This window comes from Oncorhynchus mykiss, chromosome 3 (genome assembly GCF_057628025.1).
Source record: "Oncorhynchus mykiss isolate SJ-2025 chromosome 3, ASM5762802v1, whole genome shotgun sequence".
Classification (NCBI taxonomy): Eukaryota; Metazoa; Chordata; class Actinopteri; order Salmoniformes; family Salmonidae; genus Oncorhynchus; species Oncorhynchus mykiss.
This window is the reverse complement of record NC_143024.1, coordinates 13,441,824-13,550,738: the sequence shown is the minus strand read 5'-3', so window position 1 is coordinate 13,550,738 and position 108,915 is coordinate 13,441,824. Positions and strand designations below refer to the sequence as shown.

The following is a 108,915-nucleotide window of genomic DNA, read 5'->3' as shown; positions in this document are numbered from 1 at the left end:
ATCATAATACTTATTATATTTATTGAAATGCAAAACTTCTCTAGAGCCACAAAATTATTCCCACGAAATAATATATTATATGTATTGCTTAAATATAGCCTATAGCCTGTCTATAGTATATATTTGAGTAATCTCGGCAGTGGCACCCAGAACCAAATCAGCTACTGGATTTGGGAAACAGTGCAGCGGTGCATGTTTCACCTGCTGTGGGAAAAATGTAGGCTACGTTAATATATACAACTCTTAGAACTATTAATAAAACAAATATGTAACGAAGTGAATACATTGGCGAAGAATAATACATGTCTCCCAAAATGTTTTAGGTTGACTTGACTGAGAAGAGCATGTACGATAGGGATAACTGGTTCATCGCTTCATGTTGGGCCTTTTGAAATAGGCCGACATCGTTTAACACCAAGCCTGGGGTATCACGACTTTATCATTTTACGATTTTGATGACAACAAAAATATTTTAACGTGTTTTTTAAATCATTTTCTTATGGCCAGCTTTAGACTTTTATTTCTGATTGAATTCGGGAGGTTGAAATACAATTAATGTTGCCGACGTGCAAGATAAGAAATGTTACCTTTACACCATTTTTTGGGGAATGTAAACCAAATAAGATAATTTCCATAACACTAGACTAAAACGACGTGGTCATATATTTCTACAATTATGCCACCTAGTGCTATTTAAACCTTCTTTTACAGTTGGAAAACAAGTGGCATTTTTACCGAAGTTAGCCGTGGTTGGAGAAAGGCTACATTTAGCGGCATTTGAAATAGGCCTCAATCGAATGGAAGTCTTTTCAAAGTTCTACTACCCCACTAACGTGTGTCATTGGCAACGGGCGCCATCTTGTGTCCATCAGCCCTCTGTAGCCTTCAGTAGCCTATTTAGTCTCATTTAAAATGAACGAGTTCCAAGTTTATTTGAAAATGTATTGACATATTCCCCACAATCTAATTTAGATTGTAGATGAATCATTATGTCACTTTAGAATCAGGTTAAAAATGACATGTTATGGGATGTAATGTTTTATTTGAATGCATATTTACAAACAAGTAACAGCCTTACATAGTGTACTCATTTAAATATATAGATATTCTTCAAATGCATACTTTGCCTTTTAGAGCATAGTGTCCCTGTTTAAAATAATCAAAATATCACAGTATACAATAACATACAACAGTCTTCTGAACATCAACCTCTCATATTTACAAGTATACAACCTTTCCCAGTCACTGCTTTTATCCAGTCATTTAACTGTGATAATGTGTCTTTCTGTTTTTCTTATAGAAATACATACTGTACCTGTTGTCTTCAGACAATGAAAGGTGCCATGGTCAAGAACAGTTCATTCATTCGAGGCAGCTTATCAAAACTTATTTGTGCTGATGTCCGTGCTCCAGCATTACTGCTAAAGTGAGTAATACAGTGAGTAACCAATAGCACAGTAACCCAATAGGCTACATTTCAGTGCACCACCTACATGTGATCAAACCAATTGACACTGAGACAGTTTGTATCATGCAATTGAACATCATTTTAGCAGTCCGTTCAAAGTGAGTTATGGCTGCCATATCATCATCCATGTAGATTCCTTATTCTTTATACATTTTTATAAATAACCTTCATTTAACCAGGAAGTCCCATTATGGACAGGAGACCTCTTTCTCAAGGGGGACCTGGCTAAGAAGTGCAGCTCAATAAAAAGAGCTCACAAAACAACATTCAACAGAACAGTACATACGCTGCAAAACATCAATCTGAATATGAGTTAGTGGTTGACCTGTGCGTTGACCAGGGCATAGTAAGCCCCCCCTTTAGCCATGAGGTCAGTATGTGTACCCTGCTCTGTCACCTGACCATACTGAATTACCGCTATCTGGTCTGCGTTCTGGATGGTAGACAGGCGGTGGGCGATCACGATGCAGGTGCGGCCCTGCCGGGCGGCGTCTAAAGCCTGTTGGACAATCTGGGGGAGGGAGGGATAGGGAGAGAGAGAAGGAGGGAGGAAATAGAAAGACAGAGAGGTTATTTGGGAAGGAGGGAGAGGACAGACTGTGTGAAGATAAGCATTTGTGTGTGACCTGGCCATTAAGTAATTAATGAATTAATGAATAGGTAGAAAATGAGATGGCCGGCACTCAATGTCCATGCGACTTACCTTCTCACTCTCTGTGTCCAGGGCGGAAGTGGCTTCATCCAGCAGCAGTACTTTAGGCTGCCTGACCAGTGCTCTGGCGATGGCTATCCTCTGTTTCTGACCTCCAGACATCTGGGTCCCCTTGTCCCCAACCCTGGTATTGTATTTCTGACAAAAACAACACAAATTATAGTGTTTGTCTATATTGAACACTTTTAAAATATAAATTAAAATATAAAGTCATAACAGCCCGTCTTGGGCTAGTCAATAGCTATTCTATATGAATATCTGTAGAGACATTAGTTTAAGTTCTACTGTGACCTCACCAGTGACATTTTTTGGATCCCCTTTGAGAAGACTTCAAATATCATCCTACAGCTACAGCCTATCCTGTCTCCTCCAATCTCCCTCACTATACTGTTACTATACCTCTGGCAGGCCCATGATGAAGTCATGGATGTTGGCGTTCTTGGCTGCCTCCTCTATCTCATCCTGAGAGACCTCTCTGCTGTTGTCCCCATACTGGATGTTCTCTGAGATGCTGCAGTCGAACAGGATGGGCTCCTGGGACACCAGGCCCAGCTGAGACCTCAGCCACGACAGGTTCAGGGTCTTAGTATCCAACCCATCCACTAACTGAGACACCACAATAATACCACAGATTGAGGTCAACCCCTTCATTAACTGAGACACCACAATAATACCACAGATTTAGGTCAACCCCTTCATTAACTGAGACACCACAATAATACCACAGATTTAGGCCAACCCCTTCATTAACTGAGACACCACAATAATACCACAGATTTAGGCCAACCCCTTCATTAACTGAGACACCACAATAATACCACAGATTTAGGTCAACCCCTTCATTAACTGAGACACCACAATAATACCACAGATTTAGGCCAACCCCTTCATTAACTGAGACACCACAATAATACCACAGATTTAGGCCAACCCCTTCATTAACTGAGACACCACAATAATACCACAGATTTAGGCCAACCCCTTCATTAACTGAGACACCACAATAATACCACAGATTTAGGCCAACCCCTTCATTAACTGAGACACCACAATAATACCACAGATTTAGGCCAACCCCTTCATTAACTGAGACACCACAATAATACCACAGATTTAGGCCAACCCCTTCATTAACTGAGACACCACAATAATACCACAGATTTAGGCCAACCCCTTCATTAACTGAGACACCACAATAATACCACAGATTTAGGTCAACCCCTTCATTAACTGAGACACCACAATAATACCACAGATTAAGGTCAACCCCTTCATTAACTGAGACACCACAATAATACCACAGATTTAGGTCAACCCCTTCATTAACTGAGACACCACAATAATACCACAGATTAAGGTCAACCCCTTCATTAACTGAGACACCACAATAATACCACAGATTTAGGCCAACCCCTTCATTAACTGAGACACCACAATAATACCACAGATTTAGGCCAACCCCTTCATTAACTGAGACACCACAATAATACCACAGATTTAGGTCAACCCCTTCATTAACTGAGACACCACAATAATACCACAGATTTAGGTCAACCCCTTCATTAACTGAGACACCACAATAATACCACAGATTTAGGTCAACCCCTTCATTAACTGAGACACCACAATAATACCACAGATTAAGGTCAACCCCTTCATTAACTGAGACACCACAATAATACCACAGATTTAGGCCAACCCCTTCATTAACTGAGACACCACAATAATACCACAGATTTAGGCCAACCCCTTCATTAACTGAGACACCACAATAATACCACAGATTTAGGTCAACCCCTTCATTAACTGAGACACCACAATAATACCACAGATTTAGGTCAACCCCTTCATTAACTGAGACACCACAATAATACCACAGATTTAGGCCAACCTTCACAAATATTAAAATGCTAAAAAGTGGCCTAACAGTTTTACTATATTTGTTGCATTCCAATTCACAGTATACTGGTTTAGCACTTTGAAATAGTTATGAAAGCGTGCTTTATATTACATTTATGATTTGATTATTTTTGGTGTTGGTCTCACCACTTGTCCTTCAGCAGGGCTATAGAAGCGCTCCAGTAGTTGTATGGAGGTGCTTTTACCACAGCCACTCTCCCCGACCAGGGCCAGGGTCTGACCAGGCCCCACTGACACGTTCAACCCCTGGAGAACCCTCACGTTCTGACGGGTCGGGTACGCAAAGTGGATCCCTCGGAACTCAATGTCCCCGACAAAGTCCGTCTGGAAAAGACAACATTGTCCCAGACAAAACACAATGTTATATCATTGTCCCAGACAAAACACAATGTTATATCATTGTCCCAGACAAAACACAATGTTATATCATTGTCCCAGACAAAACACAATGTTATATCATTGTCCCAGACAAAACACAATGTTATATCATTGTCCCAGACAAAACACAATGTTATATCATTGTCCAGAAAAAACACAATGTTATATCATTGTCCCAGACAAAACACAATGTTATATCATTGTTCCAGACAAAACACAATGTTATATCATTGTCCCAGACAAAACACAATGTTATATCATTGTCCCAGACAAAACACAATGTTATATCATTGTCCCAGACAAAACACAATGTTATATCATTGTCCCAGACAAAACACAATGTTATATCATTGTCCCAGACAAAGCACAATGTTATATCATTGTTTTTATGTTTATATTGGAGTAAGACACATTATATCTCACTCACTGGCTTCTCTCCCTCCTCACTGTAAATGTCAATCTCTGGTTTCTTCTCCAACAAGCCAAGAATTCTCCCCGCAGCTGCTTTTGCTTTGGCAAAGTCAGGAGCAAAAGATGCTGATTCTCCTATGTTCATGGCAGCAAATATGATCACAGAAAACACACTGCGAAAGAAAAGGACAATGTTGTACTATCACTGCCACTATATCGGCAGACCCTGGTCATGACCCAACTCAACGAGGCTGTCTCAGGAAGATTTGGGATATGCAAAAAACACACATGTGCATTAATACACATGTGTGAAATAGGACAAATATAAGCACCCACCAAATTAATGTTATAATTATATTATTACTATAATTTTTATATTACCGTGTAGTGACAATGTGGCAGCCAAGGGTTCTAGTCATTGTTGGGGTACATTCCATTTCAATTGCAGTCAATTCAAAACCCAATTCCAACACCACATTTTCCTCAATGAAAAGCATTGAAGACAACTGGAATTGGAATTTCAGTGTACTTCCTGAATTGACTGGAATGTAAATGGAATGTACCCCAACCCTGGTGTGAATGTATTCATTTGAGATATAACAGTACCAGAATGTATACTCACAGGAAAACATTTTCATATTCTGTGTGACAGTGAGCAATAAGCCAGGACCCGAAGCGGAAGATTGCAGCATTGACCATGTAAGGGATTGCTTGGGCAACGGCAAATGTTAGTCCGTAGATGGGAGCCTTCACCAAACCGTTCCTGATGTATTCAGTTGAAATCTAATCAGTACTTGACTGTAGGTTATAAGGTCAAACAATCCAAAAGCTGAGTCTATAACAAAGTGAATAACTGTACTCTTACTGGTATGGTCTTTCTAGACTGTCCATGAACTTGTGAAAGAAGACGTCCTCCCGTGTCAATCCAACAACTGTCTTGAAGTTTTCAACGGTCTCTGTAGATATCTACAAAAGATGAATAAAGATTTATTAACGTTTTATTTGAACACATGGTGTCACACACTGATATAGCCCACTGTCTCAAAGTGCATTGCAATTAGGGTTGCATAATAGCAGTAACCTTCCTGAAATTCCCTGGTTATCCAGATATCCTGTTTTAAGGTTTCCCCGATTTTCTGCTTATTCCCTCCTGATTCCGGAAAACCTATAACTGGGATTACTGGAAAATCGGGGAATTTTGGAAACATTTTGCAACCCCAATTGCAATAGAAAGTTGATGTTAACCTTCCCAGACTGCTCCAGGGCACCCTGGTCTTTGGAGGCGTGGCCTGCCATTGCCCTCATCTGAATGAAGTTGGCTCCAATGAGGAAGGGCACACAGGCGAGGATGAGGAGGGTGAGCTGCCAGCTGTGGATAAAGGCCACCACAATGGCGATGGTGAGAGCACAGACTGTGTTGGTGGCCAGACCCAACCTAGACCCAGTCGCCTGGTGGTGAGGAGAGAGGAAACAAGTAGGTTCCATCCATTATCAGACATTGCAACTCTAAAGAACGCAACTGTAAATACATGGAAGCATATGTACAGGTAGACATTTTTAAAGATTTGTACAGTAGAATGATTCTGAATTGACATCGACTTGATGTGATAGATTTTGATCTGTATCTCAATGTGTAAATCAGAGCATTGTGCTTACCCCTTTAACCAGAGATGCATCTGTGGCCAATCTGGTGGTTAGAACTCCCACTGCATTGTTGTTGTCATCAAACCATCCAATCTCCTGTAAGGAATGCATTTTAGCAAGGTTCTGAGGCAGAACACTGCAAAGTGGCAGTTCAGAATCGTAATTTTAGCAAGGTTCTGAGGCAGAACACCACAAAGTGGCATTTCAGCATCATCCTTTTGCTGGTATTATCAATACAGTAAAGTAAATTAGCAATGACAAGTCAGTCTTTTTAAATTGATGTACAATTGCTGAAGTATACATGTTCCCGCATGACAGTTTATCCTACCTGTCTCATCATGGCATGGAATACCTGCCTCCTCAGCCTCATGGTAAGAAGCTCTCCTGATTTTCCAAACATGTAACCCTGAAACATAGAACATACAGCAGAAATGTACCCAACCAGACATACCCACAACATATTACATGTTTGAGATAGTGCACTGTATAGGGCATAGGTTGCCATTTTGGACACAGTTTAGATCTATAAATTAGAAAACCTTTAGGAAGTAGGTGACAAAAGCCACTCCTCCGATGAGAAGGAAGAGCAGGGAAAACATCATGGTTTTCTGTCGTTTGACTTCCGGGTCAACCTCGGAAAACACCTAGAGAAGGTCACGGGGTGGAGAGAAACCCCCCCAAAAAATAGATAACAACAGAAAATGAAAAGGCTGCTTTGGAAAATAAGAGCCAAAACCCACCAACCAACGACCATCAAATAAATGATGTGGAAAAATAAGACCACCTTGTTTAAATCAAACTCAATGAAGACACCTAGGACATGTGAATAGTCTCTGCAGTATTTAACAATGCTTCATATTATGAAGACAAGGAGGTGGTCTTGTGAAACACTTACTCCAATGATCTTGGCGAAGATGATGGCGACACAGGGATAAACGGCTCCCCCCACCAAGCTAGACAGGGTTCCTACCAACATGTACGGCCACTCGGGCTTGTTCAAGGCCAGGATTCTGGTGAAGGGGATGTCTGGAGCTTCATCTGGTTTCTTTTCCTTCTGTCATCAAACATTGTCATCAATGACAAAACTAAATGACCAAGGACCAACATGATGTAACAGATCTTATTTCTGAAGACAATGAACTACCACTATATACAGTAGGGTGGCAGGTTCGAATCCCCGAGCCGACTAGGTGAAAAATCTGTCGATATGCCCTTGAGCAAGGCACTTAAACCTAATTGCTTCTGTAAGTCGCTCAAGAGCTTCTGCTAAATTACTAAAATGTAAATGAATGCAACCATACATTATATACCATTCATTATATTCACCATACATTATAAACCATACATTATATACCATTCATTATATGCCATACATTATATAATAGGTATGATGATAGTTTAGCAATAGCACTATAACAAAGCCATGTTCCTATAGAGCACATAAAGGATTATCTATGTAATAGTACCTTCTTGTCCTTCTTGGACTTCTTAGATTTCCTCCTGGTCGGTTTCATTTCCACACGGCCACTGCTGATTGAGTTCTTTTCAAAGCCGCCGTTTTCTATTCCTTCCTCGTTTCCCACTTCCAGCTCATCCATGTCAGATGAGTCATATAGGACATAATCCAGATCCTCATATTTAGGAGGGTTATCCTCTTCCACAGGGTCCTCTTCATCTTCCTCTGGCTTCCCTTGACTCTGAACAACAGACAAGGTGTGATAGTGGATTTGAACATGTTACACACAGAGCCTGTTTATTACTGATCATATAGAAACAGGCTTGATAAGGTATATTGCTCTGATACTGATGATATACGTCTCTAAATATGACTCTGATCAACATGATTTAGACGTTGGCTGATTCTACTGTTGAGGCAGAGTTGGGGCCCTGGTGGTCAAAAGCAGTGCACTATAAAGGGAATAGGGTGCCATTTGGGATGTAGTGAGCGTGATACAGTACCTGCTGCATGACCAGAGAGTAGTAAACCCCCTTCTTGGCCATGAGTTCCCTGTGTGTTCCCTGCTCCACCACCTCTCCGTTGCTGAAGCCAGCGATCACGTCAGCAGTTCTGATGGTGGACAGGCGGTGGGCGATCACTATTGTGGTGCGGCCCGCTCTGGCCTATGGGAATGGGAGGAGACAATATTGCCATCATTTGTTCCAAATCATTTTTTTTTATTATGTCTTCATTTTCGCTGAGATGGATTCCAACAGGATCTCATGGATTCACTCTGATTCTTGACGTTTGTCAACTGCTGCAAACGTGAACTTGCAAGGCTGCAGTCAAACAAATCGAATCAGGCTATTAGGTTGCGCAAAAGCAGGTTTGAGAACAACCTTAACCATGGGTCTGGTCCTCAGGGAGGGTACTGACCTTATCCAGAGCGGCCTGAACGACCGACTCACTCTGGGTGTCCAGGGCGGAGGTGGCCTCGTCCAGCAGGAGGATCTTCGGGTTTTTGACCAGGGCCCGGGCGATAGCTATCCTCTGCTTCTGTCCTCCACTGAGCTGGGCTCCCCGCTCCCCCACCATGGTGTTCAGCTTCTGTTAACGCCACATAAAATGGGATGGAGATGAAATAATCATGTTTCAATTTGTCCATTTGGATAACATCATCACTATTTGGCCATTTCCTTACACTGTATACAATTTCAGTTTCAAAACAAAAACTAAAAAACATCTAAATTCAACACAGTCGCCATAGAAACAACAGAATATATGCTGTCCTACTCACTTCAAATCATTTGTACACCATAGATCATTTAATGTATAACACATGTGAAACACTGAAGCCATTGTATGTACTCATTTGTCAGTATCCCCACGTACATCGGGGAGTTTGGAGATGAAGTCGTACGCGTTGGCCTCTCTCACAGCCCGTTCGATGTCCTCATCTGTGGCGTCCTCTCTGCCATAGCGGATGTTTTCTGCAATGGTTGTTCCGAACAGCACAGGTTCCTGACTGACGATACCCATATTCTCCCTCAGCCACTTCACATTCAGGGTCCGGATGTCCCGACCATCCAGGGTAATCTGACAACAAACCAGGGTCATATTCATTAGGCATGCAAATGTCTGCTTTGCTGACAAGTATTTTCTATGCTCATACAGGAGTAATAAAGGTGGGAATGTTGTTTATTATTATTGTTGTTATTTATTTCTTATTTTGATTTATCAGGGGGTGCTGCAGCAGCCTTAGCACCCCTACCACCCTCAGCTATACAAACAAAACCAACAGCGTTTCTGACAAATGATATATCAACATTCCACAAGAGGGCACTACAATACTATTTTACTTTTTACTGAACTGAATTCAACACTAAACCTGATAAACCAGAACTTGGGAATGAGTGTACGTGAGTGAATGTTTGTGTGTACATTACACGTGTGTGTGCATGTGAGTCTCTGTATGCACTATGGGTCAGGTGTTTGAACTTTAATGCGCTCGTGTACTGCATACCTCTCCTGAGGTTGGATCATAAAGCATGTGAGTCCTTCACTGGAGGATGGTGGGTGGAGCTATTGGAGGATGGGCTCATCAAATGCACTTTAAACACACTTTGAATAAGCCTTGATCAGATTTGTTCATACCTCTCCTGAGTCTGGATCATAAAAGCATGTGAGTCCTTCACTGGAGGATGGTGGGTGGAGCTATTGGAGGATGGGCTCATCAAATGCACTTTAAACACACTTTGAATAAGCCTCGATCAGATTTGTTCATACCTCTCCTGAGTCTGGATCATAAAAGCGCTGCAGTAGCTGAATGGTGGTGCTCTTCCCACATCCACTGGCTCCAACCAGAGCTATGGTCTTCCCACGAGGCACTGTCAGATTCACTCCTTGAAGAATCTACAGCGACAGGGAACACATCCCACAACGTATTTAACGTGTATTTTTACCTGTCATTTTACAATTGTACGGCTTGTCATTTTGTTTTTGCTAATCCAACTGGAAACTGAACATTTAACTTAGCTTCTTCCTTATTGTGCATTTTTTCAAATCATTTGGAGACAGGTTAGTGTCTGGATCTGGTTCGATTCAAATCCACTACTTACTTTGACGTCTTTCCTGGAGGGGTAGCTGAAGTGGATGTTCTTGAATTCAATGTCTCCTTTCACACAGTCTGGTTTGTGACCTTCCTTTGAACTGCTGTCTATGGGCCGCGGCTATGACAAACAAATCAACTCATCAACAGCGGCAGTAGGACAAATGTCTAAATTCGACTTGAGTTCTTGAGATCATGTTGTTCTGAGTGAGTTAGAGTGAGTTCATACGGAGTCAGTGCTATGGTGATTCAGGGGTTAAACTGAATACTTCCGGTACCTGGTCGATGGTATTGTAGACTTCATAGGCAGCACCCCGGGCTTTGGCGATGGCTTCCAAGTTAGGCGCACCCTGGCCCAAAGAGAACGCCCCAATCATCACCGAGAAGAAGACCTAAAAATAGCAGCAACAAAGAATGTAATGAAGAAAGGAATTATATTAATGCCAGACAGAGTAACAGGTGTGAAGACATTGCAGAGGCCTCTTCACAATAAAATGTAAATGCATCTATTGGAAAATAGTAAATTCCTACTTAAAATCTTCCATAAAAGCTTACTGTAATGGTTTTTCCAATGGTGTAGTTTTCAGGCTCGTCTACAGAGAGCTTGGTCCCGTACCAGAAAGCCAAGGCGTAGGTCCCAAATATGACAAACTGGGTGAAGCCCATGGACACGTTAGTGGTGATGGCTTTCTTTATTCCAAAGTTTTTAGCATCCTCCAAGTTTCTTTCATACCTAAAATACATAGAAGACATGCCTAAATAGGGGAATGTGTCTTGATTTTGGTAAATCATATGAATAATTATGGAAAGATCCACTGTTTTATGCAACACATTAATTAGTTAGTAACTGACTAACCTTTCCACAGCTTTCTTCTGTCCATTGAAAGCCACAACTGTCCTGATAGCCACCAGTATCTCTTCAGCTACCGCCCCTGCTTTGGCATAGGCAGACAGCTCCTTACTGGTCAGGGTGGCAAGTATCTGAAATCAAATAGAAACTGTTCATGAATACGGTATCTTACAATGCTGATGTAAAAATTTCTTTATAAAAGAAATGTGATTGTGGAAAACTGAGAGGATTGGATAAGTATAAACTAGGGGTGGATTTGGGATTGGGCACGAGAGTAGTGATGCGACCACTGTTTAGTGACATATATGAAAACAATATGGCACCTTATTCCCTATATAGTCTACTACTTTCAAGTAGTGCACTATACAGGAAATAGGGTACCATTTGGGATGAAGCTTTTGTCTTTGCAGATCATTGGTAGTCTTACTTTGGACCAGACGGCAGCTGATCCTGCCAGGAGAGGACTGACGGCCAGGATGACGAGGGTTAGCTTCCAGCCGAAGATGAAACCAATGATGAACCCTGACAAGAAGGTGCAGAAGAACTGCACGAACACACAGATCTTGTCTCCAAGGCCTTCGTTGATTGTGTTGATGTCACTGTAGAAAGTAAAAGTATTAAATTATTTATATTATAATAATTTACATTATTGAAACAATCTAAATAGCATTTTTTATATCTGTACTTGCTCAATGTGATCATATATGCTAAAATATGACATTGTCTTTGATAAAAAAAATAAATCCCAATCATTCATCCAATGTATCAAACTTACTCTGTTAACCTGACGTTGAGAACTCCTATCTGGTGTGTATCAAACCAGGACATCTGTTGGTGGAGGATGGCATGGAAGTATTTCTCTCGGATCCGTTTGGTCTGTTTGGTGGCTGTCAACAAGAACAACATCACCTGAAAGGTCCCCAGCAGGAACACAGCACAACCGATCCCAACGAAGTAATAGGCATGTCTGGAAATTCAAATGTATGTATCACACAGTATGTTTTTAAGCAATAAGCAATGGGGGTGGGGGGGTGGGGGGGGGGTGTATATGGCCTGTTCTTATGCACGATGCAATGCAGAGTGCCTGGATACAGCCCTTAGCCGTGGTATATTGGCCATATACCACAAACCCCAGTGCCTTATTGCTATTATAAAATGGTTACCAATGTAATTAGATAAGTAAAAATACATTTTTTTGTCATACCCGTGGTATACGGTCTAATATACCACGGCTGTCGAGCCAATCAGCATTCAGGGCTCAAACCACCCAGTTTATAATCAGAAATAAAAGCCACATTGTTTTTACATGAGGATATATTTATGATATAATATATTGATAATGTGTGTCTGTTATCTACTGTACTCATTATCACTTGCCGAGTCATTAGAGCCTCTATATCAACTCCAGGAATTTGAATACATCCGTCAGTTGAGTTCAATAAAGCGCTGATCTCCTCCACAGTGAAATTGGCTATGGAGAAATGACAATACCAGTAGTCAATGTTCACAATCTGGCGTGCCTAACATATGATATGTGTAGTATAAAACATAATCCACAAATCACCATTATACATGGTGAAGATATGCCTAAACAATGCAACCCATAATAGAAATAATCACATATGTAGCTCACTGTAATGCATGGCCACAAAGGATCCCTGCACTTTATAGCCAATACACAGATGTAAAATCTTAATTTGAGCCAGTTTGCAACAGCAGGAAAATAATCCTGCAGCAACAGGACAGGTGGATTATAATGAATGGGCATTGAATGGTGCTGGATTGGATAGCGGCCGTTTGACTAGTTCCTGACCAATTCTGCTGTTTAGTGTGGTTTTTTGTGTGTTTTTTTTGCATATCCCCCTGTGTTTGATGGTCTTTTTTGTTAGGCTACATATACATTTTACACACGTTTTACATACATGGCACTTCTTTTAATGATAAAAAAACTATTTACATACCGTCAGGAGTCAATTATTTGAGTACAGAATATGACATTTCATAGGAAGGAAGTAGAGTTTATAATACAATATGACATTTCATAGGAAGGAAGTAGAGTTTATAATACAATATGACATTTCATAGGAAGGAAGTAGAGTTTATAATACAATATGACATTTCATAGGAAGGAAGTAGAGTTTATAATACAATATGACATTTCATAGGAAGGAAGTAGAGTTTATAATACAATATGACATTTCATAGGAAGGAAGTAGAGTTTATAATACAATATGACATTTCATAGGAAGGAAGTAGAGTTTATAATACAATATGACATTTCATAGGAAGGAAGTAGAGTTTATAATACAATATGACATTTCATAGGAAGGAAGTAGAGTTTATAATACAATATGACATTTCATAGGAAGGAAGTAGAGTTTATAATACAATATGTTGTATATTATTCTCAGAAAATAAAATGTCGTCCCACCACTCACATTGTAGGTCTGTTGCTTGGTCAAGAGTTGTTGATACCTGATACAGTTTTACATAATACATCCCATGGATCAACTGTATTTGTCCGAGCATTGTTTATCACAGCCACGGATCGCTCTATGCAAACATTATCTTGAAAATATGATAACCATGTTTGTGGTGAGAGGATTGCAGGGGTAATCGAAGCACTAAGGATAACTTGTTTTGTTGCTGTTAACTCTGCATAAATGAAATGGTCATTTTCTGAACCAGCTGCAGTCATACATGGTACTTTTATACACAGTAATTACACAACAAATATATCTGTTTCTGGATTATACACATTACATTTTGGATAGATACTGGATATGTACTCAGACATCTATATAGTGTTTTCAGTAATAACTATCACTGATCATAAGCGTTTTAATCTCACCCCTCTGCTACTCTCAGTCCAGCCCACCTAAATGTATGTCCGTAAGACCATCCTCTTTTGATTTCCACGAGCCATATATCTTTCGACTGTGCTGTGATGTCTTATATGAATTTTGAACCTTTCTAATGACATAGTATCCAAAGATTGTAAGTTTTAAAGATGAATATTTTCACTAAAATTATTATAATTTTATTGAATGATTGACTTTCCAAATCTTCCAACAGTGCAAATAGCCGAGTTAATTTTAGGTAAATGTAATGATTTTTCAGCCATTCCTGAAACTGAGACCAGAAACAAACTCCATTGTGCTGATCTAAACTTTTTTGTACATAATGTTTCCCCCATGGTTTGCTATGACCAAAAAGAGCTTCTGGACATCAGAACAGCAATAAATAATCTTGTGTTGGATGAGGATTTCTACTTCAACCAGTTGGCGGTGCAGGACATACTTTTCACCCCGGACCAGACCCTAATCCTCTGCACTCGGAGGAGAAAGTGCAAGAGAGGCCGATGTGCGGGCACCCTGACAAAACTACAGTCGTGGCCAAAAGTTGAGAATGACACAAATATTAATTTTCACAAAGTCTGTTGCCTCAGTTTGTATGATGGCAATTTGCATATACTCCAGAATGTTATGAAGAGTGATCAGATGAATTGTAAATCATTCCAAAGTCCCTCTTTGCCATGCAAATGAACAGAATCTCCCAAAAACATTTCCACTGCATTTCAGCCCTGCCACAAAAGGACCAGCTGACATCATGTCAGGGATTCAGTGATTCGTTAACACAGGTGTGAGTGTTGACGAGGACAAGGCTGGAGATCCCTCTGTCATGCTGATTGAGTTCAAATAACAGACTGGAAGTTTCAAAAGGAGGGTGGTGCTTGGAATCATTGTTCTTCCTCGGTCAATCATGATTACCTGCAAGGAAACATTGCCATCATCAATGCTTTGCACAAAAAAGGCTTCACAGGCAAGGATATTGCTGCCAATAAGATTGCACCTAAATCAACCATTTATCGGATCATCAAGAAGTTCAATTGTTGTGAAGAAGGCTTCAGGACGCCCAAGAAAGTCCAGCAAGCGCCAGGACTGTCTCCTAAAGTTGATTCAGCTGCGGGATAGGGGCACCACCAGTCCAGAGCTTACTCAGGAATGGCAGCAGGCAGGTGTGAGTGCATCTGCACGCACAGTGAGGGGAAGACTTTTGGAGGATGGCCTGGTGTCAAGAAGGGCAGCAAAGAAGCCACTTCTCTCTAGGAAAAACATCAGGGACAGACTGATATTCTGTAAAAGGTACAGAGATTGGACTGCTGAGGACTGGGGTAAAGTCACTTTCTCGGAAGAATCCCCTTTCTGATTGTTTGGGGCATCTGGAAAAAAGCTTGTCCGGAGAAGACAAGGTGAGCGCTACCATCAGTCCTGTGTCATACCAACAGTAAAGCATCCTGAGACCATTCATGTGTGGGGTTGCTTCTCAGCCAAGGGAGTGGGCTCACTCACAAATGTACCTAAGAACACAGCCATGAATAAAGAATGGTACCAACACATCCTCCGAGAGCAACTTCTCCCAACCATCCAGGAACAGTTTGGTGACGAACAATACCTTTTCAAGCATGATGAAGCACCTTGCCATAAGGCAAAACTGAGGACTAATTGGCTGGGGGAACAAAACATCGATATTTTGGTTCCATGGCCAGGAAACTCCCCAGACCTTAATCCCATTGAGAACTTGTGGTCAATCCTCAAGAGGCAGGTGGATAAACAAAAACCCACAAATTCTGACAAACTCCAAGCATTGATTATGCAAGAATGGGCTGCCATCAGTCAGGATGTGGCCATGAAGTTAATTGACAGCATGCCAGGGCGGATTGCAGAGGTCTTGAAAAAGAAGGGTCAACACAGCAAATATTGACTCTTTGCATCAACTTCATGTAATTGTCAATAAAAGCTTTTGACACTTATGAAATGCTTGTAATTATACTTCAGTACTCCATAGTAACATCTGACAAAAATATCTAAAGACACTGAAGCAGCAAACTTTGTGAAAATTAACATTTGTGTCATTCTCAAATCTTTTGGCCACAATTGTACATAGATGAATACATAAACTGCCTCTACCCTCTGTTCTATTAGCGAACGTGCAAGAGAACAAACTGGACAAGCACTTTGAGACTATCCTATCAATAGAACCTGAAGAACTGTAATATCCTATGTTTCTTAGAGTCGTGGCTGAACAAGGACACGGATAATATACATCTAGCTCAGGTAAGATCAAGGGGGGAGGTGAGTGTCTCTGTTAACAACAGCTGGTGAGTGATATTAAGGAAGTCTCGAGGTTCTGCTCACCTGAGTAAGAATACCTCGTGATAAGCTGTAGACTATACTATTTACCAAGATAGCTGTGGATTTAACACCACAAGCCTAGAAGACGATGTGTGCCCTCAGACATGGAGGGAGGCAAAGGTAATTCCGCTACCCAAGAATAGAAGAGCACCCTTTAATGGTTAAAACACCTGACAAGTCAGCCTGTTACAAGTGCTTAGCAAACTTTTGGAGAGAAAAAAATAGTTTGATCAAATACAAAGTTATTTTACAGAGTTAACAACAGACTTTCAGCATGCTTATAGGGATGGGCACTCAACATGCCCAGCACTGACAAATGGCTGATGATTGGATGAAAGAAATGAATAGTAAGAAGATGGTGGGAGGTGTTTTGTTTGACTTCAGAGCAGCTTTTGATGTAGTGATCCTAACCTATTGCCGAGGATTTTCATCCGCTGCCTTATTATGGATTGAGAGTTACCTATCTGATAGAACACAGAGGGTTTTCGTTAATGGAAGCCTCTCTCATGCAAATTCCGTTGAGTGTGATGTACCGCAGGGCAGCCGGCTAGGGCCACTATTGTTTTCTGTTTTTACAAATGACCTTCCACTGAACTTGAATAAAACCTGTTTGTCTATGTACACAGACAAAATCAACAGCATACACGTCTTCTGCAACAGTAACATAAATAACTGACACCCTTAATATAGAGCTCCAGTCAGTTTTAGAATGGGTAACTAGCAATATTCTGGTGATACATATCTCAAAACAAAAAGCATTATTTATTTAACAAATCAATCAGTCAACGTTAAACCTTGATTAGATCTATTTCTGAATAATGTGGCTATTGAGTAAGTTGATGAGACTAAACGTTAAAATTAGCGATGTAACCCTAGGTAGTAAGCTGTCATGGTCAAAACATATAGACTCAATGGTTGCTAAAATGGGAAGAGATCTGTCCATGATAGGGCATTGCTCTGCCTTCTTGATATCTCAGTCAACCAGACAGGTCCTACAGGCCCTAGTTTTGTCACTTCTGGACTACTGTGGTCATGTGCAGCAAAGAAGGGACATAGGTAAATTGCAGTTGGTCCAGAACAAAGGAGCACATATCGCACTTAGATGTACAGTACATGGAGGGTAAGTGTCAGTAACATGCATATCAGTCTCTCCTGGCTCAAAGTTGAGGAAAGATTGACTGAACCTCTATTGGTCTTTGTGCAAGGTATTGATGTGTTGAAGATACCGAACTGTTTGTTCAAGCAGTTGGAACACAGTTCGGACACTCATCGGTACAGCACATGACATGAACCAGAGGTTTCTTCACAGTCCCCAGGTCCAGAACAGAGGCTGGGAAACGTACAGTATTAAATAGAGCTGTGACTACATGGAACTCTATCACTCCAGGTAACTCAAGCTAGCAATACAATCAGTTTAAAAAACAGGTAAAAGAACACCTTGCTGCACTGCCATTTTATATATTTTGTACTGTAATGCTAATTGCACTGTTTAGATCTAGATATTGTGTGTATGTACTGATACGTAGGCTATGTGTGATGTTTCAAATGTATGCATTTCAGTGCTTAACTAATAATGTGCTGTACTATGTATGATGTTAGTATGTTTCATGTGGACCCCAGGAAGAGTAGCTGATGCTTCTGCAGCGGCTAATGGAGATCCTAATAAATGTCAAATACCAAAACGATGCTGGCACTAAGACCGCACTCAACAAGCTGTATAGGACCATAAGCAAACAAGAAAATGCTCACCCAGAGGCAGCGCTCCTAGTGGATGGTGATTTTAATGCTGGAAAACTGAAATCCTACCAGCATGTCACCTGTGCAACTAGAGGTGAAAAAAACTCTAAATCACCTTTACTCCACAAAGAGAGATACATACAAAGCTCTCCCTTGCCCTCCATTTCTGCAAATATGACCATAACGCTATCCTTCTATGCTCGCTTCGAGGAAAGCAACACTGAACCATGTAGAGCACCACCTGTTCTGGATGACTGTGTGATCACACTCTCCGTAGCCAGTCTGAGTAAGACCTGAAGGGCTCTTTTGCTCTCAAAACAGCCTCAATTCATCGGGACATGGACTCTACAAGGTGTCGACAGCGTTCCACAGGGATGCTGGCCCATGTTGACTCCAATGCTTCCCACAGTTGTGTCAAATTGGCTGGATGTCATTTGGGTGGTGGGCCAATCTTGATACACATGGGATACCAGCAGCGTTTCAGTTCTTGACACAAACCGGTGTGCCTGACACCTACTACCATACCCTGTTCAAAGGCACTTAAATATCTTGTCTTGCCCACTGACTGCTCCCCGAGAGCCAATGACATCGATTAAGGCAGCCCCCCGCACCTCTCTGATTCAGAAGGGTTGGGTTAAATGCAGAAGACAACAGTTGTGCAACTGACTAGAGATCCCCTTTCCCTTTCCTTGGCTGAGATGGGAGAAGCTGCCAGAATGACAACAGTCTCTACAGCACTTCACCAATCTAGGCTTTATGGGAGAGTGGCCAGATGGAAGCCACTCCTGAGAAAAAAAGAACATGACAGTTGGAGTTTGCAAAAAAAAGGCACATGAAAGACTGAGATCATAAGAGAAAAACATGCACAGCTCATCACCTATTTAACACCATCCCTACCGTGAAGCTTTTAAGTGGCAGGGACTGTGAGACTGGATAGAGGGAACAATAAATAGAGCCAAATCCTTGTTGTGAACATGCTTCAGAGTGTAAATTATCTTAGACTGGGGCGAAGATATTTTTAGGGGTGTACTTTTTACCCCAATTTTGTGATATCCAATTGGTAGTTACAGTGTAACTCGTTGCAACTCCCGTATGGACTCGGGAGAGGCGAAGGTCAAGAACCATGCATCCTTCAAAATACAACCCTGCCAAGCCGCACTGCTTCTTGACCCACTGCTTCCTTAACCCGGAAGTCAGCCGCACCAATGTGTCAGAGGAAACACCGTACAATTAGCGACACGAGTCAGCGTGCATGCGCCCGGCCCGCCACAAGGAGTCACTAGAGCACAATGGGACAAGGACATCCTGGCCGGCCAAACCCTCTCCTAACCCGGACAACGCTGGGCCAATTGTGCGCCACCTCATGGGTCCCCCGGTATCGAACCCGGGTCTGTAGTGATGCATCTATCACGGCAATGCAGTGCCTTAGACTGCTGTGTCACTCGGGGGGCTGGGGCAAAGATTTACATTCCAAAAGGACAATGACTGCTGACAGAACCAGGAAGTGCTGGAGTCAGTCAACATTCTCAGTGGGGAGGGGTGAGGTATATACAGTAAACATTCACAAGGTGGGATACACTAGCAGGGGGGACAGGGTGAAGTATATACACTAAACATTCACGAAGTGGGATACTCTGGCAGTGGGGACAGGGTGAAGTATATACACTAAACATTCACGAAGTGGGATACTCTGGCAGTGGGGACAGGGTGAAGTATAAACAGTAAACATTATCTGCGTTGTTGGGAAGGACCCACTCTATTTTTGGCTGGCGTTATGGCAGGGCTAGTGTCAAACTCACTTTCATTTGCAATTTCAACCTCTTAAAACCAGCGCTCTGCTATTGTTAAACTATTGCACAAGGATTGGTCATTTCCCTGTCTTGTTCCAGCTTGCTTGCGCTCAGATGGGAGGGGTGGAAATATTTGAGGTGCGTCCTTAAAAACATGATCAAAGTGCTAATTTCAGGGAGTGCTGGCAGGGATATTTAAGACCAAACAGAAGATGGTTTTACCGATTTATACAGCGGATATCCAGCTGTGACTCACACTGCCCATATGAACATGGAACAAGAGTAATGGGCTTTTGGTGCCTGTATAGGCCTTCATAGTATTTAAAAACATAAAACACTATATTTTCCCCCCCATTTTGTTTTATTTGATAAAAAACCAAGCATAGCCTCCGATTCTGTCAATGAAGGCTGTTTTCTTTTTGTCCTGCCCAATGCAATCAAGTAGGCTAGTCAAGATTGTAAAAGGGTTGGAAACAAATCTTAATCACCAAAGCTTTATTAAAAGATCATGTTTGAGAGGAGTAATTATGGAGCCTGTAACTGTATTTAGACATAGCCTATTTAATACAAGTGCATTTTTTGTTTCAAATGTGATTAGCTCTCTTTTTAGACCTTAGCTTAGCCATAATGCAATTTACAGTAGGCCTAGCCCCTATATCAGTGTGAATGCTATGTATTTATGTCCACATTGAAACCATGCAATTACTTAGAACAATGAAGACTGGAAACAAGTTCAAGTTGACCTATTTAGCAAAGAGAGGATAGGTCTACATTGTGTTATTTAATTTCTGTAAGCTGTTTAAACTATAATGGACTAACTTTGGAATTGGAGTTAATTCCAAGGTGATACATAAAAGACCATAAATACACAACTTGAATAAACCATATATTTAGCCATTGAGCACTTTCTGAATGGCCAGTGAGGGGCCAAGCCTGACACACCCACAACTAGTTTAATCGTCAAAACTAAGCCCTTTCTCGCCACCGTCAGCACTGCGCCAATCATTTTTGGTTGTGAAAATATAAAAATATTTTCTGACAAACCCCCAACCTAAAGCCCTACCGCCAGCATTTAGATTTACCATTGCATTAGGTTTGTTAAAATAGAGCCCTTGTCCTGCGACAGAGTGATCAAATTAAGATTCTACATCTGTACCTTGTCAAACAGAATATGTACCTGTAAGGTTGAGCTGCTGTCCACTTTGTACAAAGCTGTCGGTCATCTGTCCAAACACAACACACATAAGGGGCAGGGCTATCCCGTGGAGGGCAGCACATAGCAGGCCGATTATCATCAGGAGCACCTCACAACCAGTAGCGTAGCGGAACTGCAACCACAACACACATAAAACCACAGTCAAATGCAGCAGACATTGGAATGACTGGAGAATATGAATCTTGATCACTTGTAACAAATTATCCCATTTTGACATAGACTACATGTACTACCTTGCCAAAAGATTCTTGTGTATTTCCTACTATTTCTGAAACCAAAATCAGGACATACCAACTGGAAAAATCCCACTGCTTTGGCTGGTTCTTTTTTCTTCCTTCTTGAAAATGAAACAGATTCATGAGCAAACCAAAATATATTTAACAGTAATAGCACACTGTAATAGGAGTAAAGTAGGAATGGCAATGTTGCTTACCCGAGGCCCTTCTTTGGCTTGCGCTCCGTGTCAACGGTTGGCTGCCCCTCTGTCATCCGCTCCTGAGGCTTCTTATCCTCATGGAAGGCCAGGTTAGGGTAGCTTTTTGCAAATACCTCTGAATCAATTACCAATGATCAATTAAACATAGACATCATTTAGAAGACACTCTTTGTCCAGATTTAAAGGGAGGTTAATTGCCATGCTAAAGGACACATGAACAGATTTATCACCTAGTCAGCTTGGGGATTCAAACCAACGACCTTTCATTTACTAGTCCATTGCTCTCAACCACTAGGCTACCTGCCATCCAATGATACAGCCTGGTCTCATTGATTAGACATAACATAGTAAATGTACATTCGGGACACTCAATTTTAATGTTAGCTAATCCTTCCCCTAACACTAAATGTAATCATTTTAGCTAACCCTTCCCCTAACCATTATCCTTTTAGCTAACCCTTCCCCTAACCCCTTTAGTTACCCTTCTTAGAACTCTAACCTTAACCCTTTAACCTAATTTCAAACTTAACCCTAACCTTAACCCTAACCCCTAAACCTTACCCCTAGCCTAGCTAACGCTAGCAAGCTAGCTAAAGTTACCCACCTAGCTACCTAGCTAGAATTCGTAACATATCATACTTTTTCTAATTCGCAACATATAATACAAATTGTAATTCCTAACATGTCATACAAAATGGGTGATGGACATCCACAAAGTAATACATACCATACAAAACTTAACATATCATACTAAATTGATTTTAGGATTTACATAGAGAATAATATGAAGTGCTCTGAAACCAGGTTGAACGACACCTCTCACTTTGGTGTACTGACTGTACAGAATTATTTAATTTCACTTACTGATTATATCAGTCAACCACAACTCCTTCTAATCTACTCTTAACTTGGAATTCTATGCCAATAAATAAGACCTTAAATGATGTGAGACAGACAATACCCTCAGGGATGGTTGGTAGAGAGTCTGGCATGTCCCCATCCTCTCTCCCCATGGTGAATGAACTCTGACGCTACGTTCCTGCAATTCAGAGAAAGCGATTTTAAACTGTAATTTCAATATAGTAAATATGAGAATATTTGCGGACCCTAAATAAACGAGTTAATGTACATTTTGAAAAGTGAATAATGATTTATGTACTAAACAATCTGAATGCTATGCTAGGGCGAGTTGAGGTTTGCCTTCATGTATGTATGTATGCATTTTTTTTTTTTTTTTTTTTTTTTTTTTTTACCTTTATTTAACCAGGCAAGTCAGTTAAGAACAAATTCTTATTTTCAATGACGGCCTGGGAACAGTGGGTTAACTGCCTGTTCAGGGGCAGAACGACAGATTTGTACCTTGGACTAGTAACCTTCCGGTTACTAGTCCAACGCTCTAACCACTAGGCTACCCTGCCGCCCCTGCATGTTGTAGTACATGTTTTTAAGCTGCTTTGAACTAGACAAACTTGATTTACATACAAGTTAACTTGTGTAACGTCTATAAACTGTGATGTCATTTAGCAAATAATTACAGTAATGTATTTTAATGGAGGGTTCTTTCCGGGAACCGGGAGGCCAGGGAGCCAGGGAGGCTGTACAAGGGTAATGCTCATCAACACTTGCTTTTCTTACAGCATCTCAAATTATTTTATATTTTCAATATTCATTAAGGGAGTATTAAATTGCAAATATTGGCAAATGTAGTATTATAGTAATAATATCTTTACATTTCTAATACCGTGTTAAGCTACATATCAAAAAGTGCATATTGGCTTTTATATCTTGTGGAACTAAGTTCAACATTTAAAATGAATGAATCACAATAAGAGGGGTTTTTGTCAACAACAACAACAAAATTAAAGCTATGTAATATTTTTTTTTAAAGCATGTTGTACCAAATATTGTAGTCTACAAACATAATGTGTACAGATGTGGGCTACTTACCTTCAGAGAATCCAGTATGAGGCTTTTAGACAATCCACAAGCTATTCTCTCAACATAATACCACCCTTACTAATTGTCAGATGAATGTAATCATTCTTTTGGGAGTTGGGAGATTATATATCGCTATGCAGGACAGCATCATCATCAGGTGTCAGGTGTCAGGTTACCTCAAGTTCAGGATCCTATTGACATTCCACACGGCTGGGGGAGGTGCTTCATGACACATTATACAATTCATCAATAATGACACTTCATGTCACTGATGGCATATTTCATAGACAGGAAATTTGATAATGATTTATTCTGCCTTCGATTTATGTGATAAGTGTATGAACTTATGAATTGAAGTTCTTCTGACAGGTGCACTGTCACACCTCAAAGTCATGTGGTTGGCATCATAGATCTGCTTCTGTGGGTGTGACAAGCAACTTTCACAACCTTTGAAATGCATCCAAGTGCTAATCTGAAATTGTCCTCAACTAGGATCCTGAAATCTCAAAGGAAAAGAGAGACACATCGTCATTGTAAGTTATTTATTTCATTAATGAATATTCAGCATACACATCTGTACCATTGTTCTAATGGCATGATGCATTCATTCAAATTATATTTGCCATGGCCTGCCAAGTGAATATTAGGGTAATCAACAACCTGTTTGAATATTCCACTTATTTTTTAACCTTTATTTAATTAGGCAAGTCAGTTAACAACAAATTCTTATTTTCAATGATTGCCTAGGAACAGTGGGTTTATCTGCCTTGTTCAGGGGTAGAACAACAGATTTTTAGCTTGTCAGCTCAGGATTTGATCTAGCAACTTTTTGGTTACAAGTTCAACACTCTAACCACTAGGCTAACTGCCACCCCACCATGTTAAAATATTGGAGGATCAATAACATGTCTTAATATTAGGCTAATCATACCAATGTCTGAATATCATGAGGATCAATACAATGTTTGAATATTAGGATGATCATGTTTGGCCCCACTATGGTTCTTCTTCAGGACTATGGTTGCCCAAAACACTGGCCCCTCAAAGCCAATGGTAATGTCGTACTTCATACATTCATCCCATCACATATCAGTAAAAGTGGAATAAATATAATCCTTATAAGTGGAATAAGACCACTCTTACTAGCAGATAGTCTCCCATCAGACAACAATGTTTTTCGTTTTCAGAATAAAACGTATGATTAAATTAGATGCCAACCTAAGAATCTTGTTTCTTGTTATTTTATGTCCAGAACAATATCTGGACCAAGACTTTAATTTGAATGAGCATTTAAATGTTTAATTGTATTAATATTAATAATCTCGACCCAGTGATCAAGTCAGATTAATCAACCTGACATTGATCTGATTTTCCTTACTGATTTTTTCCTCTACTTAATTGCGCATCTCATGAAAATGTCATTACTTTCATGACATGTTAGTGATCGTGCTACTTAAGATAAACGAACTCTCCTAACACCATGTTGTTGAGGAACTACAGTATGATCTGGTTTCGGGAACTAAGAAATACCTGATATGTGCGTGTGTGTGCACAACCGTGTGCGTGTGTTTGAATAATGCACAGGTCATGGCGAGAATGCAGAAGATGCTATCTACAATGCATGAGATGCTATCTAGAAAAAACAGGTTTGTCTGAGTATTTGGAGAACTGTATTGTTCAACATATATGAACTCTGAACACACTGGCTTGTACAACCATTCATTCCAGATAGATTGAATTACATAAACTACTACCTTACTGTTTAATCTAGAAAAAGGGTTCAGGCTAACTATGTTCTCAACAACTGTTGGTCCCACTCTAGACAAAATGTAACTGTTAAGGCTTAATTGAAGCCCATGGACAGTAGATGCTGTGTTCATATTGCATTCAAATGCAACATTTGGAAAAGCATAAGAAGTAAAGACCTTTTTATATCACAATGAATGTTTGCATATCAATTGTTTGTGAATCAGTATAGCTTAAAATATGAACATACTGCACTGTGAGAGTCAATACTAGCCTACACATGTGTAGGGCTAACATAGCACACAGTAAATGAACTTTCTTCACATTAAATGAACCTGCTATGGCATTTGAAGCACCAGGAACCTGCATCCACTAGGTTCCCTGGAGGTAAACAGTCCCACTGATATAATCTATAGGTGTAGGATCTTAATTTGATCACTCTTTTGTTGCTCAGAATGTATGGCCTAAATGTTTAAATCCTTATTTTGCTGTGACAGTATAGGTCAAATTAAGATTCTACATCTGTACAAACTTTTAACTTTTAACCAGGTGAGAGGGCTTAACCCCTTGCCACTGTCACGTCTACTCCCGCTCATGAGACTCACCTGGACTCCATCACCTTCCTGATTACCTTCCCTATATCTGTCACTCCCTTTGGTTCTTTCCCCAGACGTTATTGATTCTGATTTTGTTTCATGTCTACACTAATCGTATTTCATGTTTTGTTACGGTATTTATTAAATTCACTACCTGTACTTGCTTCCCGATTCTTAGCGTACACGTTACAGCCACGTGCAGGAGCCGTCAAGTTTGGACACATACTCATTCAGGTTTATTGACTGCGTGAATAAAGCCTTCGTGGTCGAATTGCTGCAAAGAAACCAATACTAAAGAACACCAAATAGAAGAGACTTATCACATTTAAGCTATAACCCAGATGCAGACAGTTTTGAAGAAAAACAAGTTTATTGGTTAAACAGGGGCAGGCAAATGACAGGGCAAGGCAGGCAAGGGTCAATAATAAAGAGAGGGTGTAAGGGTTGATGACTAACACGTGAAACGTAAGCATGCAATGCATACATTATTTTCTTCTCATCTCAGAGCTAGTTCACGCCCACTAACGCTCATATCTGCTTTTGGTTAGGTTGTAATGATGGTAGAACTCTTTCCATGTTCTAAAAATAATGTATGCATTGCATGCTTATGTTTCACGTGTTAGTCACCAGTTATCTTGCTTCTATCTTTCTTTCTGTATCCTGCTGACCATAGTATGTCCAGCTGTCATAAATGTTTGTATGGTCTTGGTTAATGTACTCTTTCAAAAATAGAGTATAGCCTGGGTGTCATAAGGCCTGGGTGTCATCTTCTCTTAATGTGCATGTCCTTGCTATTTCAGCCTGGCAACTAGACCTATTTAATGCTCAGCTCTCTCCTTAATGGTTCGCTCCAACAGGGTCCAGAACGCAAGACAGTCTCAGGGTCAGGGCAGGCAGTGGTCAAAAACAGGGAAAGACAAAACAGGAGCAAGAAACAGGCAGGAGCAGGGAAACAAATGCTGGTAGGTTCTACGAACGAAATAAACTGGCAACAGACAAACAGAGAACACAGGTACACAGGGGATAACAGAAAAGATGGGCGACACATGGAGAAGGGTGGAGACAAACACCAAGACAGGTGAAACAGATCAGGGTGTGACCCAGAAACAGGCGACAAAGGGCTGCGAGACATGGGTTTAACTGTAGATATGTGAAAAGTAGGATGTATACGGGAGGGTACGGGGCAACAGAAGACGAACAGCAGAGGGGCTAATGATCTTGGAGCATGGGAGAATGGTCTTGGCTCCTGGGGGTGTACTCCGCGGAAATGGCGAAGAGGTCCGGGGCAAGTCAATAGAGAGACCAGTCAATAGAGAGATTGTGTCGCTGGAGCCAAAAGAATCCCAATACCACGGGAACCTGCAGAAACTTAACTAGCAGGAAATGGAGCGTCTCGCTGTGGTTCCCTGACACTCGTAGGTTGATGGGGGTGGTATGGTGGGTGACCCGGCCTATGGAGCACCCATCCAGCGCTCTAACATTCATGTGAATTTTATTTATTTTATCTTTATTTAACCAGGCAAGTCAGTTAAGAACAAAATCTTATTTTCAATGATGGCCTAGGAACAGTGGGTTAACTGCCTGTTCAGGGGCAGAATGACAGATTTGTACCTTGTCAGCTCGGGGGTTTGAACTTGCAACCTTCCGGTTACTAGTCCAACGCTCTAACCACTAGGCTACCCTGCCGCCACAAAATGGGGTAAGGATTGATTGAATATGTCCGTAAACACACCAGCCAGCTGGTCTGCGCATGCTTTGAGGATGTGGCTGGGGATACCGTCTGGGAGTGCAGCCTTGCGAGGGTTAACATGTTTAAATGTTTTACTCAAGTCGGCTGCAGTGAAGAAGAGCCCGCAGGTTTTGGTAGCGGGCTGTGTCAGTGGCACCCTATTGTCCTCAAAGCGAGCAAAAAAGTTATTTAGTCTGTCTGTGAGCAAGACATCCTGGTCCGCGATGGGGCTGGTTTTCTTTTTGTAATCCGTGATTGACTGTAGACCCTGCCAGATACCTCTTGTGTCTGAGCAGTTGAATTGCGACTCTACTTTGTCTCCATACTGACACTTAGCTTGTTTGATTGCCTTGCGGAGGGAATAGCTACACTGTTTGTATTCGGTAATGTTTCCGGTCACCTTGCCCTGGCTAAAAGCAGTGGTTTGCGCTTTCAGTTTCGCGCGAATGCTGCCATCAATCCAGGGTTTCTGGTTTGGGAATGTTATAATCGTTGCTGTGGGTATAACATCGCCGATGCACTTTCTAATGAACTCGCTCACCGAATCAGCGTATTCGTCAATGTTGTTGTTCGACGCAATGTGGAACATATCCCAATCCACGTGATCGAAGCAATCTTGAAGCGTGGAATCAGATTGGTCGGACCAGCGTTGAACAAACCTGAGCGTGGGAGCTTCTTGTTTTAGTTTTTGTCTGTAGGCTGGAAGGAACAAAATTGAGTCGTGTCAGCTTTTCCAAAAGGAGGGCGGGGGAGGGCCTTATATGGAAGTTAGAGTTACAATGATCCAGGGTTTTACCAGCCCTGGTAGCACAATCGATATGCTGATAGAATTTAGGGAGTCTTGTTTTCAGATTAGCATTTTTAAAATCCCCAGCTTCAATGAATGCAGCCTCAGGATATGTGGTTTCCAGTTTACATAGAGACAAACAGAGAACACAGGTATAAATACACGGGGATAATGGGAAAGATGGCTGGAAGAGGGTGGAGACAAACACAAAGACAGATGAAACAGATCAGGGCATGACAAGACTTGCTGGTCCCAAGAAACATGAGCAATGGACATTAGTCTGGTGGAAATCTGTTCTTTGGTCTGATGAGTCCAAATTTGAGATTTTTGGGTCCAACTGCTGTGTCTTTGTGAGACGCAGAGTATGTGAACGGATGACATTGCATATGTGGTTCCGACTGTGAAGCATGGAGAAGGAGGTGTGATGGTGTGGGGGTGCTTTGCTGGTGACAATGTCTGTGATTTATTTAGTATTCAAGGCACATTTAACCAGCATGGCTACCACAGCATTCTGCAGCGATACTCCATCCCATCTGGTTTGTGCTTAGTGGGACTATCATTTGTTTTTCAACAGGACAATGACCCAACACACCTCCAGGCTGTGTAAGGGCTATTTGACCAAGAAGGAGAGTGATGGAGTGATGCATCAGATGACATGGCCTCCACAATCACCTGACTTCAACCCAATTGAGATGGTTTGGGAAGAGTTGGACCGCAGAGTGAAGGAAAAGCAGCCAACAAGTGCTCAGTATACAGTATGTGAGACCTCCTTCAAGACTGTTGGAAAAACATTCCAGGTGAACTTGTTTGAGAGAATGCCAAGAGTGTGCAAAACTGTCATCAATGCAAAGGGTGCCTACTTTGAAGAATCTAAAATCTAAAATCTATTTTGATTTGTTTAACACCTTTTTGGTTACTACATGATTCTATATGTGTTATTTCATAGTTGTGATGTCTTCACTATTATTCTACAATATAGAAAATAGTCCAAATAAAGAAAAACCCTTGAAGGAGTAGGTGTGTCCAAACCTTTGACTGGTACAGTACTTCTTTCCATCCTAGCTGGTTTAGACATGTATTCATACATGTTGCTGGTCTGAAGTTAGTGGCAGTTGTGAAGTAAAAATATATATATAATAATTACGGTCTCTTCTAGCCCATAGACTGCTTTCAGGGCAATGAATCGCCTAATGTTGTAATTTGGGTGAAATATATTCATGCAATTTCGAACATGCTGCTGCCCCAAAGTTAACAGTTAAAAAATATTTGAAATGCTGAATACGGTCTCTTCTGGCTAATAGATGACTTCCAGTGGTTCTCAACCTTTTTTTATTGTACCACCAATTTAATTTAGCTCTGACCGGAGTGCCCCTGAAGGTGCCCCTCATGTGCCATTTACCAGTAGGCCTATGGTCTCATGAGTCTTCTCAAGTACCCTCTGTGTGTAGGTCAAGTACCTGTAGCGGTCCAAGTAGACCTGGTAGGGAACCACTGATGTAAGTAATGTTGTAATTTGGGTGAACTATCCCTTTAATACAAAGTGATTAACATATTGCTACTTTCCACAGAGACTCTAGCCCCATTTATACCTGGTTCTAACATGCGTCCCTTGTCTTGATCTTGTCCACATTCAGATTGTGGCCACATTTTTAGACAGGTGTAGATGATTAACAGATGCATTATGAACTGATTTTGATCAGATTTTATGAGTGTAAACGGATAAGATTGGGACAAGATCAGGGCAAAGGATGCATGTTAGTGGCAGGTATAAACGGGCCTTATGATGATGTCCATGAACTTATTTTTGAGTTGCAAGGCTCTATATGAGGGGAAAGACGTTTTCACTCAATGTACATTCCGTCAGTCATCTAGTAAATGTTTATCCTGGCACAACAACACTTTAAGAACACCACTAGAGAGCAGACTTTAGTCAACTTTCTCAACAGCATAGTATCTAACCAGCATTGTGATGCAAGTTTGTTTGAGGATGACCAGTAGGAGGCATATCTGTCTCACTTCTTTCAAGTCATTGTCAGTAGAGTTGTCCAAAGCATCGACTACTACAGTACCAGTTTCAGGGGTATGATATGTACAATACTGAAATATTTGATCAATCATGTTTTATCAAAAAAAGTTTTAATTTGAGGTTTGAGCACCAAAAGGGCATAACCTTAATCTGTAAGTGAAGTTTTATTTGCATTTTGCCTTTCACAATAATTGTATGTGTTACCCAGAGTTTTAAATAGGTGCTGTATGACCTCCTTTTCCCCATAAAAAATGAACATTCATAATCTACTCAGGAGCGCTTAGTCGCATTCCTCCAACACCAGCTACTTTCAGAGACCAAGGTCAACACGACACCACACCGGCTCTGGCCACAATAATAGTGGTTCTGGCCACAATTCATCCACATCAACTTTTCATTGAGTTTGGACATTGGGTTTGGATATTGAGTTTGCATATTGGGTTTGGATATTGAGTTTAGACAAGATATATGAGTGCAAACTCAACACCACAAACATATGGTGTGCATTTTTTTTTATATAGTTTTAAAAATATTTTTATGTCATCTTTATTTAACCAGGTAGGCAAGTTGAGAACAAGTTCTCATTTACAATTGCGACCTGGCCAAGATAAAGCAAAGCAGTTCGACACATACAACAACACAGAGTTACACATGGAGTAAAACAAACATACAGTCAATAATACAGTATAAACAAGTCTATATACGATGTGAGCAAATGAGGTGAGATAAGGGAGGTAAAGGCAAAAAGGCCATGGTGGCAAAGTAAATACAACATAGCAAGTAAAACACTGGAATGGTAGATTTGCAGTGGAAGAATGTGCAAAGTAGAAATAAAAATAATGTGGTGCAAAGGAGCAAAATAAATAAATAAATAAAATAAAATAAATTCAGTAGGGAAAGAGGTAGTTGTTTGGGCTAAATTATAGGTGGGCTATGTACAGGTGCAGTAATCTGTGAGCTGCTCTGACAGCTGATGCTTAAAGATAGTGAGGGAGATAAGTATCTCCAGTTTCAGAGATTTTTGCAGTTCGTTCCAGTCATTGGCAGCAGAGAACTGGAAGGAGAGGCGGCCAAAGAAAGAATTGGTTTTGGGGGTGACCAGAGAGATATACCTGCTGGAGCGCGTGCTACAGGTGGGTGATGCTATGGTGACCAGCGAGCTGAGATAAGGGAGGACTTTACCTAGCAGGGTCTTGTAGATGATATGGAGCCAGTGGGTTTGGCGACGAGTATGAAGCGAGGGCCAGCCAACGAGAGCGTACAGGTCGCAATGGTGGGTAGTATATGGGGGCTTTGGTGACAAAACAGATGGCACTGTGATAGATTGCATCCAATTTGTTGAGTACGGTATTGGAGGCTATTTTGTAAATGACATCGCCAAAGTCGAAGATTGGTAGGATGGTCAGTTTTACAAGGGTATGTTTGGCAGCATGAGTAAAGGATGATTTGTTGCGAAATAGGAAGCCAATTCTAGATTTAACTTTGGATTGGAGATGTTGGATGTGGGTCTGGAAAGAGAGTTTACAATCTAACCAGACACCTACGTATGTGTAGTTGTCCACGTATTCAGAGTCAAAGTCAGAGCCGTCCAGAGTAGTGATGTTGGACAGGTGGGCAGGTGCAGGCAGCGATCGGTTGAAGAGCATGCATTTAGTTTTACTTGTATTTAAGAGCAATTGGAGGCCACGGAAGGAGAATTGTATGGCATTGGCTGAAAGAAACACCCACGTTTATACTAAGAGAGAGGATCACAATGTTATTCACATACAGTACCAGCCAAAAGGTTGGACACACCAACTCATTCAAGGGTTTTTCTTTATTTGTACTATTTTCTACAATGTGTAATCTCAAATCTCAAATATATTTGGATTTGTTTAACACTTTTTGGGTTACTACATGATTACATATGTGTTATTTCATAGTTTTGATGTCTTCACTATTGATCTACAATGTAGAAAATAGTAAAAAATTAAGAAAAACCCTTAAGTGAGTAGGTATGTCCAAACACATACACTAAATGCACTAATTGAGTAACACAATATATAACTTCTAATCAAAACTCTTTGTTTAAAGCAATTAGTAAATAGCTTATACGTGTGTTATTATGACCCATTATTTATAATAGCTTAAATGATTATGCATGATGAACCAATTTTGTAATTGAACTGTCTGCCCTTCACATAATTGCATCCGCGGGAGAAAAAAAAAGTATCTCTACCGTAATGACAGAACACTGAACCGACCTAGTTTCTGCTGCAGTTTCAGGTGTTGCAACACTCTTTGCGTAAATACAGGATTGCATTACGGATATTGTAGTTGTATAATAAAGTTAAACCAGCTCATTTGAAGAGTAGCCTCATTGTTTTGAACTACTAGTCCCGGAATGCTTGTAGTTTCAAAGCAAACAGAAGCCGAGAGTTGTGGCGTGAAGGTGTAAAGATATGATTTGGTTAGTGTCTAAATAAGGCTATGGCGGAAACCTAATTACCATGGATCAAAAGTGAGATTCCCCGACATCTCTGATACACAGTTTGGCGAGACATGGTAAGTAAGTATTGTTACAATATTTCTGCTCTTTCTACCGACGCTGGAAATTGTAGGCAAGTGTGCAAATCTAGTAGCTGAACGGAATCATAAAATTTGTATGAACATAGTACAGGTAGGTAGGTCTATCTTGTGTTTGAAAGTTTGACAGCGACGCTATATATTTATTTATTATTATATATATATTTCATCTTACAGAACTACATAGCCACTGGTTTACCGTAGTTGAAGCGCACAAGCGAGCGTTTGTAATACACCTGTTGACTCTGCGGAAACAGTATTTTTGTAAATCTGGCATAGACAGAGGAGAAGCATTTCTACATGTGAAAAATCAACTATTACAATAGTCATACTGTATGTAGCCACATTTTGATGATGGTTTGTCGATGATGATGGTTTATTCACACCTAGCTCTGTCTCTATATATTTTCTCAACGATAAGGTAGGCTATCCAACAGGTGCGCCTGAACAAGGCTTCTGTATTTCGAGATAACGCGAAGGTGAAATTCGACAGGAGGGTTGGCTACCCACCCACCCACACATTCAAGAATCGGCTTTGCGGAATAACTGATTGTTGAATCCCAGACAAGAGCAACCTGTTTGTGTGCACTCGTGTACAACCCAAATTAATTATTACTGACTCACTGCGACAGCAACATAGGGTATACATGAATCATAAGAAGTATCCCTTTACGCAAACAAATTACAGCCTGAATGAATTCATGCTTTATGCTCTGTAAAATAGGTTACCTCAAACTAATCCCACAGGTAGCCCCAGGTAAAGAATCTCAGGTGTGAACCAGTGTGGAGGAAAATGACTAACAATGGCATAGGGCTGGGCAATCGGGCCCAAAAATATGAATTTGAGATATCGGCCAGCCCTACTACAAAACAACTTTTGGTAAACGAAAGAAACTGTAGGCCTATCTAGATATGTTGTTTCTCTGTGTTGTCATAGGCTTTTTTTAGATTCCGCTGTAGGCTACTTTATCCGTATTCTTAAACTATCATGTTTGTAGCCACGTTTTATAGAATAAACAGCCAGGGTAGAAAACATATAACATTGGCCAATATATTTTAGCGACCTTAACTCGACACCTAGCGACCTTGTCAAGTGGTTCGGACCTCTTGGCATAACGGTTAATGTCTTGGCTTCACAGCCGCTGGACCCGAATTCGAGCCACGGCAACCCTCCGAATTCTGAAAAATATTATATAGGTTATACTGTGTACTCTATATTATTATGCCAACTGATTGCATTTTAAGGTGTAGTAATTGTGTGTGTAACTTATGAATCTTATTGTTTACAGATGTAAAGATGGCAGCTGTCAGAGCAAAGTCATTTCGTCGCCAAGGAAGTCTCATTAGGAGCAAATCTGAGGGGACGTTGATTGATCTAGATGACACTGGAACGCTGAACATCAACAATTTAAATGGTAGCCTACTCTAACGTTTATGAAATATATTGTCTTTGAACTAGATGTCATTAATAGGTTTCCAAAAATCGGGTAACTTTCCCAGGTTTTCCAGAGATTCCAGTTGGAAGATTCACGGAATCAGAAGAGAATAAGCAGGAAATCCAGAAACGGGATTTTTGGAAAGCCTGGTAGTCTTGGGAAAGTTACTAGATGTTTGCAACCCTGGTTATGAAACAGTTTCAAATAGAGGATTGCATTATGTGTTTTGTACAGTAGCTCCTTTGAGTGGTACCCTCGTTTAAAATAATGCCTCTTTAAAGAGCAACAACCAGTATTGAAGCCCGTTCTGTGTGATTTTACCATGCTCTCATATGTATGTTTTATATTAGTAAGTAAGGCTTTGATTTGACACAGATATTTTGTATTTTCACAGGGAGTAGTTACATAATAAATCAAGTGACAAAACATTCAGAGTGGCCTGTGTTGCAGCCGGAGGTCAAACATGGAAGTCAAACCACAAATCCATTCTGGAACAAACTGTCTATATCCAATCCGTTTTTGGATGACATTTTACACACAAACAATGACAAAACATTAAACAACGCTGATCTATCAGTACAGAAAGATGAACCTTTGACTCTGTTTGACACTGAGAACTTTGACGCCAGTAGCACATCTTCGGACGAAACAAACTTCGCCTGTTTTGCGGATACGAAGCAAAAGAGCATAAGACAATCAGGGAGATGGAGGAGTGCCTCGGATATTCTCGACGACCAGGAGAGAAAGGAACCGAAAAGGGAAAATGGCCTCAAATTGTCAGCAGGCCCATTTCTGAATGCAGATTTTGAGTGGTTGAAAAATGACCGGGAGGCGTACAAAATGGCCTGGTTGAGTCACAGGCAACTAACGAGGTCATGTCTTGACCTAGGCCTGATGAGTCAGAGTCCTGGATGGGCCCAGACCCAAGCCACCGACTCTCAGATAGTCTGCAAGATAGGTCACAGCGGAGGGTCACTACAGTTACCAGACTCTGATATTACCGTCCATATCCCAGAGGGCCATGTTCCTGCTGGGGAGGTTCAGGAGGTTGCACTGAAAGCCATCCTGGAGCCCCCTCACGGGCTGAACAACAACTACATGACAACCGTGAGTCCGCTCCTGGAGGTGAGTCTCAGCAACACGAGCGGAAAGGAATCCATCACGCTGGAAATGAAAATGGTCGCGGAGGTCAAGAAGGATCCGATAAGTCAGGTCATGACCACATTTGTGGGACTAGTGTCCAACAAGAGAGAGGGACCTTATCAGAAAGTCAAGGACTGTTACATTTACAAGAACATCATGCAGATGAGTCTTCAAGACTTAAAGTCTAATTTCTATGTTATTGTAGCCGCAGAGGCCTCGGTTATCCAGCCCCCTGCTACATCCGTTTGGGATTACCTGGATCGTCAAGTCACCGTCGCCGTTTATGGCCCAAAGTATATCCATCCATCTTTCAAAGTGGTCGTGGTCGTCTCTTGCCACGATAACGTTCCACCGAGGCTTCCGTTCTCAGATATCCACAGGGGCAGCAGAAACTTGCCCCCTCTGGTGCTACAGCTCTGGGAGAAGCACCAGTTTAGCCCAGAGAGACTGAATGACCTACACATTGCGACTTCCGTCATAGCGTCAAAGTTCGAAGTCAAAGCCCAGGATAAAAGGAAAGAGGTGAAACAAGGGCTACTCAAACTGGGTAAAGTCATTCACCTGCCTCTTGAGCTGGCCAAGATGGGCAATGGGGAGATGGATTCCTTTAAACTATGCCTCCAGGTGAGGGATTCAAACAGCGTCACAGTAGCAGAGTTCCAGGTGTCTTCCCCTGCAGCGGCACCTATTCGCTCTGAAAAGCGAGATCCCATGCGAAACAAAATGTGTCAATCGCTATCTATACCGGAGGAATCCGTCCCAGAGTTCCCCAAATTCTGGACCAGACCTGTGAAGGTGCAGTGTTACGGGGTGGCACTGAAGTCAGTGCTCCGTCAACCGCGAGTGGAGTACCTCCTGGAGTACTTCAAGGGTGACACCGTGGCTCTCCTCTCCAGAGAGACCGTGAGGTCGGTGGGCCAGTCCAAAGTCAAGGAGTGGTACATCGGCTTCCTCCGAGGCAGGACCGGCCTGGTCCATTGCAAGAACGTCAAGCTCATCACCCGAGACCAAGTGATCGACTTCAACGGCACTGACTTCACCACCGAGACCCTCTTGGACAACATGGCACTGCCGTTCAAGAAGCTCACCTACATCTACTCAGACATCCAGACACTGGTGACTGAACACATCCCCAGCTGGAGGGGCTTCGCTGATGCCCTGGGCTACTCGAGCTTGTTGCTGGACACAATCACACGGAGACATGCTGAAACAGAAGCCGAGAAGGTGGCCTGCGTGCTGGAGAAACTGAAGGAGGACTGCCACACTGAGAACAGCAAGAAGAAGTTCCAGCACAAGCTCATGATCGTAAGTGTAGAAAGGACGGGACATGTTTGATAGTATTCCGGTTTAGAGAAGAATCTTCAAACCAGCTTGACCTTTGTTTTGAATGACTTTTTCTCTTTTCCAATTGCGCTTCATTTGTTGCATTTCAAGTAAGTGTTTTGTATGTTGCTTTTTCCATCCTAGGGTCTGTTGAAGATGGACTCTCAGGCTCTAGTGGCTCATCTGATCCAGAACACGGTCATCCTGTCCACAGCGGTGGAGCTGGGTATCAGGTGGAGGGAGCTCGCTGAGAGGCTGGGGAAACTCTCCAGTGCTCAGATCGCTGCTTACGAGGCACCACACCGGGGGAAGAGTGGAGAAGTTAGCGCCGTGGTTAGTTCATTTGACTTTTATTTGTTCTATTTAGGAAAATGTGTTGTTCTTAGGAGATCACCCCTTCATGATCTCATTGGATCATTGAACAGACAACGATTAGGGAGGCTTTACCAATACTTTTTTTGTATAGTCCATTATAGATGTGCTGTAGATTTATTTCCACTGCTTTCATTGTACCATTTACACCCTGCGTATCCTGTGCATATGACGAATAAACTCTGATTTGATAGTTAGTTGATAGTTCGAGAATCTATCAACTGAACTTGTGGATCCTCCTCTCTCTATTGTAGTCTATGTGGAAACCTGCCTATGACTTCCTGTACTCATGGAGCCAGTTGTACGGGGAGGGCTACCAGGACATGATCCAGGACCTCCACCTGGCCCTAGACAAGATGAAGAGCCCAATCACCAGACAGTGGAGGCAGCTGACCGGGGCGCTAATCGCAGTCAACTGTCTGGAGATCCTCAGGGTCTCAGCCTTCCCCAAACCATAGAACCATAGAACCCCACTGAGGAGAAGAATGAGCACGCTGGAGAGCTCAAATGGGTAACAACTGTAGAACTGAGGCCACAGAGGCCCTTTGATCAAGCTTACTGCAGTTCCCGCTGTCTTTGAATATGGAGGTCCTTGTTACGATGCAGAGGGGGAGGCGAAGATGAAGTCTGTTTGTTCTTGTTCTTGTATTGTGTCGTGTCTTTGCCCACTTTGTCAGAGTTTCTTCTTAGAGTTCACTTCATGTCGTAAACATAATTATAGCTATATTTAATTATTAATTGGGGCTAGATACTTAAACTATATTGCTAGATGTTGTTCATACAAAGCCAGAACCAGTGTATGGACAGATTCTGTTACACAGGATGCAAACGAACATATATCTCAGCCATATTAACCATATGTATCTTTACATGAGTTTTATAAAGGTTTCGTTTTGATAATTTGTCTAACAGATATCTGCTTCCTTTGACATCATTTCTTAAGACCAAACAGCAGAAACTATATTGAGGTCTGTTACTTTGGGTTTTTCTGTTAGACACTATGTGATAGCGCTTGTTATTGATTTGACATTAATAGTGAGGCAACATACAGTAGAGTTACTTCCAGTTCCAGTTGTCACACGGTTTCATACCTTTTATATTTTATGTTACAATGTTACATTAAATCCCCCTGGTTTTTCATTACATTTTACATTTATTTACGTTTATTTTAGCTGTATTTACGCTAATTTTAGTTAAGGTTGGAAGGGATTACATTTGTTTTATCTGCCAGATCCAATCCTCAGTATTCAGATTGCTATTTTTTAACTCCATGTCTTAAGCCCATACACTGAAACCTTTTTCAGTGCATTTAGTTTTGTCTACTTGAAAATAGCATATTATGTTAAAATATATTTTAAATATGTAATATAATGTAAAACAACCTTGTTGTGATTTTTCTGAAATATAATATTTCACAATGATGATATATTACTGAAATGGTGACCTGGTGTGTATGAATTAATATCACTTACATTTAGACAGATAAGTAATATATAACTGAAATGGTGACCTGGTGTGTATGAATTAATATCACTTACATTTTGACAGATAAGTAATATATAACTGAAATGGTGACCTGGTGTGTATGAATTAATATCACTTACATTTTGACAGATAAGTAATATATAACTGAAATGGTGACCTGGTGTGTATGAATTAATATCACTTACATTTAGACAGATAAGTAATATATAACTGAAATGGTGACCTGGTGTGTATGAATTAATATCACTTACATTTAGACAGATAAGTAATATATAACTGAAATGGTGACCTGGTGTGTAGAATTAATATCACTTACATTTTGACAGATAAGTAATATATAACTGAAATGGTGACCTGGTGTGTATGAATTAATATCACTTACATTTAGACAGATAAGTAATATATAACTGAAATGGTGACCTGGTGTGTATGAATTAATATCACTTACATTTTGACAGATAAGTAATATATAACTGAAATGGTGACCTGGTGTGTATGAATTAATATCACTTACATTTAGACAGATAAGTAATATATAACTGAAATGGTGACCTGGTGTGTATGAATTAATATCACTTACATTTAGACAGATAAGTAATATATAACTGAAATGGTGACCTGGTGTGTATGAATTAATATCACTTACATTTAGACAGATAAGTAATATATAACTGAAATGGTGACCTGGTGTGTATGAATTAATATCACTTACATTTTGACAGATAAGTAATATATAACTGAAATGGTGACCTGGTGTGTATGAATTAATATCACTTACATTTTGACAGATAAGTAATATATAACTGAAATGGTGACCTGGTGTGTATGAATTAATATCACTTACATTTTGACAGATAAGTAATATATAACTGAAATGGTGACCTGGTGTGTATGAATTAATATCACTTACATTTTGACAGATAAGTAATATATAACTGAAATGGTGACCTGGTGTGTATGAATTAATATCACTTACATTTTGACAGATAAGTAATATATAACTGAAATGGTGACCTGGTGTGTATGAATTAATATCACTTACATTTAGACAGATAAGTAATATATCACTGAAATGGTGACCTGGTGTGTATGAATTAATATCACTTACATTTAGACAGATAAGTAATATATAACTGAAATGGTGACCTGGTGTGTAGAATTAATATCACTTACATTTTGACAGATAAGTAATATATAACTGAAATGGTGACCTGGTGTGTATGAATTAATATCACTTACATTTAGACAGATAAGTAATATATAACTGAAATGGTGACCTGGTGTGTATGAATTAATATCACTTACATTTTGACAGATAAGTAATATATAACTGAAATGGTGACCTGGTGTGTATGAATTAATATCACTTACATTTAGACAGATAAGTAATATATAACTGAAATGGTGACCTGGTGTGTATGAATTAATATCACTTACATTTAGACAGATAAGTAATATATAACTGAAATGGTGACCTGGTGTGTATGAATTAATATCACTTACATTTAGACAGATAAGTAATATATAACTGAAATGGTGACCTGGTGTGTATGAATTAATATCACTTACATTTTGACAGATAAGTAATATATAACTGAAATGGTGACCTGGTGTGTATGAATTAATATCACTTACATTTTGACAGATAAGTAATATATAACTGAAATGGTGACCTGGTGTGTATGAATTAATATCACTTACATTTTGACAGATAAGTAATATATAACTGAAATGGTGACCTGGTGTGTATGAATTAATATCACTTACATTTTGACAGATAAGTAATATATAACTGAAATGGTGACCTGGTGTGTATGAATTAATATCACTTACATTTTAACAGATAAGTAATATATAACTGAAATGGTGACCTGGTGTGTATGAAGTATGAATTAATATCACTTACATTTTAACAGATAAGTAATATATAACTGAAATGGTGACCTGGTGTGTATGAAGTAATATCACTTACATTTTGAAAGATAAGTAATATATAACTGAAATGGTGACCTGGTGTGTATGAATTAATATCACTTACATTTAGACAGATAAGTAATATATAACTGAAATGGTGACCTGGTGTGTATGAAGTAATATCACTTACATTTTGACAGATAAGTAATATATAACTGAAATGGTGACCTGGTGTGTATGAATTAATATCACTTACATTTTGACAGATAAGTAATATATAACTGAAATGGTGACCTGGTGTGTATGAATTAATATCACTTACATTTTGACAGATAAGTAATATATAACTGAAATGGTGACCTGGTGTGTATGAATTAATATCACTTACATTTTGACAGGTAAGTAATATATAACTGAAATGGTGACCTGGTGTGTATGAATTAATATCACTTACATTTAGACAGATAAGTAATATATAACTGAAATGGTGACCTGGTGTGTATGAATTAATATCACTTACATTTTGACAGATAAGTAATATATAACTGAAATGGTGACCTGGTGTGTATGAATTAATATCACTTACATTTTGACAGATAAGTAATATATAACTGAAATGGTGACCTGGTGTGTATGAATTAATATCACTTACATTTTGACAGATAAGTAATATATAACTGAAATGGTGACCTGGTGTGTATGAAGTAATATCACTTACATTTAGACAGATAAGTAATATATAACTGAAATGGTGACCTGGTGTGTATGAATTAATATCACTTACATTTTGACAGATAAGTAATATATAACTGAAATGGTGACCTGGTGTGTATGAATTAATATCACTTACATTTTGACAGATAAGTAATATATAACTGAAATGGTGACCTGGTGTGTATGAAGTAATATCACTTACATTTTGACAGATAAGTAATATATAACTGAAATGGTGACCTGGTGTGTATGAATTAATATCACTTACATTTTGACAGATAAGTAATATATAACTGAAATGGTGACCTGGTGTGTATGAATTAATGTCACTTACATTTTGACAGATAAGTAATATATAACTGAAATGGTGACCTGGTGTGTATGAATTAATATCACTTACATTTAGACAGATAAGTAATATATAACTGAAATGGTGACCTGGTGTGTATGAATTAATATCACTTACATTTTGACAGATAAGTAATATATAACTGAAATGGTGACCTGGTGTGTATGAATTAATATCACTTACATTTAGACAGATAAGTAATATATAACTGAAATGGTGACCTGGTGTGTATGAAGTATGAATTAATATCACTTACATTTTAACAGATAAGTAATATATAACTGAAATGGTGACCTGGTGTGTATGAAGTAATATCACTTACATTTTGAAAGATAAGTAATATATAACTGAAATGGTGACCTGGTGTGTATGAATTAATATCACTTACATTTAGACAGATAAGTAATATATAACTGAAATGGTGACCTGGTGTGTATGAAGTAATATCACTTACATTTTGACAGATAAGTAATATATAACTGAAATGGTGACCTGGTGTGTATGAATTAATATCACTTACATTTTGACAGATAAGTAATATATAACTGAAATGGTGACCTGGTGTGTATGAATTAATATCACTTACATTTTGACAGATAAGTAATATATAACTGAAATGGTGACCTGGTGTGTATGAATTAATATCACTTACATTTTGACAGGTAAGTAATATATAACTGAAATGGTGACCTGGTGTGTATGAATTAATATCACTTACATTTAGACAGATAAGTAATATATAACTGAAATGGTGACCTGGTGTGTATGAATTAATATCACTTACATTTTGACAGATAAGTAATATATAACTGAAATGGTGACCTGGTGTGTATGAATTAATATCACTTACATTTTGACAGATAAGTAATATATAACTGAAATGGTGACCTGGTGTGTATGAATTAATATCACTTACATTTTGACAGATAAGTAATATATAACTGAAATGGTGACCTGGTGTGTATGAAGTAATATCACTTACATTTAGACAGATAAGTAATATATAACTGAAATGGTGACCTGGTGTGTATGAATTAATATCACTTACATTTTGACAGATAAGTAATATATAACTGAAATGGTGACCTGGTGTGTATGAATTAATATCACTTACATTTTGACAGATAAGTAATATATAACTGAAATGGTGACCTGGTGTGTATGAAGTAATATCACTTACATTTTGACAGATAAGTAATATATAACTGAAATGGTGACCTGGTGTGTATGAATTAATATCACTTACATTTTGACAGATAAGTAATATATAACTGAAATGGTGACCTGGTGTGTATGAATTAATGTCACTTACATTTTGACAGATAAGTAATATATAACTGAAATGGTGACCTGGTGTGTATGAATTAATATCACTTACATTTAGACAGATAAGTAATATATAACTGAAATGGTGACCTGGTGTGTATGAAGTAATATCACTTACATTTTGACAGATAAGTAATATATAACTGAAATGGTGACCTGGTGTGTATGAATTAATATCACTTACATTTTGACAGATAAGTAATATATAACTGAAATGGTGACCTGGTGTGTATGAATTAATATCACTTACATTTTGACAGATAAGTAATATATAACTGAAATGGTGACCTGGTGTGTATGAAGTAATATCACTTACATTTTGACAGATAAGTAATATATAACTGAAATGGTGACCTGGTGTGTATGAATTAATATCACTTACATTTTGACAGATAAGTAATATATAACTGAAATGGTGACCTGGTGTGTATGAAGTAATATCACTTACATTTTGACAGATAAGTAATATATAACTGAAATGGTGACCTGGTGTGTATGAATTAATATCACTTACATTTTGACAGATAAGTAATATATAACTGAAATGGTGACCTGGTGTGTATGAATTAATATCACTTACATTTAGACAGATAAGTAATATATAACTGAAATGGTGACCTGGTGTGTATGAAGTATGAATTAATATCACTTACATTTTGACAGATAAGTAATATATAACTGAAATGGTGACCTGGTGTGTATGAATTAATATCACTTACATTTTGACAGATAAGTAATACATAACTGAAATGGTGACCTGGTGTGTATGAATTAATATCACTTACATTTTGACAGATAAGTAATATATAACTGAAATGGTGACCTGGTGTGTATGAAGTAATATCACTTACATTTTGACAGATAAGTAATATATAACTGAAATGGTGACCTGGTGTGTATGAATTAATATCACTTACATTTTGACAGATAAGTAATATATAACTGAAATGGTGACCTGGTGTGTATGAATTAATATCACTTACATTTTGACAGATAAGTAATATATAACTGAAATGGTGACCTGGTGTGTATGAAGTAATATCACTTACATTTTGACAGATAAGTAATATATAACTGAAATGGTGACCTGGTGTGTATGAATTAATATCACTTACATTTTGACAGATAAGTAATATATAACTGAAATGGTGACCTGGTGTGTATGAATTAATGTCACTTACATTTTGACAGATAAGTAATATATAACTGAAATGGTGACCTGGTGTGTATGAATTAATATCACTTACATTTAGACAGATAAGTAATATATAACTGAAATGGTGACCTGGTGTGTATGAATTAATATCACTTACATTTTGACAGATAAGTAATATATAACTGAAATGGTGACCTGGTGTGTATGAATTAATATCACTTACATTTAGACAGATAAGTAATATATAACTGAAATGGTGACCTGGTGTGTATGAAGTAATATCACTTACATTTTGACAGATAAGTAATATATAACTGAAATGGTGACCTGGTGTGTATGAATTAATATCACTTACATTTTGACAGATAAGTAATATATAACTGAAATGGTGACCTGGTGTGTATGAATTAATATCACTTACATTTTGACAGATAAGTAATATATAACTGAAATGGTGACCTGGTGTGTATGAAGTAATATCACTTACATTTTGACAGATAAGTAATATATAACTGAAATGGTGACCTGGTGTGTATGAATTAATATCACTTACATTTTGACAGATAAGTAATATATAACTGAAATGGTGACCTGGTGTGTATGAAGTAATATCACTTACATTTTGACAGATAAGTAATATATAACTGAAATGGTGACCTGGTGTGTATGAATTAATATCACTTACATTTTGACAGATAAGTAATATATAACTGAAATGGTGACCTGGTGTGTATGAATTAATATCACTTACATTTAGACAGATAAGTAATATATAACTGAAATGGTGACCTGGTGTGTATGAAGTATGAATTAATATCACTTACATTTTGACAGATAAGTAATATATAACTGAAATGGTGACCTGGTGTGTATGAATTAATATCACTTACATTTTGACAGATAAGTAATATATAACTGAAATGGTGACCTGGTGTGTATGAATTAATATCACTTACATTTTGACAGATAAGTAATATATAACTGAAATGGTGACCTGGTGTGTATGAAGTAATATCACTTACATTTAGACAGATAAGTAATATATAACTGAAATGGTGACCTGGTGTGTATGAATTAATATCACTTACATTTTGACAGATAAGTAATATATAACTGAAATGGTGACCTGGTGTGTATGAATTAATATCACTTACATTTTGACAGATAAGTAATATATAACTGAAATGGTGACCTGGTGTGTATGAAGTAATATCACTTACATTTTGACAGATAAGTAATATATAACTGAAATGGTGACCTGGTGTGTATGAATTAATATCACTTACATTTTGACAGATAAGTAATATATAACTGAAATGGTGACCTGGTGTGTATGAATTAATGTCACTTACATTTTGACAGATAAGTAATATATAACTGAAATGGTGACCTGGTGTGTATGAATTAATATCACTTACATTTAGACAGATAAGTAATATATAACTGAAATGGTGACCTGGTGTGTATGAATTAATATCACTTACATTTTGACAGATAAGTAATATATAACTGAAATGGTGACCTGGTGTGTATGAATTAATATCACTTACATTTAGACAGATAAGTAATATATAACTGAAATGGTGACCTGGTGTGTATGAAGTAATATCACTTACATTTTGACAGATAAGTAATATATAACTGAAATGGTGACCTGGTGTGTATGAATTAATATCACTTACATTTTGACAGATAAGTAATATATAACTGAAATGGTGACCTGGTGTGTATGAATTAATATCACTTACATTTTGACAGATAAGTAATATATAACTGAAATGGTGACCTGGTGTGTATGAAGTAATATCACTTACATTTTGACAGATAAGTAATATATAACTGAAATGGTGACCTGGTGTGTATGAATTAATATCACTTACATTTTGACAGATAAGTAATATATAACTGAAATGGTGACCTGGTGTGTATGAAGTAATATCACTTACATTTTGACAGATAAGTAATATATAACTGAAATGGTGACCTGGTGTGTATGAATTAATATCACTTACATTTTGACAGATAAGTAATATATAACTGAAATGGTGACCTGGTGTGTATGAATTAATATCACTTACATTTAGACAGATAAGTAATATATAACTGAAATGGTGACCTGGTGTGTATGAAGTATGAATTAATATCACTTACATTTTGACAGATAAGTAATATATTACTGAAATGGTGACCTGGTGTGTATGAATTAATATCACTTACATTTTGACAGATAAGTAATATATAACTGAAATGGTGACCTGGTGTGTATGAATTAATATCACTTACATTTAGACAGATAAGTAATATATAACTGAAATGGTGACCTGGTGTGTATGAAGTATGAATTAATATCACTTACATTTAGACAGATAAGTAATATATAACTGAAATGGTGACCTGGTGTGTATGAATTAATATCACTTACATTTTGACAGATAAGTAATATATAACTGAAATGGTGACCTGGTGTGTGTGAAGTATGAATTAATATCACTTACATTTTGACAGATAAGTAATATATAACTGAAATGGTGACCTGGTGTGTATGAATTAATATCACTTACATTTAGACAGATAAGTAATATATAACTGAAATGGTGACTTGGTGTGTATGAATTAATATCACTTACATTTTGACAGATAAGTAATATATAACTGAAATGGTGACCTGGTGTGTATGAAGTATGAATTAATATCACTTACATTTTGACAGATAAGTAATATATTACTGAAATGGTTACCTGGTGTGTATGAATTAATATCACTTACATTTTGACAGATAAGTAATATATAACTGAAATGGTGACCTGGTGTGTATGAATTAATATCACTTACATTTAGACAGATAAGTAATATATAACTGAAATGGTGACCTGGTGTGTATGAATTAATATCACTTACATTTAGACAGATAAGTAATATATAACTGAAATGGTGACCTGGTGTGTATGAAGTATGAATTAATATCACTTACATTTTGACAGATAAGTAATATATAACTGAAATGGTGACCTGGTGTGTATGAATTAAAATCACTTACATTTTGACAGATAAGTAATATATAACTGAAATGGTGACCTGGTGTGTATGAATTAATATCACTTACATTTTGACAGATAAGTAATATATAACTGAAATGGTGACCTGGTGTGTATGAAGTATGAATTAATATCACTTACATTTTGACAGATAAGTAATATATAACTGAAATGGTGACCTGGTGTGTATGAATTAATATCACTTACATTTTGACAGATAAGTCATATATAACTGAAATGGTGACTTGGTGTGTATGAATTAATATCACTTACATTTTGACAGATAAGTAATATATAACTGAAATGGTGACCTGGTGTGTATGAAGTATGAATTAATATCACTTACATTTTGACAGATAAGTAATATATTACTGAAATGGTGACCTGGTGTGTATGAATTAATATCACTTACATTTTGACAGATAAGTAATATATAACTGAAATGGTGACCTGGTGTGTATGAATTAATATCACTTACATTTAGACAGATAAGTAATATATAACTGAAATGGTGACCTGGTGTGTATGAATTAATATCACTTACATTTAGACAGATAAGTAATATATAACTGAAATGGTGACCTGGTGTGTATGAAGTATGAATTAATATCACTTACATTTTGACAGATAAGTAATATATAACTGAAATGGTGACCTGGTGTGTATGAATTAAAATCACTTACATTTTGACAGATAACTAATATATAACTGAAATTGTGACCTGGTGTGTATGAATTAATATCACTTACATTTTGACAGATAAGTAATATATAACTGAAATTGTGACCTGGTGTGTATGAAGTATGAATTAATATCACTTACATTTTGACAGATAAGTAATATATAACTGAAATGGTGACCTGGTGTGTATGAATTAATATCACTTACATTTTGACAGATAAGTAATATATAACTGAAATGGTGACCTGGTGTGTATGAATTAATATCACTTACATTTTGACAGATAAGTAATATATAACTGAAATGGTGACCTGGTGTGTATGAAGTAATATCACTTACATTTTGACAGATAAGTAATATATAACTGAAATGGTGACCTGGTGTGTATGAAGTATGAATTAATATCACTTACATTTTGACAGATAAGTAATATATAACTGAAATGGTGACCTGGTGTGTATGAAGTATGAATTAATATCACTTACATTTTGACAGATAAGTAATATATGACTATTTTCAATGATTTGTCAACTAAAGTAGTTAATTGAGAAGAAGATCAATTATTTATGTTGTGAATCACGTCTTGTAAGAGTAGCAGGGATAGTGAGCAGTAAGGGTCTGTGTCTTGCATTGTGGGTAGTGTAATAATGTGACAAGATACTACGAGTAGTGTCATGCGGTTCACTTTGGTCTCTAACATGTCACATCCGTTCAGTTAAAGATAAATGAGAATATTTGGGTTCCGTTAGGGACGACCATTGACCCTAATACAAAAGTCTGTTCATGATTGAAACGACTTGATTTACCATGGCAATAACACTTTAATTACATAGGCCTAGATCACATTCTCTGTACAGACAGATTGTATCCACAGAGGAAACCCTTCAGTTAAAAGACCTGAAGCTGAAATTCATCTGAAACTCCCAATCCTAACTCCCCAATTTATAAGCAATGAATCCTGTCCTTGAACCCTATATATGATTGAATCCTGCCCTTGAACCCTATATATGATTGAATCCTGTCCTTGAACCCTATATATGATTGAATCCTGTCCTTGAACCCTAAATATGATTGAATCCTGTCCTTGAACCTTATATATGATTGAATCTTGTCCTATAATTTCCTGGCTGTGTGTTTTCTGTTGACTTACTCTTGTTGACATTTTTAGTTTGACTTTCTCTCCTCTGTTTATTTAAGCTGGTTTCAACTGGGAGTTGCATTGTATGGTCTTTAGTCTTTATCTGTTGGCGTTGGCAACGGGGAAGCTCAGGATGTCTATCCTGTTTCTGTTCTGTATTACAGGTGAATGTTATGACTGCATACATTCTGGCTTAAAATAGAAGAACAAATAAATATACAGTATGTCATAAAAGTGAGTACACCCCTCACATTTTTGTAAATATGAGGATATCTTTTCATGTGACAACACTGAAGAATTGACACTTTGCTACAATGTAAAGTAGTGAGTGTACAGCTTGTATAACCGTGTAAATTTGCTGTCCTCTCAAAATAACTCAACACACAGCCATTAATGTCTAAACCGCTGGCAACAAAAGGGAGTACACCCTTAAGTGAAAATTTTGTGTGGCCACCATCATTTTCCAGCACTCTTAACCCTCTTGGGCATGGAGTTCACCAGAGCTTCACAGATTGCCACTGGAGTCCTCTTCCACTCCTCCACGACGACATCACGGAGCTGGTCGATGTTAGAGACCATGCACTCCAACTTCCGTTTGAGGATGTCCCGCAGATGCTCAATAGGGTTTAGGTCTGGAGACATGCTTGGCCAGTCCATCACCTTTACCCTCAGCTTCTTTAGCAAGGCAGTGGTCGTCTTGGAGGTGTGTTTGGGGTCGTTATCATGTTGAAATACTGCCCTGCGGCCCAGTCTCCGAAGGGAGGGGATCATGCTCTGCTTCAGTATGTCACAGTACATGTTGGCATTCATGGTTCCCTCAATGAACTGTAGTCCCAGACCATGACACTCCCACCACCATGCTTGACTGTAGGCAAGACACACTTGTCTTTGTACTCCTCACCTGGTTGCCGCCACACACGCTTGACACCATCTGAACCAAATAAGTTTATCTTGGTCTCATCAGACCACAGGACATGGTTCCAGTAATCAATGTCCTTAGTCTGCTTGTCTTCAGCAAACTGTTTGCGGGCTTTCTTGTGCATCATCTTTAGAATAGGCTTCCTTCTGGGACGACAGCCATGCAGACCAATTTGATGCAGTGTACGGCGTATGGTCTGAGCACTGACAGGCTGACCCCCCACCCCTTCAACCTCTGCAGCAATGCTGGCAGCACTCATACGTCTATTTCCCAAAGACAACCACTGGATATGACGCTGAGCACGTGCACTCAGCTTCTTTGGTCGACCATGGTGAGGCCTGTTCTGAGTGGAACCTGTCCAGTTAAACCGCTGTATGGTCTTGGCCACCGTGCTGCAGCTCAGTTTCAGGGTCTTGGCAATCGTCTTATAGCCCAGGCCATCTTTATATAGAGCAACAATTCTTTTTTTCCGATCCTCAGAGAGTTCTTTGCCATGAGGTGCCATGTTGAGCTTCCAGTGACCAGTCAGTATGAGGGAGTGTGAGAGCGATGACACCAAATTTAACACACCTGCTCCCCATTCACACCTGAAACCTTGTAACACTAATGAGTCACATGACACCGGGGAGGGAAAATGGCTAATTGGGCCCAATTTGGACATTTTCACTTAGGGGTGTACTCCCTTTTGTTGCCAGTGGTTTAGACATTAATGGCTGTGTGTTGAGTTATTTTGAGGGGACAGCAAATTTACACTGTTATACAAGCTGTACACTCACTACTTTACATTGTTGCAAAGTGTCATTTCTTCAGTGTTGTCACATGAAAAGATATACTCAAATATTTACAAAAATGTGAGGGGTGTACTCACTTTTGTGATATACTGTATAATATACTGTATGTACCTCCTTCCTAATACATTTACAGTCCTAAAGCAAGAAGATGTTCTGTATAGTTTTAAACAATGGCTGTTACATTATAACTAGTGAAATATCTTGTCATTGAAGTGATTTCTAGTTCATCTGTTGTTGACACCAGAGAGACAACAGTCTTATTCAATATCCTGGTAATATTCCATCCAGATAGTGGACCAGTGACATGTTACTGGACCAGCATCAAGTGTAGATTAATTATGGAGCTGTGACACTTCATTTATACATGGGAAGACGACATCTCACTGGGCAAAACATCAAGTGATTGATGGATAAAACTCTGGGATTAATTGGCCGATCTAATTTCTCCCGCACTGAAATGGAAGTCCGGGCCGATCCCAGATTAGGCTGACCAAGTCAAAACTTTGCCATGCGAGGGCGGAGGCACAAAGAGTGCTGTAAAACACCAGAGTGGAGAATACACTGAAGTCAATTGCCCGCACTGACTGAAACTTTAGATTGATTTATAAAAGGGATTCTGTGACTCTGACCAACGCTTGAATGTGCACTTTAAAAGGGGCAATGGCTGAGATCCTATATTACATTTTAAGCACTATGGGACGGCTTCCCAGACACAGTTTAGGTCCAGTAATGGACTAACAATACATCTCAACAGAGAATCTACATTGAAAGTCTTTTTTTGTCCAGGACTATATAGGCTTAATCGCTGTCTGGGAAAAAGGCCCTACATGGTGGTAAATGTACAGTAACAGTCAACACCAACTCCTCATTCTGTACTGAGGAAACAAGAAATTGTTACTATGTATTTTCATATACACGTAAAAAGAGGGATGGATATCACTCCTCCAGCTTGCAGGGGCAGTATTCTTTCCTTCTCTGTCAGACTGGTCAGCAGCATGAGAGACAGAGTTCATGTGTCATGTGTTGCTGCCATGCTGTGTTGTTGTCTTAGGTCTCTATTTATGTAGTGTTTTGGTGTCTTAGGTCTCTCTTTATGTGGTGTTGTGGTGTCTTAGCTCTCTCTTTATGTAGTGTTGTGGTGTCTTAGGTCTATCTTTATGTAGTGTTGTGGTGTCGTAGATCTCTTTATGTAATGTTGTGGTGTCTTAGGTCTCTTTATGTGGTGTTGTGGTGTCTTAGCTCTCTCTTTATCAAGTGTTGTGGTGCCTTAGCTCTCTCTTTATGTGGTGTTGTGGTGTCTTAGCTCTCTCTTTATGTAGTGTTGTGGTGTCTTAGGTCTCTCTTTATGTAATGTTGTGGTGTCTTAGGTCTCTCTTTATGTAGTGTTGTGGTGTCTTAGGTCTCTCTTTATGAAGTATTGTGGTGTCTTAGGTCTCTCTTTATGTAGTGTTGTGGTGTCTTAGGTCTCTCTTTATGTAGTGTTGTGGTGTCTTAGGTCTCTCTTTATGTAGTGTTGTGGTGTCTTAGGTCTCTCTTTATGAAGTGTTGTGGTGTCTTAGGTCTCTCTTTATGAAGTGTTGTGGTGTCTTAGGTCTCTCTTTATGAAGTGTTGTGGTGTCTTAGGTCTCTCTTTATGAAGTGTTGTGGTGTCTTAGGTCTCTCTGTATGTGGTGTTGTGGTGTCTTAGGTCTCTCTTTATGTAGTGTTGTGGTGTCTTAGGTCTATCTTTATGTAGTGTTGTGGTGTCTTAGGTCTCTCTTTATGTAGTGTTATGGTGTCTTAGGTCTATCTTTATGTAGTGTTGTGGTGTCTTAGGTCTCTCTTTATGAAGTGTTGTGGTGTCTTAGGTCTCTCTTTATGAAGTGTTGTGGTGTCTTAGGTCTCTCTGTATGTGGTGTTGTGGTGTCTTAGGTCTCTCTTTATGTAGTGTTGTGGTGTCTTAGGTCTCTCTTTATGAAGTGTTGTGGTGTCTTAGGTCTCTCTTTATGAAGTGTTGTGGTGTCTTAGGTCTCTCTTTATGTGGTGTTGTGGTGTCTTAGGTCTCTCTTTATGAAGTGTTGTGGTGTCTTAGGTCTCTCTTTATGAAGTGTTGTGGTCTCTTAGGTCTCTCTTTATGAAGTGTTGTGGTGTCTTAGGTCTCTCTTTATGAAGTGTTGTGGTGTCTTAGGTCTCTCTTTATGTAGTGTTGTGGTTTCTTAGGTCTCTCTTTATGTAGTGTTGTGGTGTCTTAGGTCTCTCTTTATGAAGTGTTGTGGTGTCTTAGGTCTCTCTTTATGAAGTGTTGTGGTGTCTTAGGTCTCTCTTTATGAAGTGTTGTGGTGTCTTAGGTCTCTCTGTATGTGGTGTTGTGGTGTCTTAGGTCTCTCTTTATGTAGTGTTGTGGTGTCTTAGGTCTATCTTTATGTAGTGTTGTGGTGTCTTAGGTCTCTCTTTATGTAGTGTTGTGGTTTCTTAGGTCTATCTTTATGTAGTGTTGTGGTGTCTTAGGTCTCTCTTTATGAAGTGTTGTGGTGTCTTAGGTCTCTCTTTATGAAGTGTTGTGGTGTCTTAGGTCTCTCTGTATGTGGTGTTGTGGTGTCTTAGGTCTCTCTTTATGTAGTGTTGTGGTGTCTTAGGTCTCTCTTTATGAAGTGTTGTGGTGTCTTAGGTCTCTCTTTATGAAGTGTTGTGGTGTCTTAGGTCTCTCTTTATGTGGTGTTGTGGTGTCTTAGGTCTCTCTTTATGAAGTGTTGTGGTGTCTTAGGTCTCTCTTTATGAAGTGTTGTGGTGTCTTAGGTCTCTCTTTATGAAGTGTTGTGGTCTCTTAGGTCTCTCTTTATGAAGTGTTGTGGTGTCTTAGGTCTCTCTTTATGTAGTGTTGTGGTGTCTTAGGTCTCTCTTTATGTAGTGTTTTGGTGTCTTAGGTCTCTCTTTATGTGGTGTTGTGGTGTCTTAGGTCTCTCTTTATGTAGTGTTGTGGTGTCTTAGGTCTCTCTTTATGTAGTGTTGTGGTGTCTTAGGTCTCTCTTTATGTAGTGTTGTGGTGTCTTAGGTCTCTCTTTATGAAGTGTTGTGGTGTCTTAGGTCTCTCTTTATGAAGTGTTGTGGTGTCTTAGGTCTCTCTTTATGAAGTGTTGTGGTGTCTTAGGTCTCTCTGTATGTGGTGTTGTGGTGTCTTAGGTCTCTCTTTATGTAGTGTTGTGGTGTCTTAGGTCTATCTTTATGTAGTGTTGTGGTGTCTTAGGTCTCTCTTTATGTAGTGTTGTGGTGTCTTAGGTCTATCTTTATGTAGTGTTGTGGTGTCTTAGGTCTCTCTTTATGAAGTGTTGTGGTGTCTTAGGTCTCTCTTTATGAAGTGTTGTGGTGTCTTAGGTCTCTCTGTATGTGGTGTTGTGGTGTCTTAGGTCTCTCTTTATGTAGTGTTGTGGTGTCTTAGGTCTCTCTTTATGAAGTGTTGTGGTGTCTTAGGTCTCTCTTTATGAAGTGTTGTGGTGTCTTAGGTCTCTCTTTATGTGGTGTTGTGGTGTCTTAGGTCTCTCTTTATGAAGTGTTGTGGTGTCTTAGGTCTCTCTTTATGAAGTGTTGTGGTGTCTTAGGTCTCTCTTTATTAAGTGTTGTGGTCTCTTAGGTCTCTCTTTATGAAGTGTTGTGGTGTCTTAGGTCTCTCTTTATGTAGTGTTGTGGTGTCTTAGGTCTCTCTTTATGTAGTGTTGTGGTTTCTTAGGTCTCTCTTTATGAAGTGTTGTGGTGTCTTAGGTCTCTCTTTATGTAGTGTTGTGGTGTCTTAGGTCTCTCTTTATGAAGTGTTGTGGTGTCTTAGGTCTCTCTTTATGTAGTGTTGTGGTTTCTTAGGTCTCTCTTTATGTAGTGTTGTGGTGTCTTAGGTCTCTCTTTATGAAGTGTTGTGGTGTCTTAGGTCTCTCTTTATGAAGTGTTGTGGTGTCTTAGGTCTCTCTTTATGAAGTGTTGTGGTCTCTTAGGTCTCTCTTTATGAAGTGTTGTGGTGTCTTAGGTCTCTCTTTATGAAGTGTTGTGGTGTCTTAGGTCTCTCTTTATGACGTGTTGTGGTGTCTTAGGTCTCTCTTTATGAAGTGTTGTGGTCTCTTAGGTCTCTCTTTATGAAGTGTTGTGGTGTCTTAGGTCTCTCTTTATGAAATGTTTTGGTGTCTTAGGTCTCTCTTTATGACGTGTTGTGGTGTCTCTTGTTGTGATGTGTGTTTTGTACTACAGTTTTATTTTTTATTCCAGCGCCAGTCCCAGTAGAAAGCCTTTTGTCTCTTGGTAGGCCGGCATTATAAATCAGAATTTGTTCTTAACAGACTTGCCTTGTTTTAAATAAAAGTTCATAAAACATTTTTTAAAAGAATCCCAGCGTTCAGATCAATTAGGTGGCCATTCAATGTGACGTAACCCAAGACAAAGAGGTCCTGTTTTCCGGGCGAGGTTAAAGCCCGGGTGAGCAGGCAGTAACACAAGGAGGACACCAAATCCAGTCCAGTTATCTGGCTCGTGTCCGACTGTTTCCTAGGAGAAGAGAGGAGGAACATAGAGGAGACATTTAGTATTTATTCCTCACTATTAACATTAAAACATTTTCATCATAGGCAGAGCTAGAACCACAGTGTGTGGTTGAACATAATCTACCGTCCTGAGCTTCCAAAGTCATGACAGTTCTCTGATGTGACAGGCTAGAGAGACTACTGTCAGTCTGGATTTCCACCACAGGCCAGGATGTCTGCCTATTTAGTCATTGACATGTCTACACTTCCTGGGACAATTCCTCTGATTCACTTCCTTGTTTCAATAAAGAAACAGGTTGCTCAATTTATTTAAAAAACAAACAGATTCATCTGTTTAAATAATCAGTTTCCTTTTCAATCAGTTTCCTTCAATCACCAGTCACGTCACCACCATAGACAGGGAGATCTGCTTCATAGGAAACACTTTCACCATGTCTCATTTGAACGTGTACAAATGAAAGCCACGTTTACACCGTAATCTTCTGTCATTCAGGAAGTTCAAACAGAATTGATTGACTCAACCCTGCATCTAACGGTCTGGGCCTTTAGAATAACACCATGTAGGTTATTGTTGTACAGTAATAGTTACTTTGTGGTTTCCCTTCACTAGACATGTTGAAGCCAGGAAGGTAGTGTTGCCTGTACCTGGTGAGCTGTTCTCTAAGATGGCGCTGGCTCTGACACTCCACATTACTGGGAGCAGTGTGATGATGGAGGTAATGGCTGTAACATGCACTCACCTCCTCTCTGGGACGGCACAGATCGTCACGTGTGAGATGTCAACATGCCTGGCTATCACTCTCTTAGTATCATATAGGAAGAGACAGTGATATATTGTCTATTTATTTAGGTCTGAGCTTACATGATTAAATATAGTTTCAGTGGCAGGGTTTTCTTCAGTTAAAGTAAACAGGAAGGAAGAGAAGGTCCTGACGGAGGTACGCAGCTTCCCTTTGTGAAGATGAAACGACGCACCTGACATGTTTCATAATCCGAGGTGTCAGGTTACAGTGTGTGAACCTGTTCTACATTTAAATGATGTCATGTCTCAAGCTCAAGAAATGTGTGAAACATGTCTGTCGCGTTCTGTTTTTTAACCGTGCTCATCTGTAACGCAACTTTCTGCACATGTTGAGAGTAGGTTAGAGTTAATAGTCGATTACAGAGTTAATTAAAATATTGTAATGTACCGAGTCGACCCCTAAATCTGTGACAGATCGTCGGCGCCCGTTGAATAAGACACACAGCTAATCCCCATGACCCTGTTTTGATGTTGGCATTACTGTAAATCACCGTCATTCTACTCATTGACGTCACATGATCAACCACATCAGACAGTGTCTCCTCTGCTCGGCCAGTTAAAGATGACGGCCATTTCCAAACACACAGTATGTGTCCCAAATGGCACCCTATTCCCTATATAGTGCACTACTTCTGACCAGGGCCCATAGTAGGGCACTATCTATTGAATAGGGTGCCATTTAGGAGGGACCCACTGTATTAATAGTACAGATAAATAAATAACGGATAAATAAAACCATTTTTTTAAATAGTACAACTGTAGCTTGTATTTTTGAATACTGTTTCTTTTTCAGGAACAAGATAACATGACTAAAGGATGCAGCCTCTTCCACATACAACACTCATACATACATAATACAACACTCATACAACAACATACAACACTTATACATCATACAATAACATACAACACTTATACATCATACAATAACATACAACACTCATACAACAACATACAACACTTATACGTCATACAATAACATACAACATACAACACTCATACAACACTCATACAACACTCATACAACAACATACAACACTTATACATCATACAATAACATACAACACTTATACATCATACAATAACATACAACATACAACACTCATACAACACTAACATCAACAGCGTTAACATAAACTGTATCTTGTCAAGTGTAAAAAGTAATGCTGCTTGACAAGTTCTTTCTCCTGGTGTCTTCCTTGCACCGACAGTAGAGCAAGAACAGAACAACACACACAGAAACACACAAAACAGGTTGTCTGAGACTGTCAGCACCAAAAACATGGACTGTCTGTGTGAACTGAACACGAACACTGTCTGGAATGTATCTGTTGCCTGCCTACTTATTGTTAACAAGCCAAGGGAGGATTCACCCGAGAGACTTCACCCATAGCAGCGAAACCAGAGGAGCAAAACCCCAAAATGCCCCCAGGCAAAACCAACCTGCAGAAAGAATGGACCAGCACTCTGCCTTTTCAGATTTAGTGAGGCAGCGCATTTTGAGATTAATGAGATATGAGTACTTTTGTTGAGGGAGCCTTTTATACTGTAGCCTTCCCATTCACTGTCACACTCTGTCCCAAATGGCACCCTTTTCCATCTATAGTGCCCTATGGGTCATGGTCAAAAGAAGTGTTCAATTTGGAATGCACACACTGAACATGTGAGTGTTATCTCATTCAGAGAGTAGTGTTATGTCATTCAGAGAGTAGTGTTATCTCACTCAGAGAGTAGTGTTATCCCATTCAGAGAGTAGTGTTATCCCATTCAGAGAGTAGTGTTATCTCGTTCAGAGAGTAGTGTTATCTCTTTCAGAGAGTAGTGTTATCCCATTCAGAGAGTAGTGTTAAATGCACCCACTGATCATGGAGTGAGTGTTATCTCATTCAGAGAGTAGGTGTGTAGGGTTTAGCAGTGTGAACATCAATGTCTGCCTCTGTAGAGGGAAGTGTTCATGTTATATCGTGGCAGGTGCTAAAAATAGCAAGCCTCTTACTATGTCAGACTGAGTTGTTCTCCAGGGCTTGGAGTAAAGGATCAGGTTGGAAGGGTTTGTCAATTATTATGCAACATTTAAGGATTGGTTTCCTGGACACAGATTATGCTTATTCTTGGATTCAAATATTTTAGTCCAGGTCCATGCTTAATCCGTGTCTGGGAAACCAGCCCTACAACATGTTACTGGGTCTTATACTACACAGGAAGTAATTCTACTACATATATTTCATAATGCCATATATTTTTTTTAACACTACAGTTTAAATATAATTAAGCAATAAGGCCCGAGGGGGTGTGGTATATGGCCAATATAACACATCTAAGAGCTGTTCTTAAACATGACGCAACGCGGAGGGCCTGGATACAGCCCTTAGCTGTGGTATATTGGCAATATACCACAAACCCCCAAGGTGCCTTAATGCTATTGCTACCAACGTAATTAGAACAGTAAAAATACATGTTTGAGATACCCATGGTATATGGTCTGATTTACCACGGCTTTTAGCCAATCAGCATCCAGGGTCTTGAACCACCCAGTTTATAATATGTAATAATGTGCACAAAATAAATTCAAAAATGGATTCATTCAACTATATACTGTAACATTGGACCATACAAGCTATGCAATTGACAATAACTTTCCTCTTAAAACAAATTACACTAATTTTCTAAATGCAATTATCAAAGATATCGAGTATTATGCATTGTGCATTAGCCTATGCATTATGCATTGATGGGTGTTTAATTTAAGATTACTATTTTTATCTCCTTAGGGGTAATTCATGGGATTCGTTAGTTATATAATCTTACTAGCTAGTTACCTTAAATCACCCTCATGTATATAAACTGCACACATGAGCGCTATAAGACGTCAAGGAAGTCACGTGAGTCGCGAGCACTGCAGCTGTGGGCAAGAAAAGTTTTGAGAGGGTGGCAACTGGCGAGAATGACGCGTGTCTGTCTTACAGTAGATCAAACACGCATACTAGCAGTCCACAGAGCTGTCCAGAGCAAATCCTGATAAATCCATGTAGTCTATGACAAGATATGATTTAGAATACCTTAAAAAGTCTAACAGTGGAGTATTTTTCAGAGGGAACGTGTAAGTAGCCCTTACATGGTGGATCACTTGGTGGTTACTGGATAGAAAACGTTCCCTCGCGCAAAAGTCCACCTGCGTAATTTTGATTAATGGATTAATGCTTTTAGCGCAAAAGTCAATACTCGCTGCTTTTTGGGTGGTTCGAGGGGGTGACCACCACCACCTCTTGAATGACCCGCTGTGAAGGAATGAGTGATGCCGGACAGATGTAACATCTGGAGTCTGGTGGTACTGTCGGTGTTGGAGATGGGGCTCGGTGCGTCCAGCATCGCCCTCGGGGTGTTCGGCATCATCCGAGTCCGGTCGGTTCACAAGCTGCAGCTGGGGGATGCCTCTCCTATATGGAGCGGAATTTGTGTAAGTCAAATAATTCAAATTTGCAATATTATTACCTCTATTGTTAATAGGAGGGAGGGTATAACTTCTTATTTCCGCCCAGTTTCTCATCTGTGGACTATGTGGGATGGTGTGTGCAAAGAAGAGGTCAGGATTGATTGTAAGTTGATTTTAATACGACGTATTTAACGTGGGTACACTCTTAGAAAAACAAGTGCTATCTAGAACCTAAAAGGGTTATTTGGTTCCAGGTATAACCCTTTTCCACTGAGAGTTCTACCTGGAACCCAAAATGTTTCTCCTATGAGGACAGCCAAAGCCAAACTTTTTTTCTAAGAGCTTTTTTTCTAAGAGTGTACAGTGCATGCAGTGCATTGTTGGGGCTAGAGCTGGCAAGAAAGGCATTTCACTGTACTTGTGCTTGAAACACACCTAGGGCCAGTGATGTAAAATACTTAAGTTAAAATACTTTAAGGTACTACTAAAGTCGTTTTTTGGGGTATCTGTATACTTTACTATTTATATTTGTACCTACAGTTATTTCACTACACTCCTAAATAAAACCATGTCATGTTTACTTCTATACATTTTCCCTGACACCCAAAAGTAGTTTTTACATTTTCAATGCTTAGCAGGATAGAAACATTTTCAAATTCATGCACTTATCAAGAGAACATCCCTGGTCACCCCTACTGTCTCTGATCTGGGGGACTCACTAAACAGAGAACACCCCTGGTCATCCCTACTGCCTCTGATCTGGCAGACTCACTAAACACACTTGCTGCATTTACTGTTGATACTTAAGTATATTTAAAACCAAATACTTTTAGACTTTTACTCAAGTAGTATTTTACTGGGTGACGCACTTTTACTTGAGTCATTTTCTAATAAGGTATCTTTACTTTTACTCAAGTATGACAATTGGGTACTTTTTCCACCACTGCCTAGAGCCAGCTGCATAAGGAACATAAGCGGTCACTTGGGGCCCCAGGCCGCTAGAGAGCTCAGTCAGGATCTCAACTTACTGTTGACAGTTAACTTTACAGTAGTAGAATACACAAGGTGCAGTTCAACATGTGGTTGTGCATCAGCAGTTTTGCTCTTGTTTTGTCAGTCACTCAATTAGCCGTGTCAGCGAAACATTTTTAGATTGGTAAATTAGTCTAGCCAGCCATCTAAACATATAGTAATAATGCCTGAATACCAACCAGGCATGCAGGGCACGTGCTCAGTGGCCCTGACCTGCAGGGGGCCCCCAATTGCTTTGTTAGTCACTCTCACTCAGATATCATTAACATGGCACAAGTCATGGCAAAATGTGTAGAACTGTATGAAATTAACTTTTAAACTGCAAAACTGTCTCTCCACCCCATGGCAAAATGTGTAGAATTGCAAAAAATGTGCTTTAAATCTCTCTTCAGATGATCCTATTTTCAGCCTGCTGTATCTGTGGGTTGATCAGTGGGATCCTAAACTTCCAGTTTGTGCGTGTGGTGGCAAAGCGTCCTGATGCCCTGCCGTCCCTCTACCTGGCCATCATGGTGCTGGCCTGCCTGGGCATCGGAGTGTCCATCCTGTTTACCTGGCTCACCTGTCGTCTGGCCAGCAGCGAACAGCAGAGGATGTACCTGGAGAGAGAGCTGTCCCTGCACCATTCCCATGAGATGAGTGAAAAGGTGAGCTCAGATAAAACATGAACGGAAAACTCAATAATAATATAGAATTGGACAGAGTGAATGGCCTGTCATTTCTGTCACTATGTATTTCTAAAGCAGTGGTTGCCAACTCCGGTCCTCCAGTACCCTCAACTCCGGTTCTCCAGTACCCTCAACTCCGGTCCTCCAGTACCCTCAGCGCTACACATTATTATTGTAGCCCAGACAAGAACACCTGATTCAACTTGTCAACTAATCATCAGGCCCTCAATGAGTTGAATCGGGCATGTTTGTCCGGGGCTACAATAAACATGTGTCCTGACGGGGGTACTGGAGGACTGGAGTTGGGAACCACTGTTCTGAAGAGGGATATGAATGCACCACAGGAGGTTGGTGGAACCTTACTTGGGGAGGATGGGCTCATGGTAATGACTGGAGCAGAATGAGTGGAATGTTATCAAATGCATCAAACTCGTGTTTTCCATGTGTTTGATGCCATTGCATCTGCTCTGTTCCAGACATTATTATGAGCCGTCCTCCCCTCGGCAGCCTCCACTGGAGCGAACCTATCTTTAGTCGCTCTGCATAAGACTGTCTGCTAACTAAAATGATAAAAAGTCCTAATTGAGAAGCTCGTATAACCCTGCTGTACTACTGTTTATTCCAGGAGTTGGCTGAGAGATCTGAGAGAGCAGCCAGCATTCCCCAGATCTCCTTCAATGGAAAGTCCTCACCTCCATTGTCATTAGGCTGAAGCCCAGCTGTGTTACTGTATTCAAAGCATCATGGAGACAATGTTGGTTCCATTCAACACCAACGATTACAGGGGACGTGATCTCTTACAATGAACTAATACACAAAGGAATCAACATACGGCAACACTATGAGAAGGCGCTGTGAGATTTGACAATCGGCTTACTAGTGACGATGTAGGCTGAATGATGCACCTGGATAGTCCCCAGACATGGATTTGGGGGACATGGAAACAGCAGGTAGAGAGGACAAAGCTATGGCACATCCAAAGGCTCAAAAAGAACAACTAAACCACTTGAGATTGTCAGTGTTGAGATGGTGAAAGACATAACTGCTTCAGGGTTTGACTGGTCATAGAGATCATGTCATACAGTGGAAGTTGCTTCCAGTAATATTATTTATTTGAATGATTATTTATGTATTTATTATTTAAATATATGTTTGTTTATTCATAAGCATGAAAATATAATACCATCCCATCTGTGATAGGTTTTTACAATTTAGAGCATTATAATGAATTAAAGGTTTAATGATGGTGTTGGATGACGAGTACGACGGATGATGATGAATGATGATGACTACAATGAATGATGACGACTACAATGGATGATGATGGTGATGACGACTACAATGGATGATGATGGTGATGACGACTACGATGGATGATGATGGTGATGACGACTACGATGGATGATGATGAATGATGACGATGATGACTATGGTGGATGATGTTGAATGATGACTATGGTGGATGATGTTGAATGATGACTATGGTGGATGATGTTGAATGATGACTATGGTGGATGATGTTGAATGATGACTATGGTGGATGATGTTGAATGATGACTATGGTGGATGATGTTGAATGATGACTATGGTGGATGATGTTGAATGATGACTATGATGACTATGGTGGATGATGTTGATGTTGATGACTTTATTGTATCCATTAGGAAATTCATTCTATATGCATTAGTATATTTTGCAGCAGACCACAACCAGTAGGAGGCAGTAGTGATAGTTATATTCCCCCACTAGAGGGAGCACTCCATCTCCTTTTAACTAATTCTCTGTACCAAACGGCACCCTATTCCCTATATAGTGCACTACTTTTGACCAGAGCCCTATGGTCAATAGTGGTGCACTATATAAAGAATTGGGACTCAGAGTTGAATCTTTTAGTCGAACGTTTGAACAGAATAATAAATATGGAAAGTTATGGATACATGAGCAGAGTGTTGCTGACAGATTGAAATTGTAGTCCTACTTCCTGTGTATCCCTGAGCAAAACCCTTAACCTGAAAATATCCAGTCCTATTTATGGGAATGCTGTCCAGAGAAGATAAGCAGAGTATGGAAGGACAAGGAAAAACATTCCATGAATTTACATTCATGTATTCTCTTACCGACTCCCTCATCCCTTGCAAAGTAAGAATACAGATTATGGGGAACGTCCCAAATGGCACCCTATTCCCTACACAGTGCACTACTTTTGACCAGGGCCCATAGGGAGGGTGCCATTTGGGACACGGAGAGACTGTATCCCAGGAAGCTGTGAGAACCACCAGAACTTCCTGTAAAGTGAAACCTGGTCCTTCCATGGCCACCCCTCCTCTCATGGGGACATTGGACAGGGTAAGACCTCCCAAACAAAGCTCCCTTCAAGGTCCTCACCCAGTTCTCTGTCCCAGAAATCTGTTGCCACGGTGAACCAGGTGGGGGTGTGGCAGACTGACTTCTAGGTTTTTACTCTTTCCCCTTTTTGGTGAAAAACTTCAAAATGCTGTTTCACCTGGCTCTAGTCCTAACTGACTGACTGACCAACTGACTGGCTGTTTCACCTGGCTCTAGTCCTAACTGACTGACTGACCAACTGACTGGCTGTTTCACCTGGCTCTAGTCCTAACTGACTGACTGACCAACTGACTGGCTGTTTCACCTGGCTCTAGTCCTGACTGACTGACTGACCAACTGACTGGCTGTTTCACCTGGCTCTAGTCCTAACTGACTGACTGACCAACTGACTGGCTGTTTCACCTGGCTCTAGTCCTAACTGACTGACTGACCAACTGACTGGCTGTTTCACCTGGCTCTAGTAAAAAAACAGGCTATAAAAGTAGCGAGGCTATAAAAGTATTGAGGCTAAATACAGACACCGGTTAGTATGTACATATAGATATGGTTAAAGTGACTATGCATATATGACGAACAGAGAATAGCAGTAGCGTAAAAGAGGGGTTGGTGGGTGGGACACAATGCAGATAGCCCGGTTAGCCAATGTACTGGTTGGTCGGCCCAATTGAGGTAGTATGTACATGAATGTATAGTTAAAGTGACTATGCATATATGATAAACAGAGAGTAGCAGCAGCATAAAAAGAGGGGTTGGGGGGGGCACACAATGCAAATAGTCCGGGTAGCCATTTGATTACCTGTTCAGGAGTCTTATGGCTTGGGGGTAAAAACTGTTGAGAAGTTATTTTGTCCTAAACTTGGCACTCCGGTACCTCTTGCCATGCGGTAGTAGAGAGAACATTCTATGACTGGGGTGGCTGGGGTCTTTGAACATTTTTAGGGCCTTCCTCTGACACCGCCTGGTGTAGAGGTCCTGGATGTCAAGCAGCTTAGCCCCAGTGATGTACTGGGCCATACGCACTACCCTCGTAGTGCCTTGCGGTCAGAGGCCGAGCAATTGCCGTACCAGGCAGTGATGCAACCATGCTCTCAGTATTACAGCTGTAGAACCTTTTGAGGATCTCAGGACCCATGCCAAATCTTTTTAGTTTCCTGAGGGGGAATAGCTTTGTCGTGCCCTTTTCACGACTGCCTTGGTGTGTTTGGACCATTCTAGTTTGTTGTTGATGTGGACGCCAAGGAACTTGAAGCTCTCAACCTGCTCCACTACAGCCCCGTCATTGAGAATGGGGGCTTGCTCGGTCCTCCTATTCCTGTAGTCCACAATCATCTCCTTAGTCTTGGTTACGTTGAGGGATAGGTTGTTATTCTGGCACCACCCGGCCAGGTCTCTGACCTCCTCCCTATAGGCTGTCTCGTAGTTGTCGGTGATCAGGCCTACCACTGTTGTGTCGTCTGCAAACTTAATGATGGTGTTGGAGTCGTGCCTGGCCATGCAGTCATGGGTGAACAGGGAGTACAGGAGGGGACTGAGTATGCACCGCTGGGGAGCTCCAGTGTTGAGGATCAACGTGGAAGATGTGTTGCTACCTACCCTCACCACCTGGGTGTGGCCCGTCAGGAAGTCCAGGATCCAGTTGCAGAGGTAGGTGTTTAGTCCAAGGGTCCTTAGCTTAGTGATGAGCTTTGAGGGTACTATGGTGTTGAACTGTAGTCAATGAATAGAATTCTCACATAAGTGTTCCTTTTGTCCAGGTGGGAAAGGGCTGTGTGGAGTGCAATAGAGATTGCATCATCTATGGGCGGTATGCAAATTGGAGTAGGTCTAGGGTTTCTGGGATAATGGTGTTGATGTGGGCCATTACCAACCTTTCAAAGCACTTCATGGCTACGGACGTGAGTGCTACAGGTCTGTAGTCATTTGGGCAGGTTGCCTTTGTGTACTTCGGCACAGGGACTATGGTGGTCTGCTTGAAACATGTTGGTGTTACAGACTCAATCACGGACATGTTGAAAATGTCAGTGAAGACACCTGCCAGTTGGTCAGCACATGCCTGGAGCACACGTCCTGGAAATCCGTCTGGCCCCGCAGCCTTGTGTATGTTGACCTGTTTAAAGGTCTTACTCACGTCGGCTACGGAGAGCGTGATCACACAGTCGTCCGGAACAGCTGATGCTCTCATACATGCCTCAGTGTTGCTTGCCTCGAAGCAAGCATAGAAGTGATTTAGCTCGTCTGGTAGGCTCGTGTCACTGGGCAGCTCGTGGCTGTGCTTCCCTTTGTGGTTTGTAATAATTTGCAAGCCCTGCCACATCCGACGAGAGTCGGAGCCAGTGTAGTATGATTCAATCTTAGCACTGTATTGACGCTTTGCCTGTTTGATGGTTGACGGCATAGCAGGACTTCTTGTAAGCTTCCGGGTTAGAGTCCCGCACCTTGAAAGCGGCAGCTTTACCCTTTAGATCAGAGAGAATGTTGCCTGTAATCCATGGCTTCTGGTTGGGGTATGTACGTACAGTGACTGTGGGGACGACGTCCTCAATGCACTTATGGATAAAGCCGTGACTGATGTGGTGTATTCCTCAATGTCATCGGAAGAATCCCGGAACATGTTCCAGTCTGTGCTAGCAAAACAGTCCTGTAGTTTAGTACCTGCTTCATCTGACCAGTTTTTTATAGACCGAGTCACTGATGCTTCCTGCTTTAATTTTAGCTTGGAAGCAGGAATCATAGAGTTGTGGTCGGATTTACCAAATGGAGGGCGAGGGAGAGCTTTGTACTCTGTGTGTGGAGTACAGGTGATCTAAACATTTTTTTCCCTCTAGTTGCACATTTAACATGTTGATGTAAATTTGGTAGAACTGGTATGTTTCCCTGCATTAAAGTCTCCAACCACTCTGAGTGAGTGGTTTTCTGTTTGATTATTTCCTTTTAAGCTGACTGACTGCTGTCTTAGTGCCAGCATCTGTCTATGGTGGTAAATAAACAGTCACGAAAAGTATAGCTGAAACATAGGATATTGCAGATTTTGATGTCCCGTTGGTAGGGTATTCGTGATCATACCTTGTCTAGTTTATTGTCCAATGATTGCACATTGGCGAGTAGTATTAATGGTAACAGCAGCTTTCCCAGTCGCCTTCTCCAGGTCCTGACCAGGCATCCAGATCTTTGTCCTCTGTACCTTTGTCGCTTCCTCTTGCAAATAACGGGGGTGTTGGCCCTGTCGGGTGTTTGAAGAATGTCCTGTGCATCTTGTTTGTTGAAGAAAAATCTTTGTCTAATCCGAGGTGAGTGATCGCTGTCCTGATATCCAGAGGCTCTTTTTTGCCATAAGATACGGTTGCAGAAACATTATGTACAAAATAAGTTACAAATTAATTAGGTCAGTCAATCAGGAAAGTGTAAAGAACTTTGAAAGTTTCCTCAAGTGCAGTCACAAAAACCATCAAGCACAATGATGAAACTGGCTCTCATGAGGACTGCCACAGGAAAGGAAGACCCAGAGTTACCTCTGCAGCAGAGGATAGAGTTAACTGCACTTCAGAAATTTCAGCCAAATAAATGCTTCACAGAGTTCAAGTAACAGACACATCTTAACAACTGTTCAGAGGAGACTGCGTGAATCAGGCCTTCATGGTCGAATTGCTGCAAAGAAACCACTACTAAAGGACACCAATAAGAAGAAGATACTTGGTTGGGCCAAGAAACACAAGCAATGGACATTAGACCGGTGGAAATCTGTCCTTTGGTCTGATAAATCCACATTTTCGATTTTTGGTTCCAATCTCCATTTCTTTGTGAGACGCAGAATAGGTGAATGGATTATCTCTGCATATGTGGTTCCCACGTCAAGCATGGAGGAGGAGGTGTGATGGTGTGGGGGTGCTTTTAATGGCACAATTAAACAGCATGGCTACCCCATAATTATGCAGTGATATGCCATCCCATCTGGTTTGCGCTTGGTGGGACTATCATTTGTTTTTCAACAGGCCAATGACCCAACACACCTCCAGGCTGTGTAAGGGCTATTTGACCAAGAAGGAGAGTGATGGAGTGCTGCATCAGATGACCTGGCCTCCACAATCACACGACCTCAACCCATTTGACATGGTTTGAGATGAGTTGGACCGCAGAGTGAAGGAAAAGCAGCCAATAAGTGCTCAGCATATGTGGGAACTCCTTCAAGACCGTTGGAAAGGGATTCTAGGTGAAGCTGGTTGAGAGAATGCCAAGACTGTGTAAAGCTGTCATCAAGGCAAAGGGTGGCTACTTTGAAGAATCTAAAATGCTAAATATGTTTTGATTTGTTTAACACTTTTTTGGTTACTACACGATTCCATATTTGTTTTTTTATAATTTTGATGTCTTCACTATTATTCTACAATGTAGAAAATAGTCAAAATAATGAAAAACCCTTGAATGACTAGGTGACTGGTGCTGTATGTTGTGGTATCAAAAGACGAGGAACTGATTGGAACATGCACTTTGTGTCCCTGTCTATTCAGTCTGAATGAGCTCTTTATGTCTGTGTTGATAAAAAGAGGTCAAAGGCATGAGAACAGTATCCCGTGTCTAATACCATGTTATTTTGGATTGTCCTTTGCTATTATTTCCTCTGTTTTCCTTTCTCTCCTAGTAATCCACTGCCTCTCCATTTGCTCCCTGTAAGAAGTTTTAATCTGCAAACTCATAGAGATTAATGGTTCTTCATAATCTTTTGGAATTTGTGGGTTTACTAGAGTCTAGACAAAACTACATTTTCACTACAGTTCATTTCAGCCAACCTGGGAAGAAGAACGTTGCCAGAGGGTGTAGTTGTGGTTTAAAGGGGCAATCTGGGATTGGTACATCCGTATTTTAACTTTTACATTAATGATGTATAGTCTTTGCTTTTATTTGAATCTGAGATGTTCCTGGGGCCTCTTTTATGAGTCCATTAACAGCCTGTCACTAACACCTCAAAAATGTACCAAATCCATTTATTAACTAACAAAAAAATGTACCTCCAAAACCGCTATCTATCCAATAACACACCCATAACATTGCAGGAAGACAGGATTCTGAGGTGTGGCACCCTATTCCCAATATAGTGTCCTACTTTTGACAAGAGCCTTATGAGCCCTAGTCAAAAGTAGTGCCCTATATAGGGAATATGGTTCTATGGGCCCTAGTCAAAAGTAGTGCACTATATAGGGAATAGGGTTCTATGGGCCCCGGACAAAAGTAGTGCATTATATAGGGAATAGGGTGCCATTTGGGACACAGACCTGTTGTATACAGAGGGGTTCTGCTTGTTAGTATGTGTAACCAGAGTCCTTGGCCTCTCGAAGCCTGATTACCGTCTTTGAGCTTGAGTTTCAGAGGCTGACGTGTCTAAGAGACATCCACAAATCACAGTTCTGAACAGAAGCATTCTTCTGTCCTCTGGGGTATACGGGGCTTCGTCTGGTTCCCCTCTGTGATATATGCTGAGGCCAAGAAGTCATGTAGCTATTAATTTATTAGCCCCTTGATTTATGTACACTATAAAAACACTGGTAGTGTCTGCCCCATCCCTCCATCCCTCTATCCCTCCATCCCTCCACCCCATCCCTCCATCTCTCCCCACTCCTCCTCTGTGTACATTATAAAAGCACCAGTAGTGTCTACCCCATCCCGCCATCCCTCTATCCCTCCATCCCTCAATCTCTCTATTCCTTCCCACTCCTCCTCTGAGTACTCTAATCATGTTGTGACAGATGATGTGAAGGTAGAGAAAGTTTGACAGTTAGACCAAATGAAAACAGTTAATGTATCACTCTGGTAGTTGAGTACTGTGGAAGGTAATGGATGAATGTTGAGACCAGTGCATGGAAGCAGACCTCTGACAGAGCAGAGTATAACACATGTACTGTGCATTATGTGTCTCTGAAATGGCACCCTATTCCTTATTTAGGGCACTACTTTTGACCAGAGCCTATAGGGATCTGAAGTGCACTTTATAGAGGATATAGAGCCATTTGGAATGCAGCCTGTAGATGGTGTTGAGTCACTTGTTGATCTGTCCTGAAACCAGCCTCTCATCAACTCCTCATTAATCAGTCAGCTGTTATACACCAAAGACAGACCAGGAACAATTAAGAGAACATTTCAATTCCCTTAGTGTTACACGTAAGTAAATGACCATTCCTACAATGCCATAAAATTACAAAAAAAGATTTACCACTTATAATATTACGACTACTAATTATGTATATTAGTATTACTAATAATGAGTATTTCTAATAATGAGTATTACTAATAATGAGTATTAATTATGGGGTGGCAGGGTAGCCTAGTGGTTAGAGCGTTGGACTAGTAATCGGTTGCAAGGTTGCAAGTTCAAATCCCCTAGCTGACATGGTACAAATCTGTCGTTCTGCCCCTGAACAGGCAGTTAACCCACAGTTCCTAGGCCGTCATTGTATATAAGAATTTGTTCTTAACTGACTTGCCTAGTTAAATAAAGGTTAAAAAAAATGTGTATTAATAATAATTTGCATTTCAATAATGGGTATTACTAACGAGCATTACTAATAATAAGTATTAATTATGCGTTTTAATAATAATGAGTATTACCAATAATTATTATTTCTAACAATGAGTATTTCAAATAATGAGTATTACTAATGATGGATGAGTATGTCTAACAATGAGTATTACTAATAATGAGTATTACTAATAATGAGTATTTCTAAAAATGAGTTTTTCTAATAATGACTATTAATACATATGAGTTTTTCATTGCGTTTCCTTAATAGCTACCTACACAAATAGCTATCTAGAACAAAGTGTTAATAAGATAAATTCATTAAAAAGATTAAAAGCAATACAAATAAGTTATCCAGTAGGCATCTACTGAGGGAGCTAAGAGCTGTGTTGTCAGCCATTTCCCAGTATTTCTAATATTGAGTATTTCTAATATTGAGTATTTCTAATATTGAGTATTATTATAATGAGCATTATTATAATGAGTAGTAGTATAATGAGTATTACTAATAATGAGTATTACTAATAATGAGTATTACTACATAACTATGTACAAGAGTTAGAACATACGTATAACGTATGACTTATGAACGTATAAGAGGTGGTCGTACTTTTGACAAGTTAGAGGTACTGTAGATCCTCCCCCTGATCTGACTAGAGGTACTGTAGATTCTCCCCCTGATCTGACTAAACAATATTGGGAAGGGAGCAGTGTCCCCCGGGACCACCGCTGGGAATGGAGGGCTCTGCCGCTCCAGCCCTGTGACTCACTGCAGGGAGAGGAAATGTGAAGTGTTTGGAAGTCTGTTTGTGAGTAATCGTTGTGGTTTGCTGGGTCATATCCACATCCTTGGACACTTCACTGTGCTTCTCTCACTCTCACTTTTTCCACCAGCTAGCCACCTACACACCACTTAAAGAGATATCCTCACAGCATAGCCCTTTGATAAGTTGGAGGAGAGTCTAACAGCAGCCTCTGGATTTTGAAATTCATGGAAGGCCGCACAGATTTTTTCCTTCACAGATTTGTTTGTAAAAATCGTTTGTTTGTCAAAAACTTGTGGGCCAGGTTTTGCTGAGGTATCAACATCGACTCTCTCAGTTCCCCTGTTAACGTTAGAACCAGAGGGATGGTTAGCTGGAGGAGGAGGAGGAGGAGGAGGAGGGCAACGGTTCAATACTACTGACACAGCATGGATATATGGACACTGATGATTTAGGTCGTAATGATGAGAACAGTAGACAAATGTATGTTTTGTTAGGTCATAATGATGAGGACAGTAGACTAATGTATGTTTTGTTAGGTCATAATGATGAGGACAGTAGACTAATGTATGTTTTGTTAGGTCATAATGATGAGGACAGTAGATTATGTATGTTTTGTTAGGTCATAATGATGAGGACAGTAGATTATGTATGTTTTATTAGGTCATAATGATGAGGACAGTAGATTATGTATGTTTTATTAGGTCATAATGATGAGGACAGTAGATTATGTATGTTTTGTTAGGTCATAATGATGAGGACCGTAGACTAATGTATGTTTTGTTAGGTCATAATGATGAGGACAGTAGATTATGTATGTTTTGTTAGGTCATAATGATGAGGACAGTAGATTATGTATGTTTTATTAGGTCATAATGATGAGGACAGTAGATTATGTATGTTTTATTAGGTCATAATGATGAGGACAGTAGATTATGTATGTTTTGTTAGGTCATAATGATGAGGACAGTAGATTATGTATGTTTTATTAGGTCATAATGATGAGGACAGTAGATTATGTATGTTTTATTAGGTCATAATGATGAGGACAGTAGATTATGTATGTTTTGTTAGGTCATAATGATGAGGACCGTAGACTAATGTATGTTTTGTTAGGTCATAATGATGAGGACAGTAGATTATGTATGTTTTGTTAGGTCATAATGATGAGGACAGTAGATTATGTATGTTTTGTTAGGTCATAATGATGAGGACAGTAGATTCTGTATGTTTTGTTAGGTCATAATGATGAGGACAGTAGATGATGTATGTTTTATTAGGTCATAATGATGAGGACAGTAGATTATGTATGTTTTGTTAGGTCATAATGATGAGGACAGTAGATTATGTATGTTTTATTAGGTCATAATGATGAGGACAGTAGATTATGTATGTTTTGTTAGTCATATTAATGCTTTGGAGTGGAAAGAGTCGATTATGTCTTTCACCAGTGCAGTGTATAGACATAGTGGAACTGGAACCCACAGAAAGGCAGAGTTTTCATAGTCCCTGCCCCAAATGGCACCCTATTCCCTTTAATGTGCACGATATAGGAATGGGACTAGAATCTGCTCCTCTACTACTGCAGTGTGGAGCCACACATTCCTCTTTACCTTCCCTGACCTCCAGAGTGGCCGTACAGGACCAGATGGTCTGCAGAGCCAGGGGCTCCATGTTACACTAGAACACTGCTCTAATGTGTTCACCAGACACAGACCTTCACACTGCTCTGTGTTCACCAGACCCCCTCACTGCTCTGTGTTCACCAGACACAGACCTTCACACTGCTCTGTGTTCACCAGACACAGACCTTCACACTGCTCTGTGTTCACCAGACCTTCACACTTCCCTGTGTTCACCAGACCCCCTCACTGCTCTGTGTTCACCAGACCTTCACACTGCTCTTTGTTCACCAGACACAGACCTTCACACTGCTCTGTGTCCACCAGACACAGACCGTCACACTGCTCTGTGTTCATCAGACCTTCAAAATGTTCTGTGTTCACAGGACCCAGACTTTCACACCGGTTTAATGTTTTCACCAGACACAGACCTTCACACTGCTCTCTGTGTTCACCAGACCCAGACCTTCACACTGCTCTCTGTGTTCACCAGACCTTCACACTGCTCTGTGTTCACCAGACACAGACCTTCACACTGCTCTCTGTGTTCACCAGACCTTCACACTGTTCTGTGTTCACAAGACCCAGACCTTCACACCGGTCTAATGTTTTCACCAGACACAACCTTCACACTGCTCTCTGTGTTCACCAGACCCAGACCTTCACACTGCTCTCTGTGTTCAACAGACACAGACCTTCATACAGCTCTGTGTTCACCAGACCCAGACCTTCACACTGCTCTCTATTTTCACCAGACACAGACCTTCCCACAGCTCTGTGTTCACCAGACCCAGACCTTCACACTGCTCTGTGTCCACCAGACACAGACCTCCACTACTGTTTGATGGTAATAGGCGTAAGGACATAGTACATAGCTGGTGATGCACTTTGTTGGTTTGAAGGAGCATCTAAGAGTCCATGAAAAGCAGCATATAAAACCCATGTGTTGTTATTAAAACCTAATGGCCAGAGTTGTTGCTTCTTGAGTGGCCATGGCTTGAGGAGCATGTCAAATGATGTGTACAGGTACAGAATCAATGTGATTCCTCTATTCATACTGTCAATGTGAAACAGTCTACATGTTAGCTGACTGTGTCCTTGTCCACAAATGCACCCTATTCCCAATGTAGTTCATTACTTTGGACAATGGCCCTGGTCTTGTGCACTAAATAGGGAATAGGGTGCATCCTGTATGACACACCATAGAGAGAGAAGCTGTCTAAGCTGGGTGGTCAGACAGGATCACTGGACCACTGGACCGCGACTCCACGGTCACCACATTAATGTGTTCCAATCAACAGCTCCTTAGAAACACATTGTGAAATGGACTTCATGAGTGTGAATTGAGGAGAGTGGAGATAAATCACACATAGCGCCGTCCCTCGACTCCTCGCCGGCCACTAACGTCTGTCAGTCAACAGAGGGAGAATAAGGTAAGCGGGCCTCCCAAATGACACCCTATTCCTGGAATAAAGCTCCATTTGGGACGCCCTCAACAGGATGAGGGGGTCTGCGTTCCAAAAACAACACGATGGGAGACGAGAGGAGAGGAAGCCCATTGTGTCATGACAGATTGGTCTAACTTGGGGAGGAGGAGGTCATCTCTCTGACAAGCTTGGAAGAGCCGAGAGGAGATGAGAGGGGAGGGGAACTGGATTTTAGTTGGAGACGGAAACTTAGTCTGCATACCAAATGGCATCCTATTTACTACTATTAGTGCACTGTGTAAGGGATAGGGAATAGAGCACTATGTAGGGGATAGGGAATATGTAGGGAATAGGGCACTATGTAGGCAATAGGCTGCCATTTGTGGCACAGCGTGAAGCTCACAGCTGCAGTTCAGGGGAGAAGTGGGGGTGTCACCGTCTCACATAATTAAGATGGACCGCTAGGATACATTTTTGGGATCTCTTTGATATTTCTCATGGTGTAAATGGTTCTATTTCTCATGGTGTAAATGGTTCTATTTCTCATGGTGTAAATGGTTATATTTCTCATGTTGTAAATGGTTCTATTTCTCATGGTGTAAATGGTTCTATTTCTCATGGTGTAAATGGTTATATTTCTCATGTTGTAAATGGTTCTATTTCTCATGGTGTAAATGGTTCTATTTCTCATGGTGTAAATGGTTCTATTTCTCATGGTGTAAATTGTTATATTTCTCATGGTGTAAATGGTTATATTTCTCATGGTGTAAATGGTTATATTTCTCATGGTGTAAATGGTTATATTTCTCATGGTGTAAATGGTTATATTTCTCATGGTGTAAATGGTTATATTTCTCATGGTTTAAATGGTTATATTTCTCATGGTGTAAATTGTTATATTTCTCATGGTGTAAATGGTTATATTTCTCATGGTTTAAAAGGTTCTATTTCTCATGGTGTAAATGGTTATTTTTCTCATGGTGTAAATGGTTATATTTCTCATGGTTTAAAAGGTTCTATTTCTCATGGTGTAAATGGTTATGTTTCTCATGGTGTTTATAGTTGTTGGGCCGAGAGCCACCTCACCCTCCTCAGATGTACAGGAGGATGATGCTTCTCACTTAACCACATAATTCACAATACTTATCATGTTGACCTGAGAAACCAGTGAGGAATTCTCTCCCTCTTTGTGAGCGTGTCTGCTGTCTGTCTGTCAATTCAATTTAAGGGCTTTATTGGCATGGGAAACATATGTTAACATTGCCAAAGCAAGTGAAGTAGATAACAAAAGTGAAATAACCAATAGAAATGAACATTAAACATTACACTCACAGAAGTAAAAATACATAGACATTTCAAATGTCATTATGTCCAAATAGTTCACTGTGTGCAAATAGTCTGTCTCTGTCTGTCTGTGTCTGTCAGTGTGTCTGTCTGTGTCTGTTTCTGTCTGTCCATGTTTGTCTGTCAGTGTGTCTGTCAGTGTGTCTGTCAGTGTGTCTGTCTGTGTCTGTCTGTGTCTGTCTGTGTCTGTCAGTGTGTCTGTCTGTGTCTGTCTGTGTCTGTCAGTGTGTCTGTCTGTGTGTCTGTCAGTGTGTCTGTCAGTGTGTCTGTCAGTGTGTCTGTCTGTGTCTGTTTCTGTCTGTCTGTCCATGTTTGTCTGTCTGTCTGTGTCTGTCAGTGTGTCTGTCTGTGTCTGTCAGTGTGTCTGTCTGTGTCTGTCAGTGTGTCTGTCTGTGTCTGTCAGTGTGTCTGTCTGTGTCTGACTGTGTCAGTCAGTGTGTCTGTCTGTGTCTGTCAGTGTCTGTCTGTGTCTGTTTTTGTCTGTCTGTCCATGTTTGTCTGTCTGTCTGTGTCTGTCAGTGTGTCTGTCTGTGTCTGTTTCTGTCTGTCTGTCCATGTTTGTCTGTCAGTGTGTCTGTCAGTGTGTCTGTCTGTGTCTGTCTGTCTGTCAGTGTGTCTGTCTGTGTCTGTCAGTGTGTCTGTCTGTGTCTGTCAGTGTGTCATTCTGTGTCTGTCAGTGTGTCTGTCTGTGTCTGTCAGTGTGTCTGTCTGTGTCTGTTTCTGTCTGTCTGTCCATGTTTGTCTGTCTGTCTGTGTCTGTCAGTGTGTCTGTCTGTGTCTGTTTCTGTCTGTCTGTCCATGTTTGTCTGTCTGTCTGTGTCTGTCTGTGTCTGTTTCTGTCTGTCTGTCCATGTTTGTCTGTCTGTCTGTGTCTATCAGTGTGTCTGTCTGTTTCTCTCTTCTTGTAGGAGCAGAACCACAGGTTAGGTGGGACACCATAATGTCTCTGTCTCTCTGAGTGGTGGGTCAGCCTCGGTCCCTCTCTTGTTCTTGGCCAAGAGCACCCCCTGCCCCCCCATGCATCCCCCATCTTTATCCCCCTACCCATCTTTATCCCCCTGCATCCCCCTACCCATCTTTATCCCCCTGCATCCCCTACCCATCTTTATCCCCCTGCATCCCCCTACCCATCTTTATCCCCCTGCATCCCCCTACCCATCTTTATCCCCCTGCATCCCCCTACCCATCTTTATCCCCCTGCATCCCCCTACCCATCTTTATCCCCCTGCATCCCCCTACCCATCTTTTTCCCCCTGCATCCCCCTACCCATCTTTTTCCCCCTGCATCCCCCTACCCATCTTTTTAATCCTTCTGACCACCCATGCATCCCCCTACCCATCTTTATCCCCCTGCCCCCCCATGCATCCCCCTACCCATCTTTATCCCCCTGCCCCTCCATGCATCCCCCTATCCATCTGTATCCCCCGCCCCCCCATGCACCCCCTACCCATCTTTATCCCCCTGCCCCCCATGCACCCCCCTACCCATTTGTATCCCCCTGCCCCCCCCCATGCATCCCCCATCTTTATCCCCCTGCCCCTCCATGCATCCCCCTACCCATCTGTATCCCCCTGCCCCCCCATGCACCCCCCTACCCATGTTTATCCCCCTGCCCCCCCATGCATCCCCCTACCCATCTTTATCCCCCTGTCCCCCCATGCATCCCCCATCTTTATCCCCCTTCCCCCCCATGCATCCCCCTTCCCCCCATGCATCCCCCATCTTTACCCCCCCCATGCATCCCCCATCTTTATCCCCCTCCCCCATGCATCCCCTATCTTTATCCCCCTCCCCCATGCATCCCCCATCTTTATCCCCCTGCCCCCCATGCATCCCCCATCTTTACCCCCCCATGCATCCCCCATCTTTATCCCCCTCCCCCCATGCATCCCCCATCTTTATCCCCCTCCCCCATGCATCCCCCATCTTTATCCCCCTGCCCCCCCATCTTTATCCCCCTCCCCCCATGCATCCCCCATCTTTATCCCCCTGCCCCCCCCCCATGCATCCCCCATCTTTATCCCCCGGCCCCTCCCCATGCATCCCCCATCTTTATCCCCCTACCCCCCCATGCATCCCCCATCTTTATCCCCCTGCCCCCCATTCATCCTGGACTGCAGCTGCAGACACTCTGTGTGACCTCCTCTCCTCTCACAGAGCTCGCATTAAGAGACTATGAGTCCTCACCTCGCAGTACTAGACAACAAATTAAATATGTAGTTCTTAAATGTAAGGCTTCATGGTACGGTAGTTATAGGTTATGTTGCTATGGCTACAGCCTGCTATTACATGACATCATAACCAATATTGATGTAATGATTTAGATTTCCTGTCCTGAGGTGACTGCTACAGAAACATCTAGCTACTTCACTCAAATAACGTTTTCAGTCATCGCACAGTAAAACGACAGTAGCTCCTGTTGTGGTCTAAAATAGTTATCTGTAGTGAGGCTGTTTCCCTCCGTGGGTCAGTGCGTTGGCCTCCTGCAGGAGCCAGAGGATGGCAAGATGTGTGGGATCTGCCTGGTGGCAGGCAGAGTGCTTTATGGGTAGCAGAAGGCTGAGCAGGGTGGTTCAGTGGTTGCGAGGCCCTTGTTCTCTTAGACTGTTTCCCAAATGGCACTCTATTCCCTATGTAGTGCACTACTTTTGATCAGAGTAATGCACTATAAAGGGAATAGGGTGCCATTTGAGACGTACATACCCCTGGTGTATCATGTTGGAAACTCACCACATTCACATTCCCATTCATCACATGCTATGGTTGAAAATATGAATGTTTCCAATGTTACCAAACAAGTTTAGAGCAGGTGCAATAATGGTTCATTGTTAACTTCTCACAATTGTCAGAAGGCACAAATAGTGACTATACTGCCTCGCTGTGTGTCCATGATGTAACGTGTTGCCCTAACCCGATCTGTCTTGTTTTCACAAGGCATGTTTACTTGGTTGGGGAAAACATATAAACAAAGATTTCGAGGAAGAGAGCCATGTGCCCCTTCAAATCTATTGTCTCTGTGGAGAGAATCACTCAGGAATAATAAACATGGGTTGGAGAGGCAGCTTCAAACACCCCTAGGGGAAAGGCTTTCACTGTGTGTGTGTGTGTGTGTGTGTGTGTGTGTGTGTGTGTGTGTGTGTGCGTGTGTGCGTGTGTGCGTGTGTGCGTGTGTGCGTGCGTGCGCGCGTGCGTGCGTGTGTGCGTGTGTGTGCGTGTGTGAAATTCAAAATGTATGTGTGTGCGTGCATTCATCCATGCAAAGTGTGTGTACATGCATGTGCTTCAACATCTGCATTGCTGTTTGGGGTTTAAGGCTGAGTTTCTGTATAGAACTTTGTGACATCTGCTGATGTAAAAAAAAAGGCTTTATAAAATAATTGTATGAATAATTTGTGTGTGTGAGAGTGAATTCCAAAAATGTGCATGTGGATGTATGTGTGCATATGTGTGTGTTTGTGTGAATTCCACAAGTGTGTGTGCGTGCGTGAGTGTGCATGTGGGTGCGTGAGTGTGTGCTCCAAAGTAAAAGGGGGAAAGCATACCGTGGGGATCCCAGCTCTTCCCAGACCTCCCCTCACCTCTGGCTTCCAAGCTGTGAAAACATGCTAAAGGTTTGTTGGGGTTCGGTGGCCAATAAGGTGTTGATGTATGGTAGAGCTGTCTGAGATCCCAGTGAGCCATTATAACCACAGGCTGTCGATAGAGACTAGACATCTTCCTACTGCTCTACACAGATATGGTAGAGTCTATTCTACCAAGATCTACAAACCATGCAGATATTATAGAGTCTATTCTACCAAGATCTACAAACCATGCAGATATGGTAGAGTCTATTCTACCAAGATCTACAAACCATACAGGTATAGAGTAGATTCTATTCTACCAAGATCTACAAACCATGCAGGTATAGAGTAGATTCTATTCTACCAAGATCTACAAACCATACAGGTATAGAGTAGATTCTAGTTTACCAAGATCTACAAACCATACAGGCATAGAGTAGATTCTAGTTTACCAAGATCTACAAACTATACAGGAAAAGATTCTAGCCTACCATGATTTACAAACCATACAGGTATAGAGTAGATTTTAGTCAACCAAGATCTACAAACCATACAGGTATAGAGTAGATTCTAGTCTACCAAGATCTACAAACCATGCAGGTATAAAGTAGATTCTAGTCTACCAAGATCTACAAACCATGCAGGTATAGAGTATATTCTATTCTACCAAGATCTACAAACCATACAGGTTTAGAGTAGATTCTAGTCTACCAAGATCTACAAGCCATGCAGGCATAGAGTAGATTCTAGTCTACCAAGATCTACAAACCATACAGGTATAGAGTAGATTCTAGTCAACCAAGATCTACAAACCATACAGGTATAGAGTAGATTCTAGTCAACCAAGATCTACAAACCATACAGGTATAGAGTAGATTATATTCAACCAAAACAGTGTTCCAATCTGTCTTTTTGTATTGTTTAGTACAGAAATAATGAAAGCAAGCTCCTAGTGATGCACATTGACATACCACTATGCTATATGACTGATTGGTGACTGACTAGGTTGAGGTGTCTCTCTCTGTCCAATGCAGTAGGCACTCTGAGCCATGCCAGATCTGAGGGTCTTTTTCTTGGGCAGTCTGTCTGGGACTTGGTTAGAGTTCTGCTAAAGCGATACATAGCCAACCAAAACGATTAGCCTCTCCCAGCATCAAAGCCCTGTGTTTTTAAAAGGCTTCTTTAACAGCTTACTTCAGGAGCTCTGGCCCCGGCTCACATCCAGACTGGTTATAAAAGCCTGTCTTCATCTTCGCCTCGCTCTAATCTAAACCCCACATCCTCTCCTCTCTCCCCCGACCGACTGCCAGACTGGCCGCTATCAAACACCCAGATATGATGTCTGAGTTTCTCCTCGGAATGCAACGTTTTGAGGTAATTTGGTTGAATGAATTTGAGGTGGAAAACTGCTGTCATCCAACACAAGAGCCTGACCTTGTTAGTTGGCGAGGCCCGAGGGGACTTTATCCTCCAAGCTCTGCCTGCCTCTTTGAAGACAAGGCCCCTGTCTTTTCTCAACGCTAGCAGCTGATCCATCTTCCCTCTCTGGCGTCCCACTCGGTGTGGTCAACTTAATGGAGTGAACACGAATATCACTGGCAATTGTGGGGAGACTTATGTTATGGAGAGACCGTGCAGGGTTTGTTATTTCTACAGATATGTGAGTAGGTTAAGAGAGAGAGAGAGAGATAAGGCTCAGCAGATAGATTAATAACAGAGGAAAGGACACTAGTCCCTGTGGGCTGACTCTGGCTGTGGTGGTGAAGGCTGGAGCTGGACCCGGTTCTGACTGCAGGCTGGAGGTCACCAGTCCTTGTGGATCTGACTCTGGCAGTGGAGCTTGGACCCGGTTCTGACTGCAGGCTGGATGGACCTGAATGACCTGGTGGGGGCTGTTAGTAATCCTCTGGGCTGGGTCACTCAGGACTGTCAAGTCAAGGTGCATGAATCACCATTATACATTTAGACAATCACTCCTCCTACTCACTACTCATAAAGACAAAGAGTGGGTTTGTATTATGGTGGTGAGGGATGGGACACTCAGTTTGTGTTATTCCTTTATGTAACCTGTAGTGTAGGAGACAGTTACATCCTGAAACCATTTTTACCACACAATCAAAAATAAAGAAGGAAAACAATTATTAAGAAAAATGCATATGTAACTGTTAGATGTGCAAACCTCTTATCTTATCAAAACACAGAATGCCCTTGTCCAACTTAAAGAGTTGGCTGGACAGACATAGTGGGTCGGAGCTCATATCCACTTGCAAAGAATCAGCACAAAGTCAGCACTAATATTCAGAAAGAAAATACTATGAGCATGCTTTAACCCTGAAGGGAGCAGCTTGAGTTTATGGAGCCTCATTTGGTGTACCTGTTAGCAAAATAAGCATGACAGGACAGGATTTCTCTCTGTCCCTATTCAGTGTCCTAATGACATGACTAACCTACTACCTCTCGTAATATCCACCACTGACAAATGCTATCTCATTTTAAAGGTTATTATGGCTCCTAAAGGCCTGTCTTTATTAAAAATCAACACCAGGCTGTCTGTGTGTCCTCTGATGACATCATATTCTCATGAAACAGCTGTGTTTTCTCAGAGTCACTTCTTCTGCCGCGGTGAGGGGAACACTGAGGGGGAGATCTGCCAAAAAGACTCAAATAGATATGACCCTTTATACTAGTTTTATGGTTGTGTCCCAAATGGCACCCTATTCCCTATATTGTGCACTACTTTTGCCAGGGGCCCATGGTACACTACATGTAGGGAACAGTGGTTCAACATTTCATTACATTGTTGTGTAACTATGGGAGTTATATAATATGTTTCCGGTAAACTGGGGATTGTTTTAGCTGTACCAGGAACTGTCAGGGACCTTTTAAACAATGGTTCTGTCACGATTATGCATTATGGAGTCCTGGGTTAGACTACTGATCTGACTATCAATCAGGCATTATGGAGTCCTGGGTTAGACTACTGATCTGACTATCAATCAGGCATTATGGAGACCTGGGTTAGACTACTGATCTGACTATCAATCAGGCATTATGGAGTCCTGGGTTAGACTACTGATCTGACTATCAATCAGGCATTATGGAGTCCTGGGTTAGACTACTGATCTGACTATCAATCAGGCATTATGGAGTCCTGGGTTAGACTACTGATCTAACTATCAATCAGGCATTATGGAGTCCTGGGTTAGACTACTGATCTGACTATCAATCAGACATTATGGAGTCCTGGGTTAGACTACTGATCTGACTATCAATCAGGCATTATGGAGTCCTGGGTTAGACTACTGATCTGACTATCAATCAGGCATTATGGAGTCCTGGGTTAGACTACTGATCTGACTATCAATCAGGCATTATGATGTGTTAAATCATTTTATTTCGAATTTTTAAAAATACTTGTATTTTAACAGCAACAGTTCCAACCTAGACTTGTTTTCAACAATCATCGCTACAGTAAGATGTACATGTAACAGTATAATTTTAGACCGTCCCTTCGCCCATACCCGGGCGCGAACCAGGGACCTTCTGCACACATCAACAGTCACCCTCGAAGCATCGTTACCCATCGCTCCACAAAAGCCGCGGCCCTTGCAGAGCAAGGGGAACTACTACTTCAAGGTCTCAGAGCAAGTGACGTCACTGATTGAAACGCTATTTAGCGCCCACGCTAACTAAGCTAGCCGTTTCACATCCGTTACATACAGTAGGACTGAATTTGTCATCTTCATCTGTACTGTTACTTAGGGCTGTACTATCAGTATCTAGCTTGCTTTGGGTAACGTTAGCTATTAGCTGAGTACGAGGGGGTTGTTGGAAAGAGAAACTTGCATCTACTTCTATGAGAAATCATGCTCCCTTATTTCTGTTTCATGCTCCCTAACCTGTTATAAAATGACAACAATGCCTTGCTAGTTGACTTACTCTTCCACTGTCGAAGCCCTGTTTCCTGAAGCATTCTCCCCTGTTCTGAAATAACTCTCTGGGTTCACCGTGATGCTGTGGATGTTTGGTCAGGACGTGTCGTTTAAATTTGTTTGTTTTGAGAGAATCATTACTAAGCACTTCCCCGCACAAAACACATTGCGGGCGATCCTCGCTATTTCTCAAAGTTTGTACAAAACCAAGAGTGAGAAACTCATCGCTGTATTTGCGTTTCATGACGATTGAGCTCAGTCAGAACTTGTGGCTAGCTTGAGTCCATTTGATGACAGTGGTACGTGATGGAGAGAGGGAATGACAAGTCAGCGGCGGACAGCACATCATCTGCTGCTGAACAACAGAGTGTGGGGCGCAGAGTGATGTTCACGAAAACTGCAGAAAAAAGACCCGGTAAACGACGAAGCATACATCTTCCTCCCATTCGAGCAGCTGTCAAACAGAGCTGAGATACCGCTGCTAAACAGTGAGCGCATTTGCACTTGCACCAACTCAATTCCAGTAATTAGTTAAATAATGACACATTTAGTCTGACACGTCGCGAACCACTATTAACAGGTCCGCGACGCACTTCGGGTCGCGACCCATACTTTAATAAATGCTGGGTTAGACTACTGCTGACTTTCAATCCAGTTTATGTTGCTCTTCTTTTGGTCCAGTTTACTGCTTTGTTAATTAACATTGTAGGTTTTGGAACCTATTTATATCAACGTCAAAGAAAAGCCCTCACCTTTAAGCAAAACAGCGTAATATTATTGTCTGCCTCCTCACTGCAGAATGTGATGTTTTCCATAATCAAGGTAATAGCTCGACATAATTTACTGTAGCCTGACGACAACATCAGGCTAAGTAATGCTGTAAGGATCAGCACCATGGACAGGGCTACACAGGCAGGTAAAGTCACCTGGTGAGGGGACCTGATGCTTATAGACTCTTCAAATCTACTGAAATATCACTGGTTGAATCTTTAGTCTCAGTGCTAAATCATTCTGAAAACGTTTATGATTCTGGAGAAGAAGAACAAATATTGTAATGTCCTGACTAGATCATAAAGGAACAATTGTCCAGATAGAGGCTTGAGCTGGTTTATTATGGTTATGGTTGTATGGTTTATTAACCCAACTTTACGCAGGCTACTGTTTGGCCGTAGCCCACGCCAAATAAATGAAGGATACCCTATAAAACAACCGTCACCTTCTCTTGTGAAAGCCAGACGTAAGAGAGAGAACAAAGGCTAAACCTGGTCTTAACTTCCAATGTTCCATCCCCCTGCCCAACCCCCCTCCACGCCACTCCACCAACCACCAGGATGCCCGGCATCAGAACATTCCAGGCATTCCCGTGATTGGCAGATAGCAGGTTGATTGGCATGGCAGACCCTGCAAACACTGGGTACTGGTAAGTACAACACAACCAACTAATAGCCTAACACATAACACACAGCTGTCTGTGCGGGTTGCTACAATATTTTAGTGAACCTTTATTTTGACAGGGAGTCCCATTGGGACCCAGGCCTCTTTTTCAAATGAGCCCTTAAATTGTCGGCAAATCGCAATAATATTTTAAGTCAAAATGTATGGATGTTCCTGGATACTGGCACTTCAGTTTGGCCCCTAACATGTCAAACAGATTCAATTAAATGATTGGTCAGGACAGGTCACAGTTAACCAACCTCGGTGTAAGTAAGGTATGCCCTAAGGTGTCTCCCTGTCTGTCCCCCAGTCAGAACAATGATTCATTCTGAGCCCTGGGCCCTGGCTGGACGCTGGTTTCAATGAATGGTCACTGGTGTTGTGACCTCTAACCTTGCCTGCCCTCCTGCTTCCTGCTCCCCTATTGGTGCTCCTGGGGATTCTAGAACCCAGAGAAGGTAATCCTCTTACTATGACACAAGATGGATATTGTTTATTGTTTACCACCCCCACATCCTGGTAAATATTTCTTACAGAGAGGCCTTTTATATAGGGGCACTGTCCTCCAGGAGTTGCAAAATTTCCTCTGCAATTCAGTTTTCTCCTCAATTCACCTTCATTAGAGGGTGAGGTAGCAGCCGTGTTAACTTACCTTTTATATGGGAGCCCACATGTAGCCTAGGCTACAACTTTAACCAGGACTAAGCATTCATACTGTATGTTACAAAATGTAATACATGTGATTGACTTCAATAATATTTGATTGCAGTATTCATGAGATAGCTGTTTTTTGTTTAGATTTCTGTATTAAGCTAAATTACTGTAAATGAGACATCACTTTTATAGCATGGGGGAATATCTTCCAATTAGAAACACTATAGAGCAGGGATCATCAAACTAGATTCAGCCGTGGGAAGATTTTTGGTCGCGGGCCGGAACATAATTTAAAATCATTTGCAGGCTGCAAATTGACCCCAAACCCAAACAGATATAATATTTCACTAAAACGTAATCCTTTCAAACCTTGCTTACATTTGTATTGATCGTATGCGAGGGAATACTTGGGAACAATATTTTATGTCCAACAATAATAAAAGTAAAAATAAATGAATAATTAAATTTAAAAACGCGCCAGTTGGGGAACCCTGGTCTAGTGACTATAGAGCACAGCTCTCCAACCCTGTTCCTGGAGAGATACCGTCCTGTAGGTTTTAACTCCAACCCTGTTCCTGGAGAGATACCGTCCTGTAGGTTTTAACTCCCACTCTGTTCCTGGAGAGCTACCGTCCTGTAGGGTAGCTCTCCAGGAACAGGGTTGGAGTTAAAACCTACAGGAGGGTATATCTCCAGGAACAGGGTTGGAGTTAAAACCTACAGGAGGGTATATCTCCAGGAAAAGGGTTGGAGTTAAAACTTACAGGAGGGTAGCTCTCCAGGAACAGGGTTGGAGTTAAAACCTGCAGGAGGGTAGCTCTCCAGGAACAGGGTTGGAGTTAAAACTTACAGGAGGGTAGCTCTCCAGGAACAGGGTTGGAGGGTATCTCTCCAGGAACAGGGTTGGAGTTAAAACCTACAGGAGGGTACTCTCCAGGAACAGGGTTGGAGAGCTCTGCTCTAGAGTCTAGAGATAAAGATAATGATAGAGGTATATGCCCTCTTGTGGACAATGTAGTTACAGTCTTCTCAAGAGAGCTTCAACAACACTGATGCCCATGTAGAATTGGAGTTTCAACAACACTGAAGAATTGTGGCTATAGAGGACTATGATATTGTTGGACTCAAACGCATCTCTAGTTTCCAGAATAAGGGGCTAAAAGTAGTACTGCAGTAGCCTAGTCAACAGAAAGTATGGACTGTCTCGTATTCATTTATAAATACATGGATTCCAGTTAAGGACACATTTAAATGCCCTTAAAAAAAAATATCTCAGTTTACTCTCATCCAGGATCATTCTCATCCAGGATCATTCTCATCCAGGATCATTCTCATCCAGGATCATTCTCATCCAGGATCATTCTCATCCAGGATCATTCTCATCCAGAATCATTCTCATCCAGGATCATTCTCATTCAGGATCATTCTCATCCAGAATCATTCTCATCCAGGATCATTCTCATCCAGAATCATTCTCATCCAGGATCATTCTCATCCAGAATCATTCTCACCCAGAATCATTCTCATCCAGGATCATTCTCATCCAGAATCATTCTCATCCAGGATCATTCTCATCCAGAATCATTCTCATCCAGGATCATTCTCATCCAGAATCATTCTCATCCAGGATCATTATCATCCAGAATCATTCTCATCCAGGATCATTCTCATCCAGGATCATTCTCATCCAGGATCATTCTCATCCAGAATCATTCTCATCCAGGATCATTCTCATCCAGGATCATTCTCATCCAGGATCATTCTCATCCAGGATCATTCTCATCCAGGATCATTCTCCTCCAGGATCATTCTCATCCAGAATCATTCTCATCCAGGATCATTCTCATCCAGAATCGTTCTCATCCAGGATCATTATCATCCAGAATCATTCTCATCCAGAATCATTCTCATCCAGGATCATTCTCATCCAGAATCATTCTCATCCAGAATCATTCTCACCCAGGATCATTCTCACCCAGAATCATTCTCATCCAGAATCATTCTCATCCAGGATCATTCTCATCCAGGATAATTACCTCGAAAACTGTTTAGGTAAATTAAAGGTTGGGTCAGCAGCGGGTTGCCAGTTGTATGTTTACAGGTGGTGTGTGTGTGGTCTATTGGATATGCTCTACTTGTGCGCATGAATGAGCCAGCGTATAATGATCATGTTTATCCAAACTAGAGGAATATAAGAATAACGTTTAGGTATTCATCGTTTTGCTCCATATCGTGTTACTGTTTTACTTTAGTGTTTAATTTAATCTTGAATTACAACATGGTGCATGGGATACATTGAGTTAAAATCTAGATTGTTTGTTGCAGCGTAAAAACAAATATTGCATTCAACGCTTAAACATATTTATGTTTTACCTAATAGTGTCATTACACATTAGCATATTAAATGAGATTCAGATCAAACAAAATGTGTTACTTTGATAAGCCTATCCTATTTATATTCTAGGCTATACGATACCAATCCCGCCATTGATGAAGTAGCTTTCAGCGGTCTCCGACTTTGTTTTCAGCAGACCATGCAGCGAGAGGAGTTCCTCATAGTTCCTTGCTCGCGCCCACCCCTCTTTACACGTAATATACTTTATTGGCCAATCCTCTCTCTCTCCAAATCTTTACGCCATACAGGCTATAAGAACTCCGTAACTTTCTCAAGTATCAGAAAACATTTCTTGTCTCGGGATCCCATGTATGGATACTTTATTATTGGTGTCTTCAAAGGCGGTGAATCGAAGGCGCAACTGGAAATAACCGTTAACTTGATGCTTGGATCATTCGGACTGACTGTCGCTTGTCTGTCTTCTAACTGAGGGGTGATGTCTGAGGAAATGACCGGGGAAGAGTCGAGCTCCCCAGGCTCTCCACTAGACAGTCTCGGCAACAGTGAGGGGGAACTGGATAGGCAACCGAAGAGATGTGGGAGGAAAAGGACATCAAGCAGGAAAAACGGGGAGGATTCAGATAGCCCTACCCCTGGGAAAAGAGGGAAAAAGTCAAGCAGCAGCAGTCCACATTCTTTCGAAGACCTACAGACGCAACGAGTCATGGCGAACGTGCGCGAGCGGCAGAGGACGCAGTCACTCAACGAAGCTTTCTCGTCTTTGCGGAAAATCATCCCCACTTTGCCTTCAGACAAACTGAGCAAAATACAAACCTTAAAACTTGCTGCCAGGTACATCGATTTCCTGTACCAAGTTCTGCAGAGCGATGAATTGGACTCCAAAATGGCAAGTTGTAGTTATGTGGCTCATGAGAGATTAAGCTATGCGTTTTCTGTATGGAGGATGGAGGGCGCTTGGTCCATGTCAGCATCTCACTAGCTCACGGCCGAAGAGCTGTAGTCCAAAATGGTATGCTCTGTTTTCCAACTCATTGTCTTACTTTTTAAGACCGTACTACATTGCAACCATTTCAGTTGATGTTCGTTGTACAAAATGGCTAAATACAAAAATAATCACTTTAGGCCTATGGGCCTACTACATTTGACTACAGCCTATTTGGGCTATTGTTTTTTTTAACAGTATCAGTTTAAATAGTGTTCTACTTTAATAGACTGTTGTACTTTCCTGGATCTGTGAGTCATACTGCAGCCATAAACAAGTCTAGGTTGCTGTGTTTTGTTGAACTTTTTCGTAGTCAGGCGTCAATAATTAATCGTCTTTTTTATAATTGTTCTGATCTGCAGGTGACAGCTGATTCTGCTTATCAGTATGACAACGGGGCAATTCTGGAGAATAATGCTGGAAACACACAAAGCTGCGGTTTATGGGAGCAAACTTTGACAACCATTTAAAACCAAAAAGGACAGGGCGTGGGGAGAGCACTTTGCCTGGGAAAGGCCCGCGTTTGGACGACCTGGATCTGCATTCGAGTGCTAGGCTACTACACTACTACATTCTGAAATACGTTAGTTTTTTTTATTGTTGACGACGAATGTTACTTGGAAATGTATGTTTTCATGCATGTCTTTGACTCTGTGGACAGTATTCTGTGGAGGTTAAAGGGCAGCATCGACGCATTTGTCTCAGTTTCCGTGTGAGACTTTCGATGTGGACTGACTGCGGTATTATAGGCTAATGGGTTGAATTAATGTGTCGCCAACCTGTGCAAAAATAATTGAGGTTATTCTTTTCAGAATACATTTATTTATTTATTGATGACACGTGTTACATGAGGAATAGATCCTATGTCTGAAATGCATTCCTATTTTTATTATTGTTGTGTAAATAATTGTATATTTTCCGCAATAAAGTAAATGATAAAACAAAACAATTTCCCTTTTTACTTCATTAATTAAGTTTCAACCAAACACATATGGTATGATTATACAAATCTAAATGTCCTAGGATCGAACAATTGTCAAATACTTTAGTAATTCCCTCTTTTGATGCAAACATGCAATCTTATGCAGCAGAGTTATCTGGTAGGCTACCAGTTAGGCTACTTCGACTTTTAATCTGACACAAATAGTTAATACATTGGCGGTAAGTCTTCACATTGAAGTGAATGTTTATAATGTGTCCTGCTCCAATCCACAAGTGGACCATGCTTAACATTCACATTTAGGACAACAACTTTCGCAGAGATCATTCAGTAAGAGGTGTGTATGAAATGTATTTAAACTGTGTCCACCTGGGAAACGTTTCACGGTTGTTTTTGGCATGGTCTTATAATCAACATAATCACGCTTCATCTTAAACCAACATACTCCTGAAATGCCTCCGAATATCAGATTTCTCTCGACCCAATGGGACTATAGGTTATGAAAGACTAAATAATCATACTATTTATTGGGTTTGTTTTGTAGTAATGAACGGACATCGTTGGAATAATGTATTATTATTATTATTATGAACAATATTATTATTAGCCTATTTGTAAAATAAACCAGACTACTGCTTTAATTATTATTGTATAGTAGTAGGCAAACTTTGCCGTTTATAATTGTGTAGCAACACTTTGTGCGCCACTAAAGCCTATAGTGTTGACATTTGCTATTAGTACATGTTCCTGATGAATGAGGTTATTCCATGTTCCTGATGGAGGTTATTCCATGTTCCTGATAAATGAGGTTATTCCATGTTCCTGATGGAGGTTATTCCATGTTCCTGATGAATGAGGTTATTCCATGTTCCTGATAAATGAGGTTATTCCATGTTCCTGATAAATGAGGTTATTCCATGTTCCTGATAAATTAGGTTATTCCATGTTCCTGATAAATGAGGTTATTCCATGTTCCTGATGAATGAGGTTATTACATGTTCCTAATGGAGGTTATTACATGTTCCTGATGAATTAGGTTATTCCATGTTCCTGATGGAGGTTATTCCATGTTCCTAATGAATGAGGTTATTACATGTTCCTAATGGAGGTTATTACATGTTCCTGATGGAGGTTATTACATGTTCCTAATGAATGAGGTTATTCCATGTTCCTAATGGAGGTTATTACATGTTCCTGATGGAGGTTATTACATGTTCCTGATGAATGAGGTTATTCCATGTTCCTAATGGAGGTTATTCCATGTTCCTGATGGAGGTTATTCCATGTTCCTGATGAATGAGGTTATTCCATGTTCCTGATAAATTAGGTTATTCCATTTTCCTCATAAATGAGGTTACTCCATTTTCCTGATCAATTAGGTTATTACATGTTCCTGGTAAATTAGATGATTCAATTTCCTGACAAATTAGGTTATTCCACGTTCCTGATAAATGAGTTTATTCCATGTTCCTGATAAATTAGTTTATTCCATGTTCCTGATAAATGAGTTTATTCAGTGTTCCTGATAAATGAGGTTATTCAGTGTTCCTGATAAATGAGTTTATTCAGTGTTCCTGATAAATGAGTTTATTCCATGTTCCTGATAAATGAGTTTATTCCATGTTCCTGATAAATGAGGTTATTCAGTGTTCCTGATAAAGAAGGTTATTCCACGTTCCTGATAAATGAGTTTATTCCATGTTCCTGATAAATGAGGTTATTCAGTGTTCCTGATAAAGAAGGTTATTCCACGTTCCTGATAAATGAGTTTATTCCATGTTCCTGATAAATTAGGTTATTCAGTGTTCCTGATAAATTAGATTATTCCATGTTCCTGATAAAAGAGATTATTCTGTTTTCCTCATAAATGAGGTATTTCCATGTTCCTAATAAAGGAGTTTTTTCTGTGTTCCTGATAAATGAGTTTATTCCATGTTCCTGATAAATGAGGTTATTCAGTGTTCCTGATAAATGAGGTTATTCCGTTTTCCTGATAAATTAGGTTATTATGTTTTCATATTAAATTAGGTTATACCATGTTCCTGATAAATTAGGTTATTCCACGTTCCTGTTAATGAGATTATTCCATGTTCCTGATATATTAGATTATTCTGTGTTCCTGATAAATGAGATTATTCCATGTTTCTGATAAATGAAGTTACTCAATGTTCCTGATAAATTAGGTTGCAAATCGACATGATTGATCAGTTGCGTGAACTTTCTTCTTTCTTTAATGAGAAATGGAGAATAGTTTTGCAAAAGCTGAAACATACTAAATTAATATAGGCCTATTCAATTGTGATATATATTGATATGCGATTCATAACACCTTAAATCATGGTATTGCATATAGCCTAGTATGTAGCCTAGACGATGTAGCAGGCCTATTGTAATTGACTGTCTGTATTATTTTAGGCTACTTCTAATCTATTCACAAAGAGTCATGTTACTTTGCTAAATGTAATAGGCTACTGGTGCGAGACAGAGTCAAATATTAAGCTTACGTTAACAAATCTTGTTGGTGGGTTTTATTTTCTGTCTGTGGCTTTCATATAAACATAAACTATTTAATAAATCGAACTGATGAGCGCACGTTATTTCCCATATGGCGGGCTATAATAGCAAGCGCTCAGGCTAAAGCTCCTGCCAAACCGCCTGTAAATCAAAGCGCGTCTAATGAATTGATCCCCATAACGTTGTCCCCATATTCTTCACCGATTTTTTTGAGGTGAACGGGTGTTGATAGATTATTAGCATTAGCATGTATTAAAGGCCATGTGTATCAGTTGTAGATGCTGTGCAAACATGTCCCTTTATGGCAGATAACGCAGAACAACGGATTGTCAATCTGAGATCGCAGGCGTGTTCCCTCAGAATACATGTTCAATCAAAGTATTGCATAGCCTGCAGTTACTGCCCCTGGACGCTTCATCTATCCATCCGTTTGTTGAATCTGGAAAAGTATTTTGGACTCTTCAACCCTCCTGAAGTCGTTTAATTCAAAGCACGTGTCCGTTTGAAGGTGTGCAATTGGCTTGTGAGGCATGTATGGAATTCCCAGATGTCTATGAAATTCAAGGCGTCTTTGGTAGGCCCTGTAGGCTAGTGTGAGGTGGTGGAGTATACAGCCAGCATTTGTGAAAGTCTCCTATACAGCGCTTGTTTTTATGGACACAGTCACTGCAGAATCAAAAGAAAAGTTCCAAAACGCAAAATAGAGTTATGTGCAAACTAAAAACCTGAATGCAAAAGATAAACCTAGTCATTAGCCTACCTAAGAACACAACTTGCTTATATGAACATCCAAGCTGTTCCCGTTGACAAGCAAAATAGCTTAATTTGAAGTCAACAAACTCTCCAACTCAGAAATGTAATACAACTAAGAGCAAGTATACGTTCCTGTGTTTGCGGAGAGGAGTTGGTAACGGACACGACGCAGAGAGAGGCACCGAATGAAACCTATTCTGAACAGATGTTAGTATTTTACAAAAGTCACGTGAAATGAACAGATGTTGTTGTAGAACAGGGACTCGCCTTGGTTCGAGAGCATTCCTCGACAGAAAGGCTTCGAAATAAGATCGGAGAGAAGCATTAGCGTTCTATTCACAACAAAAAACGACTCAGCACATCGTGTGGGTGATAATAGATTACCACGGGCCTCACCTGCGATGGAACCTCGGCCTACGTCCCATAGGAAATCTATCAAACTAAAATGGAAGGTTCCAACCGCGCAGGAATTTGCTGGAGATGGGGGTAAGAGAATATAGCATTTTTTTAAACATGTGCTGGGAGAAGGCCTACAGCAATCGACGTCAATGTTGTTAACCAGTATTATGTAAGTTGTTTTGATAATGGCAGGATGCAATACCGTATCCCAGTGGTTGTTGGAAAGACGCCAAATAACGTCTGATAGTTATTGAAACGCGCTTATCTATTGAGATGTTGAATATAATATAGGCCAGGCCTGTGTGGAATTGTACTTTGGTACAAAGGGTTAGTCTGAAATGGGCCTTCAATACGACCTGCAGAGAGTTTCCTGCTCTTCGTTGACTGCTAAACCTTAGCCAATACTTTGCAGAGTTTCTTTTCTTAGAAAATCGGGATGCAAAATGATACCTCTTTGTTAGAAAACGGGGACGTAAAATGTTCGATGACAAATATGTGGTTTTGAAAAGGACAAGAAAATAAAATAAATCTATCATAAATCAATATAATACAGACTATTGTCTGTGTTGACCAATAACGGAATGTTTTCTATAAGGGTTGAAGTAATTGTGATGTTCCTAATAAGCAAATTATAGGCCTACCGAATGTATAATTTAAATGCAATGTAAGAATGAAATAAAGTGATTTTAAAATAAAAATGTGAAATAATCCCTCATCCCTGTAGTCTCGGTTTATATCACTGGGTGCCAATAACTTTATCAGAAAATGAGTCTTGAATAACTAACTGCATACACTGGTAACAGTTGTTCATTATCTCCAGAATGCATTCCTTCCTTCGAGGATATATGGCTTTCTGATACTGTCTTGTACTATTCTATATTCAGTTCATTCGTTTCTTAATAAGATTTGGCCCAAGGTAAATTACATAAAATAATATTTTGGCCTAAAATACATTTTATCAAATTGTTATTTATAATTACACACAATTTATTATGATGAATATTATGATTGTTATTATGATTGTTATTATTATAATAATAATAATAATAATATAATTGACACACAAATGGGGCGAGGGGTGCCTGAGTTCTGATATAGCAGGGGACTAGGTCAAGTGGACAGTGTAAAGAATGACTGACATACATGAGAACAGGTGGAGTATAGACCTATTCTACCATGAGAACAGGTGGAGTATAGACCCATTCTACCATGAGAACAGGTGGAGTACAGACCTATTCTATCATGAGAACAGGTGGAGTACAGACCTATTCTACCATGAGAACAGGTGGAGTACAGACCTATTCTATCATGAGAACAGGTGGAGTACAGACCTATTCTACCATGATAACAGGTGGAGTATAGACCTATTCTACCATGAGAACAGGTGGAGTACAGACCTATTCTACCATGAGAACAGGTGGAGTATAGACCTATTCTACCATGAGAACAGGTGGAGTACAGACCTATTCTACCATGATAACAGGTGGAGTATAGACCTATTCTACCATGAGAACAGGTGGAGTACAGACCTATTCTACCATGAGAACAGGTGGAGTACAGACCTATTCTACCATGAGAACAGGTGGAGTATAGACCTATTCTACCATAGGCCGCTTTCCTAATAGCACACAATCCTTTCATAAATAGCATAAGCTACTATTCCAATGACGCTATTTTCAATGGCTAAATATGTACACACCCATTATAAATGTTGTGAAACATATAAACATTCTCAATGGCCAAGTCGTTCCGGGCCGCATCAAAACTTTCCGTGTTGAAGGACAGGACAAGTCGGTCCAGGCCGCATCAAAACTTTCCGTGGTGAAGGACAGGACAATTCGGTCCAGGCCGCATCAAAACTTTCCGTGTTGAAGGACAGGACAAGTCTGTCCAGGCCGCATCAAAACTTTCCGTGGTGAAGGACAGGACAGTAGTCGGTAGATGCAACTTGATCATAATGGGGCGGCAGGTAGCCTAGTGGTCAGAGCGTTGGACTAGTAACCGGAAGGTTGCAAGAACAAATCCCCGAGCAAATCTGTCGTTCTGCCACTGAACAAGGAAGGTAACCCACTGTTCCTAGGCCGTCATTGAAAATAAGACTTTGTTCTTAACTGACCTGCCTAGTTAAATAAAGGTAATATTAAAAACAATTATATTGGGCACGCCACGTCATTTCAACGTGGACAATTGGGTAATATTTGGTTGAGACGTTGATGAGATTACAACCTTTATTCACCCACTCAAAAATACACCCAAAAGTTAGTTGAATTTCCAATGTGTTGTCACTATGCGTACAAAACGTACAAAATCATTTTAGACCCGGACTTTACCCGGACTTTACCCGGACTTTGAGCTACTCCCCTCTGGGCGCAGGCATAGGGCACCACTCAGCAGGAAAAACAGAACTAGACAGTCATTTGTGCCAGGTGTGATATCCCTCCTAAATATCTCGGGCTAATGTTCCTATCGACACAGTAAGGCCAGCAGGCTAGTTTTTAAATATATATATATATATATATATTGGTATATTATGAAAGTTGTATTGTCAATTTTGTTTTAAACGCCGCTTTAAACGTGTACATGACACTGCAACACAGTTTCCCCATGGGGACTATAAAGTCAGTAAGTACCACGAAATTCCAATCGAAAAACAATGTCAGATGTTTTGGTTTAATTGTCAACCAAATGTCTATGCACTTTAAAACATTTTTAAAAGCACAGCAAAATTAAAATGGGAATTCAATTTAAAATATTTTTTTTATTTATTCAGCATTAATAATGTGTTATCACTGTGTTTAATATTTTAGCAGAACCGAATGACCGGGATTGCAGTTGAGATGACATTAAAAGTACATGGCGCAAGTGATCAATGCCGTTAGAGATTCTGCGCAGATTATTACAGTAATTGTGAAGCTCTCCACAGACCTGCATAGGTCACGCATGCTATCTTCAACATGCACGCGTTATATGATTACACAACAAGACATGTATAGGTCATTCATGCTATCTTCAACATGCACGCGTTATATGATTACACAACAAGACATATATAGGTCATTCATGCTATCTTCAACATGCAGGCGTTATATGATTACACAACAAGACATGTATAGGTCATTCATGCTATCTTCAACATGCACGCGTTATATGATTACACAACAAGACATGCATAGTTACAGTAACCTCAATGTGGCCATGGATGTGATACTCATTTTAATGTTGAATGTTACATTCGTTTGTAAAATAGCCATAACTTAATATTACAAACCTAATATTGAATTGTCTTTGGTTGACAATGCAACCAGATATCAACATTTAAAGGAGATGTATCTACTGCTTGGATAGTTCCATCTGAACCACTGGCTTAATCACAGTCTTTCACTTATATTTTTGGTTGAGTTAGAGAGGTGAATCCAACATACAGGATAATTGGTTAACTTGTGGACAAATGAATATGCAATTTGTTGTATTTCAAAAGTGATATTGATTAGTCTTTGGTTGTCAACACAACCAAATATCAACATATGACATACTGCTTGATAGTTCCATCTGTGCCATTGACTTAGTCTGGCTTTAATTACAGTTGTCTACAACGAATCATTGATATGTTGTATTCATGTCTCCATTTCATCCAAAAATCTCATTTAAAGAATAGGACTAAATCACAGAAAATCTAACTTTAAATGCACTTTTAAAAAGTTTGATTTGATTTAGGCCTATTCTTTAACACAGACGTTGGTTAAAACCCTGGATGGGAGGCCAAAGAGTAGCTGTAGATAGATACATCAGTTCTCCAGTAGGAGGTGCTGCCCAGTGGAGTTAAGTTGAAGATCTGACGTTGTTTGAAAGGTACATGTCCAATACATATTTTATCCAAGGTTTGTCTATGTTGAAGTTTGTTTACCATGATGACATAATCCTGTAGTTCAAATTTCACCCTTAAAACAACCGTTTTAAATTGTACTTTTTTCAAATCCAATGTATTTTCCACATAGATTCCACATCACAATACCTTCACAAATTACGTTGAAACAACCTTGATTCAACCACTTTGTGACCAGTGGGGAACTTCAATTTCCTCGCTGATTATTCAGCTATAATATGTAAAGTGATAATATGATTGAAAATATAATTGATTGACGAATGTAACAATTTAGATTGAATGGAAATATCTGACAGAATACATTGCAATGACGAATAGACTATGACGAATAGACTATGACGAATAGACTATGACGAATAGACTATGATGAATAGACTATGATGAATAGACTATGGATATATTGCAGGGCAATGAACTTGACAATATTTTGTTTGGTGGATTTAACTGTGGGCCACAGGTGCAGACTGCAGAGCTGAGACCTACTGGCATCCCAATAAGAAACAGGTGCCGACTGCAGAGCTATAAGATCTAGTGGCATCCCAATAAGAAACAGGTACAGACTGCAGAGCTATAAGACCTAGTTGCATCCCAATAAGAACAGGTACAGACTGCAGAGCTAAGACCTACTGGCATTCCAATAAGAAACAGGTGCAGACTGCAAAGCTGAGACCTACTGGCATCCCAATAAGAAACAGGTGCAGACTGCAGAGCTGAGACCCACTGGCATCCCAATAAGAAACAGGTGCAGACTGCAAAGCTGAGACCTACTGGCATCCCAATAAGAAACAGGTGCAGACTGCAAAGCTGAGACCTATTGGCATCCCAATAAGAAACAGGTGCAGACTGCAAAGCTGAGACCTACTGGCATCCCAATAAGAAACAGGTGCAGACTGCAAAGCTGAGACCTACTGGCATCCCAATAAGAAACAGGTGCAGACTGCAGAGCTATAAGACCTAGTGGCATCCCAATAAGAAACAGGTACAGAATGTAGAGCTAAGACCTACTGGCATCCCAATAAGAAACAGGTACAGACTGCAGAGCTGAGACCTACTGGCATCCCAATAAGAAACAGGTACAGACTGCAGAGCTGAGACCTACTGGCATCCCAATAAGAAACAGGTACAGACTGCAGAGCTGAGACCTAGTGGCATCCCAATAAGAAACAGGTGCAGACTGCAGAGCTATAAGACCTAGTGGCATCCCAATAAGAAACAGGTGCAGACTGCAAAGCACTCCAACTATGTGAGGATTCAACAAAGGACCGGTGCAGACCAGGGCTGGAGATAAGATCAAAGATACAGTATTTCAATCCAGACAAGGCTTTGGTAGACAGGAGACCAACACACACACACACACACACACACACACACACACACACACACACACACACACACACACACACACACACACACACACACACACACACACACACACACACACACACACACACACACACACACACCCTGAGGTTGTAAGTCTGCTGATTGTTTGAATACTGAAAATCTATTAATAATTAATGAACGATACCCCTCATATTCAGTCCAGATGTGCTGATCTACAAGATAAATATCTAAAATTGCAACAATTAATTTGGTGTTTTCCACATATAGTTGCTACACACCAGCTTACATTGACACATCCTCCAGTGTCAGAGAGATCACCTCAGGGTCTCTGAAAGAGAAAGGACCAGTCCCATTGGTTCCTGCACTCTTAACTGTATATTATGGAAGGTAAGACAGAGACACAAAGCTATGATTATTATTACAGACAAAGTGAGACTCATCCAGCAGAAATGAAGAGTAAGGCCCCTGGTTGCATCCCAAATGGTACCCTATTGCCTATATAGTGCATCCTTTTTATCTATGGACCTTGGTCAAAAGTATTGCACTATATAGGGAATAGAGGGCCATTTGAGACTCCCACCATCTCCCCTGTAGCTCTGTACTGTTCTAGAAGGTAAGGGGAGGGCTTGTTGAATCTGTTTAGCTTTGCTGTTGTAGGAACAGTGTGGATGCATGCCAAATGTCTCCCTATTGCCTGTATAGTGTATTATTTTTGATCTGGTTAAAAGTAGTGCACTATATAGGGAATAGTGTTCCATTTGAGTCACAACCTCTAGCTGCCTTGTGCTTTACAATGAAAAACCCTGAGAGCTGTGTGGAAAGGCAAGATGTCTATGAGGTTTACGAAGTGGAAGAAGCTCTGACATGGCATGAGTTGTTTCTGTATTTATTTACTCACTTACATGCATTTACCAGGTAAGGTGTTTGAAAACATGTCGTTACAACAACAACTTGGGGAGGAGGATAGGACAGGGATTGAATGAGCCCATTGGAAGCTGGGAATGAGTAGAGGTGCACATCCACAGTGCACTAAATGTACGATTTCAGCACTGAGACTAAAGCCTATATCTTTATTGTGTCATTCAACTGGAGAATGTTTGAAAGTAGTAGTCATTTTGATAAGCAGGCGTATTCATGAAAGCAGTGCTGTACAATACTACAGATGGGGATGACTGAACCTTTTCCATTACCGAAGAGATGGACAAAGTATTGCCTGACTGGATGACCAATGAAAAATCTATTCTGTCTTTTCCTCCAAGGCCTTTTCATGTTTGATTTACAGATCTCAGATCATTGTTTCAGTATAACTGAAACCACATTGAGTCAGTTCCAAATGGAACTGACTCAATATGCTGTAGTGCACTACTTTTGACCAGGGCTCATAGGGCTCTTGTCAAAAGTAGTGCACTATGTAGGGAATAGGGTGTAATTCTTTGACCCATATCATCTCAGCCTTGGAGGAAAGCTTGTTTTCATCAGGATTTCCCTTGGATTTGTGAATCGATGTATAGCTGGAGAGAGAGAGAGAGGTGCTTTTCTCTCAGGTGGGTTGGTGAGAGAGGTAATCAGAAGGGGATCATGGTGCTCTCCCAGAAGCTTGGCTGGTGCCTAATTGTGAATTCAGACAAACCAAAGATGTGATGGGTTCACACTCAAATCCATGTCGCATGAAGCTTGTTTTCACTGCATCAGGAATAGCGCACACGGACGTTTTGGCTTTGCAGCCTTCATCAGTGTGAAGAGAGAAAATGAAACAGACCAGTTAGGCTTGCCTTTTTACAAGTCACATGTCCTTACAATTACAATCAAAGAATACAGAAATGTTTAGAGAAATGTTCCAGAAATAGATGATCAAATTAGGCTTTTTGAGGAAAAGTCAACATGACTTTCAGGTAGGTCTCAAATAACCAATACAATCTAATCTGGCAGTCGATGTATAAAGTTATGGTAAATTAAATACCCTCTTGCTACACTTTGCATTGGTTAGTTTAATGAGCTATGTTGAGAGAGAGTTGACTGAAGCAAGATTTGCATACTTCATTTGCTGGTCAGAGGAAAGGCCAATTAATTTGTCCCCTCAATTGAATTGGCCTTTCCTCTGACCAGCAAATTAAGTATGCAAATCTTGCTTTAGTCAATCTGAAGGCACACAGTATGTTTGAGATGGCAAATGACAGATTCCAGCACAACAATTCACCAAGAATAAAACGTCTGAATCAAATCATAACAGGTCAGTGTTTCATCACAGTGAATGGTACATAGGTAATCCAAAGTGACTGAGTAATTGAAACGTGGCATCAGATTGCGTTCAGAGCCCTGAGTTCTCCCTTCATAGCTGTCCAGAGAACAGGCTAAATGACTGGTTCACCACTGCACCTTGTGTTTACGCTAGCTGTGTGTGCCGTGTGCCACCCAGGCTGCAGACAAGACACGGATCAGGGTGCTTTCTGGGGAATACACAATGATGTCACAGACAGGAAATGGCTGGGAATGACTTGGCACCTTGAGGTAGCTGGCTCGCCCCCCATTGGCTCAGAGGCCACCCTGGAATAATAAACAAGCAATCAGGAGGCAGCACGAGAGTACACAAAGGCACTGCAGACGTTCATGGATGATAAAGGCTGATTTTTCATTTGAGGGGGATGATTATTTGTGTTCTCCGGTAAATACAGGGCCCCTCATAGGAGGCGTAAACACACATATGAAGGGAAAAGCGGTTTCGGCCTCAAACACAATGATTTAAAATGTTATTGTTTATGTCCAACCATGATTAATATAGGCTGCTATATATTTAACCGGAGTTACAGTTTTGAGAGCGTAGCAGAAATCTGATTTTCTGAGGAAGCAGAGAGAAACACCTCCTTGGTAAATGTGAACTGTTTGGCTCTCAAAACTGTTTGAGTCTTTTGGCTGTGTTATCATACCACCTTCACATCCAGCCAGGCTCCGCACAACGCCGCTAGTCCTACAACACATGTGGCTGTGGTTTGGATCATGTTTCCAATGCATTTGTAGTCAAATCAGCTCATGTCAAAGGGATTCTGTGCACTATATTTTAAGAATTTAAAGGAAGTTACTTTAGGGAAAGGGAAAGGGGGACACCTAGTCAGTTGTACAACTGAATGCCTTCAACTGAAATGCATCTTCCACATTTAACCCAACCCCTCTGAATCAGAGAGGTGCGGGGGGCTGCCTTAATCGACATCCAAGTCTTCGGCACCCGGGGAACAGTGGGTTAACTGCCTTGCTCAGTGGCAGAACAACAGATTTTTACCTTTAACATGGGCCTGTGATGTATCTTACTGAACAAGTGCCTCAGGGTCGACCAGGAGAATGTCAAATGGGGTGCCTACCGTACAGTAGTATTAGTTTGTTAATGAGGTAGTTTCAACCGTACACTAATATTAGTTTGTTAATGAGGTAGTTTCTACCGTACGGTAATATTAGTTTGTTAGTGAGGTAGTTTCTACCGTACAGTAATATTAGTTTGTTAGTGAGGTAGTTTCAATCGTACAGTAATATTAGTTTGTTAGTGAGGTAGTTTCAATCGTACAGTAATATTAGTTTGTTAGTGAGGTAGTTTCAATCGTACAGTATTATTAGTTTGTTAATGAGGTAGTTTCAACCGTACAGTAATATTAGTTTGTTAATGAGGTAGTTTCAACCGTACAGTAATATTAGTTTGTTAATGAGGTAGTTTCAACCGTACAGTAATATTAGTTTGTTAATGAGGTAGTTTCAATCGTACAGTAGTATTAGTTTGTTAGTGAGGTAGTTTCAACCGTACAGTAATATTAGTTTGTTAGTGAGGTAGTTTCAATCGTACAGTATTATTAGTTTGTTAGTGGGGTAGTTTCAACCGTACAGTAATATTAGTTTGTTAGTGAGGTAGTTTCAACCGTACAGTAATATTAGTTTGTTAGTGAGCTAGGTTTTAACGTACAGTAATATTAGTTTGTTAGTGAGGTAGTTTCAATCATACAGTAATATTAGTTTGTTAATGAGGTAGTTTCTACCGTACAGTAATATTAGTTTGTTAGTGAGCTAGGTTTTAACGTACAGTAATATTAGTTTGTTAGTGAGGTAGTTTCAATCATACAGTAATATTAGTTTGTTAATGAGGTAGTATCTACCATACAGTAGTATTAGTTTGTTAGTGAGGTAGTTTCTACCACACAGTAATATTAGTTTGTTAGTGAGGTAGTTTCAACCGTACAGTAGTATTAGTTTGTTAATGAGGTAGTTTCAACCGTACAGTAATATTAGTTTGTTAGTGAGGTAGTTTTTAACGTACAGTAATATTAGTTTGTTAGTGAGGTAGTTTTTAACGTACAGTAATATTAGTTTGTTAGTGAGGTAGTTTCAATCGTACAGTAATATTAGTTTGTTAATGAGGTAGTTTTTAACGTACAGTAATATTAGTTTGTTAATGAGGTAGTTTCTACCGTACAGTAATATTAGTTTGTTAGTGAGCTAGGGTTTAACGTACAGTAGTATTAGTTTGTTAGTGAGGTAGTTTTTACCGTATAGTAGTATTATTTGTAATGAGGTAGTTTCAATCATACAGTAATATTAGTTTGTTATTGAGGTAGTTTCTACCACACAGTAATATTAGTTTGTTAGTGAGGTAGTTTCTACTGCATAGAAATATTAGTTTGTTAGTGAGGTAGTATCTACCATACAGTAGTGTTAGTTTGTTAGTGAGGTAGTTTCTACTGCATAGTAATATTAGTTTGTTAATGAGGTAGTATAAATCATACAGTAATATTAGTTTGTTAATGAGGTAGTTTCTACCACACAGTAATATTAGTTTGTTAGTGAGGTAGTATCTACCATACAGTAGTGTTAGTTGTTTAGTGAGGTAGTTTCTACTGCATAGTAATATTAGTTTGTTAGTGACGTAGTATCTACCATACAGTAGTATTAGTTTGTTAGTGAGGTAGTTTCTACCACACAGTAATATTAGTTTGTTAGTGAGGTAGTATCTACCATACAGTAGTATTAGTTTGTTAATGAGGTAGTTTCAATCGTACAGTAATATTAGTTTGTTAGTGAGGTAGTTTTTACTGTACAGTAATATTAGTTTGTTATTGAGGTAGTTTCTACCACACAGTAATATTAGTTTGTTAGTGAGGTAGTTTCTACTGCATAGTAATATTAGTTTGTTTGTGAGGTAGTATCTACCATACAGTGATATTAGTTTGTTAGTGAGGTAGTTTCTACCGTACAGTAATATTAGTTTGTTAGCGAGGTAGTTTCTACTATACAGTAATATTAGTTTGTTAGTGAGGTAGTTTCTACTATACAGTAGTATTAGTTTGTTAGTGAGGTAGTTTCAACCGTACAGTAATATTAGTTTGTTAGTGAGGTAGTTTTTATCGTATAGTAATATTAGTTTGTTAGTGAGGTAGTTTCAATCGTATAGTAATATTAGTTTGTTAGTGAGGTAGTTTTTATCGTATAGTAATATTAGTTTGTTAGTGAGGTAGTTTCAATCGTATAGTAATATTAGTTTGTTAGTGAGGTAGTTTTTATCGTATAGTAATATTAGTTTGTTAGTGAGGTAGTTTTTATTGTATAGTAATATTAGTTTCCTGGCCACCTCTCTTCCTGTCCTGCTATAGCCCTGTCCTGGCCCCCTCTCTTCCTGTCCTGGTTTAGCCCGGCCCTGTCCTGGCCTGGGGGTAATTAGCTAGTGTAATGACAGCGGCCATGGCCCCCCTATCCCTTAGGTTCCGCTCTCCCTCTCTTTCTCTCCCCGGGTGCTAATCCCCCTGCCTTCATTAACCTGCCGGCCCAACGTCCCCTACAACACAGCACATAGTGATACTCATGTCACCCTGATAACTGATGTGTTGTTACAGCATTACAATGATCTCCTTCTTCCGTCCTCCTAACATGTCAGGGAACTTTAATTGCGAGCTAATTTGGAACCAATCTCAACAAATGGGGGAGTATTAGAGGAAGCAGAGAAAATTGAGGCAGGCATGTGCTGAGCTGCGGCATCTTGATCTTATGCAGAGGCTTGTTTGAGAGTTATAAACGCAAGGACGTTGTTTGAGTGATGATGGAAAATAGTCAATGGTATTTTTATTATTTTATTTATTTAACCAGGCAAGTCAGTTAAGATAAAATGATTATTTATCAAGACGGCCTACCCCAGCCAAACCCTAACCCGGATGATGCTGGGCCAATTGTGCGCCGCTCTATAGGACTCCCAATAACGGGCAGTTGTGATACAGGAAGAAGCCACTGCTCCAAAACCGCCATAAAAAGCCAGACTATGGTTTGCAACTGCACATGGGGACAAAGATCAGACTTTTTGTGAGAAATGTCCTCTGGTTTGATGAAACAAAAATAGAACTGTTTGGCCATAATGACCATCATTATGTTTGGAGGAAAAAGGGGGAGGCTTGCAAGCCGAAGAACACCATCCCAACCGTGAAGCACGGAGGTGGCAGCATCATGCTGTGGGGGTGCTTTACTGCAGAAGGGACTGGTGCACTTCACATGATGGCATCATGAGGTAGGAAAATTATGTGGATATATTGAAGCAACATCTCAAGACATCGGTCAGGAAGTTAAAGCTTGGTCGCAAATGGGTCTTTCAAATGAACAATGACCCCAAGCATACTTCCAAAGTTGTGGAAAAATGTCTTAACGACAACAAAGACAAGGTATTGGAGTGGCCATCACAAAGCCCTGACCTCAATCCCATAGAAATTTGTGGGCAGAACTGAAAAAGCGTGTGTGAGCAAGGAGGCCAACAAGTCTGATTCAGTCCTCTGTCAGGAGGAATGGGCCAAAATTCACCCAACTTATTGTGGGACGCTTGTGGAAGGCTACCCAAAACGTTTGAGCCTAGTTAAGCAATTTAAAGGCAATGCTACCAAATACTAATTGAGTGTATGTAAACTTCTGACCCACTGGGAATGTGATGAAAGAAATAAAAGCTGAAATAAATCATTCTCTCTACTATTATTCTGACATTTCACATTCTTAAAATAAAGTGGTGGTCTAACTGACCTAAGACAGGGAATTTTTACTAGGATTAAATGTCAGAAATTATGAAAAATTTAGTTTAAATGTATTTGGCTAAGTTGTTTGTAAACTTCCGACTTAAACTGTATGTATATATGTGTGTGTATGTATGTATGTATGTATGTATGTATGTATGTATGTATGTATGTATGTATGTATGTGTGTGTGTGTGTGTGTGTATATATATATATATATATATATATATATATATATATATATACTGTTTTTGCAAAAAAAAAACATTGGGGATTGGAAGTGTCTTCGGGTGTAGTTCTTACCATTATTTTGGGGGGACGTTTTATCTTTTGTTCTTTGTTTTGAGTGGTTGTTAGGGCGACAAGCCAGGCTTTAGTGTTCTAGTATCTATGAGTCACCAGCATCTCTGTCCTCATTTCCCAGCAGGGGCGTTTGTGAAGCAGGTCGTCAACAGGCTGACTCATCACATATGGCCCCAGAACCGTGTCCCTCTGCCAAGATGACACTGCACAGGATATAGTCCTCATCATCAGCCACCTGGTCAGGTGACCCTGACAACAACAACAACAACAACAACAACAAGGAACAAACAAAAGTTGATTGGATGGTGTAAGAGATGATCCTGACTGCAAGTTTCCATTGTGGTCCGACTGAATCTACCAATGGATATCCTGGTGTATCTGCTTCTGGACTGAACAGGGCTGGAGAGGACCACAGTTCCTCTCAACAAATAGGCCCACATCAAATGAACTTCTCCAGATGAGACCGTGTGGAATACTGATGTGATACTCATACATGCAAAATGCCACTACAGGATAGAATAGCATGGAGAACTGTATGACACAAACAACAGTCATACTGAAGCTAACATGGACAAGTTTGCAAAGATGCAATATTTAGGAATTGATACTGACAAAATAGTGGGTGGATGATCACTAGTTACAATAGGGAAATTGCACACACTTTCTTTTTAGGATTATGTTTATAGATGTTATGATGTTATGTTATGTTATGTTTTACAAGTATTTTTTTGATTATGGTATAACTTATAAATACCAATTTTTGCTTTTCTTTTATTTATTTAGAGAACATGTATGTTGGCACATTTTATTGATTATATAAATATATTTAATATTTGGTGCTTGATGAGAAGTTATCTTCAAAAAGTTTTGTAACAAGATTTGGTTTTATGATACTAAAGACATGGAAGGCTGTTTTAACTACTGAACTATGTACGATGACCCGACTGTATCTAACTGTATCATCTATATTAGATTGAGATGTTTGTGAAACTAATCCGGGGGGTCACAGAAGTTGAGAGTTGAAAGTGTTCAGTCTCGTTAAACAACCCAAAACCTCTTAGACATAATACCACAGTGTCATGTGTCTGTACCCTGATCCCTGCAGGAAACCCATCTGCCTCTCAAATGGCACCCTATTCCCTATATAGTGCACTACATGCATATTCCCTATGTAGTGGCCCATAGGGTTCTGGTCCAAATAGTGCACTATATAGGGAATAGGGTGCCATTTAGGACGCTGGCCCGTTCCGAGGACCCTGGTATCTCCCTGCTTTAACGATGCAGGACGATGTAAAGCTTGACTTATCTCCCTCCCCAATCACCGTGTCACCAGGGTGCTGGCTCCGTCCTGCTGGAGGGAACAGCCTTGCTGTTTGTGACCTGTGTGATAAATCAAGTTCAAAGCAGAGGGTTGCACGCTGACAGATATCACCTTACACCCTGACAGATATCACCTTACACCCTGACAGATATCACCTTACACCCTGGCCCAGTTCACTTGTCTTATTATTACATCTTGGCTGTTTGCATTTGCTAGTCTCATACCTGTCATGGATAGCGTTCATTATTCAAATGTGTTGAGGCAACATCACACATAGAACCCCCCCCCCACCCCATCTACCACCATTCCAGTAAATTACTGAAATCAGATTAGAGAAATGTCATATGAAACACTAACCAACAAGAGTTTGTGTGCATCCCAAATGGAAACCTATTTCCTTTATAGTGCACTACTTTTGACCAGAACCCAATGGGTCCTAGGCCCTTGGTCTAAAGTAATGCAGTATATAGGGAATAGGGTGCCATTTGGGAAACAGCCTTAGATTCCTGAGGAGTGAGTCCACGTGACATGAAGCCACACCTGGATAAACAGTTTCACCCTTCCCTTATTAATTCTGCTGACCTTGGTGTCACCGTGGATGAATGTTTCATGAAGGTCTGGCGCTCCAACGGAGGCTAGAGGAGTAGCAATAAGATCTATTAAACATTCTGGTACTGTAGGACTGAAATAAAACCTGTTTTACACATTACACTCTACACTGGCAGTATACAGTGTAAATATTCAGTTTGCGGAATATTTAAATAAAGCCTGGAATAAAATTTAAAAAAGGCCACCTATAATTAAATTGTAACCCCAAAAAGATTTTGCTTCTTATGTGGTTAATGGCATGTGTATGTAGATGTATGTATGTATGTATGTATGTATGTATGTATGTATACAGTGTGTATGTATGTATGTATGTATGTATGTGTGTATGTATACAGTGTGTATGTATGTATGTATGTATGTATGTGTGTATGTATGTATGTGTGTATGTATGTATGTATGTATGTATGTATGTATGTATGTATGTATGTATGTATGTATGTATGTATGTATGTATGGATGGATGTATGTATGGATGTATGTATGTATGTATGTATACAGTGTGTATGTATGTATGTATATTATTTTACTGCTCTGGGGATGTAATTTACTATTATGTATTGATTTCAACCTGAGTTTTGTTTTCACTCTTTATGTGATGCACAATGCAGAGAACACCGGAAGAAGAATTATAATTTAATTACCATAGTGAAGTCTTGGAATGTTTGTTTATGTGTCAATTAATCCCATAAGGGATGAGTTGCCAATTGGCGATTTCACACTAAAATAAAAATGTCTTTCATTCCTTCATTCATCAGGAGAAATGTCTCAAAGCATTGGTAATGAATTAGCTCCAAGTTCCTTTGTTTTGCTCTATTAATTTACAGTATAATCTAAACTATTTTATTATATTTTAATCAAATCCTATTCTATAGACCATTCTCCATAATGCATTTTAACCCATCTTGTCAATTTACCCTTTAATGGTGTATCCTGGGTCTAATGTTCTGCTGGTTGAACCAACAGCAGCAGCAGTAGTATCCTGGGTCTAATGTTCTGTTGGTTGAACCAACAGCAGTAGCAGTAGCATCCTGGGTCTAATGTTCTGTTGGTTGAACCAACAGCAGCAGCAGTAGCATCCTGGGTCTAATGTTCTGTTGGTTGAACCAACAGCAGTAGCAGTAGTATCCTGGGTCTAATATTCTGCTGGTTGAACCAACAGCAGCAGCAGTAGTATCCTGGGTCTAATATTCTGCTGGTTGAACCAACAGCAGCAGCAGTAGTATCCTGGGTCTAATGTTCCACTGGTTGAACCAACAGCAGCAGCAGTAGTTTCCTGGGTCTAATATTCTGCTGGTTGAACCAACAGCAGCAGCAGTAGTATCCTGGGTCTAATGTTCTGCTGGTTGAACCAACAGCAGCAGCAGTAGTATCCTGGGTCTAATGTTCTGCTGGTTGAACCAACAGCAGCAGCAGTAGTATCCTGGGTCTAATGTTCTGTTGGTTGAACCAACAGCAGCAGCAGTAGTATCCTGGGTCTAATATTCTGCTGGTTGA

General features: G+C 40.3%; 4 protein-coding genes and 2 long non-coding RNA genes across 13 annotated transcripts; 5 read left to right on the top strand and 1 right to left on the bottom strand.

Annotated features, from left to right (window-relative positions):
• Window positions 1-1,025: 1,025 nt before the first annotated feature.
• On the bottom strand, window positions 1,026-23,845 carry abcb5 (ATP-binding cassette, sub-family B (MDR/TAP), member 5). 5 transcript variants are annotated; one of them, XM_090221263.1, is made up of 29 exons: window positions 23,751-23,845; window positions 22,765-22,842; window positions 21,801-21,918; window positions 21,659-21,704; window positions 21,329-21,479; window positions 12,807-12,900; window positions 12,205-12,396; window positions 11,857-12,028; window positions 11,436-11,560; window positions 11,135-11,312; window positions 10,858-10,971; window positions 10,590-10,700; window positions 10,258-10,383; window positions 9,364-9,567; window positions 8,908-9,078; window positions 8,493-8,654; window positions 8,000-8,230; window positions 7,429-7,587; window positions 7,073-7,177; window positions 6,862-6,939; window positions 6,546-6,629; window positions 6,135-6,338; window positions 5,755-5,855; window positions 5,512-5,652; window positions 4,906-5,062; window positions 4,227-4,424; window positions 2,580-2,786; window positions 2,172-2,318; window positions 1,026-1,979 (listed from the first exon to the last, which is right to left on the bottom strand). In XM_090221263.1, the coding sequence occupies exons 2-29, from the start codon at window positions 22,814-22,816 to the stop codon at window positions 1,782-1,784; spliced, it is 4,026 nt and encodes a 1,341-aa protein (XP_090077389.1). In that variant the 5' UTR covers window positions 22,817-22,842; window positions 23,751-23,845; the 3' UTR covers window positions 1,026-1,781. The 5 variants fall into 5 exon arrangements, with proteins under 5 accessions (XP_090077389.1, XP_090077396.1, XP_090077393.1 ...); XM_090221270.1 differs by having other exon boundaries at window positions 7,429-7,584; XM_090221267.1 differs by having other exon boundaries at window positions 21,659-21,701.
• Window positions 23,846-23,972: 127 nt separating this feature from the next.
• LOC149984399 (uncharacterized) lies at window positions 23,973-29,612 on the top strand. Its single transcript, XR_016492058.1, has 2 exons — window positions 23,973-24,274; window positions 29,174-29,612. It is a non-coding gene; the product is annotated as an uncharacterized LOC149984399 (long non-coding RNA).
• A 3,270-nt stretch (window positions 29,613-32,882) lies between these two features.
• On the top strand, window positions 32,883-38,895 carry LOC110506602 (MET transcriptional regulator MACC1). 2 transcript variants are annotated; one of them, XM_036965622.2, is made up of 5 exons: window positions 32,883-33,169; window positions 34,480-34,605; window positions 35,021-37,074; window positions 37,237-37,425; window positions 37,719-38,895. In XM_036965622.2, exons 2-5 carry the CDS (start codon window positions 34,488-34,490, stop codon window positions 37,920-37,922), a joined length of 2,565 nt encoding a protein of 854 aa, XP_036821517.2. In that variant the 5' UTR covers window positions 32,883-33,169; window positions 34,480-34,487; the 3' UTR covers window positions 37,923-38,895. The 2 variants fall into 2 exon arrangements, with proteins under 2 accessions (XP_036821517.2, XP_036821512.2); XM_036965617.2 differs by having other exon boundaries at window positions 33,028-33,173.
• Window positions 38,896-59,141: 20,246 nt separating this feature from the next.
• On the top strand, window positions 59,142-63,340 carry LOC118944471 (transmembrane protein 196-like). Its single transcript, XM_036964001.2, has 4 exons — window positions 59,142-59,730; window positions 59,813-59,869; window positions 61,131-61,385; window positions 62,032-63,340. Exons 1-4 carry the CDS (start codon window positions 59,569-59,571, stop codon window positions 62,116-62,118), a joined length of 561 nt encoding a protein of 186 aa, XP_036819896.1. The 5' UTR covers window positions 59,142-59,568; the 3' UTR covers window positions 62,119-63,340.
• Window positions 63,341-87,068: 23,728 nt separating this feature from the next.
• LOC118936266 (twist-related protein 2) lies at window positions 87,069-89,285 on the top strand. 2 transcript variants are annotated; one of them, XM_021581645.3, is made up of 2 exons: window positions 87,069-88,366; window positions 88,702-89,285. In XM_021581645.3, the coding sequence occupies exon 1, from the start codon at window positions 87,833-87,835 to the stop codon at window positions 88,334-88,336; it is 504 nt and encodes a 167-aa protein (XP_021437320.1). In that variant the 5' UTR covers window positions 87,069-87,832; the 3' UTR covers window positions 88,337-88,366; window positions 88,702-89,285. The 2 variants fall into 2 exon arrangements, with proteins under 2 accessions (XP_021437320.1, XP_090086795.1); XM_090230669.1 differs by having other exon boundaries at window positions 87,642-88,243.
• A 3,474-nt stretch (window positions 89,286-92,759) lies between these two features.
• Window positions 92,760-108,066, top strand: LOC149984398 (uncharacterized). Of its 2 annotated transcripts, none has more exons than XR_016494947.1 (2): window positions 92,760-93,032; window positions 105,616-108,066. It is a non-coding gene; the product is annotated as an uncharacterized LOC149984398 (long non-coding RNA). The 2 variants fall into 2 exon arrangements; XR_016494948.1 differs by having other exon boundaries at window positions 92,788-93,032; window positions 105,613-108,066.
• Window positions 108,067-108,915: the final 849 nt, after the last annotated feature.

Coding starts and splice junctions, on each gene's coding strand:
- LOC118936266 (XM_090230669.1), top strand. CDS start 87,833: ATGTCTGAGGAAATGACCGGGGAAGAGTCGAGCTCCCCAGGCTCTCCA. Junction 88,244..88,701: donor ATGAATTGGACTCCAAAATG/GCAAGTTGTAGT, acceptor TCTGATCTGCAG/GTGACAGCTGATTCTGCTTA.
- LOC118944471 (XM_036964001.2), top strand. CDS start 59,569: ATGCCGGACAGATGTAACATCTGGAGTCTGGTGGTACTGTCGGTGTTG. Junction 59,731..59,812: donor CTATATGGAGCGGAATTTGT/GTAAGTCAAATA, acceptor ATTTCCGCCCAG/TTTCTCATCTGTGGACTATG. Junction 61,386..62,031: donor CCCATGAGATGAGTGAAAAG/GTGAGCTCAGAT, acceptor TGTTTATTCCAG/GAGTTGGCTGAGAGATCTGA.
- LOC110506602 (XM_036965617.2), top strand. Junction 34,606..35,020: donor GAACATCAACAATTTAAATG/GTAGCCTACTCT, acceptor GTATTTTCACAG/GGAGTAGTTACATAATAAAT. Junction 37,426..37,718: donor GTGGAGAAGTTAGCGCCGTG/GTTAGTTCATTT, acceptor TCTCTATTGTAG/TCTATGTGGAAACCTGCCTA.
- abcb5 (XM_090221263.1), bottom strand. CDS start 22,816: ATGGGGAGAGAGGATGGGGACATGCCAGACTCTCTACCAACCATCCCT. Junction 12,397..12,806: donor ATAGAGGCTCTAATGACTCG/GCAAGTGATAAT, acceptor TTGAATTTCCAG/ACATGCCTATTACTTCGTTG. Junction 10,701..10,857: donor TCTACAATACCATCGACCAG/GTACCGGAAGTA, acceptor TGTTTGTCATAG/CCGCGGCCCATAGACAGCAG.